The sequence below is a fragment of the Oreochromis aureus genome, linkage group 18 (genome assembly GCF_013358895.1).
Source record: "Oreochromis aureus strain Israel breed Guangdong linkage group 18, ZZ_aureus, whole genome shotgun sequence".
Lineage (NCBI taxonomy): Eukaryota > Metazoa > Chordata > Actinopteri > Cichliformes > Cichlidae > Oreochromis > Oreochromis aureus.
Window position 1 is genome coordinate 9,422,089 of NC_052959.1, and position 138,073 is coordinate 9,560,161.

At 41.5% G+C, this 138,073-nt stretch overlaps 14 protein-coding genes across 22 annotated transcripts in view; 5 read left to right on the top strand and 9 right to left on the bottom strand.

The window, feature by feature from the left end:
* The first annotated feature begins 936 nt into the window (after positions 1–936).
* LOC116332010 (histone-binding protein N1/N2-like) lies at positions 937–5,370 on the top strand. Its single transcript, XM_031754850.2, has 14 exons — positions 937–1,076; positions 1,206–1,317; positions 1,873–1,953; positions 2,040–2,143; positions 2,226–2,597; positions 2,700–2,794; positions 2,886–2,962; positions 3,056–3,129; positions 3,702–3,890; positions 3,971–4,143; positions 4,667–4,738; positions 4,822–4,899; positions 4,987–5,114; positions 5,197–5,370. The coding sequence occupies exons 2-14, from the start codon at positions 1,217–1,219 to the stop codon at positions 5,201–5,203; spliced, it is 1,551 nt and encodes a 516-aa protein (XP_031610710.2). The 5' UTR covers positions 937–1,076; positions 1,206–1,216; the 3' UTR covers positions 5,204–5,370.
* A 2,004-nt stretch (positions 5,371–7,374) lies between these two features.
* On the bottom strand, positions 7,375–19,110 carry gpbp1l1 (GC-rich promoter binding protein 1-like 1). Of its 2 annotated transcripts, none has more exons than XM_031754813.2 (12): positions 19,016–19,110; positions 15,528–16,855; positions 15,039–15,153; positions 12,695–12,824; positions 10,227–10,555; positions 9,929–10,004; positions 9,625–9,821; positions 9,309–9,452; positions 8,933–9,088; positions 8,323–8,447; positions 8,135–8,237; positions 7,375–8,043 (listed from the first exon to the last, which is right to left on the bottom strand). In XM_031754813.2, exons 3-12 carry the CDS (start codon positions 15,096–15,098, stop codon positions 7,873–7,875), a joined length of 1,491 nt encoding a protein of 496 aa, XP_031610673.1. In that variant the 5' UTR covers positions 15,099–15,153; positions 15,528–16,855; positions 19,016–19,110; the 3' UTR covers positions 7,375–7,872. The 2 variants fall into 2 exon arrangements, with proteins under 2 accessions (XP_031610673.1, XP_031610674.1); XM_031754814.2 differs by lacking the exon at positions 19,016–19,110 and adding an exon at positions 18,852–19,009.
* A 255-nt stretch (positions 19,111–19,365) lies between these two features.
* LOC116331991 (transmembrane protein 69-like) lies at positions 19,366–20,720 on the top strand. The gene is made up of 2 exons (XM_031754830.2): positions 19,366–19,725; positions 19,841–20,720. The coding sequence occupies exons 1-2, from the start codon at positions 19,687–19,689 to the stop codon at positions 20,543–20,545; spliced, it is 744 nt and encodes a 247-aa protein (XP_031610690.1). The 5' UTR covers positions 19,366–19,686; the 3' UTR covers positions 20,546–20,720.
* Positions 20,721–22,181: 1,461 nt separating this feature from the next.
* Positions 22,182–27,464, bottom strand: LOC116331990 (intracisternal A particle-promoted polypeptide). Of its 2 annotated transcripts, none has more exons than XM_031754829.2 (10): positions 27,337–27,464; positions 26,543–26,956; positions 25,605–25,816; positions 25,211–25,430; positions 24,927–25,082; positions 24,640–24,807; positions 24,402–24,539; positions 23,787–23,909; positions 23,369–23,589; positions 22,182–23,287 (listed from the first exon to the last, which is right to left on the bottom strand). In XM_031754829.2, exons 2-10 carry the CDS (start codon positions 26,883–26,885, stop codon positions 23,063–23,065), a joined length of 1,806 nt encoding a protein of 601 aa, XP_031610689.1. In that variant the 5' UTR covers positions 26,886–26,956; positions 27,337–27,464; the 3' UTR covers positions 22,182–23,062. The 2 variants fall into 2 exon arrangements, with proteins under 2 accessions (XP_031610689.1, XP_039457568.1); XM_039601634.1 differs by lacking the exon at positions 27,337–27,464 and adding an exon at positions 27,162–27,260.
* A 3,564-nt stretch (positions 27,465–31,028) lies between these two features.
* On the top strand, positions 31,029–75,882 carry LOC116332011 (SH3-containing GRB2-like protein 3-interacting protein 1). The gene is made up of 26 exons (XM_039602325.1): positions 31,029–31,064; positions 32,372–32,562; positions 32,903–33,155; positions 59,209–59,562; positions 63,816–63,879; positions 64,232–64,277; positions 64,792–64,848; positions 65,204–65,261; positions 65,770–65,945; positions 66,114–66,125; positions 66,661–66,672; positions 67,441–67,465; positions 67,851–67,914; positions 68,049–68,119; positions 68,211–68,285; positions 68,374–68,442; positions 68,525–69,271; positions 69,918–70,039; positions 70,160–70,310; positions 70,809–70,920; positions 71,151–71,306; positions 71,436–71,568; positions 71,661–71,863; positions 72,156–72,220; positions 72,347–72,511; positions 72,623–75,882. The coding sequence occupies exons 4-26, from the start codon at positions 59,553–59,555 to the stop codon at positions 72,643–72,645; spliced, it is 2,616 nt and encodes an 871-aa protein (XP_039458259.1). The 5' UTR covers positions 31,029–31,064; positions 32,372–32,562; positions 32,903–33,155; positions 59,209–59,552; the 3' UTR covers positions 72,646–75,882.
* On the bottom strand, positions 33,303–39,293 carry LOC116331985 (phosphatidylinositol 3-kinase regulatory subunit gamma-like). Its single transcript, XM_031754822.2, has 10 exons — positions 38,942–39,293; positions 36,890–37,001; positions 36,660–36,758; positions 36,353–36,533; positions 36,152–36,268; positions 35,885–36,027; positions 35,601–35,777; positions 35,444–35,518; positions 35,145–35,315; positions 33,303–35,038 (listed from the first exon to the last, which is right to left on the bottom strand). The coding sequence occupies exons 1-10, from the start codon at positions 38,994–38,996 to the stop codon at positions 34,762–34,764; spliced, it is 1,407 nt and encodes a 468-aa protein (XP_031610682.1). The 5' UTR covers positions 38,997–39,293; the 3' UTR covers positions 33,303–34,761.
* Positions 75,883–76,961: 1,079 nt separating the features above from the next.
* dynlt5 (dynein light chain Tctex-type family member 5) lies at positions 76,962–78,453 on the top strand. Its single transcript, XM_031754865.2, has 5 exons — positions 76,962–77,065; positions 77,219–77,347; positions 77,558–77,649; positions 77,985–78,109; positions 78,185–78,453. The coding sequence occupies exons 2-5, from the start codon at positions 77,253–77,255 to the stop codon at positions 78,386–78,388; spliced, it is 516 nt and encodes a 171-aa protein (XP_031610725.1). The 5' UTR covers positions 76,962–77,065; positions 77,219–77,252; the 3' UTR covers positions 78,389–78,453.
* A 125-nt stretch (positions 78,454–78,578) lies between these two features.
* Positions 78,579–79,988, bottom strand: LOC120434483 (relaxin-3-like). Its single transcript, XM_039602643.1, has 2 exons — positions 78,835–79,988; positions 78,579–78,742 (listed from the first exon to the last, which is right to left on the bottom strand). The coding sequence occupies exons 1-2, from the start codon at positions 79,091–79,093 to the stop codon at positions 78,606–78,608; spliced, it is 396 nt and encodes a 131-aa protein (XP_039458577.1). The 5' UTR covers positions 79,094–79,988; the 3' UTR covers positions 78,579–78,605.
* A 3,194-nt stretch (positions 79,989–83,182) lies between these two features.
* mier1b (mesoderm induction early response 1b, transcriptional regulator) lies at positions 83,183–95,876 on the top strand. 3 transcript variants are annotated; one of them, XM_031754867.2, is made up of 13 exons: positions 83,183–83,253; positions 84,083–84,107; positions 85,574–85,722; positions 87,034–87,216; positions 88,320–88,449; positions 88,555–88,622; positions 88,958–89,030; positions 89,161–89,312; positions 89,428–89,509; positions 89,642–89,736; positions 90,037–90,164; positions 91,244–91,392; positions 94,115–95,876. In XM_031754867.2, exons 1-13 carry the CDS (start codon positions 83,245–83,247, stop codon positions 94,408–94,410), a joined length of 1,539 nt encoding a protein of 512 aa, XP_031610727.1. In that variant the 5' UTR covers positions 83,183–83,244; the 3' UTR covers positions 94,411–95,876. The 3 variants fall into 3 exon arrangements, with proteins under 3 accessions (XP_031610727.1, XP_031610728.1, XP_031610730.1); XM_031754868.2 differs by having other exon boundaries at positions 91,244–91,371; XM_031754870.2 differs by having other exon boundaries at positions 90,118–90,164.
* Positions 95,877–95,948: 72 nt separating this feature from the next.
* On the bottom strand, positions 95,949–100,338 carry LOC116332024 (UDP-N-acetylglucosamine/UDP-glucose/GDP-mannose transporter-like). The gene is made up of 13 exons (XM_031754872.2): positions 100,087–100,338; positions 99,138–99,171; positions 98,974–99,060; positions 98,826–98,893; positions 98,669–98,740; positions 98,519–98,587; positions 98,314–98,416; positions 98,136–98,228; positions 97,976–98,043; positions 97,810–97,888; positions 97,644–97,726; positions 96,396–96,448; positions 95,949–96,270 (listed from the first exon to the last, which is right to left on the bottom strand). Exons 1-13 carry the CDS (start codon positions 100,278–100,280, stop codon positions 96,260–96,262), a joined length of 1,014 nt encoding a protein of 337 aa, XP_031610732.1. The 5' UTR covers positions 100,281–100,338; the 3' UTR covers positions 95,949–96,259.
* Positions 100,339–101,315: 977 nt separating this feature from the next.
* Positions 101,316–111,184, bottom strand: LOC116331980 (plasminogen activator inhibitor 1 RNA-binding protein-like). Of its 2 annotated transcripts, none has more exons than XM_031754816.2 (9): positions 110,805–111,184; positions 109,914–110,094; positions 109,607–109,747; positions 108,898–108,969; positions 108,550–108,624; positions 108,129–108,306; positions 106,888–106,953; positions 106,486–106,671; positions 101,316–103,142 (listed from the first exon to the last, which is right to left on the bottom strand). In XM_031754816.2, the coding sequence occupies exons 1-9, from the start codon at positions 111,058–111,060 to the stop codon at positions 103,083–103,085; spliced, it is 1,215 nt and encodes a 404-aa protein (XP_031610676.1). In that variant the 5' UTR covers positions 111,061–111,184; the 3' UTR covers positions 101,316–103,082. The 2 variants fall into 2 exon arrangements, with proteins under 2 accessions (XP_031610676.1, XP_031610675.1); XM_031754815.2 differs by having other exon boundaries at positions 106,486–106,674; positions 110,805–111,183.
* Positions 111,185–113,208: 2,024 nt separating this feature from the next.
* Positions 113,209–119,410, bottom strand: LOC116331994 (3-keto-steroid reductase/17-beta-hydroxysteroid dehydrogenase 7-like). 3 transcript variants are annotated; one of them, XM_031754834.2, is made up of 11 exons: positions 119,250–119,398; positions 118,531–118,662; positions 118,272–118,377; positions 116,458–116,661; positions 116,245–116,337; positions 116,024–116,138; positions 115,071–115,265; positions 114,859–114,963; positions 114,707–114,763; positions 114,514–114,612; positions 113,209–114,364 (listed from the first exon to the last, which is right to left on the bottom strand). In XM_031754834.2, the coding sequence occupies exons 4-11, from the start codon at positions 116,583–116,585 to the stop codon at positions 114,230–114,232; spliced, it is 927 nt and encodes a 308-aa protein (XP_031610694.1). In that variant the 5' UTR covers positions 116,586–116,661; positions 118,272–118,377; positions 118,531–118,662; positions 119,250–119,398; the 3' UTR covers positions 113,209–114,229. The 3 variants fall into 3 exon arrangements, with proteins under 3 accessions (XP_031610694.1, XP_039458683.1, XP_031610693.1); XM_039602749.1 differs by having other exon boundaries at positions 118,272–118,662; XM_031754833.2 differs by lacking the exons at positions 118,272–118,377; positions 118,531–118,662 and having other exon boundaries at positions 119,250–119,410.
* Positions 119,411–119,593: 183 nt separating this feature from the next.
* On the bottom strand, positions 119,594–136,538 carry LOC116331992 (discoidin domain-containing receptor 2-like). 2 transcript variants are annotated; one of them, XM_039601651.1, is made up of 18 exons: positions 136,421–136,538; positions 129,390–129,503; positions 128,510–128,613; positions 127,277–127,379; positions 125,464–125,701; positions 124,962–125,109; positions 124,713–124,815; positions 124,407–124,614; positions 123,701–123,941; positions 123,510–123,575; positions 122,961–123,097; positions 122,280–122,490; positions 121,968–122,191; positions 121,570–121,697; positions 121,264–121,479; positions 120,936–121,170; positions 120,460–120,609; positions 119,594–120,305 (listed from the first exon to the last, which is right to left on the bottom strand). In XM_039601651.1, the coding sequence occupies exons 1-18, from the start codon at positions 136,429–136,431 to the stop codon at positions 120,171–120,173; spliced, it is 2,772 nt and encodes a 923-aa protein (XP_039457585.1). In that variant the 5' UTR covers positions 136,432–136,538; the 3' UTR covers positions 119,594–120,170. The 2 variants fall into 2 exon arrangements, with proteins under 2 accessions (XP_039457585.1, XP_039457586.1); XM_039601652.1 differs by lacking the exon at positions 136,421–136,538 and having other exon boundaries at positions 128,510–128,602; positions 129,390–129,730.
* The window catches only part of LOC116332012 (carboxyl-terminal PDZ ligand of neuronal nitric oxide synthase protein-like), a 21,508-nt gene continuing 18,046 nt past the window's right edge, over positions 134,612–138,073 (bottom strand). The window contains exon 10 of the mRNA XM_031754852.2: positions 134,612–138,073. This exon is cut by the window's right edge and continues 438 nt beyond it. Within this exon, the coding sequence (XP_031610712.1) occupies positions 137,979–138,073 (95 nt within the window). The 3' untranslated portion in view covers positions 134,612–137,978.

Below are 138,073 nucleotides of genomic sequence, written 5' to 3' on the forward strand. Positions count from 1 at the left end.
TGGGTTATCTGAAGCTCAAAACAAGAGCCAATAGCAGAACAAGCTTTTTGGCAGAGAAGATACCCACACACTCAACCCACAAATGCATTTTCCTTACAAATCTGGCACCACTGATGGAGAAAATAAACAATATTTCCAACAGTACAGGATTAATTGCCAAAAAGCATTGTTACAACAAAGAAATGATCACCTACATTTCCTTACTTTTACTTACATAGTAAAATACTATACCATTTCAAAATGATCCAATAAATGACTCAACAATGGTACGTTTTATTTCGATCATAATTTTTTCACTGTGATGCCACTGTCTATTAACTAAGACAAAAAACCCACAAAACAATTATGTGATGAATGCCTGCTTATTCACACTAAACAGCAGGTCACAGACATAACTCTGACCTGATCTGACCTTGATTTGTAAATGTAACATTTATGTCACATTTGTGTTTGTAATTTATATATTTGAAGACATTTTCTTCAAAATATCCTATTTATTTAATATTTTATAATTGTTTTGTTATTCTTGTTGTTGTTTTAGTGGTGGGGACATTACTAGAATTTTTTTTTAAAAAAGACCAAAGGTTCTTAAAAGTGTTGTAAAACAACCTTAAGATCCCCAGGCAAGCTTTAGGGAACACTTCCTGAAGGTCTCTTAAAGATTAATGGTTGTTGGGATTGTTTTATAGCCAAAGAAGCCAGTGTGTACAATAATAATAGGGCTGCCATCAACAGTACTCATTATAACAGTTTCAATTGTTGTTTTTAGTATTGCATTGGAAGGAAGAGCAGTATAATGAATAGGAGCAGTAATAACAATAGTAGCAGAAGTACTTGAGGTAGTAATGCATGTAACTGTAGCAGCGGTACTTGCAGTCCTCTTGTTAGTACTTTGTACCTTTAAGAATTCTCCCGCGCGGGGCTACAAATAAGGAAAACGACCGGAAGGAGCAGGGGTATTTCGCGCCAATTTGAAACAACAGAACAGTCAGTCTGAGCGGCGCGAGACACGAGCTAGGACGCGTGCGCCGCCGGAGGTCTTTTTTTTGTTTTTAAACTGCTCTTCCCCGTCAAAGGTGTGTAGTGGCCTCTCTGCTATTTAAAACTTAAACGATACAAACTGGTCCCAAAGCCCGAGGTACAGTTTGACCTGAGCTCAGAGTCCAGGCAAGGAGCTGAGCTGACCGATTGTTTCTCTCCGTCAGGTGTGGTAAACATGGAGGAGGCCAACAAGCTCATTGGTACCGGCAAGAAGCACTTGGTGATGGGGAAGGTAGTGGAGGCTGTGAGCACCCTGCAGGAGGCCTGCGGCATGCTGTGAGTTACCCTCACGTCACGCTGGAGTTTCAGTGAGGTTGAACGTGAAACGGTCCCACAAAGGGCCCATAAAGTGGGCCTCGTGGTTACTTTTAAAACGCTCACTTGGGCTTCTTAAAACTGAACCGTGTGTTTCACTGTTTACATGATTGAAGAGTTTATAGGTCACACTGCCTCGTGCAGGCTGATTCTGAGCAGGTGTGCAAACGGCCGCTCTTTTTTTTTTTTCTCCTTTTTTTTCTCTCTGGTGTTTGAAAATGAAATTGAGCGTGTTTATGCAAATCACAAACTGCCTGCAGCTGTTCTTTGCATGTGAGCAGAAAGCAGTGACATTAGTTTAGCTTAGTGTTTTTCTTAATTTATATATTTCATTTCCATTAGGTTCTGTTTTTAATGTTTAAGCTTAAACCTAGTTTGATTAATTCACTCTAATCATTTTTTTATGCCTAGCTTTCATTAACTCTAGGAATCTTTCTAATTTGTTCTGAAGCAGCACTTGAGCAGTAATGGATGCTTGCTTTTCACACTAAAATAAATGGTACATTCTTGTTATAGGGCTAAAAAGTTTGGAGACACAGCGGACGAATGTGGCGAGGCTTTCTTCTGGTATGGCAAAGCTCTCCTGGATTTGGCACGGTAGGTTAATTTGGTTTAAACATGAGAATGTACAGCTCTTTAAGGTGAGGATGGAGGGGCCGCTCTGACTGCCAAACTTGTTGTAGGATGGAGAACTCAGTCTTGGGTAATGCTCTAGAGGGAGTGCCGGAGGAGGAGGAAGAAGAGAAACCCGAAGACTCCAATGTTGAGAGCACAGAAAATGTAGACGGTAAGGGAATAATGTGATATTTGGCTCGTTACGGTTAATCTAAATGTGCACGCATCATTCCCAACTGTTCTGCTGTCGACAGAAAAGACCAGAGACGAGCTGAGGGTGCAGGTGTATGACGCCATGGCGGAGAAGAAAACTGAAGACGGGGAGAAGGTTGAAGGGAAGCAGAGTGAGGATCCACAGGAGAAGACGGAAGGAGCCGAGGCTGGTGACAAAAAGGAAAAAACAGAAAAAGTAGAGGGGGAGGCTGAAAAGGACAGTAAGAATGATGAAAGTGAAGATAAGAAGGAAACGAGTGGGGAGGAAGTGGATGCAAAGGACGACTCTGAACCTGCTGCTAAGCAGAAGGAGGGGGACTCTGCTGATGCTAAGGAGGAGAAAGAGGAGGACTCCACCGCTGAGAAGGACAAGACTTCTGCTAAAGAGGAAGAAGCGGCTGCTGAGGAGGAAGGTGACCTTTGCTCCTCCTGTCCTGAACCTGGCTTGGTAATGGCAGTGTGAGCTGCTGAAGCATGCAGAGCAGTGTATCTAAACTCATGACATTTGGTTGTAGATGGCGAGGAAGATGAGGAGGAAGGCGGCGGCGACGATGTAAAAATGGAAGGTGATGCAGAGGAGCAGGGTGAAGGAGACTCCACTGGGGAGAAGGTACTGAACAAACGGCTCACATGTTAAAAAAGGACTCGGCTGACTGTGCGAATTTTGAATTTCAGGATTTCTGTCTGTGTTCCTCTTTTAGGACAGTGATGATGAGGAGGTGGGTCACCTGCAGCTGGCCTGGGAGATGTTAGAAGTGGCCAAAGTCATCTACAAAAGGTAAAGGAAACACTTCAGAGCCATGATTTTTATCTTATCATTTTGCACCTGCATTTCAAGCTTGTAACCTTTTCCTCTTTGTTCTTATAAAAGGAAAGAGGCAAAGGAGGATCAGCTAATGGCAGCCCAGGCTCATTTGAAACTGGGTGAAGTTTCTGCTGAATCAGGTCTGAACAAATGTGCAGCTTTGCACATAATTAGTGTTTTCTCTTTGATGCAATGAGCTTGAAGCTGTGTTGATGGCTCATTGTTTGCAGCGGTGCTCAGTTTCCATCAGGACTAAAAGTCTGTGAGCAGCTTGAGATTTCTTTAGTTCTGTTTTGTGTACCTAAAACTTGGTTGTAATTTGTAACACAGCTAAAAGTTAAATCTGCCATTGTCCTGTTTGGCCACTTGGGGGCAGCCTAAATTAGTTGAACCATAAAATGTCTCAGCTTCAACTTTTTGAAATGCCAGTTTTGAGTGGATGCTCACATCAACACCTGGTAGTTACAGAACAGGTTTTTTTAGGGAAGAGTTTCTGGCTCCTCGGTGGCATCATCACTTAAAGATCAACTCTTTAGCTAATGAAGTCTGTACTGTTCTCAGCTCATTGCAGTGTCCATGCCTGCTGCACCTGAACAGTGGATGAAACTCTGAGAATGCAGAGGTGTTGGTTGTTGTTTTTTTGTTTTTTTTGTTTGTTTTTTTTTTTTGTTTTTTTAACATGTCAGGTGCTGATTTGCTGCTTCTTTTTCAGGGAACTATCCACAAGCACTGGAGGATTTCCAGGAGTGCCTGAAGCTGCAGGTGAAGCACCTGGACTCAGACAGCCGCCTGCTGGCAGAGACTCACTACCAGCTCGGTGTGACCTATAGCCTGAACACACAGTACAGCGAGGCCATCGAGTCTCTGAAGAGCTCAATCTCTATCATAAAGAACAGGCTTGGTAAGCGTCGGCTCCTGGAGTGAAATGAGCTTTCAGAGAATCAATGCAATAATTAATATATATTATTGATAAAATTCCAGACAAGCTGCAGGAGATGCTTGACAAAGCCGAAGGTCCAGAGGCTCTGCCAGAGGAGAGGAAGGAGCTGGAGGAGCTCAAAGCTCTGCTGCCAGAGATCCAGGAGAAGGTGGAGGACGCCACTGAAAGCCTGAGGACGACGAGCACAGCTTCTGTGGCTGTAAAGGATGCACTGGTGAGTTTGGCATGGAGTTTGATTTAGCTTAAGGACAGTCATCAGAGCATAGGCGATCAATATGCACTGGTTAAGGTGGTGCTATCCACAAAGTGTGATGCCTGAATTGTTTTAGGTTTAGTTGTTAAATGGGATTCATCAAATACATGCTCTATGCTGGTCCTTCAGTGACATGTGAAGTTCCGTTTTTCTATTTGTTCTGTTGCTACGCATCCTCACAAATAAACCACTTGGTGAAAAATATTTGGGAACTCGATCCATCATTAGTCACACCTCCCTCTGTAAGGTCCTGTGAACAGTAGGCTTTCGTGAGATGATCACAGCACAGCCTCCATCATACATGTGCATCAGAGTTTGGAAAGTTGTATAATCCAATAAACCCTGATCCATGCAAAGCGCCATCTACACTGATTTACAAATAAATCCTGGCGACTTGAAAACGAATCCTAATCCATCTTAAATGTTTGGATGATCAGCCACAAGTTTTGGCTTCTCTTTGAGCTGCATGTGCTATCTGTTTCAGGATGGAGGCTCCACTTCCTCTGCCTTTGATGGTTCCACTGTACAGAACAGCGACTCTTCTTCCACTTCAGAGGTCAGTTACAAGTTTTCATGGCACACTTTGTGAAACAAACTTAAGCCCAACAGTGATGTAAGTGATGTTAATCTTCCAAACAGATTAAAAGCACATCCACTTCCAATGGCAACACCTCCACAGCTCCAGTCTCTGACATCTCCCACCTGGTCAGAAAGAAGGTGAGGTTTTTTTTGTTTTTTTTAACTTGCATTGATGAGGTGTAGCTATATTGGTGAGCCTCATTTGACTCCTGCTGTGTATTGCAGAGGAAACCTGAGGAGAGTCCGGTGAAGGAGGATGTGAAGAAAGTGAAGCAGGACAACAGTCAGCTGGGTGAAACTCCTCTCGCTAATGGAGATGCAGGCGGACACGCCAACGATATGGAGGTTGAAAGGTGAGGTCTCATTTCTGTCTGCTGTGCCGTTTACTACTTACATCCTTGAACTTGTCTGAAATCCCATCATCCTCTGTTTCAGTAAGTGAAGCTGCACTTTGTCTCCATTCAAGAAGAGATTCACCAGCACAACAAGCTCTTAACTGTCTCTTACACATGTTTGCTGTTGTAAATACATGTTTGTTTGTTCTCTAGTGTTTGACATTATACTGTAAAATTCAATAAAGATGGTTGGATAAACCTGTGTTAAACCTTCCTTACTGGAGCCATGAAAATGCTTCGTTTCTGGCAGTTGATGAACTGTCCATAAATGTTTGTACTCATTACATAAGTGGCTCCTTTACTCATACTGGTTCTACAGCATTCTTCAGTCTACAGGTCTGACTAATTGTAGTTAACCATGTGGTCTGAAGAGAGGATTTGGTGTGACATGCTGAAAGCAAAAGTGCAGTTTAATCAAGAGACTGCAAGAACCTGGGCCTCAGAGCTGATGGTTGAATACATGTGAACAGGAAAATTGAGTTGTACAGTAACTGAAAGCCTGTGCTTGGGTAAAGCACGAGATGAACAAAGGCTCTGTACCAACCTGATTAATAACACTGGTGTTTTTAATTGCTAAAGTTCTGATGCTGTTTATGCTTTCCAGCCTCCAATAATTCTCCCAGCTTAGTTCTATGTAGGTGGATCAAAATTTCTGCAGTCATAAATTTTTGACAAGATTCCTGATGTCCCTGGCTGAAATGCAGCCCCAAACCATGACGTAGCCTCCACTGTGTTTTACAGAAGGCTGTAGACACCCACTGCCTTACCTCCCTCCTCGTCTCCTATACAAACTGACAATTTGAATGAAAATGTTCAAAACTGAACTCATCGCTCCATAAAACTGCTGCCACTGACTTTCAATCCAGTTCTTATATATTTGTAAAATTTAGCATACCTCATCCTTTTGTTCTCTTCCTTAAAAATGACTTCTTGATAGCAACACCTCTCTGATAGCTGAGCATTTTCATGTTTTTGTTGCATTTTCTTATGTCTTAAGGACATGACTATAGATAGCTTTTAGCACACACTGCACCGTACCAAGTTATAGAGAAGTTTCCAGTTAAAAGCTCATTGAGAATAGTGTATGACTTGATGCAGCTGATTAGATGGCTTGTAATGATTAATTTGTCTAAACCAGATATGACTGATCACACTGTGACTTGGTTGTTTCATTAAACAGCAATCTATAGCATTCTCTAGCTCTTCCCCCTTTACATGTGAGGCAAACAATAATTGGAAGACAGACATATAGAAGACATCTTCATTTGCCAGAGAAGAGGTACACATGCAGCTAATTATAGTAATAGCAATAATCACTATGGCTAATTAAAATGCCTGGGCCCTTTATCGTGCACGCTGGCTCACTGGGACACTGAAATGTGAATGGAAATATGAAGCCATCCTCAGTGTTATAACCATGGTGCTTTCCCTGCTAACAAAACTGAAAGCACTGAAGAAAAAAGCTCAAACTGAAGTGTCAAAGACATATGTAGAATTTAAAAATACATATTAGTTTTAAAGGCCGACAAAATCTCAACATGTTATTAGCAACGTTTTGGAAATCATGATGATTAAAGCTGCAGGAGAGAGAAAACGAGAAAAACTTGGAAAAATAAACATCCCTCCTCCTGCAGCTTCCCCCGCTCTCTATTCTAATCCCATCTATGTGGGCTGAAAAAACACAATACTTTAAATTTAAATACTGCATTATCCCACCACTTCTTACTTCCTGTGAGAACTTCTTTTTTTTCACGACTCACCGGATCTCTGCCACAAGCCTGTGAATCTCCCGACATGAACTTAAACCCAGGCCAGAGGACGTGCAGGAATCTCGCTCCCTCTCAGACTGAATTAATTTACATCTGCTGCAAGGTTATTAATGTTTTTGTTCCAGATGTAGCCACAGACCTGCTGCCTACCCTCACAATGTGGGTCACAAAAACAAGTCTGCTTACACATTTCATCCCAAAATTAAAGCACAGCCTCTCAAAGCATTGCATATGTGGGAAACTGGAACATTTCTATAGCAGAAATGTTTCAGTGTTGCATTTACTGTTGTTGCCGGGCTGATCTACAGCTGTTTTACGGCTACTCTGTCCTTCAAGAAACAACAATCGTCCTACAGGAAAGACTGGCATCATTTGGACTCCATCTACAAAAAGTCACATGACGTGTGGACTTAAAAAAAAAAACAAAAAAAAACACCACAGTAGCCAGATTCATATTGAAACATATCAGCTTGTCAGGAACCAATTTTTATTAATATCATTAATAATGTGTCATCAGCATCATCAATGAAATGAGTTAGTCTGTTTAAAGCAGAATCAAGTGTGCATTCATTGCCCTTCTTTTCTTGATGAACACTTCAGTTCCACAAAGCGAGGAAGAAAAAGGAAGGGGGGGAGACGGAGGGTTTGTGGGTGTGTGTGGGGAAAATCGGTCAAAAGAGGGCAGGGACTGCAGTGAAGGAGGAAACGCAGGGAAAACGACGTCTGGCAGAGCAGGAATCTCCCCCTTCACTGGGATATGATTGGTTTTTCCCTTGTGCAAGAACAACAACAAAAAAACAAAATCAAAAAAGAAAGATCTTCAGAATGGTGCTCTAAAAACAAAGATGACAGAGGAAGAGGGGAATTGCTTGCTGGGATGTGGTGTTGGCTGTTGTTGTGTTGTTGGTATTTTTTTTCTTCTTCTTTTTTTGTTCCATAAAGCCACGTTAGGATTTGATGCAGTCGTCGTCATCAGAGGTCTGGCTGCTGCTACTGGTTTCGGACTCGGAGCCCTCCTCGACGTGTGCCTCCGCCACACTCCTCCAGGGGGTGAAGTGGAGGGTCACACCCCGTGTCCTCGGGAGAACCCCATTCCTTTGAATGCCGTTCCTCTTCAGCTGGTCAAAACACAATCACGTGGTTTAATGTGTGAGACAGATTGAGTTGAGCTAGACGTAAGCAGAGTCAGCGTTTCCTCTGAGAGCTCACCTGTTCAGTTTTAGTCTGGAACTCTCTCAACTCGTCCTCTGTCAGAGGCAGGAAGTTGTCATCATTTTCTGGGTACTCCTGCCAGCCCATGGCCTTCAGCAACCTAGATAAGCATAGTAATTTTCTGCTTAGCTGTCTGTGTGTTTTGGCCTGTGTGTGTATATATAAGGCTGTTAGCAGTGTCCTACCTGTGCTCTGCCTCCAGGGAGCTGGACAGGTGTTCGGTGTCTGAGTCACTCAGAGAGTAAGACAGACCATTCTCATGACAGCCTTCCTCGCTGTAGGCTTTGGGCTCTGGGGTGTTGCTTTCACCCTGCAAGAATTATTTTTAAGTTTAGCCCCAGCTGTCCTTTATGTGCTGACAAAAAGCTCTTATCCAGGACCATAACATTACATTTCACACATGACTTCTACGTGCAGAGAATGCAGAGACCATGATCGTGTTCCACATTCAGCAGCACACTCTCTTAAAGTGTATCTATTATGCTAGTCTCTAGCTCTACATTTTGATTGAGGTTTTAAATGATCTACAGTTAGGACCTGTGCAGGTCCCCTTCCCTAATAATCCCTTCATGTGATTGGCTGCCCATTGCCTGGCTTCTATAAACAACCCAGGAGCTGTGAGGCACACTTCCTCGTATGACCATATACGGAATTTCATGCAGCTTGACACAAGCACAGAAGAGACGTAAAAAGCTGAAGCAGTGTGATGAACTTTGCTCTGGCCATGTGTTTAGCTTAATGGGTCCCTTTTAATACTTTGGGGGGAACAAACTAAATATCCAAACTGCTGCCTACCTCTCCTGATGTTCCTGGGCTGCTGCTTGTTGTCAGCTCTCCAGTGCCCTCGTCCTTCAGAGCTCTCAGGAACTCGCTCTTACGGTCTGGACCGCGACGCATCAACTTCAGCCGTGACGGAGCAATATCTATGGGAGGAGTCGTGCTTGAAGGGTGCTGCAGGTGTGAGCCGCAAATAGTCATGAAGTGACAGAAAAGAAGAAATAAAAGTTAATATTATTCTTTTTGTTACCTGAGGCATCAGTGCAAGAGATCTCAACTATCTGTTCAACTGATTTCAAAGCATGGCAACAATGACACATCTGTAGTAACAGCAAAGCAAGACCTTCACAAAATTGCTTGCTTTTTGTTGGGGTTGCTTCACCCTTCTTCTCACCTCTTTTGTAGTATTGTGCTGTGGTGCACTGACTGGGGTGCTGGGTTTGGCTGCAGAGACGGGGCTGGTGAAGACTGAATCTCGGCCTGGCATGTGAAGACCAGACTTTGCGATCTCTCTACCACTGGATTTCCACTGGGTGCTCTAGAAAAGAGGACATGACAGTGTTTAAAAACTCTTACTGCAGGCTACCATGCACCCTGGCCAGTGCACCGGTGTTATCTCTATTATGCACATTTGCTTGATAAGCAAATCTTCTCTCGCAAATGCAATCAAGCAAGCCGTAAAGTAACTCAAAACATCTCAGCAGTCATACTTTGGTAGGGGCCACAGCCGGCTTTGGGACCAGGTTCTTGTAGACGCTGGAGCCTGTGATGGGAGCTTTGCTGCCGTTGGTTGGCAGGGCACCAGCAGTGGCAAACCCTGCAGAGAAGGCTGTGCTGGGATCCTCCTTGGAAATTTTTTTGATAACCAGCATTTTGGACACCATCTGTTTGCCACTTGGTGGATTTTCTGGAACGTAATCAAGACAATCAAATTAAATCTTAGAGATGATGGTGCAAGGGAAAAAATCTTTTGTCTATTTGAGCACAGAAATTGAGTCAGGGCGAAAAGCTTACCCCATACTCCAGCATGGGGAGCGACTGCTCGCGTCTGAGCCCCAGGCTTTCCAGTTGTTTCAGGGTTGAGCGAAGGCTAAAAATACAAATAAAGAGGTGCCTACATTAAATAAGTCATCTTTCAAATTTTGTAATTACAAGTTATGTTTAAAGGCAATTTTCTGAGCACAGACTGTGAGGCATAACACTCATAAATCCTCTTCTGCTTCTATTACAAGGCAAATCTTGAAAAGGAGAAAATGGTTCCAGTAGTTATCCAACTGTAGTGTAACAGGAAAAAAGGGGGTCAACTACTCACAAAGTCCTCCTCCACAAACTTCAGCTTGTCGTCCTTGCTGTCCTTGCGTTCCTCGTTGGGGAATTTGTCCGGGTACGAGGTGCCCTTGCGGGGATGGAAGTTACCATTGCGCTGCCGGTGCCCCCCCTGCCTGTCCCTGTCGCCTCCTCCCCGTTTGGGGTGGCGTCCCTGGTGGTGGTGGCTGTCCTGGGAACCCCGCGGAGCTCCATGCCAGCTGGGCGTTTCCTTCCAACATGAGGCCCCTGCCAGCCCACCGTGCCCTCCTTTAGCCACCCCCGAGTCCACTGAGTCATGTCTCAGAAGCAGAGAGGGCTGCTGCCATCCATCACCTCCAGAGAGAGCACACATACAGTGGAAATAATGACTGTCTGACAAGCAATACCAATGAAATGTGACTTTGACAGCAAGGGTTTCCTCACAACCTTCACAAATAACATCTGAATGCCTTGAATCTTTAACAGTATTTCTCTGTGACCGTAATAACCTCTGATGACTCATACTGTTTGCATGTATTTGGTATAAGCAGAGAATGGAGGGACGGCAAAGAAGAAACGCAGAAACTTTTTTCTGAGTGAAGAAATGATTCACCCAGGAAAACAACATCACAGAAAACTGAGATGAAACAGCTGAAGAGGAATGTGAGACTCCACACCATCACTGAGATTCACAGAGAAGGTGAACCATCATTAAAACTGGCATCACACCACATTTATTCTTAGTTCACACAAACGACTGGATGACAGCAGTGAGAGGGGACTGTACAAAAACTGATTTGCAGGGTGGAGGACACCAAATAACAGCCATATTCTACAGAGAAAGCAGAGAGGTGCGTGCGTGCATGCGAAGGACGATATGACACCAACACCACCCATTTACATTACTGTTATGACACCACTGCCTCCAACACTATAATCTAAGCACATCATATCATTATCCAAGATGGAGACCCAAACTGGATGCTCTTACATCAGAAGTTTGTTTCCTACTTAGATCTTCAGCTACACAAAATGCAAGACTCCAACTCTAGATCTTAAAAACTGGAACAAAAGACTCTAATTCATCTTACTTTTGAGTCTTCATACAACCCTTTCAGTTTATCTGTCTATCACTGAGAACAGAAAACAAGTAGTCAACGTCACTATCTTTATAATCCCACCTTAGCAGTTTTGAATACAAAAAAGAACAAAAAAAACAATGTAGGTGGCAGCTGAATTAAATCTAAAGATGACTTTAAAGCCTTGACAGACACCTCCACTCCTCCTACGTGGGTGCGTCAGCTTAAGAAGTCTGATTAGACCTCTTCTGCAGGCTGTGCTGACAGGTACAAAGTGCACTTGACTGATATCTCTCCCATTTCCTTATTGGTTGTGTTTTACTGTCCTACTCACTCTTTATTCACAGCTAGCAGATTCTTTTTTTCTTAAGGGAATGTCCAACATGGCTTCAATCAGCTTTCACCTGACTAGATGTCTAAATCAGAGGTATTCAACCAAGACCCAATTCACCTAAAACTGTCCAGACAACAGAAGTCATTACTGCTCAGTAGATCATTTTTCTCATTTAATGACTGACCAGTTAAAAAACCAATGATAAACAGCCTGAGATATTCAAGTTTTCCACATTCATAGAATTCCTTCAGTCTACTATTGTTATGTTGCAAATTAATATTTACAGATCACAACAGAAAGGCACAAAACTTTCAAATGTAGAATATTTGTAACTAAAAATAAATTATACATAATTGTCCAGATCTAAAAATAATTTAAATTTCCACCCATTTTCACTCAGGAATAAAAAATGCATTTTTTGTAGAATTTGAGTCATCAGTGGCTTTACTGCAAACACTTGGCCACTGGGCAAGATTATACCTTTTAATGAGCCAGTACTGGCCCCCAGGCTTCATGTTTGACACTCCTGGGATTAATATGTACTGAAACTTATTAAAAAAAACTACAACAGTAACACAGTGTGTAAGGACCCAGAGGTCGTGTTTTAGCTACAGCTACACAAGATTGTAAGTGAGCTGTTTATACAGTGTGGCAATGCATTTAACTGGAACAGTGTGATATCTGAAGAAGGTATGAATATGTCGTGCATTTTTCTCTCTTCAAAGCCTGAAAGAAAATACATCACATCTGTACAGGACAATATCCTGTTGTCATACTGTTCATTTTTTAAAGGTTTGTATTGTATAGCAAACTGCAGAGGACCAGATCAACCTGGAATCTGATGTGTGCAGAAATGGGAGAAGCATACGTCCCAGTACATTTGCATGAAAGCAGAGGAGGAACACAGCAGAGAGTACTCCGGTTAAAATGTGCTGCATGATATGAAAGGCTTTAAACCACCTCTCCTCAACCTTTTTATTCTTACTGAGAAGTTTAAATACAAAAATGAACAGTAGGCTCCATTCACACTTCCCCTCATGCAGTAAAGCCCCAGATAATAACAACAGGTTGAACTGTTACCTGTCGGAGCACGCAGGGAGCCATTGTTGAAAAAACCATCAGAAGAGTTGTGGCGGCGGCGGCTCACAGCAGTTCTGGCATCTTTGTGGGGTGGGAGATCACCTTGTTTCTCAAGGTTGGCAGCAGGGGACTGGAGGAGGAGAGAAAGAGAACAGTGTTAATCAAAGCTAACATGTAACAACGCCCAGAGATGGTGGACAATAACGAAACAGTCCACTGCATAACTGGAAGCGAAATTAGAGAATTTTTCACTACATTATTTTTGTCCTGGCGAAGAGACTTAGATTAGCTTAATTCCCATCTGTACTTTTTTTCTCTCTCCTTCTCCCTCTAACTATGAGTCAATCTATTCTTGAGGAGCGAAAGTGGAGAAGGGAAAAAAAAAAAAGGAAGACAAAAATGAAACTACATAGAATCGTAAAGCTTTGTCATATGAAATGTGCAAATGAGAAAACCTAAAAAAAAATCCAACCAAACACTGCACACCCAGCTCTTGGTGGTAAATCCTGAGGTTTTAATACTACTGACTAAAAGCGCTCCTCTTGATACAAATCATATCCTAGTCATCGGCTGAGGTTCAAAGATCAAATCACATTGTGCTCTTCAAGCTTCACGGAGGACTTCTCAACTCAGACACACAAAAAAAGAAGCTAAGAAATGTAGCTTCAGCCTGTCTGGTGTATGCTGGCTAATCCCTTGACATAAATGACACCGAGGTGAAGTTCTGTGCGAGGTGGATAATAACTGTCTAGTATCTCGATTTCACAGAGACCAATCAGCTTGGCAACAGATTACACTAAGCTCCAATAAACCGCTCAAACATGTAAACTACATGCTGAAGATGCTGCTTGGTTTTTAGACCTGAGAATTAACCAGCTTATAAATGTTATTCAGTCAGCATTGTTTTCTTGTTGGCCACAACCTACTGCTGAATGGATAACATCACAGCTTGGTTCAACAGTCAGAATTCAATATCTCAGACCACCTCTTTAATTCCATGGTTTTGGATGTCCATGACGCTGATACTGTTATCACTGTTACTGCCCTGATACAGGAAAATATTAATTGAGTGGAAGCGGCTCTTACTTGTGCTGTAAAGACACCGAGAGACCACATCACATATTACGTAATGCAAGATATGACACCGGCTACTTCTATTTATACATCTAATATAACTGTTAGACAGCTGACTAGGCATCAATGTTGACCTGAAAAAGTGATTTAAAGTGGCTTTACATGCCAGCATGCAAAATTCAGGGGTAAAAATTAAATCAGCCTACAAAAAAAAAAATGACCACGCAGTCAGGCTGAAGAATAGAGCGGTAACAAAACACATGTGGTCATCACAAATTTCACTCAAGCAGCATGTGTTGCTATCCTGAAGACCTAGAACCAGTCCCTCCAGGAATCTGACTCCTCACCAAGACATTAAACATCAAATGTGGCAGAACTTTAAAATAAAATGAGATCAGTGGATGTAGAAGCAACACCTGTGAATCAAGAACATAGGTTTCGGAGTTTTCTATTAACTCTTTGCTGACTCTGGATTGATGTCAATGACAGCAGTCACCCCTCACGGTCGATGGTTTTATCGTTTCCACATCCACAGGTTTGCAACAGTCCTACTGGCTTTGAGTGAACTTATTTTTATCATCAGACAGTGAGTGTGAGGCTCTGCACAGACATCCACTGCTACACTATGCTACAATGCACCAACTACAGGTGCACCTTTCGGACAGACTTCAAGAGGACTTTGAATAAAGCTGTCTGAATCTTCAACAGAGCAGAATCCTCATTTAAAACGGTCATCTTAGGGCCACAGCTCTGGCTATGATCACTGAAGCCCCAAAAACCTATTGTTCTAAACTCAGGTTTGCAAGAGGCAGCCAATCAGGGGGAAAAAAAGGAGTTGGATTAAAGACAGAAGCAGGGAAGATAAAAAAGGCTTTTACTGGACAGAAAGCAAACTGATGGTCTGCACCAAACCCCAGTAAAAGATACATAAGGATCATGCTGAAGACGATTTCTATACATATAGATATAGAGAGAGGGAAATGTTAGGATAATAGGTCCTCTTTAAAACCTAATGTGGTACCTTTAGTGGTTACTTGAAGGTAAAAAGGTTTTGATGACCCTCTACTGAACCATGTACTGACTACGCTTTCTGTCCCCAAGGGCATTTCATTGCTGAGTGCACACACATGCACTCTTACACTCAGGTGCACAAACACTTTGTTAAAGGTGTTTGAGCATCAGTGAGAGATACACTTGGAATCTCCGTCTCTCTCTTTCTTTTCTGTTGTGAGCGCATAAAGTACAAACACACACCGATACATGCACCTACCTTGGCAGGCTGGGGTGTGGAGAAGTTAAGCCAGGCAGGGACAAAGTCATGCTGCGCCATTTAGGTCCAGTGTTTCCGGTCAGTGGATCGAGGCATCAAACCTCATGGCCAGGATCTACCAAAAGATATATTTTTTTTAATTCAGTGTGCAACTGAAAGCACAGAAACACGACTCTCTGATGTAGAATTAAATCCCATTTTTCTTTGATTGCATGTCATCCCTTTCATGTGTTTTGTCCAGCATCAGTTATCTTAAGTTAACTGTTTAAAGTTCTTCCACAAGACAAGCCAAGGAGTCTTATTCTCAGCTGAAAACATGGATGTAAACATCTTATGCAGAATAATATAGATATTATATTAAATATTTAAATGCGTGGCATGTTTTAATTAAAATAAATAATTAATTCAAATAAAACAAACACACTACACCAGTTAACATCACGCTCATGCATGTTTGTCCTCATCGGCTGGGTGAAACTTTGACATTACCCCAGAGTCTGTGGCTCTGAAGTCCTCTGCCTCCTCTCTCGGTCCGGCTGGGCTCGGTTCCTCCTCAGGCCTGTTGGCACTGATCAAAGAGTGTGTGCACTGACAGATGGGAGGCAGCACACCAACAACCTCCTCTCCACCTCCGCCAGGACAGCGCAGCCCCTTTCCCCAGAGGCAGATCCCTTCGTCCAGGGTGAAGCACTTGGAGTTATGTCAAAAAACTGCAGGAAGGATCTGGAATGGCAATCCAGAGAACTGGCCAAACAGGAAGCAGTTTTTGAAGCCCAAAGATAAGAGTCTATGCAGAACAGATTTTCTTTCTTGAACCAGAATCCAGTCAGTTCTAATGCCGGTCTTGTGTGATGAATTCAACTGATTCAAGTCCAGGCAACTTTTTTTCTTCTTTTTTTCTCCAGGTAGAGTGAATCCCTCAATTTATTTGAACCATTTGCTCACAATCTCATGGTAAGACTTAAAACCTGATTAGACTTGATGCTGATTGGCAAAAGAAATTGACTGACTAGTGATTTGTCCCAAATGGGAGGAAGAGCCAGGTTATTATTAATATAAAGAAACAGTCTGTGAGAGTCGTCTGCACTGAAGCATGGACAGCGGTTTTTGAAGCAGTTCCACTTTGACACCAGGTGCGTGGAGAGAGACAGGTGTTGTCCTGCCACACTGTGTGCCAGTATGTTTTTTGTGTTGACTCGTCTTTTACCGAATCATTTTAAGACCTACTCAAACACATTCAGAAAAGAAAAATTAATTGAGAGACAGCCTTTTATTGGCAATGGAGGTCACTGCAAACCACTGCTCACCTCATTAAAGTGGTGAAAAGACTGTCTTCGTTTGGAGAAAATAACTCTTAAAGTTTCAAAGTCACATGACAATGAAGCCAGTAAAGCCCTACGTTACATTGCCGACATTATAAGTTCTTGTTAGTGAAACGGTGAAGATGTTGGATGGTACATCATAATGCTGTTTCTAGCATTATATATTTTACTCCCATCAAATTATTTCAGGTTTTGACTGTAGCAGGAACAGTGTGGAGCTCTGGTTTCATAGATATGCGAAATCCAAAATTCAAAAGTTGAGATGGCTTTAGCAACAGCCAAACATGTCCAAAAAGAAATCCTCAAGTGAGCTTGATCAACTACTCTTTTTCCTCAGGAGAAAAAAGTGAAAGTTGAAAAGCAGCAAGCATCCAAAAAATTGTCAAGTAGGTCTTTCCTTTCCTTCTTGAAAGTGCTTTTCCCCCCTCACACAGGAAGTCTCAGTGCAGTTTTCAGGTTTTCTTGCTTTATGGTTCACGGGTATTTGCACAGGACCTGGAATAAATTTTAAAAGAAAAAAAAAGAAGAGGTTTGCCTTAAAGCACTGGGGGTCAAAAACACACAAAATACTTAAGAGTTACTTTGCCAAATTAACTACACCTTTCACAAAGTGGACCTAGTATGCTTTTCATTGCTACCATGGCAGATGTTCATAGTAAACTTGGCAAAAGTTTCAAATAGTGAGATCAGGCTGATCATACTTTCATAGACAGGTTTTATCCCATAACAAGGGCATCTCAGGCACACAGCCACACAGTTCTTCTGGCTGTCAGGACAAAAGCCTCATCCATCTGCTGTTCAAACCCTTTGTTTACAAGGTGAAGAAAATCAGAGATACGCCGGTTTAAAGGAAGGTGATATTAAAAGGGAGAGCAGTTTCACACAAAGGATGACCTGAGGGTTTCACCGAGGCTCAGTGTAAGTCATACAAGTTTTATTTTGATTGTGAATCATGCAAAGCATCTTTGGGAGAGTCCAGGAATAAAAAAATATGGATGTGGAAACAAACACAATAGGTCCAAATTACCTAACAATCCAGATTAATATATGAACCCAGCAGTACATATAACTTTATGAACTTTTGTTCAGCTTGTCTTCAAACTGTTTTTTAAAAGGTGCAGTGTAAAAGTTAATTATTTCAGATGCTAACATTTTAACTGTAAAACTGGGGTGATCAAATCATTAGAAAACACAGAGCAATAGGTCAATAGTGCTGCAAAGTACTACGCCCGAAATAACTATAAGATTGTCTTTCTTCTAAGGCTGCTGCATTAATAAACTTCCCAGACAGAGTAGCTAAACGTAAACGATATTGTATGTCTAGAGCTGCATTACTGCAAACAGCTTCAGTTTGTGTCAGCCATTATCACACTATGAAAAACATTCCGCCCTCACTGATAAACTCCCAAATAACTTCCAATTCAAGAGAAATCAGCTCCAGAAAAAAGGACGCTTCTGACACTCAAAGACGTTTTGAGAGATGCAAGAGAGGGGGGAAAAAATCATTCAGGACTCTGTGATCTCAGATCCCTTTCTGGCTGAAAGCTGGCTCTTTTAAAAACAGTGTCGGCTTTTTTAAGTGAAATATTTATACCAGTATAAAAATAACATGCACGCTATCTTCCTGTGCGCATTACCGCAGACTGCTGCGAATCTTAATGGGCCCAATAGTGTCTGTAAACACGAAACTGAGGTGACAATCCCAAACACGCTGTTCATACATGCACTAAGGCATGGCTCAAAACCCAAACAACAAACAAAAACCCCACAATATATATATACACCCTTGTTTCACTGATTCAGGCTTGATAGCGTGCTCCCACTAAACTATTACGTAACAGTTCAACATCAATGAATTTACCACAGGCACGAGGTACAATGTGCAGCGCACACACTTCCTTCACTGTGAAACAACACTCCAATGAATGGCGGCGGCAAAAACACCTCTACCCTTTGGAAAACACCCTGCATAACGTCTACATGCGCTCAACTCACATGTACACAAACACACAAACAGCAGACCCACTTAACACAGCATAAACACACTTCAATTAAATGACTAGCTGAATGTTATGAAGTAAAAAGTAAGTTCATCGAAATAATTAAAGACGCTAAGCGGCCAACAAGTACCACACACAAGAGCGCTGTCAGATCTGTCCTAACTCCACTGCTAGCTGACTCTGTTGAGATAACTCGGGTTAACGTTAGCATAGGAATTGTTAGCTAATAGCTAGCGCTATCTAGCCTGTTGGGAAGCCCGAGAAAATTGGTTGGTATTTGAAAGGAATTAGCAAGGCTAGAGGGCTTAGTCCAGTAAACACGGATTTAATACGCCTGCGGTAACCAGAACTGTCTATTTAAGCAGTTGTCACGGACATACAATAGAGGTAAACAGACCTTGCTTCGTTGGAACAACACAGTTTCAAAATGGCTACCTTAGCAGCGGCAGCACACATTCATTAGCTTGCTAAGTGCTAGCGAGCTAACTTACAGTCTTTCCTACGATACCTTCCAATAAACAGGGTAGTCGTAGATGTTGGTTGATTCAAATATACACTGACTCTGCAGAGACCAGTGACACTGCACTTTTTTGCAAATATAAACTGCTTTAATCGCAGGACTATCGATGTTTGTTTGGGTTTTCGGTGCTCTTACCACTGGCGCTGGCACAGGGGGGATTCGAACAGCCTCAACTGTGCTCCATTCACGATCTGTCGTGATTATGCAACTCACTGAGAGTCTAGCGAGTTTTTCATCTCAGCAGGCTAAACAGTGTGGCTTCGATGTAACTGTTATAAACTCCGATAAATAAAATATACAAATGTCTAAAGATGCAACGTTATGCTTCTTTGTTATTTTTCTAAGTATTCAAAGAAAACGGGGATAATAGTAAACAATGTGGGATTTTGCTACCTTGAACGCAACATAATACCTCCCCGCCAAGGACAGCCAATCCAGTCGATATCAGATTCAGTCTGGTTCCGCTAAAAAAAAAATATTAAGAGACAGGCATTTAATCAAGCACCGATAGACTGACGGCAAGCAAACGACCTCTACTTTAGCATATGAAATATTAACTTTCTTACAATTTGTTATATGGTTTTGTGTTTTCGGTGGCCACTGAAAACCGTTCTATGACTAACATTTATAGGATAACGTTTAGGTAACTGTAAATCCTGTGGTTTATAGGTTGTTACATTAGGACAGCTTTGTATTGCATCAGGTTGAGGTTAATGCTAGCTGCACCAACGTTAGCTCAGGGTGTTTCGTCACTGAAACTTCAGATTGCATGTGCTGTGTAAGTGTGATTCTTTTTCACGCTGAATATGATTAGCTTCGTCTCTGGAAGACCTATTTTGTCTGGGGTAAGAATAGTAAAAGTTTTCATTTGATAAATATATCATGCCTACTAACGAATGCAATAATTCTCTAGGTTCCAGCAGAATATTAATGATGTTCTGTGATTGTGCATGGTTTCAGATTCCAGTATGGAGATGTCTTCAGCAAATAAACAGAGTACCAAACTACAGCACAAACACTGTGCTGCTTCACACTCGAGCCTCCTCTGTCTTTATGTCATTCAGACCATCTACCACCAGCAGACTGTTGAGCATCAAACCTGTGAGCTGGCACACATCACATCTCTGCCACAAGGATTCAAGAGGCAAATCAGAGAGAAGTGACAGCAAAGAGGGTTTCAGTTTAAGAGCCCTCGCCAAGGCTCCCAAACCAGCTCTGTACCTGGGATTTTCTGGTCTCATCCCCTTTATCTCTGCCCCTTTTCTCATGGCTGCCACACAATCTTTCCACCCTGAAGTGGCATATGCTCAAGTGGTGTACGGAGCTTCTATAGTGTCCTTCCTGGGAGGTGCCCGTTGGGGGTTTGCCATCCCAGCTGGTAGTCCTGCACAGCCAGACTGGATGAATTTGGGTAACAGTGTGGTGCCGTCGCTTCTGGCCTGGCTGGCGTTGCTCTGCAGGGACAACATAGCTGAAGGAGCTCTAGTTGTTATAATGGGACTGGGCCTGTCACTGCATTACGACCTGACTCTTCTGCCTGGCTACCCTGCCTGGTTCAAAGCCATGCGAACTGTTCTCACTCTGGTTGCCACCTTCTCTCTGGTGGCCACGTTGGTGCTTAAAAAGTTCTGTCCAGAGAAGAAGCTCATAGAGATTCAGAAGTGATTTTAAGAGGATAGTTTGTCTCTTGAACTGCATGAACATAAGAATGGAAAACCTCAGGTGAACATCTGCAGACAGTCGTTGTGGTGCTACAGTTGAATGAGCCAGTTTTGCTCTTATGTAAATAATACATAATAATTTGAAAATAAATAGCAGTTGTTTCCTGGGTTGCAAAATATCTGGCGAAATTTCCATCTCATGAGGAGTGAGTTAAATACCTAAATATAGCAAAGAACAAACAATGGGCTTAAGAATTCCTTTAACACAGGCAGAATCATGCTCTTTGCTGCGCTAAACACAGGGGAAAAATACTCTTCTGGAACATGTGTTTAAACAGATTATTTAAACATTGCTTTTTTTTCATGCGAAAAGTTGAGATAATAAAAATCGAGCTTCAGGCAGCTTTGAGTCAAAACAGCTGTAGAAATTCGCGTGCTTTTGTTTATAGGAGTTCTAACCTGCTGCCTCGGCTGTGTTAAACATTAATTATTTATTGAATTGTTGTTCATTTTAGCTGCTTCTCACCGGTCAGTCATATAAACGTGTTAATTCTTCTTCTTGCATCACAGACTTTAAGGTCACCACCGACTTTATTAGGTACACCTGTTCTTTAATGTAGATATATAATCAGCCAATCGCATGACAGCAATTAATTTAGGCCCGTGAAGTTCAAACTGAGTATCAGAATGGGGAAGAAAGGTGAACGTAGCATGGTTGTTAGTGCCAGACGGACTGGTATGAGTAACCGCCAAGGTATCGAGATGAGTATCTCTGAACGCACAGCATGTCAAACATTGAAGCAGATGCTTTACAAGAGAAGAAGACCACACTGGGTGGCACTATTTGGGCCCTTTAGTACCAGCTGAGCATTTTTTAAGCACCACAGCTTACGTGAGTATTGTCGTTGACCATGTCCATCCCTTAATGAACACAGTGTACCATCTTCTGATGGCTGCTTCCAGGAGGATAATGTGCCATGTCACTAAGCTCCTGTCATCTCAAACTAGGTTCTTGAACATGTCTGCCTGATGCTATTGTGTGAATATGACTAAATCATAGAGGAATGTTTCCAGCACCTTGTTGAGTCTATGCCATGAAGAACACAGCATAAGCAAGGTGTGCCTAATAAAGCGGCTGGTGAGTGTATGACAGGTTGACAAGCAGAATCAACCTTGTTCACAAGAAACAACCTGTAACACCTAATTGTTAGCAAAGGTAGAAATGGCTGTCCATTAAACAGACACACTGGAGTTTTTATAGCAGAGTTGGAAGCAAGTGATCCCACATTTACAGTCTCAGTGTTTTGTAAACATCAGCTCCAAATGGGTGAGCCACAATCCCAGTGAGACGTCCAGTATAATTACAGCAAGTGTGACTGCTGTAGTTCGCTTGTTTGCACAATACAGAAGAAAACTTTCCTGCTTCAAACAGCTTTACATCCGTGCAAAGAATCTAATAATACTAACATGATTGTTCACAAATGAACCCAACACACCGACGTACCATCACCTAGGATATCGGGGAGTAATGTCCTCCTGCATGCTGGTGTTTGCACAGAACTATCAGAGGGGATGATTACATTTTAAATACACTGAAAAAGAAGGGAATAAGGTTAAAATGAAGTAAAGCATACACTTAACTGTTTTGCGATGTTTATTAAGTCTGAAAAGCAGCATTATCAGTGTGGTGTAGTATTGTGTTTTCTGCAAAGGTTTAACTGTGCATGATAGAAAGATGCTGTGCTGTGGCACCGCTTCGGTCAGCTTGAAAACAAGAGGAAATGTGATACCGTACTGTAAAGATGCTGAACATATTTTTAAGCGATAGGCAGCATACCTCAACATCAGATAGTACAAATCTGAAATGATAAAGCAGTCTTTACTTGCTCGGACCGAAGTGTAAACATCGATGGAGAGGCACTAGTAGAAACATATGTACATAAATAATCCAGTGAAAAGGAGCGCTCTGGCATGCTGTTCAAGTCCACAGAAATTTTAAAACTTAATGCAGCAATAGGTTTTATGTGGTTCTACTGTCAACTAGGCTCAAGGGATTGGAGTGGTAATGCACCGCCCTCCAAAAATTCTTTAAAAGAAACTAAACAGTGCTTCATCACCCGCCAGCAGTTTTCTTAGTGCCCCAAGGGACTTTCAAAAAACCCTCTGTGGTTCATCAAAAATAGAACTTCTATTCTATAAAAATAATCGTCATCACCAAGATAGCTGTGCCTTCAAATATATTGTTCTAACGTTCTGACTGAATTGAAACTAAGGACATAGGAGAGTCATGTAACAGTAAAAAGAACATTTTGGCAGATTTCAGTACTAAATGTGCTTTCATGTTCATATTCATTGATCAATTTAAAAAACAAAAAGGACACATCCATGTATAAATACTATGACAACATATGAAAGGCCGTTTAAACCAAAACACACTTTTCTGTATGTCTCTTAAGGTGCGGCTTTTCTCCAGTTTATGCTGTGTTTGGTGAATGATTCAGGTGCAGGACATTCGCGTCTGTCAGAGCACAGCCAGCCCGCCGTCGCAGCGGCTGGTGATCATGTTGCCGACCTCGGTCCAGGTGTCCAGGTGAGGGTCGTAGATCTCCACGGAATCCACCGTCACGGGTGCAGAGAAGTCTCTGGTGGTTGCTCTTCCTCCAACCGCATACAGCAGCCCGTTTACTGCCGACACCGATACACCTGCGCGTGCCGTAGACATCGCAGCAACCTCCACCCATTTCTCCTGCGGAGAGACGTTTGCAGACGTGAGGAGAACGTTGGCGCGTCTGTTAAGATTTGTAAACAGATTCTTTTGGCTCTTTACCTCCTCTGGGCAGTACTTCTCCACTGTCTCCAAAGCACCCAGAGCCTCGTTCCAGCCGCCCACAGCATATATGCAGTTATTGAGACATGCGACGCCCACGTAGGCCCGTCGAGTGGCCATGACTGGCAGGGCGCTCCATCGACGCGAGATGGGATCATACACCTCTGCTGAGCGCAGCTCCATCCCTTCGTCGCTGATCCCTCCGATCACGTAAATGAAGCCTGGGTAAAAACCATTGCGTTCAGAGCTGACCTCTATAACTAAGGGTTCAGATGGTGACGTGCAAAGAGAAATGCGGACATCGAAAACAGTGCAAATCGCTACATTCTTTCTTCTGCATGACAAATCTGATTTAAGCTTTCACGCCTGATTATACAGATGTTTATTTTTTTTAAATGTATTAAAGGGACGGACACACCTTGGAACTCACAACAGCCAAAGTAATAGCGGGGAACAGCCATGCTGCCAATGACCTCCCACTTGTTCTCCTCTGGGTCATATCGCTCCATGGTTTTTCCGATTTCAGAGCCAATCCATCCACCTGCAGAAGAACAGGAAGAACACGACTTCAAGTTTGTGCAGAAGAAAGTGTCACCACTTGTCGGTCATCTCCCCACTTATTTGGGCAAATATTTTTGAAGCATTATTTAAATACAATACATTTTTTGTGTGCTACTGAGATTTACAAATCACTGCATGCTGTTATTTATATTTATATTTTACGCAGCATCCCCGATTGTAAGAAAGCCTTTTCTCACTCTCTGCATTTGCAGACTGCCACATCTCTCTATTATGTTTGTGAGTGAAATTAAATCAGGCACATTTTCTCCTAAATACTCCCATGATGCCGGTTATGATTTAATTACACTTACTAAGCTATTTCATTGTCCTTTCACAATGTGGTATTGCACAACCTCAACTCCTGCAGCAAGAACTCGTGCATTTAAATTTTCACTTTCAGTGTTTTCTATTGTGTTCTTAGAATTTCTTTAAACCACTAGGTGGTGTGTTCTAGTTCTAGTGTGACCATTACCGAGTGCATACAGAGCTCCGTGGCAGGGGCAGACACCGACTCCGCAACGAGGGAAAGTCAGAGACGCCACGGCGGCCCACTGTTTTGTAACTGGGTCGTATCTCTCTGTGCAGTCAAAAATCATCGAGTCTTTTTCCCCTAGTAAGGAAAAGAAAAGACCGTTTGTTGTCAGATTTCTACTCATTAAAGTTAATTTTCTATTTAAAGCCGAGCAAACTCGCAGCTCTCTCTCCCTCACCTCCCACCACATAGATCATGCCTTCCAGGACTGCGACTCCTAGCCCGCTGCGGGCCTGATGCAGTGACGACACGGTGGTCCAGTACTGGTTGAAGGTGTCAAAGCGTTCCACGCAGCTTAGCGCCCGGCTGTCACTCCAACGGCCGCCCTGCAGCCGAGTGTAGCCTCCTGACATGAGACGAGAAGAAAAGCTCCACCATCAGATCTGCTGCATTGCAAAGACTAATTTAATTATTGGGACCTTTTACTCCACCCCACTTAGACATAACACAGCAAAGATACTAAACCTATGGCATAGAGGTATTTCCTGGCTTTTCTTCTGGGTCTCATCTTGGCTGGCTGTAGCTGACTGTACATCTTATTTTCTTTGGGGGACTTTGTGACTTCAGTGTATTCCCTCAGCAGAGTCTGCAGTGCCACCCGCAGGTTGAAGTCAGTAATACCTAAAAAATGTATGAAAAAATAAGGCTTTGAATCCCAGAAGTTACTTTAAATTTTCAAACAATGTATTAAACACACGACATTGAAAGTATAAAGTGCAACAGGAGAAAGCATGTCACAAGTTTCCTACCTTCTATGTACTTGAACAGCCTCTGTGGGGAAAGCAGAGGGAAGCGGACTGGTTCCAACACCTCCACCACATGTTTTTTCCTCTTTGCCACGTCTTGGAGAACCCACTCCATGGCTGCTGTAAAAACCTGGTACTCATCCTCGATCCTCAGCTCCTCACTTTTTAAAAGCCTCACCAGCTGCTCTTTTGACAGGCCCCTGAACTCATCAGTGACACACACCTAGAGGGGAAGCGGTCGAGAGGGTCGATTTGTGAACGTTCAACTTGGAAACTACAGAAAGAGTTTAAGTAACACAAATGTTGACGCTGATGGGATTTAATGATACAGTTTCATTAGTTCAAATCCTCAGATTTTAACAGAAAATAAAACACAGTCTTGGTCTTTTGTGTGTACCTCTAGGAAGTGAACATGGATGTAGTTCTCAGTAAACTCCAGCATGTCCATGCAGGCGATCTGCTCCAGGAACTGAAAGATGCCCACACAGTTGGATGGGTCCATGTGACCCTTAAGAAACTCCCCACAGATGGACACCACCTCATTCAGCTGCAGCATGTCAGCTGCCACCATCAGTTCCTGAACATTCTCCACAGTGACGCTGATCACGCCTAAACAGAAAGAGAGCACATTTCCAACTAGGAAAAAAGAGACTGAACGAATAAGTACTTACATTTACATATCACTGTAAAAAATCAGTGTTATTAAAGAGCCCTGACAGATGGGTAAAAGCAGAAGGAAGGTAAAAATGACATAGAAAACCAAACTAGAAGGCAAATTTAAATGAAATTTAAAATGTAATACAATAAAAGAGCAATGGAAAAACTGGCATTAAAAAGATAAAAACCTCAAAAGTACCTGTTAGCAGAAATACAATCACCTTTACATTTAAGCCATGACTCTGTACAGCTATCTGTAGATCTAACGCTGCAAACTTTCTTGCAAAGGATCAACATTTCTGCTTTGTAACTCAGGGTCATACCCATATGTGTGCTTTACATGTGATCGGTGAAGTATGTCAATGGACAGAAATCAGGATTGTTATGATGCAGTGTGAAGCCACCTGCTGGATTCTGAATCAGCTGCTGAAGAGAGATTGATGTTGGAAAGGAGGCAGGTGCGTTAGTCAGGACCAGAGAGAAGATATACACGAATGAGATTTTCCTGGTCTCCAAACGCACTCCCAAATATCTGCTAACAGCCTTAATTAGTTAATTTGGATTTAACAGGTAACACTGCTGTCTTGAAGGGAAAGCATATCTGAGAGATTGGGAATGCTACAAAACAACACAAATATTCAAGAAGTTCAAGACGGGGATATCAGGGCTGATGCAGACCTGTGTATATGAACTCCAGCAAGATTTCAAAGACATCAGTGTCCACTCCAAGGATCTGCACTTCCTCTTTGTCTGCCTCCCTCATCCCACCAGCGAACAAGGCAGAGAAGTAGGGGCTGCTGGCAGCAAGCACTAGCCGGTGCACCTTGAAGACACGGCCGCCGACTTTAAGCCCCACGTCACAGAAGTCGGAGCGGAGGCGCATCTTGTTCATCTGGGCCAGGATGAGTCTGGCGTAGCGGTCTGAAGCCAGCACAGCTTGCTCTAAACCCTGGGTTGCCATGGCAGCTGCACCAGCATTACGGCTGCATCCACTGGACGTCGACACAGAGATGGAGGACATGGCAGCGAAGGTACCTCTGCTTTAACATGGAGGCCAGTATCCTCAATCCTCCTCTCCTGTGAGGCTCGGGCCTGAAAAGCACAGCACAAAAAACCAAAACACAGAGGCTCAGTGCATTGTTGTGTAACCAGCAACTTCTGATTTATCGGCTAGCAATGAAAGACAAATAAGAGTAAACCTCCCCTTCTTTGTTGTTCCACAGGAAAACATAACGAAGCATTAAAAAAATAGTCGCCACTCATCCCACTGTTGTTATATGATCTCTAACACACACACCTGCCGGGCATGTTAGCTGTCTGGCAGCTCGCTAGGGTGCTTGTCAGTGATCATTGTCTGCACGACAGTACCAATACTCGACCAGTCCCTTTCCAGACGGAGAATTACTGACGGAAGTACAAATAAATAAATAAATAAAAAAGCAGCGTTTATCTTGCATTTACTGGCAACTCACCCTTAAGTTTGCTGATGAGGATGCAGGCAACTTCCGTCAGCCTGCAGGCTGTCAATACGTTTTTCCTGGACCGACTGCATTGGTCTGAATCTCCAGACGTAACTAATTGATCCTCGAGAGGGGAAAAAATTAATTTCTTTTAATTTGCACCACCGATACCAACACGTTTTTATGTTTGAGTCGCTTTAAATTACACAAATATTTTTCTCTGTTATTTTTGTCTAATTATAATAATTAATTTAAACGTTATTACCAGTTCGCCCCAAATTCAGGTCAGGTTTGTATTGGCACTCACCGCCAGGTGGCAGTGTTGGCTTTGAAGGAGCGGCATGTCCTTGACAATAGGCCATAGCAACCTACAGTATTCCTACATATTTGTCCCCTGGTACAGTGCTATTTTTTAGGCTTTAAGCTCTTTCGTTTGAGCCCACTCTCAGACTCACTGGGCTGTCCAGTTTACTTTATCTTGGGATCAGATTAGTTTAAGTATTATGTTGGAAACCTGTTATTACATACACTCTGGGACTCCCCTGGGCCCTTTAACCGTGTCTGCTGAAATAAAGTGCATCTGAACTACAGTTAAAAAAGCAAAAAAAAAAAACTGTAACGATCACTGGGCTTACACACCTGAAATACAAGTCTCGTAACACCCGTCACTCAACTAGTATTTCCAGCTCTTTCAACACCCTGTGATGCACAAGAGAGTATGTCGTGGCTGCAGCCAATTAAAAGTCTAAAGTGCCAGCCTAGCCAGCTTTTGAGATCCACCCTCGGCTTGCTGCAGTTCCCTCCCTTTGCCCTGCGCTGTTAAATTTCCAGTAGGTCAGGGTTCCCTATAGGGCCTCCACAGTAACCATTACCTTGGCTCGACAATTAGCTTATTAGACACAACTTAAATTGGCTCTGAGTAAACCAATAAGACAAAGCTAAAACTTGAAACTGAAGAAGCTTAGAAAACAAACAGCTCCATGTAACTTTAATTCTCTCCTCAAGTCTCTTTACCGTGCCATGACTTGTGAGGGATTTGTAGATCCTAACTTAAAGTGGCTCTTTAAAATTTCTTTGTCCAGTGTTAAAATACTTAATTGTCATTTAAGGTCATTTTCCTTGCCCGATTATTATTATTGTTATTTTTCTTTTACCGTGTAACGTATTTATCCCAGTCAAATACTGATCAAACAGTGTTCCATTTATCAGATAGGGCTCTTTGTCATCCTTCAGTGAGCTCTTTCTCCCTCTGTCACTTTCCACTCGGTGTGTTAGTCACATTATTTCATTTTTAGCAGTCATGAGGTGATCTGTGCTACTTTGCAATTCAAGAGCCTCATTAGCGTTTCATTGACGTGTGACAGCAGCCTCCAACACAGATGGTACATGTTACATACATGCTCCCTGTACACTCAACATGCCCATCAGACATTCATAGAAAATCCAGACTGAAGTTTAGACTCTTATATAAAATAATAATCATGAAAATGAATTGTCTGTGTGTGTGTGCATGTGTGTGTGACAGAGGTGTATTTGTCACATGAAAGTGTGCCTTTTGTTCTCCATGCTGCTGCCTGGGGAGGTGTCTCTTGTAAAACAGGTTTTAAGGTTTAAGGTGAGGTACTAAAATGAACTTGAATATGATGACATACTTCCTCTGGTTGAAAACTCTTACAGTATGTGATCATGCTCTTCTTTTTAAGTCCCCCTTTTTCCCCCCGCCCCTCTAAAAGGCCAGAGTTTTTTGCTTGTCATCACTGTTTTCTCTGGTCATCCTGTCTCTCCGCTGCGGTGACTGCACCCAGAATTTCCCCATGTCGTGGGAGACAAAGTAAATAGTGCGAGGGTCATCCTATGGAAAGTGCTCACCATAATTGCCATTCCGCCTTAAGTGCAGTGTGTCTGACTTTTTTTCCCATCAGGGGCTCTATCCTTTTTTTTTTCTTTTACCAAGAAAGAAAAACATTATGAAATGAAACTGACAGATTAAAGCTTCATATAGGAGTAAGGGGCTTCAGATTAAAAGCTTACCCGATAACACAAAACAAGGGATTTCCCTATGATGATGGGAGTATCTGTGTGACATTCTTCTAACTTGTAGCAGATACTTAATAGTGAACTTTCCTTCTTGTTGCAGTCTTCGTGTGTAACTCCTTCTTTCCTTTACCATCATCATCATCATCATCACGGTGTGCATACAGCCTTATGTTTTCAGACCAAGCAGCGTCTGTCAGTCCTGTGCCACTTTAGTTTTCTGGCCACGTGCCTTGCTGCTGCTTCTTGTTTCTTTCTTTTTTAATCTATTTGAGAGCTGAAGTACCACAATGAGATTGTCCAGCTTTAGAAATGATGGGATGCTTCATTTAATAGGTGATTCCCCCACCCCCACCCCACCCGAATCACCTTCCCTTAAGAAATAGCACAACATAATATTGCATGAAGTAGGAGGAAGAAAAATCACCCCAACTGTCGCTGAGGGCGTCCTGCTCTACCTGTTTTAAAACTGGAGGGATCGCCCATCCCTGGTCTAAGGCGGTATCTGAAAATCTGATTTGGCTGTGGTTCTGGATCTCGATGGTTTGTCAACAAACAGTATTATGCTATGTCTGAGCTGGATCAGTGTCCCCTCCTGTTTCGGTGCGATCCGAGTCTCTTTGTTCAAATCAAAGCTACCAGAGGTCACTCAGTTATAGCAAAATATATGCCAATAATAACTCGTTATTTTAGATCAAATTGTATCCGGGACTAATGCCATTTCCAACTGAGCACATCCAGTCATTAAAGTTTGATTTCAGTTTCTAAAAGTCACCTTCAAATACAGGTTAACTTATACAATAACTGCATCTTTTTCCAAACTGATTAGGTTAGTGTGATTTTTGTTTGCATTTTGCTTGAGGACACATACCAGTAGCCCACAGCAAGAAATCTTGACCGATCTGGGTCACTGGGAGAACATATGGCTTAACAATCTAATCCAGAAATTACTGACCTTAATATTGTGATGAATATGTACAGCACCGAGTATAGCGTTGCACAAGCATACATTTGGATTTGCTTTAAGTATAGTAAGAATTTGGGGCTTTTGTCCTTAGACTGACTGAGACACTGGAGGAAAAAGTACTGAAAGAGGGGGAAAACAAAAAAGGGGACAAACTCACAACATCATTTTCACTCAGAAACTTTGATGTGCATCATTGACCATAATTCGCCCAGGCTCAAACAATTTTCTTTTCCATGACTTCAACAGCTCAGTGGGGGTCGGGAATCCAACCTGTTAACTTTCTTCCTGAGATATACGTGTGTGTACAGACACATACACAGCATAGTGACATCTAAGCTGTTATTTGTGGCGGTATCAAAGGAAATGTGTCTGTGTGGTGTTTAATGGTTCAGTCTGTTGCCTACATGCTTGTTGGCAGGCAACAGGATCTCCTGCCTTCAGCCTATAAGCCAGCTATATTGTGAGCTTGTAAAAAAAAAAAAAAAAAAACAGAGAGAGGGGGAAAAAATCCTTCTTATCGATTCTGCCTCCAACATAGCAACTGACTGCTGATTGGCTAACCTGCGGCATGGTCTCGGACTGCCATTGGCTGATCGCGTAGCGTGAAACCGTGGAATCGGACGGAGACAGAGGAGAGGAGAGACGCGATTGGCTGCTGCAAACTGAAAGCGAAAACCTCTTTTTTCTGAAAGCCTGCAAGACAGTTGATGGTGTGTGTGTTTTAGGCGTGACTCCAAAGGTAATTCGTTCTGCTACCCCCCCCCCCACCCCAGTCGGGACTTATTTAAATTGAGAACTAGTAAGCGAGTTGTAGCACTGAGGTGTGCTGACAAGAAAAAAAAGTGGAGGGAGAGGGCCTCTGAGAAAAAATATGTAGGGGGGGCTGGGTTTTTACATACGTTTAACTCTTATATCTGGAAGCCAGGCGAAAGTAGATGTTAGCAGTGATAGCCAAACTGCTATAAAAGCTAATAGTTTTGGGGTCATAGCCATGTGGCAGTGTACTTTATGTGCAAAGAAAATGTAGAAAAGGCCCAGCTTGACCTTTCAAGCCTTCATTTTAATAACCAGGAGTGAGAGAAATAGGCCCTGCACTTTCTCCGCTCTCCTTCCTGCCCCACATATTTTTTCTTCCCACCCTCTCCCTGTCTTTGGGACACTCAAGCAGCCGCCTGAGGGTGACTCATTGGTACACTCTGTCCTATCCAGAGCCCTCGAATGGTAAGAGTACGGAAGTGCTTAGCAGCCACTTGGAATATATGTGAATATAGAGAGGCAGCGCTACAAACAAAGACCAGAGCACTGCAAAGCCTAATGTTCGGGTTATGACAAAAGTAAGAAGCGGGGAAAGCTTTAAAAGCCCAGTCTTCAGGCTAAATCTTTATTTAGGTAAATGCATCAGCAGATGAGATGTAGTTTTTATTACCCAGCTCAAGTTATTGGAGCTTAATTAGCTGCTGATGTTAAAGTGTGACAAGTGTAATTTGAATTTGTGCAATCAATATATACTAATTCCACAATACAGGATTAATATGATAACATAGATAATACAATCAAATTGTAATACAATCAATTATTTAGGTATTTAGAATAGTTTCTCATTTATGTTATGCAATTGTTATTTTATAGCATTAGGTAATTTCCACCGTGGATACATTTGTTGAAAGTGCCTTGAGGTGACTGCCGTTATGATTTGGCACTATATAAATAAAAATAAATTGAATTGTTATATTTAGGTAATATTTCACTTGGCCAACCCTGCAAAAGTCAAGTTTTGAAGCTTGATTTAATAATGCTGGATGAAATAGCATTAAGATAAAGTCATTTGCAATTACTCAACAATTGTTCTTGGTTGCTAATATGAGTTTGGTGATTTAATCTAACATCAGTTAACCTATCCAAAATCTACCAATTTGTTGGTGGATAATCCACGAATATGTTCTGTTGCATACAGTCTTGTTTTTTAAACAACTTAAACTTTGAAAATGCAATTCAAATTTCTGTGCTGCTATATCTCTATGCCACAGCTATGTTGCTAAATTTCAGGAATGGTTGCAAGGCTCCATGATCTGCAATTGGTGAAAAAAAAAAAATCCACTGGAGTGAATGAGACATGATGTGACTCTTACCATTCGAGGGCTGTGGTGCTATCTATCTAGCTACACTACATCTGGTGAGTCCTAGCCAGGCTTGCATGCCGCCTGTCCACCCACTCTCCATGCTGACACAAGTAAGAGGTAGTAATCCGTGGCCTGGAACTCTCCCCCAGTACATCCCTGCCCTCTGCACCTCATTAATCCTTACCTAACACAGACCTTCTGTGATGGTTGAAAGAGGCCACCTGTTGCTGTGGTCACACAGGTGGCCAGTGGTGGTGTCATCCAGGGTCAACGTTATCATCATACACCCCACTGGCAATACATGTGTTTTTCTGAGGATTTTGCACTGGTGAAATTAGCAAATTCAGTGTTATTGTCAGACAGGAGCGATGCCGACTGTGTGATAAACCTAGAAGGAAAAATACCCAAGCTGCTCTCAAGTACCAAATGTTAATTTGCTTTTCTTTTTCCTTTACAGAAGGATCAAAAATTTGAAAATGCAAGTGTGAGCCATGCAAAGCATGTTCCTAAAAAATTTTTTGGAGTGACTCAACGGCGGTCAGCCTGAATACGGAAGAGCCTGCGCACATCCTGCTATTGTCTTTATCGCTTCCTTTCTCTCCCATCTGTCTGCAGCGTGTCCTCCAGTGCCCTCGCTGTCTCCCACCTCTGCAAACTCAAAGATAAGCTCATTGGACTACCATGGCTTCAGTAAAGACGGTAAACCCAACGTAAGTTAGTGTTAAGCATCATTTTTGGTCACTGGAACTTTAACAGCACTTAGAAAAATAACAAAGCTGCCTTCAACCTTTTTATGATTAATATGAATAATAATTTTTAAAAAGTGTTTCTTGAACAGTGTTAGCAACAGACTTGAATTAGTTGACAAAACCATCATCAGTTTATTGTCTTTCAGCAAGAAAAAGGTCAGGATCTCACATTGCTTAGCGTCACCTGAGGAATTTCCTCAGTCCCCCAGTGGAGTTCGATTATTTTAAGAGGCTTAAACAACCTACTTCCATAAAGCAACCTTTAGAAATACTTTTTTTTTTTTTTTTTAAATTGTGTCTCTGTACAGAGCGTCTATTGTCCTCAAACTCGAAAAATGTGCCAAGTTCAACATGGATTCCTTTCCTCTTAAGCTATGTAGGCTGCATGTCATGGAAAAAACATTCATAGCTCAAGCAATGCCACAGTTCAAGTAATGGAGGCAGGATACTTCCGGACCTCTGGCAGTTCACACAAACATTGGAGGCCACATCATACCAGCGCCACTAAAGAGAGTGCATTTTTGTGGCAAATTTCAACCTCTTGCAACAGCAATACCTTCACCACCACCACCGTCATCATACATTGCAACAATAGAAATACTGTTGGATTGCACTTTCTTCAAGCTTTCATCTTGTGGCATGTTTATAGAAAAAATATATATAGAATACAAAAAGCTTATACTTCTTTGAGTAACAGAATATAACATACAGTACTTCAGATTATGTTTTGATCAGCACATCAGCAGGTGTACATAAACTGCCCTACCCTTGCCCAAATGCAATTACTGGACTAAACAGGGATGTAGTTCTGCTCAATATTTAGTGTTTTGGTCAATGGGTATATGCTTTTACTATGGTATTCTACAGGATGTTAATGCTACATAATTGTCCACTGTATATGAATGTCAGTTTATTTAAAAAAAAAAAAGAAAAAAAAAAGGGTGGGGTGGGGTGGGGTGGGGGAGAGGGGTAGCCAAGATGCACCGCAACATTTCACAAATTCATGTGGCATTTTATCCCAAAAAAAGTACTTGGCCCTCCGAACCACCTGGAGGAAACGGCATGTTTACACCATTCCCCCACCCCACCCCCACAAAAGCACTTTGTAGTAATAATCCAATATACATCTCCAACACATGGGTCAAATTTTAAAAACTGAACAGTTTAACTTGAAACATCTCTAGCAATGTGAATTCTTGGCTTAAAAAGAAAAAGTGCAGCACCTGACATCAGTGATTAAATCTCAGGTGGTCAGCATCCCTACCCAAAAGGTGTGTTAAACAAATGGCAATAAATGAAGTACAAAAAAAAAGAAAAAAGAAAAAAAGTCTGAAAGCTTAAAACAGTCTCTTTGAAGAAGAAAAAAAAAAAAAAAAAAAAAATTCAAGCTGACATTCAAGTTGCGGTCCCACTTCTGTGAAATCCCATTCATAAAACCGATGGAATCACTGTAGTGCAAAAAAAAAAAAAAAAAAAAAAAAAATTTATTTATTTATTTTTTTAAAATACAATGCACCCTGATGCAGTCTCTCGCAGTAAACATGTCCTTTTGTCTGTCTCCACTGGATTACATCTCCGGAGCGGCAGGGGCCAGCCCCGACGTGTGTTTTGGAGTCTGTATCAGTTTGTGTTGTTCCTCTGCGTGTTGTGAAGGTGTGGCTGCAGCTTTGGCGTGCACCGGATGTGACAGCCGCACATCCAGGGCGTCATTGTGTTGCACTAATGAGTGCAGGCGATAGTGCAGGACAAGGTCTTTCAGTGAACAGTGGATGTCATAGGGCTCGGCAAAGCCGTATCCGTGCGGTGTGCTGTAGATCATGCAATGCTTGACTTCTTCGTTTACGCTTTAACAAATGGAGAGAAGGACATCTGTAAGTGTCATGTGATCAAATCAAGAGCAACAAGCATCTCAAACAGATTCCTTTTTTTTGGCCAAAATGTTGGACTTACACAACGGAGCAGGCGTAACATCCCTGTTTGCTGCTCTCACGGATCAGAAATGTTCCAGGGGCTTTGCCTTGAAGCATCTCCTCTGCCTGCGTCCGACTCAGTTCACCAACAAACCAGCTCGTCTCATCCTGATGTGGCAAATTCTTCTCATCTCCCTTTAGCACATACGTACTGAAAGAAAGAGGGTGGTTGTCATTTCTCTCGCAATTCTGTCTTCAATTTACAAGCTATATTTATTATTTAAAATTATTTAATGTTTTTAAATTAAAAATAAATAAAAAGAATGTGTTGAAACATACTCATCAAGGCTGTCGTTATGTACCCCCAGCCAATCATTTATGCGTTTCTGCCGTACGCCTTTGTGATTAAGCCAGCTGCAAGGAGAAGAGAAATTAGACATAATCCCTAATGATTGTTACCACAAATACCACAAAACAATATTCTGATGCCACTTACTTGAGGTACTGGTCTCTCATGATGCGTAGCTGGATGAGGTCTGGCCGCAGGTTGTTAATCTTCCTGTCCGTCTCTCTGTAATCCTCCACCTGCGTCCTCAAGTCTTCCTCTAAATGAATTTTGCTGTCATAGATCTCTGCGAGACGGCACTTCAGCTTCTCGTAGTGTATCAGAAAGCTGAGGATGGAAAGGACAGGTCACAGGTGTGAGCAGAGTTTAGGGGTTTATGTGCAAAATGCACCCACATTTTAAGAGACCCCCCCCGCCACTGTGCAATGAAGTACCTCTCCAAATCTTTGTCAATTCCCTCCAAATGACTGCTTCTCTCAAACTCCTCTCCGTAGCGCTCCTGCTCACGACACTGCTCCTCAAAGATCATCATAGTCTCATTAAAAGCCTCTATTGCCGTGCGCTTCATCTGGATCTCCTGTGTCATACAGAGTACATCCATTCAGAAAAGACTCAGGCATTTGTTAAAAGTAAATCAGACCCTTTAGAAAAGAAATGAACGGTTGAGTTTTTTTTTTTTTTTTAAAGGCTGCATTTTTAACCTGTGAGGTCTTTGTGAAGGCTTCGTAGAGACGATCAAACTCCTTTGATTTCTCTTGGTACTGACTGTGGACCTCCTTAAGCTTTCTTCCAGTCACATCCACACTGTCTTCTTTCACCTAAACGCAGAAATTTCATTTGCTTAGACAACGCGTATCCTTGTGTTTATCAAGTAAAACAAAAATTTGTATTTACTCACGAACCTGCTGGAAACGGGACACAGGATGGGTAAGCATCAGATCCAGTGAGGCATTATATTCCACCAACGGATGGTGCTGATAGTACCAAATGAGCTCCACCACCGACGTGAATGTGAGAGGGTCTGAGAAGCCATACTTCCCGTCACGGTGGTAAATCTTGATCAGCTTGTTGTGCCCGTCTTTTCTGAAAATTTGAGTAGAGCAAAAAAAAAAAATTAGATCAGTGCAAAATATAATTTAAACCTCACCATTAATATTTTCTTTTAGCGCTGCGCTTGGAATTACTGTGCTCCTTTTCTCTTCATCTTACCTTAATGTCAGCGTAAAGTCTCCCTGCAGCTTTGTGGATGCATCGCGCACCAGAAAGGAGCCATCAGGTGTGTCTCGGAGCTTCTCGTTTACCTCCTCCCTGTGGGAAGAGTCAGTTAATGCTTAACGGAATTCAACGTGCCAATACGTTTAACAATCAAAACATCACATGAGATCTTTGTAGAAAGGATGGGATATTTGCTGAAGGACTGCGGATGTTCTCATCTTTACCTTGTTATGTCACCCCAGTACCATTCAGCGTCCTGTAGCGAATGCGCAGGAGGCGAAAGGCAGTTGTTGTTCATGGTGGAAGATGGTGGCTTTGTTGACCTGGGAGGGAGAGCTGCATGCGAAAGAAAAAACGAGGATGGAATGAAATGCAAATTTTTCCCTCTTTTCTTAGATATTTTAAACACAATAATCTGCCACAAGATCTACTTAAGCAGTTACTGTAAACACGACCCCTTCAATATTATGACCCCCCCCCCCCCACCCAGCCAGCAAATACAGGCACACAGTTTGTAACACCATTGCTTGATGAAGCATTTCAAGATCTGAGAACATGCCCGGGCAAGTTTCCAACTTGCCAAATCATTACCAAGATCTTCAGTGCTGTCATTACTAAAAATAGAAATGTAGCTTATGAGTTAATAACTATTAAATATGTTTTTTTTAAATTAATTATTCCAAATACTTTAATCATAATAACCATTATACACTAACCAGTATCCAACTCTTGTGAAATAAATTAAAGTCCATTCTCTAAAGTTTGCCTCTGGCACTGTCCTGAATTGCATGACTGGCATTAAATAGGCTATAAATTATATTTTGAGTCTCTTGGACCACCCTTTTCATTTTATAACCATTGCGAGCTTAGAGATCATAAGTTTTCCATCAACCCTGAAGGGAGGAAGAGAAGGGGGGGAGAGATCCGTGACTCTGGCTTGAAGACTAAGCGTTTTCCTTAAAAATGAAAAAGGAGGGGAAACCGCATCAAGAGGAGTGAAGGGCGATATATTTCACTGCAGGACAAAAGTGCCTTTCACGAGGCAGTTAGGGAGAATACAAGAGCACCCTCACACAGGGGAAAATGTGGCTTTCTCCCACCATCCGCTCACCTTTCGCCCCCCCTCCTCCCTCCTCCCTCCCCTGACCTCAAAAATAAACAAAAGACAGGTGCAGCAGTTCAGTGAAACGCTGCGGCTCCTGAACTCTGCAAAAAAAAAAAAAAAAAAAAAAAATTAAGTCTGCACACCTTTCCCCCCCTCCTCCTCTTCCTCCCACGGAGTCCTGCCAAAAGACACTCCACCGGCTTCCAAACGCCACATGCTTGCACTAGTGCATGCACTAGCAATGCATGCAAGAAATTATAATAATAATAATAATTAAAAAAAAAAAGGATGCCAAATTAACAGTCTGAAACGCACACAACACACATACTGACTGACCCACTGTCTTCATTTATTTTGTGCTTCCTACACCCTGTATTGTCCTCAGAGTTTTTCAGAAGCTCTCCTAAACCTCTCCTGGAAGCTACTTAATTAACTGTAGCCCACTTAGTATAACTATTCGTAAATGAAATAAGTGTATGAAGGCTAAGGACTCTGACGCAGTTTTTTATTATTAATTAGCCAAAGTCAATTAACATAACTCAAATAGGCTACAGCACATTAGCTAAACGTTTTCGGCGCAGTAATAACGCAAAAGCAAACAGGCTACAAAATAAGCTGCGGGCGAGTTTGTCGGAGCTAAGTCATGAGACGAGCTGCCTGTAGCCTACTTTCTGAGCTAGCGAGCAAATTAACCACGGCTGGCTGCAGTGGAGAACAAAGCGGTCGTTCATTAACGCACCCGCGACTATATTCTCTTCAAAATCCACTCTTTCCTCTGCCGCACACGTTTGGGTACGTGTCGTTTAGGTTTAGTGGGACGACGCAAAACTGCCGTGCATCCCTGTCAAAGTTTGCCATATGTGCCGAGACAAAAGAAAAGAAGCAAGCCACTGCGCCTGGTTCTCCGAAAGGTATTACGTAATTGCCAAGTGAATTGCGCTATGCATGCCTGGGCAATGCCACTGGGGGAGCGCAGCACTGAGGACTTGACCATTGCAACGCTTTGCCGACACCTGCACAGCATTTTGTCAGATGTCAGCTTTACTAACAGATATTAACCGATAAAGAAAAAAAAAAGAAAAAAAAAAAAAAAAGAACAAAGCGGGGGATTTATAAAACGCTCCCCGACCCCCCGCAGATCGGATAATGGCTGGTTTTAACCCTAACTTACCTGGAGGTGCTTGGTCCATTTCGATGTAGAATAAACCTTCGGGAGGATAAATCATTCCTGTTTCACTAGAGTAGTCCAGGTTGCCGCTGTTGTCTTCGCAAGTCTGAGCAAAAAATAAAAAAATAAAAAAAATGCACGTTTCTTTTAACCTAATTTAAGCTAGGCTACTTAAGAGTATTCGCAGACGCCACGTCCTACATTCACGTGAATAAAAAGATAACTCCTTGGATTCCGCGTCCATAAACATCCCACAGTCAAAAATGTACTGTTCTGAAATCGCCTTTCTAAATAGGGACCATTTTCAGACATAATAGACTGTCAGTCCGTGCCTTCTCACTGTGTGACGGCGCTCTAGTTCATCTGGGAAGTGGAGCGACTTTAAAGGGCTGTTCGTAACATCATCTTGGTACAGTCCAAGCTGCTACGACAGTAGGGGTGTCCTGTTTCTTGTTGGGATCCCGTGTCGTGTACAAAAAGGAGCTATTGAAATGTATCCTACGTAATTATGTAAAAGTAAGCATTTTAAATGAAAATGAACATAGATGAACTTAAATAAGTAAATTGTGTAAGCAGATACAAGGCGTTTTCCACATAACATCCACGAACCCCTAAAAGTGTAATAGTACATTCCAGACCGTTTCATTCAGCTCCCCTCAAGCTTTGCTCTAACAGCTGAAAAATCCTTTGCTATACATGAATGGAATTTTTTTTTAAGTTAAAATTATGAAATGAAAAAATTTAACGTGTATCTTTTAAGCAATCAAGAATTAGAGCAGTTTCAGCCATTATGGTTTCTCCAGTTTATTGATTAGTGAAGATGTTCTAAGAAAACAATGTCCTGTTACAGGTTTTAGCATAATCAAACTTGGTTGGCTAAAACACCTTTTGTAGTTTCCTAGTTGGCAAGTAAGTATTATATTCTTGTTGAGCTTGCCAGACACGTTCAGCAACAGTAAATGACATCTTGGCTGACACCGCTCATAATTACTGCCGCTGTGAGATCATCCAGTTAAAGATAGCAGGTGTGTAACCACCTGTACACTTTAGGTCTGAAAGAAGTGGTTATTTTACAGTGACACATTTTGCTTTTTCTTGCCTCATATGCTAAAAATGGCCAGAGTATTAACAGTACTGTCCTCTTATGTGTTCGTAGTGGATGAATACACACATTGTAGTTTGCTCATGACACAGAATGACATTGTGCTGTAAATTTAAACAGCCATGGCTTCTTCCACCAGTTGAACTTAGTGGCTACAGAGAGAGAGAGAGAGAGAGAGTAAAACAAGGCCCGCTTGGTCAGAGGTCTGCCTCTGTTGGTGTCCAGGCGTTTATAGCCGCTCCCCTTTTGACCCAAGCTTAGAAAGTCAGGGGAGGTAATTGCCTCCAGCATTCCTTTTTCCCATCAGTAAGTTGATTCTTTCCTGTATCCAGTCCATGCCCAAGAAACATTGAACTAGCTGCCGTGATCAACCTTGTTAAGACAACAAAAAGCACAATTATAGGTGGATGTGGGTCATTTAAGCAAACACAAATTGAGATTATTAACTTGTATAATACAATTCACATTAGTCTGTAATTTGCTTGTTGCACCGAATCTGAGTTAACTTTCTGATTGATGGCTGTGGGATGTTGGCATGTTTCTCAGGGCTTACATCCACCATACAGCAGCTATGTAACTGGGTGCTCACACGTGTCTGAGTGTTTGTGTGCTCCCGGTGCCCGCCTACTTGAAGAAGCCTTGAAGTTTGTCACAGTGTACCACTCGGCTGCTCCCCCTTCCCCCCCACTCTCACTGCCACAGTGTCAGAAGAGCACAGAATTTGCCCCCTTTAACATCAGGGTCTGACCTCTGTGACACATTTCACAGCCACCACCCTCCTGAAACAGAAGAGAGCTGGGGCTCCAGATATGTCAGCAGGGGGACAGTGGGTCTCTGGGCTCCATGTTGCGGATGTGTTGCTTCTTGATCAGCATTAGACAAAGTTGAACTAATTAGGTTATGCTGTGTGTTCCCTGTGCGTCAGTCGCATTCGTTGTGTGTACGTGTAGTGATCAGGGAGAGGGAGGGCTGTCCTGTGGGATAAACCTTTAGGCTCTGCACCCCAGATCCAGGCAGTCCTGATGGGATCAGTGAAGACTAATCGGAAGATTAACAGGATAGGCTGATACTGCAAGCCTGCCAGCTGCCTGCTAGCTGATGTGACTCATCTTGATATCCACCACTGCAATATGCCACCAGATTGTGGTAGTGCTGGGAAACACTGTGCATGAGCTTTAAATTAATAGGCAGATGTTTCTCTGTGCAGAAAACAGCTCAAGTTTTATTTTGTTAGGTTTAAATTTTGACACTAATCTGACAAACAAGAGAAGGTCCATTTTAAGCACTAAGGAAAGTAGGTGTCAGCTAAATTATAGTTTTTAATTTCTGACAGGAAAGAAAATGTAAATAAACTAAAGATGAATCGATCTCACCAGCTGCAATGCCATCCAGATCCATATGCAGTCATCACTACATTTATTACATGAGTATTTAGCACTAATGAGTCGGCCCACCAATAAATTCAAACGTGGCCCCGGTACAAACTCTGTGCGATGTCCAGTTGTGCCCATGTGCGCAGGTTATTGACTAATTCAAAACAACCCAGTGAAGTGTGATGTGTGCTCCCTAAACCAGAGAATTTCTAGTGATCTCTTGTGTCCTCTATACGTGCAAAAGAGTGAGTGCAGGAAATGTCCCATGTGATTATCTTACATTTTTCACACTTTATATGTAAAAGTGATCACAGGCTCAGAAGGTAAAAACAACATATATTTTATTGCAGCTGGTAACTGGAACCCAGGAGATTGGAAAATATGATTGGTTTGGTCTCATAGAGATTATTAGATCAGTGTGATTATGGTGCGCTATATGTTAACTCTAGGGAAATTATGAAATGAGTGTTAATCCTCATATTTAAGAGTGTTAAGTGTTTACATGATAGGCCTCCTGCTGGTATTCACTCAGCCACAATAAGTCAAACAAGCAATACTGGACTTAGTGGAATAATCTTGTGTTTTTTTAGAATAATGATTGTTTAGACTTTGTTAAGGAACCTTATTAATCAGGTGTTTTTATATATTCCTCTATAGTGCAGTGTGGGCTGACACAGTATAGAGAAATCATTTCTTAGTTTAGTTCACCAGTGTCAGTATCTGTGTCATGGTCTTGCACTGTAGCCCTGAGCAAACTGCACTTCTCTTAAACCTTCTGTACTGTAGTGTGCTACTATTCACGGCCATTGAAGGGATGCATAATGGCCTTGGCAGGGCGTACGACATTCACCATGGAGAGACTGTGGGATTTCCCTGATCCGCAGCCAGAACCAGCACACAAAGCACGCAGCAGTCCTGCCAGAGGCAACTCAACTGTGGGCAGAGTGTAGGGCGGCTATGGTCTGGACCCCAGGACCCTGCCATTGAGGAAATGTAAGTGGGGACAGTGTCTGAACGGCTTGAGTTGGAACAGAAAAACCTTGGATGACCAAAACTATGAGCTTCAAATAGCTGGGCCCTGGGAAACATAGCTTGTTCTTTTAGGGAGGTCAAAGAGAAGCCAAAAAGAGGAAAAAAGAGGAAAAAAATAAAACCAATGTTTGATGGATGGAATGTTAAATTGGAGGCTACTGTTACTATAGACATCAGGAAAACGGACATACCATTTTTCCAAATGCCCCAGTGCTGCCCCTCTCTTTCTCTGTCCTCTGAATTATCTCCTAGAGGTCATACCTACCTCTCGTCATCTGTCACTCCATACCGTCAGGGCCTAATCTTATTAACCGAGGTGACAACTGAGGTCCTCGTGGCATGTCACCTCATAATATCTGCTAGTTTGGTGTCTTAGTTATGCAGAAGATGACTATTCAGTGGTATCAGCAGCTTCTGTTTCTCTGAGCTGAGGCTTTCCCCAGCTCCGTGGTGAGCCAAATCAAGGCTGGAGATGAAACCCTAATGCCAAATGAATCCATGAGATGTTGTCATTTCTTGTCCTTCTAGCATAGAAGTATAGGTATGGATCCATGTAGGTAATTGGGCTGCAAGTAACAAAACTTTGTTGCTGAATATGATGATGATCACTTTTTTTTTCAAGTGTTTCAAATATCAGAAATAGAGAAAAACAACCTTTATTGTACTTTTTGTCATTACTGTCAAACTGAAAAATAATTGTAAAACAATGTTTAAAGTTAGACTTGCTGTGACTTATTCAGTTACCTATAATATTCTGTGAACAGTTTCCAATGTATGTAACTTACTCCTCAGTGCCTCTATACCACATCCAGTAATATTGTTTTCCAGATATGTCGGAAGTCAGATCTCAGAACTCCCGAGTGATATCACTCTTGAGTTAGTGCATTCCAGTAGTAAAGTAGGAAAAGCAAAAAAAAGAGGCCTTGTTTTGGTTCTGAGTTAGGTAGAGCCATTCATGTATCACTATCAAAAACACAGCTACGCCACATTTATGGATAGAGCTTGGGCGGTTTAACTTTACGTTTTACAGTTTTACTACTGTTTATATTCACTGCCACCATTTTGGATTGTTAACTCTTGGTTTGTGGGGTTGCTCCCACTTTTTGAGTACTAAATCCGAGTTGAGGAGGCATTGTAGATTAAAATTACAAGTGAAAACTAGGAAATTTGGACTTCCAAGTTAATCTGGAATGGAATAATCAACAGTAAGCAACATTAGCTAAAGTTAGCTTAGCAATAGAGTCCAATAATCACTAATAATAACATACATTTAGTGCCCAGTGAAACACAAAGTTCATATAAAGACAAAGCAACAGAAAAAGATGTTGGTTCAAATAGCAGTTTGCTTGAGGCAGCGTTGGCAAGGAAGCAAGATATGGTTAGTCAGCAAGTTGCTATGTTAGTTTTCCCCAGAAATAGGACTAATATTACCTAGATTAAACCATGTGCAGTATAAAATGTGAATGTAGCTTCTGGGTCTGAAAAACAAAGCTAACATGGGGGTGCTTAAACCTGCATTCTTCTTAATGGCCAGGATGTGATGCCTTGGTTGCAAAAAGACCCATAGATGTTTATGGAGAACATACTGTGTCTTTCTTTTAGCTGATTACCAGGCAAACCAGCTAGATGTTATCTAACGTAGCAAAATAATGTTAAGTGAAGAGGTTTGGCTAATTTATAAATGACCAAGCTCATCATGCTGACTTTTAAAAAAAATACTTTATCAGCTCATATTATATGTTGAACATTACAGTGAAAAAGTATTTACTCCCTCCAACATTTGTTATTATTTTCCATGCAGGCCTCGCTGGCTTCGGTTAAGGTCAGAGTTCATGATTCAACAATAGGAAAGAGACTGGACAAAAACAGCATCCATCAGAGAGTTTTGGAGTGGTCTAGTCAAAGTCAGGACTGAAATCAGATTGAGATGGTTTGGCATGACCTTAAAAAGTTTGTTTGTGCTGAAAAGCCCTCCAATGTGACTGAATTTAAAAAAAATTCTGCAGAGAAGCGTGGGCCATAATTCATTCACATGTGAATGTGAAAGACTCACTGCCAGTTGATTGATTGCTTGGTGGCAGTTCTTGCTGCCACAACCAGTTATTAGGGTTAGTTACTTTTTTCACATGGGGGCAGGTAGATTTGGTTATCTCTTTTGCATTTTATATTTACTCAGGTTATCTTTGTTCAATATTAGACATTCATATTTCTTTCATGATCTGAAACATGGAAGTGTGACAAATATGAAAAAAATAGGAACTCACAAAGGGGGGGGAATAGTTTTTCAAAGCACTGTATAAACACAAGTTACAGCTAGCCTTTTACCTTTTTGCAGTACTAGCCATGAAGCGTGCAAGGCCAGGCTGGATAGTGTACTACTTTGTCACGTACAAATCAACTTTGTAGTCTTTGTAGTCATATCTGGTATGCAGTGTATATACAGTGGTCTCTCAGTAAGTCCAGTTCAACAAACAGAGTGTGATATAGATACACAACATAAACACAGTATTGCAACATATGCAGGACAGTCCCATGGAGGCCTAGCTCTCCTCACTGTTTTGGCAAATGACGGTTCCCACATGGAGTGAAAACATGAGCGGTGCCAGACAATCTAATGTTTTTTTTGTTTTTTGTCCAGAGGCAGGTGTAAATAATTATTTTAGCAGTTTAGCTCCATTCACTCCATTCACTGAGGACTAACTCATGAGTGATCTGTACTGCATCCCCGGCTGAATTGCAGCCAATTTCTGTACAATGGGAGTCATAGGAATGACTCTCCTAGATTATCTGTGTGCAAACTCGAGCAACAGGATGTTGACTGTAGTTGCTCTTCTCCCACATTGCAGTGGCAACAGGTGTCATTAATATTCATATTCCTTGATGTTCTTGAAGAAGCATTAAATTGCTTGTTTTGCTTGTTTTGCCTGACGAATACTCCGAAAACCAATGATGTTCAGTTAGTAATAAAGGCATTTTACTTGGAAAGTAAATTCTAAAACTCACAGCTCTGCAAACAAAGATGATATTATTCTTGGTACAGTGTGTGACAAATTGGTTTGTGCACAGAAAAGTCATGTTGTAGTCAGCCCTCGGCTAAGCAGCAGAATTTCTGTGATGATTTGTGTCAAATTTAACTCTTTAAATAGGAGTCATGTGTGTCAGTGACCAAATGGTATATAGCTGGAAACCTCTCTCTCTCACACACACACACACACACACACACACACACACACACACACACACACACACACACACACACACACACACACACACACACACACACGGACACACACACACAATCCAAGGCTTTCATGCAAGGCAAAATTGAGAAGCTGAGACCTCTTTCAAGCTCCTGGGCAGTTTCCCCCCTTGTATAATGGGACACTACTCTACTTGGCTACACAGCCATCACATCAGCACTATAACTCTATTAGGCACAGCTCCAGGACACACTAAGCAACCCGTAGTCTACAATGGCATCATTGTCAGCAGGGATTGCAGCTATTGTCATCCATGCTACAGGATTTATTCCCCTCCTCCCATATTGCGACCTTCACCTCTGACCCTTGCTGCCATCTCACATGCTCAAGGGACTGAGCGCTTGTGAGGTGTTATGCCGTCCAAAGTCTTAAATACCCCTTCACAATGACCGAAGCCTCCTAAGTGGATTCTCTTGATAGCACCGCTCCTGGGACGATTCAGGTTAGTGTCAGCAAGGAGAGAGGGTTGGAAAGGGGTCAAAATAAGGAGTTGTGATGGGACTGATTGACCCTTAGAAAGGGTCAGTTAGAAGGCATGAGAGGAGAGGAGCTGTCTAAATGGCTCTTTTCTCTCCTTTTCTCCCCCTGGCCAGGGCAGAGAATCTGTATAGTTATTTATGAGTGTGTGGGAGAGCAAGTGGGGCTGCTGTGAAAACCACCAGACCTCTTTGTTGTAAAGACTGGGCTGAGGTGCCTGCGGTTGGTTCTGTCATATATACATGCACATGCAAGTGCTCACACACACTATTAAGAACCCCTCCCAGAGCGGCAAGGACAGAAGAGAGGACACTGTTGCGAGGCAGATTTGGAAAATGAGGTGTGTCTCACACAATAGCTGTCAGCAGTTTGATAGGTGCTTCTCGGGCATGTAGACCCCAACAAACTTCAGCTGGAAGCCACTGAGATGAATTTGAACCAAAGTTAACACACATGTTTGTTTAATGTGATGACTGAGATGGAAGGATTTGTATTAACAATTGTTATTCCTGGCATTGCATCATTAATTAAAAAAAAACCCTACACAGTATGACCTCCACCACTAAACGTTTAATGAACTACTGCATTCGTCGACACAGTCACTCCAAATTATTGTTTTGTTGCTACTAAGGCAGTGATTCAGAATATGCCCGTGCTGGAGTTTTGTTGAGTATTTTTCTGCTGTATTCTGATGCATGCCTGAGACAGTAAATCCATGATTTCTGAGGTTACCATGAGTCACATATTCCTCATTGTAGAGAATAAATTAGCATTGCCTTCCCAGAATTGCATAAAGTTACTGTTCACACCACTGCAGCACGTCTGCCAGTGTAACACACACCACTTCTTTTTTTTTTTCTTTCCCTGACAAAGTTAAATTAAGCTTGAATTTCACGCTGAAGTCAAATGGTCATGATGTCATGGTTTGAGGACAGAATGACTCGGTTTGTCTGTTGACTGAGAAGGCCTATTCTTGCATGTTTGGGTGGGAGCGTAGCATATAATTGCAGAGCGGGATAGCATGAGGGGATGGGGGAGGGAGCGAGTTAGCACGCAACATGAGTTTTGGCCCACAGTTGCTGGTGTGGGTGCCAAACTTGTCCAGAGGGCTGCTGTGTGTATCTGTGTGCGAAGCTAGGTTCTGCTCTGCCTAGAGGCTTGCACCGTTCCAAGACACATCTTTCATTTGCACACGCTGAATAGCTTAGGGGAGCCCAAGGCAGTCTGGACAGGGGATGGATCTGGCTTTATGGACTTTTTTAGGGGATGTTGGGCCATTGCCTGGCTGCGTGAGTGTGTGCAAACGCAGGAGAGTCCAGATCTTTTCTGGACGTGCAAAATTCTTCTTCTGAGTGTCCCTTTTCAGAACCGTTGCATTGTTTAGTTGTCAAGTTAGTTGTTAGGGAGCAACCAAACCACTGTACACGTGTTGCAGCCATTTGAGGATTACACTGATCCAAAAATCTGACAGTAAAAGAACAGAATGGAAAGCTTTGTCGGTCTTTTCATATCCTCTCGGTGGGAGGTAAAAGCCAGGACCTCCAGACATGGGCTAGCACTGGTGGGTGTTAATGGGGGACTTTGAGCGCTCAACGGCCAACCAGATGGACAGCCAAGCACTGTGCATTTAGGAAGATCATATGGGATAACCTTGCAAAGACAGATTGACATTTTGCTGACAAAACAAACCACCCCTGTCCGGCACGCAAATTGCCCCCTTCCCTTTTAGCCAGTATACACACACACACACACACACACACACACACACACTCACACACGTGCACAAACTCTCATACAAATACCTTAAGTGGTATGTGCTTACACAGGCTTTAAGGAAGTTATTTCAGCATGTGTTAAGAACTCGACGGGGAGCCATAACAATAAGAGGATAGGACAGAAGAATCTACAACTACACAACTCCTGCGCAAACAATAGCACCTGTGTAAATGGCACAGCCTTGAGCCAGAAGGAGAGCAAGTAAACTCATTTTCTGAGTCATTCTTTGGGATTTCATTTGGTGCTTTAAGGCCAAAGGTTGGGATGTATGTCCCAGAAGGTAAAGAGTGGTATTATCAGTCCTAATTTTCCCTGCTAATAGAATTAGACTGCTTCTAAAAAGATCAAGTGTACAGCAAACTAAAGTAGGTCTTTAAAACTATTTAAGTTGGTTATGTTAAATCTGTTTAACCACGTAGATAAATCCAGCCTTATCAGATTCCATTACGTGACCCCAGCCCCCTTTTATCTCCTTTTGGTGTAGTCAAAATATTTCACTCGGTTTAGAACAGAACAAAATATTCTCAGTCATGAAAGAACAAAAATCATCAGGAGTCACATTACCCTGGTCTATGAAACCTCCAAGTCTCCCTGCAACAATTTGAATATGCTGCACATGATTTATGGCACATAAACTTCCTCCCACCCACACACAACACAAATTTACATCGGTAATACAGCTTGTACCCACACTGTGTGTTCCAAAATACTGATTACATTTGTTGTCATAACATTTAACGTAAATTACTACTGTCGTCTTTCCACTTCACGCTTGCATCTGTGGCCTTTTCACCACACTCTCCATGTCGGCACAGGAGATTCTGTGCAAGAGATGACTGTACTCTAAAAGTGCTGACTGCACAAGATGAAATTGTCGTGGTGACCCAGAAAAATGATACCAAAGACCGTTTAACTCATCTGGTTTTGATGAGTTTTATAGAAAAAAAATGTCAGAATTAAAGTCAAATTACACAGGGAGTTGTAGCTTTGCAGATTAAGTATAGTCATATTAACCGTTAAGAAAAAAAGAAATATAAGTGCAACAATACAAACAGTTACATTACATTCTAGGAAATTTTCTAATGGCTCTGTCACATGAGAGAAGAAATAGGATGATACAATTCCTGTACCTAGGAGAAACTAGTTGTTGTTTGATTACCGCCCCGTGATTACATAGTTTTTTTTATGTAAACAATTTCTGTCTAATATATGATCCCAGAAAAACAGCCAACATGTTTCAATCTGTCTGTGCTATTGTGTGCAACTTGTTTGGGAGTCAACTCAACTGGTTGCCAGCTGGTTGTGTTGTGGTTATATTTCCATATAAAAGCAAGGTTGCTGAGACCTCATGTCATTTTGCAGTTAGATTGCTATCCTGCATCAACTATGTCACGATTTATGGAGGAATTTGGTAAATTTGTATGCCACCATAAAGCTGATGACTTTTTTCATCAGTATTAATTAATTATTAATTCATTTAGTATATTTTTTACGATCTAATACCTGGGAAATAATTCCCAGCAGCCTGCACTTTGAGTTTAGTGCTATTTAGCAAATATTTAAATGCTAACCCCCTCAAAATAAAATGACTTTGGGACACTGTCCTCTTCAAATGTGTTTGTACTGTGATCAATACTCTTTGTTTGTTTCGGATGAAGGAGCTGGACACGTTTCTGTAAAAATTACTTTCAGTGTATTTACACATGTGCATAACTGGACATCACACAAATCTTATTTTTTGGGGAGGTTTAAGATTAAAAACCATTCAGTGTCCAATTTGCATCCACACACGGACCTCTGCAGGGTGATGACTGGAAAGGTTTGCACATGTGTGAAAACAGCTTAAAATGACAGTTGAGCAAAAAAATCTCATGCGCTACACCTATGCATGTTGCGTCTGTTGTAGTGACCATGTTAACATGCTGACATTAGCTCAAATCAGCAGCACTCACGGAGCTGTTGGTTATGCTGCACAACAAGATAATTTGATCTTTGGAAAGTGTCCCGTGAGAATATTTTACTACTCTTCCGCTGCCTGTATGCTGATTTTTCATGGGGATTTGTTCCTTTAAAAACGAGAACTTGGAAAAAGATCTGTCAATGGATTTGTTAGCTTAATTTGTTTAGTCATAAATATCACGGTGAAATTTGGTGGGATATTAGGCAGCTGAGATGCGCCTCGCTCATGTGGTCCCACTCTTCCTGTAAAACCCCCTGGAGTGAAAACAAAGATGAGCTTAGTGAATGGATTTAATCCTGTTTGATCATCTAACGAGGATAGAGCATGTTACTTGAAGGTCAGAGGCCTCTTAAGTTGGTATAGCTACTTTGACAATTACGCCTGTCACAGAGCGTTAGCTTTTATCAGCAATGGAAATGTCAAAAGGTAAACAGGTCACTATTAGCCCGAGCCCGGGCTTTGACTGCAGAAACATAGTTGTGTGCTCAGATGTTCTGGGTGAAGCACAGACAGCCAGAAAAACAAACAGACTGGCAAGCAGGCAGTACAGAGGCGAGCACACAGTTGTGACAAAGAAATCCTCAAGATCACATGGTCGTGAAGATAGTTTATGCCGCATGTCTAACCCTTCTCAGTTTGATTACACTCATCATGCTCAAATTTATGTTACCCACAGAGATTCTTGCTTGTGCTATTTTGGTGAGGGCTGTTGCTTGGGCTTGTCTCTGACGATTCAGCTAAGTCTTGCCCTCTCTCTGTCCAGCTCGCACACATACACACACATGCACACACACGCACACACACTACGTTCCCTTTCTCTGTCTTTCCCTCCTCACTGCCCAACCACATCGCCACACTCAGTTTTCCATGGCTTGTCATTCCCTGGTGCTCTGCGAACTAAGTAAATTCACAACACAATCCGGAAATAGTGTTCCAGGAGGAGAGGGTGGGAAGGAAAATCCCTTGACTGGTCCTGGCAAGAAGTCGGGAGAGAGAGAGAGAGAAATGGTATTAGAGCCATTCACACTTCATACAAGGCTTGTTCCTTTCACAAAATTCTCTTTTTCATTCAGAGCTCTGGCTCTTTACGTTTAATAGTTTTGCTGTGAAACTCAATTGTTCATCAGGAAAAAACACACATTTAGTGCACATGTGCACAGGTTCAGAAACTGTGCACATGTGCACTAACTAAACAGGCTATGTTAGAAGCTTCATGACATGGTGGCAGAGGTTAACTTATCTTTAGGCCAAGTGGTCAAAGGTCAGTATTAAAAAAGGGCAGATGTCTGAGGAGGTGGGTGTGGAGGAGTGGAGCACAAGGTGCATGGGCAAATGTTTTCTGAATTAGTTCAGAGTCTGAGAGAGGAAGCGGGCAGAGCCGGGTGAGGACAGGAGGTGTGCCAGCGGGTTAAAAGCAGGGTCAACTCCATAACTAAGGTGTCATCTGGATACCTCTCCACAGCTGCCAATCACCATCAGGCCACAGCGAGACATGCAGCGACAACAGTCCCTACAATTATACAGTACATGCCCAGGAAATGTTCTGTGCCTGTTGTGCAGTTGCCTCTTGGTCAGGGTGGTAAAATGTTCCACCTTCATTCGTCAGAGGATGTGGTCAGATCTCAGCTGAGAAGCCTGGGACTGTATATATGAAGCAGCTGTGGAACTTCATCGCTCAGATCAGATCAGTATATTCGGTATTAGTTAAAAATGAAATGTGCTTTTGCAGGAAAGAAAATAAGATAATAAGACCCTGTCGCTGATCTTTAAATGTGTTTAGCTTGGTGCCTGCTTGGTGCCTGTTAAATGGCCAACAAATGCCTTGCTCACTTTTTACAAGGGGAGGACAGCCTGCGTGAGTATGTCTTACTATAACAGTCAGTAACATGAGATGGGGAACCACACAACCGCTAAATCAGTAAAATGGGAACCCACAGTCACTGTAATTTGGGAGAGAGCTGGTTAACCGCCCCTCATAATGGATGGTGTTTCTGTTTAGCCTAAGGCGTTGGAGCTGAGGTCATATGCAAACAAGGCAGATCCTAGGGCCTTATAGCATTTGTACATATATTTGATTGAGTTTGCAAAAACATGTTCTTTGACAGGCTACATAAAGCTCTGTAGCTGAACTCTTTTAAAACGGTTCTTTCATTTTTAAGGCCAGAACTACTGTCACACCTTGGACCTACATCACCTTGCACATCACCTAACAAGCAAAGGATCTCCCGGTTTGATCAAACCCATTATGGGCTGTGGTGACACCTTGCATATAAGGGAGCAGCCTAAACTAGCCTAATAAGAGCTTACTCCAAACCTAGCACATACTTAATATTGTGTTTTTGTGGGTGGTACAATATACCCAGCGTGGAAACGTGTCAAAAAATGCTGTTCATCCAGCTTCCATGTGTGTGTGTGTGTGTGTGTGTGTGTGTGTGTGTGTGTGTGTGTTTGTGAGCGTGTATTCATATTTTTGTGGGGACCAGAATTTGGACGTTTAGTAAATTTGTGGGGACCAACAGCCCTTATGGGGACCAAAATGCTGGTCCCCACAAGTTTGAAGGCATTTTTGAGATTCAAAATGTGGTTTTAGGCACAGGGTTACAATTGGGTTATGGTTAGGTATTGGGTTAGGGTTAGGCATTCATTTTTCATGGTTAGGGTTAGGGTTATGTCATTTAGATGTCCCCACAAGATATGAATGCCCGACATGTGTGTTTGATTGCGTGAGTGTGTCTACTATTAGACCACCTAAGGCCATACATTTGTGTTTCAGTTTTGCAGGGTGAACGTCTACTGTGAATTACTTTACACTAATTGCATGTGTCTATGTTTGTGTAGTTCACCCATGTGGTCTATGGGCTGACCCAAGCTGACCCATTTCAGAGTTCTTCATAGGTTTTTATTATTTACTTGTATGCCAAAATATGTGTTTATAAGGAAATTGTTGTTTCTAAATAGGTCAAGACTCCCACTACATTGTTTACCCAGTTCAGCTTATTAGAGTCTTAAATCCAAGCATTAGCATGTACACACCACCTATGACTGTACATTGTACTCAGTTCATTTGATTGTCAACTAGTTCTAACTAGTAACTATTCTGATATTTAAGTACATTTTTAAAGGGGGCATATACTGGTTATTTTCCACTCAGTAATTTGACTCTTGGAACCTTCTAGAGTAGCTTTGCATAATTTACAGTTTAAAATAATCTTTTATTTTATCTTATAATGGGCCTGCAGTCCCTCAGGTCATCTTAAAGAGGCCTTAAAGAATAAAGGCCAACTTTCATCTGATTGGCTGCTTCTTGTAAACAGAAGGTCCAGACACCAGCTGGGTGTGGCTGCTGTGCTCACAGTAAATAAATCAATAAAACTGTGGAAATGTAAATCTAAATTGCTAAAACTCTGGCCTATACGGATTACATGCACACATTGACCTTATGAATTGAAATCAGTGTGAAAATCCACCATTAACTGTATATAGATGGCTGAACATAAGGAAAAGCATAATAGAGCCACATTAAGTTATGAAGCCTCTCTTGATCTGTATTTTCTGAGTAATCAATCATGAAAACGATCCAGTTAAACTTAACTAAATATTATAATTTCAGTTTTACTTGAGCCATGTGTTGATTGTATTGGGTTTTTTTTTTTTTTTTTTTTGTGAATGTTCCTTTAAATGATTACATCATCCACTTTGCTCCTTTTTCCCCTTCACCATGTCCCTCTGTACTCCCAGCCTTTTCTGCCCAGAGACAATTGGCTAATTCACCAGTGTATAACACTGCCACCTCCTGATCCACAGGACCGCCAGCTGTCTGGCACACCTTTCGGTGGCACGCTTAGTCCATTCTAACATTCAAAATCACATCTCTCGCATCAGAAAATGCAGACTCAACTACGTTAGCTGCAGGTTTCATTACCACATGACTCCAGCCATATTTTCATTAGTGGGGGAAAAAAAATGGAGAACAGATTCATTTGCCTCACGGTCACAACCAACCCTGTCTGGGTTTATTACATGTTATGCTGTGTGATGGTGCTGCTGTGCCATCTAGTGGAAGAAATTAGGAAAATCCGATTATACCGTTGCCTAAAGACACCCATACTGTGACATTCACTGCTAAAACGTCTGCATTTTCGCACAAGGACAGTGTAAAAAATTACAGCTTGATTTTGCGTGTTGATCGCATTTTGTAGCATTCGGGTCACAAGAGAAAGCGTGCAGTTGCAGTACGTCTTTTGTTTTTCCCACAGGCTCAGCTGACATCCACGAGTCTGTGACTTTAAGAGACAGCCAGGACACACTGCAAAGCTTCCATGAACACTCAATGTCTCTTTGTTATCGGCTGCATAGAAACAGGTGCTGGAGGGGAAGAAGCACAGAGCGATTTATGTAGCAGTTTATTTTTTGTTTGGAGAAGAAACACCCAGTCTTTGATTTTGCAGCCGTTCGTTTCACATGATGTCTGGTTTCTCCAGACAACTGGTGGTTCTTTTATGGCGATATGTTTGCTTTGATGTTTGTTTTTTTCACTTTTTTCTCCTTTTTAAAAAAAAAAATAAAAATAAGACTAGAGTGGAAAATGGGGGAGAATCAAAAAGAAGCTGTTTTCTGGTTTATATATATATAAATAAAAAATAACCAATCTGCTTAAGAAAGTATTTAATAAATATGAGACAAAAGCCATTATGGCCAGGTCTAATATAAATGACCTCATTTGCCATCTATTAATGTTTTATTTCTTGCACTTCCACAATCAGTCTTTTAGAGTTAATGGTCCGAGGTGAAATCTTCTTTTCTGGTCGTATTACCATTAATAACAGTTTTAGGGTGCATATTAAAAGCATTTTTTAAGCAGTCTATGATGTCAAATATTTAGATGCCGTGACTGATTATAAATGAACATGTAAACAACATTATATTATTGCTAAAATATCAAAGTCATAGGAGTTCGTCATAAAATTAAGAATGTATTAGATTGCAGTGCCCTACATTTAATTTACTGTTCACTTATACGTCCTCATTTTCCCTACTGTTGGAACTGTGGGGATCTTTTAAAACATGACTCATTAACAAGGCTGATTATTATGATCACCCTGAGCCGCTGTTTCTGAGGTCCCATATAACTAATTTCAATGATTTGTTGTTTTTGAAAGTAATGCAAATAATTTTTAAAGTGAAATCAAAGTTACTCCCAAACTGCGTACAAAGGTTTTTCTGACTATGGGATTAAATGAAGATGTATTTGTGTTGTTGATGCTGATATGCGCATACAAATGTGCAATTCATTTGCAGTCTGCAAACAAATGTTCTACAAATATATTTTTGAGCGTCATATGTGAGAGTATTGTCGCTGTTCTGTTTGTTGATGTTATGTCTAGGCGCGGTACTTTTAATGATAGAATGTAGGCCGAGCATTAATTTAAGAACTGCCTCACCCTGAGCCTGTTCAGTCATTATTTGTAACATGGATCTTATATGAACTGTTTTGTACAGTCTGTGTAAATGTGATGACTGAATGAATGATTAAACATCAAATATTATTTTTTTATGTCTCACTTTTAAACCCATGTATCTATCAGATGAGAAAATGGTGGAGTAAATGACTGTTTCTCCTTTACTCTCCTAAAATGATCGAAGAAACTAGAAAAATACACTTTTGCCCTGCAGCGGAAACATGGCCTCTATGCTTCTTTTCATAGGCGGAATCAAATAATAGCTCTTGGGAGGGAATGACAGAGATGTGATATAGTTTAAATAATAGCAATTACAGCACGCAGTCTTTCCAGGAGGTGACAGTGCTTTTGGCACATGAAAAGTGGCATTAATAGTTGCGTAATATCAGATAGTAGCCAACACAAAAGAGAGAAATTCATAGTTTAATAAACAAATAATAGTTTAATAAACAATAAACAAATACAGGTTTTCTCGCAATCTGCACAGCTGGCCAATCAGGGTGTGAGGTGTTCGTGAATGTTTGGACTGTTAGCTTCAGAAAGTTAGAGAACCAGTGTGGAAGCAATTCTGCTGACATTTCTATGGCTTAAATATATTGCTCACAGCTTTTAAAACATCTCTGTTTCAACCAGTTCTGAAACTTACACGTAAAGGTTGAATGGAGCAATGCAAAGACTGTGTTTTGTGGCATATTATGATAATGCATTAAAGTGAAGGTGCAGTGTAGTTCATCAGAGCTAAAAAAAACAAAAAAAACAAAAAAGTCATAGCTTAGCTGGACATGATGCTATCTGGGTAGCACTTTCTATTACAGCTCAGAGATGTGGTAATAGTGGGGACATAAGGTTGAAACAAGAAGGTAATAATATGGAAATGGTACGTTATTACCACTTAATTACCAAAGTAATGTCTTCTCTTTTCTCTCCTGTCTTCCCTCAGCCCCCAGTTACTCACAGCAGATGGCTGCCCCTCCCTCAGCCTACCTCTCTTGGGGTTTTCTCTCTAATATTGAGTCTTGACCTTACAACATAAAGCAGCTTGGGGCCCACTGTTGTTGTGTATTGGTGCTATATATAAATAAAACTGAATATATTTAAATCAAATACTAAACAGCAATAGTTTGCACAGGTGTACCTAATAAAGTGGCCTCTGAGTGTAGCTTCTGTAAGGCTTGAGTAACTTTATTCAGCAGGTGGCAGCATTGAGTCACTAAGAGCAAAAGGATTTAGCCCTGTTGCAGTTTCCTGCAGTTAGATCTCTGTGCAGGCCATCATGTCACAACACGGCGTTTTATTAAATTCAGTCTAACCTATTTGTACACTGTGCGGGACACCATCACTACAGCCTGGCACATCTGTGTCTGTAGACACATGTTCACCTAAATAGCTGTTTCTTGTTTTTGTCTCACTAATATTTGATTTGTTCACAGCTTTATTTCACTCCTGTCTCTCTGACACCCAGAGCCCAACAATAGCAGTAATGCAAGGCTAACAGAACAACTCACACCTCATTCTCCTTGTGCTCTTCTCCGTCTGGCTCTCCTTTGCTAATCCCACTTGCCATGACCTCTGAACCCTGGATGTCATCTTACATAAGAGGCTGATTGAGGGAAGCACACGGGTGCAGCCTGAGGTGTGTTGTGCCAGCTCATTTAAGCTCATTATCGGTTACTCTAGGATACAAATAAACAGCTACAAATAAACTTCAGTGGCAGAAGCAGGGGAAACTTACTGTACGATTTACAGGGGTCGTGTTCAGCTTCTGGTTCTCTGAATATTTTAGGTTCCAAGGTTTGGAACGTTTCTTGTTTTTCATTTAGCTGCCATAAAGGACACTGACTCTAACATTTAGTTGTGTCTGCATCTGATTACACTCTGAGTATACACTTAGCATAGAACAAAAACAGCTGAGGGAAAGAACACACGGTTAAATTTTCTACTGTTTTAAAATTATGTGACCTCCACAGTGGGGTCTCTCCCCAAACAATCAAACACACACATACACCCACAGACCCATCTGTCCTTGCTGTATCGGTGAGGGTGAGTCACTCTGCTCCAAATGTCCAGCACGCTGCCATTAAAGCAGCTGAATAATCAAACCACTGCTTTGACTAAAGCAATTTGTCTAACACGCGCACACAGTCATAGTTTGTCCTTTGCTTCCCGCTCTTGCTTTCTTCCAGGCTAACATTTGGGGTCCCTCCTCCCAGTGAGCACGTCTTATGATTATAGCTGACAGGGTGTACTCTGCGGTGGTGGATTTTCTGCTGTCCTCAAGTGGGACACATTTTTAGCAATAGAAATAGTCTTGCAGCTTTGCGAAGTCAGTATATTGCTCTTGTTTTCTTTCCAGAGAACTAGCAAAAAAACCTTTGAACCAAAAAACCCTTCCAAAAAGTGTGTCTTCAGCATTTCCTCCCACAAATCAAAACCTATGTGACTGAAATTGAACAAATGATCTCCTCTTGTCATCCTCTTGTTGTTAGATCTGATTGCAGCCCTCCACAGCATCAAAGGCATTATTCCAATCCACCTGCTAAAGCTTAAGTGGCTCACTGGTTCTGATTTGGACTTGTATTACTGATATTTTCCAGTCAGATTCCACTGGGAATTCTTGTTCAGCTTCTTTTTCCTGAAGGGCTACCCTTTGGATGACTCTTTCCATTACTGTGTTCTTCCCATTCAATTCAATGGTCTACAAGCCACTAAACTTGTTTAGTGGTGAATTAATATTTGTAGTAGCTGCACAACTGTTGTCTGATACTTCCTATCTTCCTAATGAATGGAAGTTATTAGCATCTAGACAGACAAAATAAAAATAAAGCAATAAACAAATACAGGTTTTATGGATAGCTTCTTGTTTGCCTAGGGGAGAAAAGGCTGAATGTAAAGCGTTTCTGTGTTTTCGAAGAAAAAACACACAAAAGCAGTCGTGAAAAGCCGTGAAGGGATAAATGCAGGGTTGTACCACATTATTTATGCACATGCTCAAATATTGATGTCTAAAAACAGCAACAGCCCCACCTGAAGAATGAATTAATTATATTTTTTTATTAACAGAACACTCTATATGAGGAAAGTTTTAATGGTTAGATTTCATGATCAGCCACCAGTACAGTGAAGTGACCCAGTATAGACACTGGTCCACTTTTAGCTGTAGAATATTTGCAAGAAAAAGCACAACATAGAGCTTTAAACTCACAGCAAGTGAGTCCTGTGTTTGAACCCACCGGCCTGTGGGGGGATCCTTCTGTTTGGAGTCCTGTACCTCTGTGGGTACTCCAGCTTCCTCCCACAGTCCAAAGACATGTATGTTAGGTTAACTGGTGATAACTGGTGATTCTGAACTGGCCTTAGGTGTGAATGTGAGCATGAAAGGTTGCCTGTCTCCCTGTGTTGATGACGAGGTGTATCCCGCCTCTCGCCCCAGCATGTCTGCAAAGAAAACGGATGGGTGACCTTTTTGCAGTCCAGAAAATTTTAATGAATTTAATCATCATAAATCTTAAAAAACCCAAATACAACAGATTTATTTTCAAAGCAACAGCAATATTTGAATTAATTCTAAATGAAAGAAAATAGTGTATTTTATTTTATAAGACCTTGCATAGTATGTAGTGTGCCTGCTCAAGGCAAGCCAAGAGGTGCTTAGGCATCAGGGGACAGCAGCCATGTGACCATGGGTTCAGGGATTGGTTTAGTGCAGATGTGACATCAGCAAGCCTCCCACTCCCTCCCTCCGCCCCTCTCTCCCCTGGTCTTTCTCTGCCTCTCTCTGCCCCTCTATCTCTCTGTAGCGCTCTGTTTTTTTTTCCCTTTGCCTTTCCTCAGCATCCCCCCTCTCAGCGATGGCGTGTGTCAGTGCCGCTCGGCCGTCTGGGGCCTAACGCACACAGAGAGGACCCCTATTCCTCTCCCGATTTGCAGCGCATTCCTCGGGTGTCTCTTCTCCCCGTGTCCTTCACCGCTTCTGCTGCCTTGCAGCTCCCACCCCGCCTCCCCGTGCGGGTGTCTGGGAGTCGGGCCCTCGGGGGTGGAGGAAATCAACATCGTGCTTCGCTGGGGAGCTGTGCAGAATTAGCTATGCCCTGCCCAGGCATCTTTTGACCGGTTGGATTCCTCCATTTCTGCCCGCCTGCAATCCAGAGGGCAGCGTAGGATGAAAATCTGCTATCATGATGCAAGGTAAATGATGTGTGCACTCCTTTTATTTTCCACGTCCTGTTTCTCAGCGTCCTCCCCCTGCCCTCTTGTGTCCTGCTGGGCCATTAAAAAAAGTGAATGCAGTGATGTGATCTGTCATGCCGTGCGGACCTCTGGTACGACTGAGCTGTATGCATGACCAGTGTGACAATGTGGCTATTGTGAGTACTTGTGCGTATGCGTGTGTGTGTGTAAGATTTATAGAAAGGTAGCTGTAATGCCTGAGAAGATGTTTGTGGTGTAGAAAGGGGGGAGCTGCCATTCACAGTGATAAAGTGTGTACAGAGTAATGTCCTTTTGGGTTTGTGTTTGTTTTTGCGTGTGCCTGTGTATGTCTGTGTGTGTGTGTGTGTGCGCATGTTAATCTTGCAGTTATGTCATATAAATGTGTATGTAAGGAGAGATGTGAGCAGTCCAAGTAGCTGTACTCATTCATTACTACTAGCTGTTGCTATCAGGTGATCCTTCAGCCTCGGAGCATTTAGTGCATGTCTCATATAAACTGAAGTAAAGGATGCTGTCCTACAGTTAGGTGAAGTACATTATAAACCATCCTGCTCTGGATGAGAGATGCTGGGTCTTTACCATCCATTTGTGCCTACGTGGTAATGGAAGGTGGCTATTATTAGCAGAGGGCCTGCAGTCAACCTAACATGATATTGTACTTGGTTCACAAGCTTGAGGAAACTCACACAGATGTCACAAGCTCACCGTAGCCTTTGTTAGCTACATGTGCACACAGTGTAGGCATGTAGTTAGTGACATTTAGTGAGGTTTGGACTAAAATATAGGTGTAGTTATATGCTTCTTGGGCTTAAGATAAGATGTGCAGGTCCTCTCTATAAATCAGAATCATTAATTGAAGTAGTGTGGGCAGTAATCTTAGCCAGGTGGCCTATTTGTACTAGAAGTTTATGCTTTAAAGGCCACATTGCTAGTTTTACATGTTTCAGACACTTAAAAAAATGTAATTCCTAATTTATATTCCTGCTGATCATTTTCCAGGGCATACCATAAGGTATCAAATTGATCTTTTTTTCCAGGCAGGAGTAAATGTCAGGAGTGTATAAAAATCAACTTGCAGAAACTTGAAACCTACTTGAGATAGGGTTTCCTTGGCTGGAAGCACGTAAAAAGCAGAAAACCAAGTGAGTGGGTGGAAAGGATGGACGTCGTGGAAAGGGCAGAATTTATCGTCTGCTAACATAACGTTAAAGTACTCCTGCGTTTGCAAACTGTAAATATCTAAAATACTGAACAAAAGTCAGAGGATAAGAGTTGAAGAGAAAGCAGAGAAAACCTGTTCAAACCGCTCATCAGAGCAGAACTGTTCTTTTTCCTTCTTTATTTGAAACCTCCTCTGTGTCACTGGCAACAGTGGCATGCTGTCAGCAGGCCACCTCAGTGTAGTTGAGCTACACGCAACTGGCAACCAAGATAGCTGACTAGCTGTTTGTTTTAGGGATTTACACAAATTATGGGTGCCATTCTTCTGTTTATCGAGGTTTGCGTTTATACGAACTCTGTCATAGTCTGAAAGAACTTGACAGTGAATCCAAGGCATCGTTCTTGACAATACTCTGTCTAAAAACATTAGTCAGTTTCCACTGTGAACATTTCTCCTACAGCTTTAGTCTTATCTTCTTTTCTAGATGCAGTTTCCTTTCTTGTCAATAGCTGTGTGTAGATGTCAGTGTGTAGATTTCTTCTTGAGCTTCCAGCCGCATCATCTGCTAATTAACTGTGTAAAATGTAGAACAACAGTATATAGTAGAGAAGAGACTACAAGCTGCAGAACAGACATTGCAAGGATACCTGTCATATTAAGAAAATGATATATCTGTAAAAAGGCTGAAAGTCTTGTAGCACATTACCAATAAATGCAAACCCATTTGTATTTCACGTGCAGAGTGAAAAAACCAAAATAACTTGAATTTGAATCCCCTATTTTGAAAGTGGAATAATGGCACTATAGGGAGGTAACATGGTTAAATTATCAGCAATAATGTGAAGAACATGTTATTTGTCAGTAAGTAGGGTGACGTGTGAATCCATCACTTTGGTCCTTGGAAATGTTTTGCAGAATTGTGTCTAAAGATTGTGTGTCTGTGAGTTGGCATGAAGGAGACCCTAACTCAACTATATTTACAGCTAGTATCATTAATTAGTATGATGCCTCTGTTTAATGAGGCTCTCCTCAGGCAAACTCTGTAAATGGGTTACAAAAACAACAGTCCTGCTGTGACGCACAGTGTGATCTGCATCGCTTTGCAGTCAGTCTGACCAGACCTCTTGTACTCGCTCAGTGTGTCATACGTAGTCGTTCAACAGGTTTGTTACTCATCAGTGTTGGGACTGATCTTTACCAACAATGTCACATGCAGCTTCGGACTGGAGAGAAGAATTGTGGTACAGACCTGCGATTGAGTAACAAAGAGCCAGGATGCAGGAATAATATTTGCCAGTCCAGCCACTAATACGTCACATCACAGACCCTGTCAGAAGAACGTGAATGCTACTGATTAACATTTATAATATTTGTTAGGATTTAAGTATGAGTGAAGGTAATCACCACATCAGTGACTCGGTATTAATTTAATTTTGAAATGAGTTTCTTCTGTTTGTGTTTATCTTAACAACATATCTGTGACATAAATTTAAAAAGTAAGGCACAAAAAAAAATTAAAAGCGGTAAGTCTGTTTAGAAAATGTGATCCAGTTTAAAGCACAGCATGCAGATTACACAAAGGGATGATGAGCAGAGCAATACACAAACGGTATCAGCTGCTTCTGAGTGGCACAAAATGTTCATCCTCCCAACTGTTCATCACACGTGTCCCTGTCGCTCTGGATTTGACTATCCACTGCGCTCACTTCTTCTAAAACACAGTTATGCAAACCTGTCGGTTGCTTATTTGGGGGAAAATAAAATGCACACGCACTCAAACTCACACTCAAACACACAGACTTTTAAAAACAAAACAAAACTGTGCTCTTTGTCAAAATTTGAGTGGTGTCTTTCAAGGATTTTTAAGTGGACTACATTTAACTTTACACTTATTCAGACTTTTTATTTAAGTGAAAAGTTATATGTTATAGTGTAATAGTACGCAAGTCAAAAAGTACCTAAAGTCACTCATCTTGGTTAACTGCACTTTCTGGAATATAAATACATTGTATTATTGAGCCAGAATAAGTGATTCATTACTGTGACTATCACAGTAAGCGCTCCAGACCAGTGATGTTGGACTGGAGCACTTTTGACCCATTAATTCACTCATTAAACAAAAGAGTACTTTATCTTTAATTACACTAGCAAACAGCCTTCATAGATAACACCCAGAGAATTTTTGTTTAGCACGTTAGCTAATTCTCTCCGCTTTGTATTGCTAATTAGAGAATGTTAGCATACTAACATTTTATGATTTAATGTGCTAACATGTTAATAGATGTGATGAACTCCAAATATCAGAATACTAACAGTGTAAATGCACGTTAAGCTAAAGTTAATATTAGTCGGGCCTAGGCAGCCTCACGGACCTGTTAGCATGCTAGCATGGCTATAGACTTGATGTAATTTTTAAATCAATACACTCCTGCGGCGTGGAGCATCATTAAACAACCTCCAGTTATTTTTATTGTCAGTTGATAATAAGTGCTCCAAATTACATTTGCATACAGCATATTCTGTGTCCTAATCATTTCAAAAACCTTTGAAAAATCACCATAAGGTGAAACAGAAAAAACGTTTTTCTTTGTGTTTATCGTTCTGATTGCATCGCTGCATGTTGCCAGCCGACTGTGCTGCAGGACTTTTGGCATTCAGTTTGGCTGATGGGACGCTGTACTAGATCCCTGGCTGCTCTGTTGAATCGTGCTAATGAAGTGAACACATTGATCAACGGTTGTTCATTTTTTCTTAACAGCCTACATAGTCAGGGAGGGGACACTGCTTCGTTTTCTGTGGAGGCTCTCTCCAGATTGCCTGGGGTTTGTTCCAAATCAATACGTTAATTTTTATCTCCGTATTGGGGTTACTGTAACTCTTCTGTATCCACTAGCAGGTACTCATCCCCAGGCTCTTATACACCCAGCCCATTACTCTTCTTTGTTATTTGCTTTCAAGTGCATTTTAATGTCTAGATAGTTAACTTTATATGTGGCTATAACAACTTAAAATGAGTTCTTAATGATAATGTTCACGCGCTCCTTTCCTGTGTGTGTTTCTATGCTAGGACTGAAAAACCGAACCAGGAAAGCCCTGGGCTTACGAAAGAAAGACAAGGACAAAGAAACAACGTGAGTTTCCTCAGACACTCACTGGTAACAGGAGAAAATCCCTAAAACACTCTGAGAACTCATTGGTTTGAGAGTGTGAATGCAGAGAGATGTAAAACAACCCAAACTACTGCTATGACACTAATAAAGTTCTTGTTGGATTTATAAAATTATAGGAAATTTTGTGCTATAGGTCTATGTGGTACATGCAAGAGAAACCAAAAATAATCTGGGTACCACAACATGGGTATTATACATTAAATAATTTAAAACAAGACGTGGACCCACTTTTTCAAAAACCACATACAAATGAAGAAAACTATACTGGTATACTGGTACCTAATTTTTTCCATCTGCTTGTTTTGTGAAACAGGAGCTCACCTGACAAAGAAGGAAGTGGAAGTGGAAAGAAAGGAAGCGTACGTACATTGTAGACCACAATGAAAGTGTTTCCTTTTATTTACCTCTTTTTTTTGGTCCTCTAAGTATCTGTGACTGTTTAACAGAGGAAACTACACCTAGGAGATTATAACAGCACAACAGGAAACTACAGCACAGTGACTTTAACAAGATTTAAACTGACTGGTTGGAGGTATCTTCCTGTTAAAAGGTAGTTTTTCTGCACTGCTGTTTCCAAGTGCTGCTTTTAGGGGATTAAAATTTCATTTGGGTTCTTTCTTTACCTGGACATATAAACACTTCGGGAAAACTGTTAACTGGTGCTATGAATAAAATTACATTTAATTGAACTGGGCCTGCAGCAATACTTTAATCTGATTATGGTACAATAAAAAAATATCACTATTGATAGGGATGATAGCAAGTTCTAATAAATCAAACATTCCTCTAAGGAATTTTTGATATTTAAAGAATTTATGTTTAACGTCATAAACTTTTATAATTTTGCCTTCTTTATGATCTCCATTTTGATAGAAAAAGGCTAATGGGGCCCCCAATGGTTTCTATGGGGAGATTGATTGGGACAGATATGTAAGTATCCACAGCCTACACCTGCACATTTTCTCTCTTTGTCTCTCTTTTTGCATGGACTCTGCAGCTCTGGCATTGGAAATACTTGCATAGCTGTGCTGTGCAATCAGTGTCATGTGACGCCAGGTTTAAAATTACCGAGTAAAGGGTACAAATGTGTGTGAGTTATGGCGGTGCATAATCTGTGAGTCAGCAGGAGCTTCATCTACCAAGTGGAACATCTCCAGCAAGACATCTGTGAAATCTAATCTACATTTCTATGCGCTGCTGAAGAGTTTGAGGGTGGCTTTGTTACAGTGTGTGATTGGCTAGAAATGACCGTCACCATTTCACTCTCGCTGTCTCTCTTTTGCAGGCCTCTCCTGATGTAGATGAGGAGGGCTTCAGCCTCCGGCCTGGTGACGAGGGTGATGATATCCTTTTAGTAGGAAGGAGAAGTAGCGCTCTTAGGAGTCTTCGCCAGCAAAAACTATTGATCTGTTTGGCTTTGTGACTCATTGGTTGAGTGCTTCTCAGCATTAAATAGGCCAAATCCCTGCGTATGTGCGCCCCTGCTGCAAGGCAGCCGGACACAGCCACATTAGGCTGAACCGGCTTTACAGTTGTCACTAAACCACAGCTCTCATTAACCACTGATGCTCAGTTCTCCTCCTACAGGTGTCAGCAGTGGGAGTATATGTTTGAACTGGATTCATAGATAGCTGACACTGTGGAGACCTTCCCTGAGCAGGAAGATTTAGTGGAGGCGGAGAAGGAGTGTCAGTTACAGCAGTTGTAATACTGGTAACTGGGACACAGAATGGATGTTTCACTCCCGTCCTGCACTGTTGTCCTTGCTTTAAATGCTACAGAAGGTTGAATTATCTGCATTTTTGTACAGCATGTTGTACTTCCTCCTCTTTGCCCTTTACAAGTGTTCACCAGCCTCCAAAGAAAAGCACTTTTTCTCGTCCAGCGACTCAGAGGATGACGAGGACAGCAAAAAAAAGTTCAAAATTAAGATCAAGCCGCTGGTGTCAGACAGTGCCAAGTGTGTGCTTCCATCCATGGACGAGCTAAAAGCGTCAGTGGGAGGCCTGGCGCTGTCCCCGTCTCTGGTGAGTGCTGCTGATCTGCACTCCTGTTCTGCTGCACAGTTGTGAAGAGCACAATAGTCACGCTCAATGCAGTTCATATACTTTACCAGCTGCTAATTTCTCTCAAATCTGTTTGACTTTCTGCCTGCGCTTGTCTTTTCTTCTCACTTATTTGCTGCCCTCTTGTAGAGGAGAAGTCCGGTAAGCCTGTCACACATTTTCACATCTGTATCAGCACCCTGACAGATGGCATGAGATGTGGTGAAAACGCTTGATAACGTGTTCCCTCCTGTCGTATTGTTCTCGTAGACTGTCTTCGCTGGCTTTCGTTTTTTTTTTCCTGCATGCACTTTCTTTCCCAACCTCAGTGCCTCACAAAAAATCACAACTTTCTTTTTCTTGTTGCTTCTGTTCATTCAGCTTTTTCCTGCTCAGCGACAGCTTTACTTAAACCTTTGTGGCAAAGCGTGTGCGTTACATAATGCAAAGTAAACCTAACACACGTACAGTTCCAAACCCGTTGATCTAGAGGTCCGCTGTCTTCAGTGTGAGGCTGTGTGCGTGCTGATTGTATCCGCATAGTCTCCAGGGAGTTATGGCTCATGCTGCATTATTGAGGCTTTGCGGTTAAAGTAAAGAGATGCGGTGTGTGTAGTTGTAGTTAGTGTCCATTTGACTGATTTGTCACTCACTCTCTGACCCAGGTCTGTTCTCTCTTCCTTTTTGCTGGTCTCAGAGACGCAGTCCGGTAAGTTTTCCCTCTGCTGGCTGTTTTACCACTGATAGCCCCAAATGCAACTTTCTGATCTCCGCTGCCTTACTCTGTACAATGCAGAAAATAAAGAGAAACATTTTTACCTCTGGCTGTAGTGCTGTTCATCCGTTGTTTAGTTAGCGAGTTGCCTTGTTCACCAGAAATACCGACGGGAGAAATTTCCGCCTTCTCTTGAATACGTGACACTTGACTTTAGCCTCTCAAAGCTCCAAAAAATGTACCACAGCTCAGCAGAAGGGGTACGCCATTAATGTTTACACCTTGTCATGCTGTCATGTCAGCATGAGCCTCCCATCACGGGTAGATGCACACTTCCTTCTGCTGACTGACACAGTTAGCGAGTGTGCTTCGTTCACGAAAAGACTCACAAGAGAGTATGTATATTTTTCTGATGATCATTTCTGAAAGGAGGCATTTCTGCTTTTCAGATGCTTTTTATTTTTCAAATGGAGTTGTTAGTTATGATTTGGCAGCACTAGACAAAGCACAGACTTCTCAAGCTGATGTCTCCAATTCTGTTCAAGTCACACCAAAACTATCAAGACTGATGAAGAGCACTTAAGCCAGAGGAGTAATACACAAATTAGATTTCCTATAATCATACTGTGTTTTGATATAATAAGAAAGAAGAACATCTTAAAGGACTGAAGATCATGTGTATTTGTATATGGTGTATAATATGATCTGTAGCCTTACTTTTTCTTTTGTTTGGATTCCTTTTTTTTTTTTTTTTTTTTGCAGGGGCAGATAAAAAGGAACTTGTCCTGTAAGTACACATCTCTAAAAATCGCTTTTCAAAATTCCTCCCATATTCCTGTACTTGTGCTCATAACCACATTGCTACTGCACGCATATTAAAGAGGAAATATTATGCTCATACCCAGCTATTTGAGGAGCTTTGCATGACTCGGGGTTCAAAATAATCATTATTTAACTTATTCTAATCCTCGGTGCAGTCATTTTTTAAATTCTATGTCTGAAACAAGCCTTTTAAGCATCTCTTCCTTTAAACCAACTTTCTTCTGATTGGCTGCCACTTGTGAACAAAAGGTTTGAACAGTTGGTGGATGGGACTTCTCCGCTCCTAGCCAGAACAACATAACAGTACTCTCAGCAGAGCAGGAGCTAAGCTTTTGTTATTTTTCTTACAGGTGAGGAGATCGCTAGACCCAGACGCTCAACCCCGATACCGAGTCCTGCCCCAGAGACGCAGAGGTCTGTCATCCTTTTAGCAATGTTGGCAAATTAAACGCTTCTTTCATTAAGATGGTATGCTATTGCTCTGCTTCAGATGTGCCTTGTGCAGCTATGTGTGCTATTTTTTACTTGTTGCATGTATTTTTTTGCAGTGACAGGCTGTCACAGAACACTCCTGCCTTCTTTGAGCTGCCTTTAGAGAGAAAATATGCCAGATATGACGGTCAGTCCTTCATTGATCGGACATAACTTTACCCAAATTAATAAACTCCCTTTACAAAGGTGACACTTTTCCCTCCTTTATCCAATGACAGTGGTACCTACGGACACGTGGGGAGATTCTAGACCTCGATCAGAATCACAGCTGAGCAGAAGTTTTCCAACAGGGGGTGAGCAAACATGAGTGAACTTTATCTCTGTTGTAATTCGTGTTTGTAATGAAGTTGTGGTGACCTTGAACTGTTACACCTGTCGCAGCGCCACCTCCGCTCCCTCCAAAAAACATTCCATCGAGAAGTCACTACGGCTATCCTTCAGACTCTGCTGGTAAATTTATTTTCAAACATCAGTCAAGAATACAGTTAGATCAGTCAGCTGTGATCTCACTTCTCCAATATACTCTTTGCAGCCGATCTACCCAATGGGAGGGCGGCTCGCAGTTCGGCACCAATCTACCTGAATGTCCTCTCCCCAGCCTCTTACCGAGGCTCCCCTGCCCCCGACCTGGACGACGTCTTTGGACCCACGAGTGAGGACACCATGTCTCCCAGATGGGTTACTTTCACTGATGACAGGCCCCCACCGCCCGATGAACCAGCTCCACCTCCGCCACCAGACTCTCCCCCGCCAGACACACCTTCTTCCACCCCCTCCACCCCCTGCCTCTCGCCTGGACCACCTCCAAACGAACCCCCGCCTTCACCTCCACCGTTTTCCCCTGGGTCTCCTCCTCCTTTCACTCCGCCAGACTCGCCTCCCTCCATCCTACTCGGACCTCCTCCTCCAGATGAACCAGCCCCTCCTCTGCCCCCAGAATTCTCCCCCTCTAATTCCCCTCCTGGGTGCCCTGAAGAGGATGCTATTGATGAGGAGGTGCTGCAGTTTGCAGAGTACTCTTCCTCCCCTGCCCCCATCAGCCCTGTGCCTCCTCTGCCAGCGGAGCGTAGATCCCCTCGTGCTGGAGTCACGTCTCCGCTGGTCCTGGGGGGTTCAGGGGGTAAGAGGACTCCAGAAGGTGTAAACCTGAGAGAAGATGTACCAGACTTTGTGGGTTCCCCCAGAGAGCTGACGCCAAGCTTCAGGGGCACGCCACCTCCTCTTCCTCCAACTACCTACAGGTCTATCATGTCTTCCCCGGGACCCTACTCAGGCAGCAGTGAGTACTCTTGTGTTACTGCAAACACGCACAGGTGGCCTCTTCGAGATTCAGTTACACCAAGCACAATTAATGTTTTTTATTTAAATTTTGCAGTGTCCTTTAATTTTGTTTGCTTTGAAAAAAGTGAGAATGATGAGGCCACCAGCACAGCCACAAAATAAAAATCACTGAGATGAGCAGGTCAACCTTTAGTGACATCTAGTGTTGTGATTGTGAAATCACAGCGTTTTGTTTGTAGTGCATAACAGGTCTTATCTTTCCAGAAATATAAGGAAATATAATGCTGATATTTTAAAAGGGGACTGCTGAAAATGTTTAAATGGTCTTGTTTAACATATACCATCATTCAACTGGTGAATACAGACAACAAGCATCCCACATCAGACCAGTATGAAAATTACAGGATGCTTTCTATCAGTATAGAGATCAAGTGGTAACGTCTTCCTACACATTTTTTTTCTGTGAATCAGAACAACACCTACAAAAATCTCAACAGCGATTTTATTTCATGCCAGAACCAACCAGAGTCACGCACTCCTGTTTCTCTCCAAACACCGCTGATAGAAGGGAAGTGCGGCAATAAAAATCTCTGTCACTGTGAGCTGAAGGCTGTGCTAACCACAGACACTGGTATGTGCCGCAGGCCCCTCATCTCCAGCTCGTCCTACCACACCTCAGTCTCGAGGCAGCCCAGTCCCTCCGCCTCCTCCTCCTCGTCCGTCCTCCCGACCAAAGCTGCCCCCGGGGAAACCAATCACAGACCTGGTATGTGGGAAAAGCCCTTTCCTTTCTTTTACCCTCTCCCTCTCTCTCCCCCTCATTTATCTTTTGTTCCTGAGACTATGTTTTTCATTCTGAACAAAATAACTTGTGTTACATCTCCAGACCCGGCCATTCAGTCCGCCAGTTTCAAGCAGCCCCCCGCCTTTTGCCCCCCTGGCCCGGGCAGAGAGCTCTTCATCAATCTCGTCCATTACCTCACAGAGTGCAGCGTCCACCCCAACTTTAGGAAGGGACCTCAACTTGTCCACCACAGGTATGCTACCAGCAAGATGGCTGTCATGCTCGTCCCTGCGGCTTAGCTGCGCATCTCAGTCCACATGTTGTCTGTCACTCATCGTGTCCTTGCCTCACAGTCTTGTCCCTCTCCATGATTCTCTCTTCCTGATGTCTCTGCTCACTCAGAGGCCTCGCAGCCTCTGGTATGGTTTGACCACGGCAGGTTTTATTTAGCTTTTGAAGGTGAGTTGAGCTACAGTGCTGCTGTAGTGACACCAGTGCATGCACTGTACGCACCTGCCCCGTTTCTTTACTGGCTGTGTCCACAAGAGTGCTGCCACCCATCCCCATCCTATCCCCTGCTCACTTACTTAGAATCTAGATCCATGATGGAGGCTTTGGTTTTGCTTTAATTGTTTTTGAATATTCTGTCCTCTGTGTGTGAAACCCACCTTCAGGTAAGTAAGATATAACCCAAGTACGGTTTTATAAGGAGATGTTATAGCAGTGTCACTTGTGTTTATGTGTGTTTTAGGGTGCTCCAGAGGTCCCAGTCCACTCACCATGGGACCCCAAGACACTCTGCCAGTGGCAGCTGCCTTCACAGAAACCATCAATGCCTACTTCAAAGGCGCTGACCCCAGCAAGTAGGCTCACATTAAAAATGCACTGACGTCATGTCAGCATGGATTTATGCTAAAACTGAAACACTGCACTGCTAATAATGGCAGACAGGGGAATGTTTCTAAGGCAGACTGGTCTAGGTTGTTTTAAGCTTAATTAGATGTACACAGTTCTTTGTATTCAAGGTTTTTATACTGAGAGGGATCTGTGAGCTTTATATTTTTGTTTAGTTGGAGTCCTCTCTCTGTCTCAGATGTGTTGTGAAGATCACTGGGGAGATGGTGCTGTCCTTCCCCGCTGGCATAACCAGGCATTTTGCGAGCCACCCAGCTCAACCTATCCTCACTTTTAGCATCAGCAACTACAACCGACTGGAGCAGGTCCTCCCTAATCCACAGCTGCTGTGCTGGTAAGATGAAGATTACAGACAAACACATATACTGGAGCGGACAGTTGCCCATTTTTACAGTCCAAACAAAAGAGATTCATAGTGTTACTTCATGCTGGCTGAATCAAAGATGTTCCTCTCACCCCTTAGTGATTCCACTACAGACAGTGTAGACAGAAAGGAGTTCTGGGTAAATATGCCAAACTTGATTAGCCATCTAAAGAAAGTGGCTGAACAGAAGCCTCAGGCGACATACTACAATGTGGATATGATCAAGTATCAGGTATATAATATCCGTTAATATTCACAGATGTGTTTTTATATTTTTTCTATCTATCCAGTTATCTCACTGTCTTCTTTGTTTTTGCCATTTAGGTCTCAGCAGACGGGATCCAGTCCACTCCTTTAAACCTGGCAGTGAGCTGGCGTGGCGATGGCACCAACATAGACCTTAGAATAGACTACAAATACAACACGGAGGCTCTGGCTGCCCCGGTGCCGCTTCACGACATCAACTTCCTGGTTCCTGTTGATGGAGGCATTGCCAAACTACAGGCCATGATCCCACCTGCCACCTGGTGAGGACTCTTAGTATGTGGTCGTATTGAGAGGCTAAGGCCAAGCTAGTATTGTAAAGTGAGCAAACTGACGTGTATGTTAGTGCATCAACCGTCTACCATTTACCATCTATTTGTAGAAACCAGGCTATATTATTTTCATACTCTGTATTTATAGAAGTGTGTATAAATATTGGCACAGTTGCCTGTGTATTATTGATATGAACTGCATTCATAGTATTATTATTATATCTACTCTTTAGAGTACATGTGAGAGAGTAACATGTAACATGGAATTTCTTTCCTCATAAAGGAATCCAGAGCAGCAGACAATACAGTGGAAAATCCCAAGCTTGTCTCACAGGTCTGAGAATGGAGGCAAGTATTCATTTTTGCCATGTTCATAATATTTAACATTTTTAATTTCTACTTCATCTTCTTCTTCTTTGGATTTTAAAAGTAAAATCTTTTGGTCCCGTTACGCAAATATCACATGTCTGGCAGGAGTAGGGGCTCTCCTGGGCCGGTTCCAGATGATCGAGGGTCCCTGTAAACCCTCCCAGCTGGCAGTCCAGTTCACAAGCGAAGGAAGCACTCTGTCAGGCTGTGACATCCAGCTGGTCGGGACTGGCTACCGGCTATCATTGGTCAAGAAGAGATTTGCTGCAGGTCAGTTTAAGCATCAGAAACAGTGGCTGACTGTCTTCAGTCTGTGGTTTGTTAATATAAATGCACACGGGCACTTCCCAACTATCTGACATGTCTTATTTTGTTTCACAGGGAAATATTTGGCAGATAATTAGCGGACCTGTTTGCGAACAGAACCAAGAAAATCAATGGCTTTTGACTGTGAAGACTATGGATCATCCCATGTTTAGTGCATTTGAAAATTTATCTTTAGGAGCCATTAGATTTAATGGCTGGAGTTCATTAGAGTAACAGATAACAACACACAGAGGTGAAATGTGACATTCTCGGTCAACTGACTGCTGCTGAGTTTATGCAAGTAAATACAAGTCATTAGTTTTGTGCACTTGGAACACTTATGAGCTTATGTAGAGTAACGTTTAGGGAAACCCCAAATCTATGTTCTTGTTAACTTAAAAATAATTGTGGATTTCATACAGTGATCCAGCTTTATTTGTTCTATTGTCCTCTTGTTTCACGGGTTATCACTTTGAATGCACTCTTAAAGATGATGGGAATAAGTTGTATGACAAAACAATCTTAAACGAGGTGGAAAAGATGGAAAACGTTTTAACATAGGTTTGCTTTGCAGATGTATTCCAATTAGTGATAGTCACATGGTACTGTCTGATTTGCACTGCCACCTTTAAATCAGATGTTTTTTGTTTATTTTCAACATGTGTGACTGTCGTGATCGTTGCCCGAGCAGGATGTATTCCTCTGTGTGGACAGCTTTGACACCGTCACATCCCTTTTATCTGTCTTATGATTAAAGGTGACAGTTTAAAATGACCTGCAGCACTGGAAGAACATCAGCACTATGAATCCTAAGGTGCTCTTGACATGGAATTATGTTTGCGCCTCAGTCCTGGGAACTTTAGGGAACAATTTGATCATGGGTCATGATCATTTCCTTCTAGCACATAAATTCGATTTTGTAGGGAAACTCGTCAGAATAAAGGGCGGAATAATTAGAGCAAATAAAACTGTTTGCTCTATGATTTGTATGCTTGATCCATTTATTCATCATAAGCCCATGTTAACCAAGATCCAAACTTAATGCTTATTTTGCTTCCTTAGACTGAATGAACCATTTTGATTTGGTTTGGAAAGGTATGGATTGGATTATTGGAGCTAGAAGTGGCCATATTTGGATGACTGGGTTGCGTGCTAAGTTCGCTCTAGGTTCACTTAAGTAATATAGAGCAGAGACTTCTAGGGCATGATGTGCAACACAGCAGGACATTTGGCAGATGGCTCCGAGAATGATCAAAAAGACACCCACATGCACGACGGGTCTAGTTCCTATTTACAGAGGTGATGCCTTGCAGAAAACGAGTGGCATAGTTAGTCCACTGTGGACACCACTGTCATTGGAAATGGAAAGTTTTTTTACTGAATTGTAAATGTTAGAGGTGGGAATCACCAGACGGTTGGGTGAAAGTCACATATCTGTTGATGTCTTCACAGACAAATTCACATTTGAGCCAATGTGAGTTTACTAACTAACGTTATCTCAGGATGATGGTGATTGAGCTGAGCGCTTTTGTTCGTAGTATTCAGAGTATTTTCATTCATTTCATAAAATATCGATATTTGGTGTTCATGTATTGATAAAATACTGCAATAATCTGCAGTGTCATTTTTTTCCCCACCTCCTAGTTCATGGAGATTGACTCATTTTTGGAGGCAGCCTCGAGTGGACGTTAAAGGAACTGCAGTTTTGGTCATTTCAGAGTCAAAAATCAGGCCTCAGTTTGTTGAGTGCAAAAGTCAGAAAGTGAAGAATTTCTTTACAAACCACACTTGATGTGCTGGAAAGACTGTGCTCAGGGCTGAAGCGCATACATAACGCCATACTTTCACACACACAGCCTTTAAACACTACTACTGGAAGCATTTTTACCATTAACGAGTCGTGTTGGCAGAGAGTTAGAGCAGTGTGACCTGGTGCACAACAAACACATCGAATTACCACTAAAGGGCAAGTGCAATGTTGAGATACATCAAAGGTCTCACATTACAGGACACAGGTGGAGTTTGTGGTGGTGTTTTGTGGGTAGAACTGCATTATACTGAGCTGATGCTTATGTGTGAAGCTGCTACTTTCACTGGGACAGCTCGGGTAATTTATCCAGAAGTTATATTAGAAAGTCTAGAGCCAGATGCAAGAGTGCCATACACTGAGGAAAAGGACCTTTAAGTTTCCAGAGAAATCTAAAGGGACCAGGGCTGATGATTGTAGGAGTTGCCTTTGATGCTGCTTATAACTCTGACAATAATCTTTGATGGAGGACATCACAGAGCAATGAAAAGAAGTGTCTATCAAAAAGACAGCACTATTTATTTCCCTGCTTTATTTTCTCCCTTTTCCCACCATGTCGAATAAATGTTTTATCATTTTCTAATAGCAATATTTAAAAGACTTAAGTGTAAAAAGTGTACATAAAAAGCTATGTTTCAAATATTTCTCTGAGCATATGGACGTGTCTGTGATCGTCTCTTGGTTTATTGATGTCAGCGCTCATAATGCATTTGGTTCTGCGTAACGACACACAACACTCTCTTCATCTAACGTGGGTTTCTTGTAACAAAAAAACAAAGAGAAAAAAAAAGAAAAGGTGTTGATGAATAACTCCAAACAGTGGCGCATGAAATCTGCACCTGTCCATCGCCGGTCTTATCAATGCAATACCACTTTATCCATTTCAGTGAGGTCATGATGTGTGTGTTGTTGTATCAGTGTGCTTTGAGAAGAGACTCCTTTGCCTTCACTTGCGCCTCCATTCTCTATTTTGCTGGTGATGCACCTTCAGAAACTCATTGTCAATCAAATCTGGCATGTGTTCAATGACGTACCCATCCCATGCATCCGATATAGGTGTTTGACATCCTCCTGTGTTTGACTTGCACACAAAAGCACACCTTCAATTTTCTTCATGAAACAAATTGTTGCTTCATGTCACATGTGTGTGTTTCACTTTTTTACAGAGCGTTTCCATGTGTTGACTCACACTTTGGACTCGGGCGAAATTTAGTTCCTTAGAAAAAGAAACATGGCTTTTTTTTGGTTGAGTAAGAACGACTTATGTTTTTCTTCTGTTGAATATGCTTATATTTTTCTTTGCCTTATTTTTGAGTGTACACTAATATTCCAAAACCAGAGGTTTTCTGTAAGTTTATTTTTTCTACAACTTTTTTGGCTGTATGTATTCTTTCACTGCATTAGGATCAGAATATGCAAACATTTCATGTAAATTTCCCATCCAAAGATTTTGAGAGTAAATATATGAAAAAAAAGTCATTATAATGTAATACCTGTTTTACTTGGTAATAAAGAAGAGGAAATAAGAGTCATTTATCTCCTTCTCATTTGTTCAAAGATGTAAAAATATAACACCGACAGGCACATAACCCGTAACATTAAATGTACATCCTGGCGCTTCAGCAACACTGTAAATTATTATCTGTCATAACTTAATAGTGAGGTCAAATAGGCCGAAAATCATCATCATCAGTCATCATGTAATATAAATAAACACTCCCAAGCAACTACAAAAACAGTCCTTAGTGAGATTATGGGAATTTTTTACCCCCTCATGGTCTTATTCCTGTACATGATGACAGTTTATGAACCAGGATGAAGGATGAAAAAGAGAATGAGCTGCCTAGTTAGTTAAATAAACTGTATTATAAGAATATATATAGATATAGATATATATAATAAGCTAAAGGTACTCATATCCAGTTATTTACAAATCATTATCTTTTAATTTAATAGTTATCTTAATTTGATTTAATTATCTTTTAATATTTCTTTCTATTCCATATTCTTTTTAAAAATGTATTTAATACACTCTTATCCTATCTTAGAAGAATGTTTTTCCCCCACATATGTTTCTTTTAAGGATGCATTCAAGGGTATACTTTTTCCACAGCAGCTATTTGCCGTGAAACACAGGTGTTGCTAATCACATAAATTAAGGCTCTGTGCATAAACTGGCCAGAGCATGAATATTATATTTTTTTTTATTGTGTTATATGATATTATAATATTATTTGTAGCTCCTGTGTTTATGTTTTTCATGTCAGTATAACGTTGGTGAAAAAGGTATATTGTTGCCACCTCTGTAACTGTTATTATAATTATTGGCCTCCTTTAATAAAATGCGGGGTATCAAGCAAGAAATATTCAGAAATGGTACTTTTTACTGACATGAGCCCAAAGTGCTTTACAGGAAATAGTTTACAACAACACAACGTTAAAAAGGGAAGAAGATGAGAGATGAAAAGGGTACACAACTTTGCCTTTAACGTAAGGTAAGGTGAGCCTTAAAGTTATATCTACTCCAAAATGTAATGCTATACAGAACTCAGCCTCTCGTTTTCAAGCTTGTCTAGATCGTCTACCTCGCGAGACTTCAACAAGCCCTTCACCGGAAACCCCTCCCACAGGCTAACATACCGTTTCCATGACAACATCAAGCCATACCAGACGACTGGTTCGGCTTGGTTCAAGGCTTGGTGGTGAAACTGGTAATTTGGCTCAGTATTCTAATTTTATAATCTGTAATCGATTTTGTAATTAAAACTCTACTTTTCAAACTCGGTCTAGTGACTCTGAACGCAAATGACACACTTATGAGCGTATTTTTTTGTACTTTGTTATGGTCTACGTGCGACATTCAGGTCATTCAGAAACCAAAAATAAGGAGAAGTGGGGATGTCCGATAAAGAAAAACAGCAAAGGAAAGAGAAGAGGGTAGTCAAGGTGCCTTCTAACGGGAGAGGCAAAGACACAACTGGCAGGACTAAGGAGTGAGTAGACTATTAAGATAATATGGGCCAGTGTCCTTTTTTTTTTTTTTTTTTTTTTTTTTAGCTTTTTAGCTTCCTGGTAGTTTAAGAATGATTTTCAAAACAGCATTCCCAGTGCAGCATGTTTGGTTGGGGAAACTGCTGGTCAGCCCCAGTGTGTCTACATGGCATCTGTCCTGGTATTCTCTTCAGCATGATTATGTCTTTCAGCTCTATAAGCACTGTGTCATACATTGATGAACTGGGACACCACGATGACAACGCTCGCCTTGCTCCAACAATGGAGAACACCTACCAGATGGGTGAGTTAGCATTCACTTTACTCCAAACGAATGGGTTTTTAATTGCCTACAAAACTGGGGTCGAGTTTTAGGTTCTATGCATCACAGAACTGACAAATAAACTGAATATATTTTGTTTGATCATTTTAAGAAGAAAAGTAAAAATTCAGCCTCACAGTGGTAAAGATTGGTCTACTGTTTTGTGTAGGCTATAAATTGAGATGGACAAAAATATGAATTTTTCTTCTGTTCACATGCATCCATCATGTTTTTACCCCACCATCAAAACTACTAGACAAATATAAAATGGTATTTTTGTTAGTAATAAATGTTTTCTGGCTTTTTTCGCACCACAGGACCTTACAAACGCTTCCCTGCCAAGGCTGCCACAGACATACTGAAGGACGTCCTTACCAGTTACCTCCAAGAGGAGAAATATGAAGTAGAGTGGTCTCAAAAAATGACCAAAACATTGTGTGAGGTAAATGAAAAATAGATGCAACTCTTTCTAAACACGTTTAAATTTCTCCATTATTCAGACTGACTCTTCTTCCAGGTAATAAGAGCCCGCATGAAGGAACTAATGATCCCCAGATACAAAATTGTCATCTTGGTCCACATCGGTCAGCTCACCGGGCAAAGCATGCAGATCAGCAGCCGCTGTCTGTGGGACGCGTCTAATGACACTTTCGCCTCGTACTCCTTCAAGAACAGTTCTCTGTTTGGCTTGGCGACTGTTTACGCTGTTTACTTTGAGTGAACTCTCTCTTTCTGTGCTCTGTTTTTGAGTAGTTGTAAAGGAATTTAAAACAAATCTTAACCAAACCTCACAGTGTGCTTTTTTTTTACATTTTATTTTTCTTACATTTTTGCACTCACAAATCACATCATCCTTACAGTGTTCTGTACAACAGAGATTATGCCAAATTAGGAGTAACTGTGACAGACTGAGAACCTCCTTGAGATGGTCCTCTGCTCTAGCAGAGCATGGACAGGTCGCTTTTTTGACAACCCTGTTGGCAGCACATTCTCATCAAGGCCGCGTTTTGGTCCCGCAATTGACGTTCCATCACTGACACATCTGTCCACTTTAGGAGGTTTGCCTCTCTGTTGACTGCCAAAAAGGTAAAAATATTTGTTTACTAGAAGTCTCTAATTTAGGTTAGATGAATTTAAAAAGGCAAATAGAGGTGAGTCCATACTGACCTTCTGGGAAAGTATCCTCTTCTCCCATAAATCTTCTCCACCTGGATCCTCCGCAGTTGAACACCACTGCCCTTAGAAAAGCTCGACCGCACAGCTTCAGTGTGTTGGCGCTCTCCTGTGTCTGAACCTGCGCCGCACACAACATGCACAGCAGCACGATGACCAACGGTAGGGATCTCATGTTGATGTTTCTCAGGACACGTCCCGATCGGGTCTTATATCGCGCAGCCTTCCTCAGGTGTTTCCTGAGTAAATGCATTATCTATGCGTTATCGCTGGTGATCATTGTGTGCTTTTAACAGCGGATGTAAATCTGCCAATTTGGGATATGTGTGGGAATCTAAGTCGCTGCAAAGATCGCTGATTGACTGCATTTTAGTAAATGTTAAAGGAAAGAATTGCTCTTTTATGTCCAAACTGCAGGGTTTTTATTGCCGTGGATTTAGCAAAGTATTTCATAATGGATCTCTTGAGATATGCGCCCTACGAGATAAAGAGGTGATTGCTCTCTGCATAGCAACGAAGAAGCATGCACGGCCACTATCACCGGCATAAATCATTGATTCCACGGAAAGACAGTTGCTATTACCGGTACACTTGTTAAATCAAACCTATGTTCTGGGTTAGAGTTGTCATTGCTTTCCCGTGTTTATATGTCAACAGTGGAGGGGTCGTGTTATAAATCGATGTTTTATAGCCTGCTTCAGTTGAAAAAGTGTAAAATTCGTTTGTTCTTTATGACATTTAAGGTTATTCATAACATCTGCTATGTTTCTCTGGGTTTTATGGGGAGTTTACATGTACAGCACTCGTGTAAACTGTGACACATTCACAAATGTTATTTTAATATTACTGTAACAGACACAGGTATTTCTTTTTAAAATACAGGGGATTTCTTTCTATAAATATAAGTGGGTTTCTTGTTTGCATATTAATTTCTCCTGTGTATTTAGAGAAGAACCCACAAAAGAAAAAGTTAAACAGATTTCACATACACCTTGTAATAATTATCTGATTTAGCAAATTAATATAACAAGAGAGACTGAATTCCAGTGGTACATATGTACTGTGTCTTTATGCAATTTGTTACTAGCAGCATCTTGCAAAAAATTGTCCCCATGCTGAATCAACAGAAAATAAAAAAGATAACATAGTTTGGCAGACATAAAGTTGTATTTTTCCACCAGCAAGGTGTTTACTAAAGAACTATTAAATGCAAACTATCTCTGCATAGTGTGTTGTGTGTCCCTAAGTTTTTGTGGAAACTGGACAAGTGGAGGACAAAAGAAGAATCAGGCCTGAAAAAGTGTCTCCAGCAAATGAACAGTATCTGAAAGTCATGTCCTTAAGAAATAGCAAAAAATCCAGCAAAGACTTCACACAGGATCCTACAGATATATCTGTTGATCCACCTACTGTTCACTGAAGCCTCATCAGAAATGGTCTCAGTGGAAGGGTGGCTGTCAAGAAGCCATTCTTAAGGAAAGGAATCAAGGAAAAAAGGCTGAAGTATGCCAGATCACACAATGACTGGACTGAAAATCAGTGACTACAGGGCTGATAGAGTGATGAATTCAAATTTGAATTTTACAGTTCAAATCAATGTCAGTATGTACACAGAAAGTCAGGGGACAGGTGCAGCCGTGAGTGTCACAGCCATCTGTAAAGCAGAGTGGGGGCACTATCATGAATTGGGGCTGAAATTCAACCACTGGTGTCAAAATTGATGTAATTATGAACAAAAAAAAAAGTACCATCTGATTTTGAGCCAACATGCAACAGTATATGGAAAGCATTTGATTCACTTTGATTCCAAACTCACTGCCAATTCAGTAAAAGCATACCTAAATAGAAAAAAAACACAGTACAAAAGTTATCAGTCAGTCAGTCACAGATTGGCCTCCCAGACCTCAACATTACTGATGCAGTGTGGGATCGTCTTGACAGAGAACAGAACAAAAGGCAGCCAACATCCAAAGAACAGCTTTGAATGTCCTTCAAGAAGCCTGGAGAACTATTCCTGAAGACTACTTCAATAAATTACATTCCCTAAGAGAGTTCATGCTGTGTTGAAGAATAAAGGTGGTCATATAAAATTTTTCAGTTTATTCCAAAAGCTTTTCCACAATTCGATAATATCTCCTGCAAAACTTCAGAACTGTATCTGAGCTCTGGTGGACAGCTTAGGTCCAAACCAGTGAGAATCTCCACACCTTCAATCAGGACACTGGTGTTCACTCTGGCTGCACACCTTCTTTGTCACATACATCACCATCACCTTTAGCCTCTGTGTCTGTGTCTGTGTCTGTATTCTCCCGGATAAGAACATAAAACCACTATCAGAAGAAGAAACGTGACAGTGGAGACATTAAAGAAAACATTTTAAAATAATATTTTTAATTTACATTTAAAAGCTGGCTCCATGGTATAGTGGTATTTGATGTGTATGGAAGCCTTTATGAATAAGTGAGAAGCCGAAAGTAATTTTAAATATAAAAGCTGAATATAATACAGTAAAAGGCTTTATAAATTAAAATGTTCAGATTTAAGTAAAACACAATGAAAAATTTCCGTTACAAAACTAATTATTTTTGCGTTAAACTTGCTGTTATAGGAGTAAATTATTACATCACTGCAGTAAATCAGAGGAAAGCTGCTGGCCCCGACGGAATACCTGGTAGAGTGCTCAAAGCCTGCGCCAACCAGCTGGCTCCTGTGTTCACCAGACTATTCAACCTCTCCCTGACACATGCCACTGTCCCTCACTGCCTGAAATCATCAACAATAGTCCCAGTCCCCAAGTCCACCACCATCAGTAGCCTCAGTGACTACAGACCCATTGCACTGACCCCAGTGGTTGCAAATTGCTTTGAGAAGCTGGTCCTAAAACACATAAAGGACTGCCTCCCACCCAGCTTCGACCCCCACCAGTTTGCCTACAAGGCAAATAGGTCCACAGAGGATGCAATTCCCACTGCTCTCCACTCCGCTCTGCATCACCTGGAGAATCCTGGGACATCAGTAAGGATGCTCTTCGTTGATTTCAGCTTGGCCTTCAATACCATCATCCCAGACATTCTTATAGACAAACTGGTAAACTTGGACTTCCCCCCCTCCACATGTGCATGGATCAAAAACTTCCTCACAGACCGTTCACAATCAGTCAAGGTTGGCAACCAGCGATCATCCACCCTGTCACTCAGCACTGGCTCACCACAGGGATGTGTTCTGAGTCCACTATTATACACCATCTACACCAGTGACTGCACCCCTACGCACCCCTGCAACATCATCATCAAATTTGCAGACGACACCGCTCTGATGGGGCTCATCACCAACGATGATGACACCGCCTACAGGGATGAGGTCCAGCGACTGTCAGAATGGTGTAACTACAATAACCTCACCCTAAACACCAAGAAAACAAAGTGGTCATGGACTTCCGCAAAACAAGAACTGATCCCCCTCCCCTCTCCATAAAAGGTGACTATGTGGAGAGGGTGTCCTCCTTTAAGTTCCTCGGCACCCACATATCCGAGGACCTATCCTGGTCCACAAACACATCAGCCCTAGTAAAGAAAGCCCAGCAGCGCCTCTATTTCTTGAGGGTTCTGAGATGGAACAGGCTGCAGACTGAACTCCTAGTGTCCTTCTACCGTGCCACTATCGAGAGTGTGCTGGTGCACGCCATCCCTGTGTGGTACGCTGGTTGCACAACAGCTGACAAGAAGAGACTACAGAGGGTCATCAGAACTGCAGAGAAGGTGATCGGCTGTCCACTCCCCTCCCTGGACTTAATTGCCAGCTCAAGATGTCTCTCCAGAGCCAGGGCAATTATAAAGGACCACCTCCATCCTAACCACCACCTCTTCAACATCCTGCCCTCTAGAAAAAAGCTCAGATCCATCAGGTGCAAAACCAACAGACTAAAGAACAGCTTCTTCCCGTGGGCTGTCAGAACTCTTAATGCAAACTAAGAGTGTGTAAAGACTTCCCCAACACATCCACTCTGACACTGCTGTTGATCATCTATGTGCAATATCTCAGTCTTTCCATGTTCTGTGCAATATTTTTGGCTCATGTGAAATTATTTTGGTCCCAGTCTGTTTCAGTGTTTCCTACACATACACCATGTATATAGTTTTATTCTATTCTATTTATTTTTTATTTTTTTTTTTATTTTTTCAGCCTTATTGTATATTGGTTTCTCTTCTTCTTATTTTAGCACCTTTGTGGTCCAGCTATCCAATTTCGCTGTGCAAGAAACTGCACAATGACAATAAAAAGCTCTAAGTCTCTAAGTCTCTACTGCTTGTGGTCACTCAGTTTTTCTATGGAAACGTAGGTGGGCGGGGCTCCACATCCGGGAACTACCGCTGACCCCCGACTTGACCCTGTAGGATTGCGAACATGGCGGAGGTAAGAAAGTGAAATAAATATTCGGAAAAAATAAATTTATACTACGGGATAGTTACTTCAGTCGAATATTCACATTGTTTGTGTGTTGTAGTTTAAGTGTACGAAATTAAGTGTGGGATGTTTTCGCTGCTAAATAATGAGCATTTCTCGACTCAGGCATGTTTATTAAACTTCGGGTTTAGCTAACATTAGCGGCGCTAGCCCCGTTTGGAGGTAGCTGCAGCGTTAGCGATGTTACTCCGCGGTTTTCTTCGAGAATACTTAACTGTGTATGTTAATATTTTTTATTCAGCCGTGTGACGGATTTTTATGCTTGGAGATATTTTATGGGCTATTTTTAATCGTTATTTGTTGGCTGTTGATACCAAGCTTAACTTGGACGCGTTAGCATGAATATCTAAAGGAGAATTAACTAGCTTGCAACTTCTCTTGTAAGTTAGCGAGCTGAGAAAATTAACCTAGTAAGCACTTGGCTGTTGGCGCTAAGTTTGGGTGATTGCCGGTGATATACACGACGCTGTACCTGTGACATTTCAGTCAGCGAGGTGCTAAATAAATGTTCCCACAGGAACTGGTGACAGTATTCTTTGTTTCAGTTTGTGTTGAACTGCAGTCAGCTTTAGGACAGGGTCGGGCGCGCTTTTCCCCAGCTCCCGTTTACAGTCGTCTGTCAAAGGAACTAGAATATGTCAAGTTAATCAGCAGTGAGCTTTTTTTATGTTGTTGTTGTCCATCTAATGACGTATTGCATCTGATGCAGTTTTTTAATAGTATTTCAATTTTTTTTTTTTTTAATTTTTTAATTTGTTGCTCTTTTTCTGTTTTTCAGCCCTCCCTCGGGAATTCGAGCCCAGGTAATTTACATGTAGTTGGAGGCTTTCTGTAGTTGGTTGGTCGAAAGACACTGATTTGAAATCTTTTGTCTATCAGACACGGATTAATTTTGATTTTGATCGATATCAATCGTGTTCTGTGGTTTGTTTGTTTGTTTTTAATTATGATTAGTTTGAAACGGAAAATAAATGTATCAAGTTTTTAGGGTTAGGTACCCTTTATGTTTAAGACAACACAGTTTTTTCCTGTACTTATTTTGAAATAAGAAATTGATGTTACAAAATACTAATTTAAAAAAATAAGTCAGTACTTCTTAATTTGAACATTTTACTATTATTAATATTTTTTGAAGCATTATACTCACCACACCAGCTGCCTTCATCATCATCTGAAAATTTCTGTGATCTTGACATCACTGTCACAGTGTTTGCATATTACGATATTAAATAACAATGTTAGACTAAATAAGATTTCTGATGTGGTATCTCATGTAATATGGTCGTTTCAGTTCTGCACACACACACCCTGGAGATTATCAACAGTAGCACTTTCAGTAAAACACTGATTGCATCAATGTGCAAGTCTGAGCTTTGTATAACAGTTACTATAAGAATGTTTAATGCATAATAGTAATAAGGATTTTATTGATATGTTTGCATATTTGTACATGTTAGCTGGCTGTTTTATTTATATATTATCAACTGATTTATTTAGGAGTGAATATTTTGCTGGTTGGGATATGTGGTGTTATGATTGTGTTGAAACTTCCATGGCAGTGTAATTTTGTGTAAAGGATTAATAAAGGATCTATCTGTCTGATAAGAAATTGCAGTGCAGCCAGTGTAAAAAGTAAAAAAACAAACAAACCCAAAAAACCAAAAACCATGAGGCTGAAGTTAAACTGTCAGCCAGCACCGTGAAAAAGGTTTCATCATCGTCCTCCATGGGTTCAGCTTCTTGTATGTTAAAGACAGATCTGCTAATGTTAGCTGAAGCTCCTGTGGTGAATCAAGCACAATATAGTCTTCAGCTTTTAGATATATTTTGCCTTTGACCAGGTGTTTCCTCAGATGAGATGTGTTACTGTGGCCAGCTTTGCATTTTGCACTACAGATGTAGCAAAGAGCAGAGCAGTGGCTAAAATTAGGCACTGATTGATTTAGTGCTGTTCGTACTACAGTACTCTGCAGTACTGAAGTAAAAAGTCCTTAGTTTAGTGCACAGTACTTCAAGTAATCCTGTGTGGGTATTCAGTTTGTAAGTAGTTAAACATTTATTTAATTTAGAATATAATATTTAACAATTTAACCATAAAATAACATTTCACCCGCCCACACTCATACAGTTTATGTGAAGATATGCAAATAAAAATACTGAGTGATTCTTTAGAGCTTTACAATTTGTTGCAATTTCCTTAAGTAAAGATAAAATTCTGTCATATTTTCCTTCTAAATTTCCACTGCCTCTTTCATGCTTCCTTTCATAGGAGGTTCAGCAGGTTCCGATGACCATGATTTTGACCCATCAGCTGAAATGCTTGTCCATGACTTTGATGATGAGCGCACCCTGGAGGAGGAGGAAATGTTGGAGGCATCAGATGAGACCAATGCCAATGAGATTGAAGATCTTACACGGGTTTGTGTCAGGAGATCATATTTGGTTTGGTCAGGCTCATGGGGTAAATAAAACACTAGTGTAGTTCAAAATTAATTTTTACAGTCTGTAAGGGAATAATCCTAAATTTCAAATAGCAATGGCTAAACATGGCTCCAGGGTGTAGTGGTTAACACAGCTGCCTTACACATAAAGGATCCCTAGGTTGTTTCTGGGAGGAGACGCAAATCCAGGCTCAGAGAGTTGTAACGCAAATGTGCTCCTGGTATTTAAGCCGGACTGATTATATCTTTATGTATTAGCCGTTTTCAGACGTATTGGCATTTTTAATGGCCGATAGAACAAATATGCCTCAACCGTGTTCTGACTGTTGATGTTGTATAGTTTATCCATCAGATGCAACTTCTTGGTTGGCAGCACCTTTTCAGAACACCATAAAGATAAAAACTACCCGTTTCGTATGTCTGAAAGAAAAAAAAAATTCAGCTGATATATTGGATTTTTGAAAATCATAAAGTAACATCTTGCATTGGGTTGGCTTCTACCTAATCCTGGTCCCAAATCTGGACAAATGGGAAGGTTGTTTCCAGAAAGGCATCTGCCATATGCCAAATCAAACATCCACCAGTGTGACCCAATGGGAAATGGGAGCAGACCAAAAAATTTCACGTTCCATTTAAGTAATTCATGGTGGAATAATTAAACAACAACTGTGTAGTAATGGTTGTAGGGAGAGTTGCACTCTAAGCTCCATTTTGCACTACTTTGTATTTTGGTCAGTAGATGCCACAGTCTGTGGAACCTTACCTGCACTGACTAACTACACAGAATAGATAATGAATAACTGGGTAGTGGGAAATGCAGCACAGGTCCCCGATAATTTGATTATTTCTTGTTTCTTGTTGAAGAAATTGTAACTGTTGTTATTCCATGTTTTTCACAGCATAGCTCGCTCAGGGCTGAAATGTTTATTCTGTATAATTGAACTTCATTTTCTGTTTATGTCTCACTGTGTAAGTATGTAGACATTTTAAGACAAGTTCAAGTAGCAATGATTTTCATTGTATTGGTTTGCCCTCTTGTGGCTGAATATGATATTGGAACGGTTTGAACCTTTAAAGTCGATTTTGTTCTGGTTTTTTTTTTTTCGAAGAATAATCAAACTTTAAATCAAATCAAACTGACTTTTTTGAACTTTTAAGGATCAAGGTAAACTAGTTTTGAACTTTAATCTGGACAAATAATTATTACAGGAGGATTTTTAGGTTTTGATGTGTATGACTTTTAGAAATGTAACACCCAAGCATCAGTAAACCAATCTGCTTTTAATAGGAGGGAGAGATGCCTATTGATGAGCTGCTGAGTCTGTATGGTTATGGGGGCGGCAGATCACCAGCAGATGAGGATGAGGAGGAAGAGGAAGAACCAGAAGAAGAGGAGGATGATGAGGAAGAGGATGAGGAACTTGACAATGATGAAAGCAGCAGAAGCACGGGCGAGCTGAAAAGAAATGAGGTACGTTTCGGAGGGCTTGTGTGTCATTCTCCTCTGTGCCTACAACTGTATCTACATCTTGTGAATCTTCTCTCTGAACAGAATGTTAAGCTCTGCATACGTGCGCTTTGTTGTTGTGTATTAGCTATGGCGTGCTACAAGGGTAAATCTCGTAAGATAGTTGTGAGAGTAAGAGTTGCACTGCCACATACAATCAAAGTTCATGCCTGAACTTCTGCAGGCTTTGGAGTTAATGTGTATGTGTGTGGAGTGTCTGCAAGGATCCATCATGATGTGAGAGAAAAATATATATATTAAAAAAAAAAAAATTGGCCTCTCGCCCCTGCGGGCGGTCTATCCTTCAAGCTTGGGTACTCTACCAGAGGCCTGGGGGCGCAAGAGTCCTGCACAGTATCTTAGCCGCCGGCGTGGACACCTAAGTTTGGGAATAACATGAGAATGAGGCAACATAAGATTTTTAAATTCATACCATAAGTGCATCTACGAAAAATCTCAGATGAATTAGAATCCTGGTGACCTAAAGGTCAAGATCAGAAGTAAACTTTTCTGAAACTTTTTACCTACAGATTTATACCATAGGTGCTGGAGGCTGAGGAATGGCACTGGGGGCTGCTGGTAATTTTTTTACCTCACAGAAGGTGGCTAGCACTACTATAATGGAAGGCTCCTCTGCCACCAGGCAGCATAGCCATCAGTCTTCGATGATGCTTCATTGGGCCAATAGAATTTACTGTGAAGCAAATCGCCCAACTCTGGTGGTCAGTATTGCTTTGTGATGGGGGCGTTGTTGCCACTCTCTTTCTCTATACTGTTGAGTAACTGAGGACTGAGGGTGTGGTCTGTGTAAAAGACGAGATAAAAACAACATAATGAGACATTCATGCAAATCAGCCATTATCTTTCACTTATGTGATATTGTTAGGTAAAGTTGTGGTTATAAAATCTCAACTACATGTGGGGGCTTTGAGTTCTGTTAGAGAAAGAAGCACCCACACAGAGCTACACATGCATGCTGGATTTTTGTCAAGAGTGGCAGATGATTTTTGAAATTGTTTAAACTTTTCAAACTTTTTGTCATTTGCTTTGTTTGTTTGTTTTTTCAGAGTGAGGATGTGAAGAACTCATTGGAACAGGCAGGTGAGACCCAGGCAGCCTCAGAGGGTCGCACGCGCTCAGTCAGGTCACTCGGCACAGCAGAACTTATTCGCCCTCAGAAACTCAAGTACTTTGAAAGTATGTGTTGTACTGCTAATACATTTTTCTTATCTTTCTTCTTTTTACTTGTGTTGTTTTATATTTGTAAACAGCTGGATAAGTAAATATCACATTATGTCTCAGGTAATAATGATGCAGAGGAGGAGTCAGATGAGGATGAAGATTATGTTCCGTCTGAAGACTGGAAAAAGGTAAAGCAAAAAAGACGTGCACCATCAGATGAAGCTGAATTCATTTGGCCGTCTCTGTGATGAGTTGCTGATTTATAATGTGACCACTGCAGAATTATTAGTTTGTTGTTAACTTAATACTGAATACTGTATGTTATGTATGTATCTATTTTAACTGTAAACAACAGGGATTTAGGCTATGTGAATTGATAAATTGTATATGTATGTGTAAACATTTGATAAAATAAATACAAATATTTGCCATAAAAGAAATCCAGATCTTTTTTTCTGCTGTTAGTACACTTCTGAAATAATTGTTGGGCTACACTCAGTGTAAATTATGTTTTTCCCAATAGGAAATTATGGTGGGTTCCATGTATCAGGCAGAAACTCCTGTGGGTCTGTGCAAATACAAAGACAATGAGAAAGGTAAGTTGGGTTTTTGTGTATTTACACCATAACCTTTCTCAGCCTTCCTGGATCCAGATAAACCGAGGAGGCTTTGCAGGATAAAACGTTGATGTCTTGCCCTTCGTTTCATTTGAACCTGAACTTTCAGTTTACGAAAACGATGACCAGCTGTTGTGGAACCCCGAGTGTCTTCCTGAAGGCAAAGTTGTGGAGTTCTTGACAGAGGCTTCCAGGCGGACGGGAGAGGAGAAAGGAGTGGATGCAATCCCAGAGGGATCCCATATCAAAGATAATGAACAGGTGACAGCAGCTCTTCTGTAGCTTGAATCAAATCGCACAAAGCAGATCACGTGCATACTCAGTTATGTATAACTGTCGTCTAATCTAAACCTGTTTGTCTGTATCCTGCTGGTAGGCATTGTATGAACTGGTGAAATGTGACTTTGACACAGAGGAAGCTTTAAGAAGACTTAGATTTAATGTAAAAGCAGCCAGAGGTAAGCAACCTATTACTCACAGATGTCCTTCACATTTTCCTCTTGTCTTTGTAGCCCTCTGCATTTTGAATTTTCTCCTAAAAAACAGTTGAATTCAAGTCAAACATTAACACTTATGACTCTCTCTAACAGAGGAGCTCTCTGTCTGGACTGAAGAAGAATGTAGAAATTTTGAACAAGGACTGAAAGCTTATGGGAAAGACTTTCATTTAATACAGGCCAACAAGGTGAGAGAAAAACACATTAGTTAGCGATTTCTTATTCTAACATGGCGCTAACCTGATATGTTTACTGTCAAGTGGTTTTCTGGATACTTAGGGTTGGAATCTGCTTCATTTGAACCGTTTTACTTTTTGAGACCAGTAAAATTGATTTGTTAAGATGTTAAAATGTCTGCAAATCATTTGACTTTTGTCCAGTTGCTAAGCTCTAATTTGATTTGTCTCTTACTTGAATCTGTCCTGAAACTGTGTCTTCAGGTGATGGTAATAATGGTCATTTCATGTCTGCTGAATTAAATCTTTCAGGTGAGAACTAGGTCTGTAGGAGAATGTGTGGCCTTTTATTACATGTGGAAGAAGTCTGAGCGTTATGATTTCTTTGCACAGCAAACCAGACTTGGGAAAAGGAAATACAACCTTCACCCCGGTGTCACGTAAGTTTACTTTTAAAAAAGTGTATGCAATTTTGAAGAACATTGCTCATAGACAATTAGTAACGTGCAACCTCCACCGACTGTGAGGTTGCTTATGTAAAAATCTTTTTTAAGTATTAAGAGCTTTGCAAATGCTTGGTTAAAGCCCCTTTGGCACCAGTGATGGCTGCATTATTATAAAATAGTCTGCTGAGGCAGCATACCTGAAACTGGTTGTTGAGGAGATTAACCTTCTGTTGTGCCTTGTTTGCTGCTTCCTTCTGTTCTTTAGTGGTCATCAGTTGTTCTCATTTTCTAGCTTGAACATCTCTCTGAGCTGTCTGTCCTTTATGGTTAGTTCAGTGGACTGGCAGGTGCTCTTCATTTGATCTTCTTTTTGAGCCAGTTTGTGCAAATCTATATGGGATTTTGTGCGAACCGTCTTTTTCTCTTTGAAGAAACTCATCCTTTTGTTTGAGCTCTTCTTGGAGCCTGCTGACCGTCATCGTCATCTTCAAGCAGCTGCTCCAGCAGAGATTTGTCTTTTTATTTCCTTGATTGTAGAAAAAAAAGAGCATCTCTTAATCCCTGCAGAGTTGTGGTTTAGATGCTGGTGGTTCATAGCAGTAAAGATTGGTGCTTTCTTTGGTGGCTCAAATCTGAACTGTTAGAGATGCATGAATGATAAAATCACACATGTAGTGCATAGTTTAAAAAGCAAAAAAAGAAAGAAACTTTAATTTTAGTTTTCAAAGTTAAACTTTGGACCCACTGATTTAACAAAATGGGGAATTCAGTTTACTTCCTGAAGCTGGAGCGCACACAACATGTCTTTGCTACTACACTATAAAGTCCTTTCCAAGTTATACTTTTGCATGTCGGATTTATTTAATTTTTGTGGCTCTGTCTTTAAGGATTGTGAAAGAATCAAACCCGGTTTATAGAAGCCATCGCATAAGTGAAGCTATAGATTGTAATGTCGTAGAAACCACCCACAGTCACTGTCAGACTGGGGAGGGACACCTGACCACACAGACTGCTAAACCATATGAAGAGTTGAGGTTGTGTAATAGACTGTGTGCACTGCTTTCTATCATCAGAGACTATATGGACAGATTACTAGATGAGACGGAGAGTGCGACATCCAGCAGGGCAGCGTCGCCTCCTCCCACCACCTCCAACAGCAGCGCCAGCCACTCGGAGAGAGAAGACAGCAGTAGTCAGAATGGTGAGCTGATAAATACACATTGTGAGTGCACCACGTTTATCCTAAAATATAACCAGCCTTCCATTTAATCAGAGTTTTGGGCAAATGACAAGAATTTAAGACAAACTATGATCCTGTGCTTGAAAACTGACTTAAAGTTACTTTAACCATCACTTAAATATTCAATACAGTCATTCATATGTAGTTTACATAGACAGTATCACCACTTTTGTCCCCCTCACACCTGTATTCTGCTGCATGGTTGGGTGCAGCAATCATCAAGGACAGAAATAATGTTTTTTTTTTAAATCACTTTCCTGTTGTTTCAGATAGACAGCACAAAAAAAACAGTTGATGGATACAGACATCAGATAAATAGTATAACAGTAAAACAATTATAAGCTACTTGAATTTTAAAATCACCAGTCATTTCAAACAATATATGACCATTTAAAATTTTTAGATTTGTATTTTCATTTTCTTGCTAGTTTTTTTTCTTTCTTATTTCCTTCAATTGTCTCCTCCACTTCCACTCTCGCCTCACCATCTCCATCTCATCCTCTTCCTCCTGAACTGAAGTTAGGGTTCTAAAATAAGTAATCCTACACGAATTAGTTATCGTCAGCAGATCAGCCACAGAACCCTCCCGTCTCTGGACAGCTGACAAGAGATGGCTAAACAGCAACATAACGTTGCAAGCTTAACATCCTGCCAGCTAATATTAGACTTTACCGGCCTAAAACTCTTAAAGTACTTTTCCTCAGATAAACAGCTTGATTACCTTCTCACATCACGAGAGTTTATTTGCTAAGTGTGAGTCTGCCCACTTTAGATCCACTTTAAAAAAGTGTCAGAAACACCTGTGAATATCAGCAAACTGGAGCTAACAGCAGCGCTTACTGACGGAAAATTATGGATATCCTCAACAATTCAACTCACTATTACTGTCATTAATAAGAAATGAGCTCCATGACTCGTTGCAATGTATGGGATAATGCACAGAGACATGTTAATAATGATAATCAGGTAAATACCTGAGGTGACTGGGATTTGTTACCCATCTTAACACAAAATGCTGATAATCACTGAAGCTTTTGTAGAAATTCAGATCTTATCCAATAAAATTTGACAGGTTGTTGATAACATAATGACATATATTGTGTGGCGTGAAGTCAGGGAGAATGCCAGGGTTACACTTCACAGCATCAGTAAACACATTCGGCGGGCGAAAGTTGATATCCATCATCAGCCCTCCTTTGCCCAGCTTCTCCACATAATGAGCAACATGCTAGTTATGTTTTACTTCCTCTGAGGATCTCCAAAGGTTCATTCTGTTCATCTGGACGTCCAGATGAACAGAATGAACCTTTGGAGATTTACTTACCTGGATGATTGAGAATGCATCAAGACGTTCCTTTGAGTTTATACATTTGTTTGTTTACTCTTAGATGCCATAGTTGGGGCACGCATAGAGTCACCGATCAACAGCGATGGTGATGCGTGGAAAAAACCACCTGGTCTCCTTACATACACCTCCCTCAGCCACTCTTTCATCATTTCCTCATCCATCCAGCCCTTTTCATTTGCCTTAATGATGACTCCTGCTGGAAACTTCTCTTTAGGCAAAGTCTTTCTCTTAAAAATCACCATAGGCGGCAGTTTCTGTCCATTAGCATGGCAGCCAAGCACAACAGTAAAAGAAGACTTTTCGTGCCCCGTTGTGCGTATCGCTACCGTGCTGGTCCCCTTCTTCTCCACAGTGTGACTCACCGGGATGTCGAAAGTGAGCGACACCTCGTCCATGTTAGTGATGTGGCTGGGCTGGATGTGTTTGTCGGCGATGTGTTTGCTGCAGTAGGAGCGGAAGATGGCCAGCTTTTCATTATAATCCGCTGGAAGTTGCTGCGCTACCGTAGTCCTGGTCCGGATGGAAAAATGGCACCGTTTCATGAAACGAAAGCACCAAGACCGGACCTCCTTGGAAATGTTCAATTTTCATTTCTTCTGCTAGCGTTACTGCTTTCAGTTGAATGGTGACCGTCGAAACGCTTCTCCCACTCGTTCTTTGCTCGATGATCCACTGCTCGAGTCTTTCCTCCAACTCGGGCCACCTCGCCTTATGTCCGCGGAAACTCAGCTGCGTCTTCTTGACCTGTCGGAGCTCGTTTTCCAGCTTCCTCCACTTGCGAACCATCGATTCATTAATCTTAAATTCTCTCATGCTGCTCGATTTCCATGTTCCTCTCATGTAGCTGATGGCCTTCAGTTTAAACTGTGCTTCATAAGCGTGTCTCTGCCATTTTCAGGGTTGTTAAAACAACGATGTTCTGCATAACGCACATACCTGTTCTTTTATACAGGTATGTGCGATTGTATATGCAATCAATGCCCACACTTCCCCCTTTAGCGTTCTCATGGTGTTCTCTACTACGTCCTCCTTACAACACACACAGGGCGCACTGCACTATAGGGCGCACCGCACTTTTTGAAGAAAATCTAAGACATTTATGTGCGCCTTATGGTCGTGAAAATACGGTAGTAGGTTTTTCACTATGTTTCAGGATTATTACATGTCCAAAATGGCTGACAGGTAATGTGATGTGATCACGTCTGTAAAACCTCTGCATGAAGGTTGCACTCCCTGTAAATGGTGGAATCTCAGGAACCTGATTGAAAACATCCAACAATACCTGAATGGCTTTTTTCCCCCTTAAACTTTCTGAAATATGTCTAACCCCGTGTTTCATCTTTCTTTCTTTCTTAGGTGTTGCAAGCCACACGGTGGATGGTGCTCAGTTGCCGCCAGCAAACCAAGTCAAATCTGAGGGCGTTCAGTCCAACGGTCCGTCCCATCCCCTGGAAGCTCCGCCTCCAGCTTCAGACAACAACTCCAACGGCTGCAGCCAGCCCACTGCACCCACCCTCGACAGAAATGGCTCCATGGAGCCTCTGCTAGACCACAGGGACACAGCACCCGACAGGCCGGCCAAAAGGTGCAGGACGGAGGCAGAGCCCGTGTGCCAAAGCGAAGTGGAACCATCCAGAACGCAGGAGAATTGATGGCTTCACAGCTGAGCAGCGTTGACTAACAGACACTGACTTGGGGGTGAAAAATGTTTGTACTTCTCCAGTGATGGGTAGATTTAGGGGGGCAGAGGATGAGGAAAATGAACCCTACTGACCCATGAGCATAGCATCTCCTGACAGAGAGAGACAGACTGGCTTTGAGGTCAAAGGTCACTGAACATCACATCTTGAAGAACAGCCAACCGAGGTCCTCCAGGAGGGGCGGCAGTTACCCCCACCCCGACGTCCTTCCATCCCATCAACCCCCCCAAGCTCATCCCAAAGTATCATAGCTAGATAACGTCCATCAAAACATCCCCAGCCTCCCTTTTTGGAGCCTGACAAAATTTTGCCAAGAATTCCCTTTTTCTATTTGTTCTTAAAGATAATAAATCACCTGCGATATTTTTTTACACAAGATATTTATATTTTTTAACAAAAGTAAAATAAATCCTAGTCTAATGATGGGTGATTGCCATTGAAGCCATTTGCTTGCTGTTATAAGGATTTGATGAAACAGGACATGTCTAAGTGATTACGTGCTTATGCTGTCATAAAGATGCTTAGTAAAAACAAGAGGAATAGGCTGGTGCTGTAGCTAGTTCTCACTTTAGTTGCACTTTGATTGTACGTTTCTCGTCTCTATCAATGAGATGTGGCGTCAGAACCCAGCAGAAGTCCATGTTCACTCCTTCACTTCTTTCTCTATAGTGGCTGTTTGTTTCAGATAAATAAACCAGAGGGTGACTCCCCCTGCAGGTTTGTTTGTGTAAAGCAGCTGACATCAGTGATGTCCTGTATTATAAGTCACCATGTAGAAGATCTCTGTATTTTTGGATTTTCATAGTCAGTGCATTGCTCAACACTTTGTTTTTACTAGTCAGAATGTGATTTTTCATGTAAAGTTTGTATAGATTTCTTACCTCGAGCGGTTTTATAACTGACTGTCTGTCTGTATTTTCTGGTCTTCCTTGTAGGCTGTGCTTTTTGTTGGAAAACTGTTCCTGCTTTTGTTTCTCCAAGACGGTTGTAATAATAAAAAAAAACAAAGTAGCCATTCCTCTTTCCCTCTGTTTGGCAGTGCTTCCCTTTCCTGCGTGACCCCGACTCAGAGAGTTCGTTGCAGAAAAAGCCCCTTCTTGTGTGCAGCTTTGAATATGCAGAGATTCTTTTTAAAACCAGAACTTAGTTTCTGTCATTCCTCAGTAATTGGCTTCCACACAGCAGATTTCCAGGAGTTAAAGTGACCTGGCTGATGTGAAGGTGTCACCTGAAAGAACCTAATGTTTTGGTACAGTAGCTGTTCAGCGTAACAATTAAATGTTTTATTTTATATTCAGAAGATAAGAGGAGTTTGTCTCAAATAATGTTAATGTTTTTTTTGTTTTGTTTTGACAATATTGTCTTTTATTTCTATGTAAATGATGGCGTGAATAAAAATAAAGTGTATTCCAAGGCTGGCTATGACTTGAATAATACTGGCTTTTCATTGAATTGCTGTGCAAAATAGTCAATAACAGAATAACAAAAACTTCATTAGAAAATTATTTATGATGTACAGTTAATTCCAAGTCATGTATTGAAACAGAATTGGAAAAATAGATATTTTTTAATTTGGAAATTAATTTTTATAATTGTTCATTTTTTCATTAAGTTCATATAGGGATCACCACAGCAGATCGTCCTCTCTCATGGCTGAACGACCCTCTGTGTGTCCTCTTCAACCACATCCACGAGTCTTCTCTGTGCTTGCCACCGCTCATAAAAACGTTTCCACGTAGAAGACGACACGCGACAATGTGGCTGAAGTTCTTCAGTCCCGGGCGGGGTTTCACTCTTTAGTTTATGCCTTTTCTGTTGAAATTTAGAGCAGTTAACTTCAGAGACTTGTCCACTTTGTATAAAAACTATATTGTTAAATTCCAAACATCGATAAGGTGAAACCTTGTGTGGTTTTGACTCATTTTAACTGTTCTTACTTGATTGCTCCTGTGTGAAGGTGATATAGGAGTACACCAGGCTCCCAGCAATGCTGTGGGAAACAAAGATGAGAAAATGTGCTCCTGTATTTTTTTTTTTAAATCGAGTATTGGACTTTTTCCTACCACAGACATTCTAAAACATGGGCAGAGCTTCCAGTTTGGAAAGATGAAGTAAAGGTGGAAGTGGCTTAAACCTGTAAAGGCCACCTAACAGCTTTCTTCCTTGACCACTCTAATAAACACTTTCCTGATGAGTTTATGGCTCAGTCTCCCACTAAAGTGGGGGGAAAAAAATCAAGTCTGTTTTATAAATATTAGTCTTAATATGTTTTTAAAAATTAGGATATGAAATTAGGACAGTTTCTCAAAGGAGGATTATCTGTGGTTGGCTGAATGTGTTACAACTTGTGACTGACAAATTGTTTATTCAGTTGATTTTATTTATATAAATATTACTGGTTTCACGGTGGTCCCGCCCCACATCATGACACCCATTATCTTTGGAATTAAGATGGTGACGGTGGAAACAGCAATCTCAAAAGTGGTCACAAAGAAGAAGACAGTGCTGCACTGAAAACCTTGTGATTGCTTCGCTCACTAACATATTAAAACAAAGCATTCACCTTCGAAGTCAAACTTTTGCTTTTTGATTGTGGTGGTAAGCTACAACTTGTACTTTTTTGGTAAATCTGTATCTGTTTTCGATTTGTGTCATCATTTTCTCAAGTTTCACTAACACTTGGCAGTTAGTTGGAAAGTGTCTGCAGACAAGTTGGCAAACTACTCCAAACTACTCGCAATCGTGGCGATCTACTGGCTATCAAAGCAATCACAAAGAGGTTTTTGGTGCAGCACTCTCTCTGCAACTGATTTCATTGGCAGCAGTCTTCAGAAACTAATTGCCAGCCAGCTGGGGACTACACCAGGACACATTTTTTAGGGGTTTGCCATCCAATCTCTAGCCATCTAGGCCTTTGAGAATGAAGTCTGAGCTCCTTCCTCCACCCATGTCTGCTATGCTTCTGCAAGCCACTTTGCAACCCTCTTCAGCTCCTCTCTGTGCTGTATCTGAATGAATCAATGCCCTATCTGTTGTTCAGTGAAGTTTACTGCCGATCTCCTCTCATACGTTTTCCACTTATGTCTGGACACACAAGGAAGCCCCAGAACAAAAATGTCTCGATCATCTTTGAACTACACTGGTCCTAAATCAGCTCAACAGTTCAGCTGTTGAATCTGTCTTACCTGATGTTCAGACCTATAAAGTTAGTCCAGGTGAATATGTAGTCCCCTCCAAACACCATTCCAATGTATGTCACAAGGATATTCTGTGGATGTCACAGGGAAAGTCACTGCACATGTACACACTACACATCAAACTGTGAGCGTGAGCCAGCCTGAGATGACTCACCTTAATACAGCCAATGATGGAGGTGGTGAGTGCGGAGTTGTACTGTGTGCACAGCATGATGGAGTACATCAAAATAAATCTGTCCAATGAAGCGAAGCAGAGTTAGACGAAAAGAGCAAAGTGGGCAATCATGGAATAAACAATGAGGATTAGGCGTCTACTTTACCCCATGACACAGGAGAGAACAAACTGCACAGCAAACATGTGATCAGACCAACCATTATACTCCAGCCCCTGTACCCAAACACCCACGCACACACACAGCACTGATTATCTGAGCTCTCTTACTCTAAATCTTACAAACCAATCAGTGTTTGAAAACGTACCATTTGCAAGTCCCCTGAGTAGTAAGCGTACGCCAGAGTGGGGAAAATCATTATCAAAGCATTGTAATAAAGAAGACCATATTTGCCCAGCTCCTGTGTGGATGGGAGAAGATGACCCTTTAAAGTCTTCATGACAAAGAGGCAGTATATATACTGTGTGACCCGCTGCTCTGCTCACCTTGGAGTCCAGCTTCTGCTTCACATATGCCCCGTTGGCTGCTGTCAGAACGTTATTCAGCATTATGAATACGTATCCTTCCAGATCAAAAGCTAAGTCGGCGCTACAAAGCAAAAAACGCCACAGAACGTGGCAAAGAATCACACACGTGCCTCTTCATAAAGCCCGAAGCGGATGGCAGTGTTTGTGCATGTGACCGTCTCACCTGGCCGCGATGAAAGCACCAAAGATCATGGTGAACACCGTCATTTTAATGGAGGTAGAAAAGGTCTTTCTGTGAGGAAAGTAGACGGGTGGCAGTGTTAAAATCAGTTATTTATGCAGAAAAATCTGAGAGAAAAAAATATTTTCTTACTTTAGCAAGAATCCCTCAAACACCATGGTAAGAAAAATACTGAACCTCCTCAGCACAGTAAACATGGGTAAACTGAGGCAGAAAAATACAAGCTGTTAAGTTTGGCAAGTCACATTTGGGACGCTGCGTCTCGTGTCATGTTCTATGAAGCTCTCACTTGAGGCGCTGTGTCCCAAACAGTCCTGATATTTGATTCCCAACATACAACAGTGGCAGCGGGAACATCTGGAAAGATGGGGTGTGTGTGAAATGTGATGACCAGTTCTTCATTTTTTGATTTTCTGCTTTATAAATCCCCACCTCACCTTGCGTGGAATACTCGAATCCAAATCTGGAAATGAGATAACTCCCAACATCTTCCCAATCCTCAGAACTACAACCGTAGCCAGCATCTGCAAAGGAAAGGGGGGCACGGCACATCAGACGGTGCTACCACATAAACAGAAAACAGCTTTAAAGAGATGCTTACTTGGCCGATTCCAACGCATGTTGATGACGGGAATCTGTAAAACAAGACGACACATGACTCAGTCATATGAATGATGCTTTACCTGACATTCCATTGCAGACGATATGAGGATGAGAAGCTTCATTTCCTGGAAGTTATCCACTTTTTTGGAGGGCTTTCTGGTTTTGGATGCATGCTTTCATCTTGTTGATGCCTAACTCTGACCCTCACACATACTGAGATTCATAAGAGGTTTGATGATAGCTTGGTTGTAAAAAATAGTTGAGTTACTGTTTGACCTCTGACATCAAGAAGGCATCTTTCCCAGATAACTACTGCTCACTGCATATTTCCTCCTTTATTTGTATTTTTGATTATACTCTCTAAACTCTAGAGTTGGTTGTTGAGTTGGGAAAATCACAGCAGTTCAGCAGCAAAAACAAGCATACCAGTTGAAAGTGACTTAAATCATCTCTCTTCTCCGATTAGATATTATTGAACAGGCGTACCCAATGAAGTGGCCAGTGTTATGGTATAGGACGCCACTTTTATTTTTGACATTTTAAAGCTAAAATTCTGCACCTTCTCCTGGAACACAGTCACACTTATACCTATCAGTTATTTTTACCCTATATTTAAAAATCTTTGTTTATAACGAATAATAACAATGATGATAATAACATTATAGGAGACACGTGGTTCAATACGTTTCCAGCATTATCTTCTGTGCAGAGTACATCCAGCTGCACCCCTGGGTGTGTTGTGTGCAGTGGGGTAGAGGTTGCGTCAAAGGGTGCGTGTCCTGTGGTACCTAAAGTTTCACCTGGACCCATTTCTCTGACAATTTTCCCACTATACATATGTATGTCCAGCATCGTTTTATCTGACAGCCCTTCTTCTTCTTCTTATTGATAATGGTGTAATGGTCAAACGTGCCCCACCAATCAGCGGCTAGACTTTGCACCTTTACCTGTAGTTGGTGAGGACGCTTTTGTTGACGACGACGATGAGGAACGAGCTGACTCCGTAAAAGACCGCCGCCAACAGCTTCAGCAGCACCGCTGAGGTATCCCCGGATGTTTGTCTTTCGGTTGTGGAGGATGTTCCCTCAGACGACAAGCTCTTTTGGCCGGGCTCACCCCGACGTTTGACGTGCGCCGCCATCAGAAGGGTCCACAAAGTTTGTTTAAAAAAAAAGGAACTCCAATAGGTCTTCCCGCGCATGCGTGAAAGACTGTGCTCGGTAATCCCGTCGGCGAAGAAGGAAATAGAAAGGAGGGAAACATCTCAATTTCTAAGACTTTAAAAAATGTTTTAATTCAGCTATGTCTATCTGAATTGACCTAAATAAAAGCTGGTTTAACTTCTATGTGCAGGCATGACTTCCACAAAATAGCGTCTTAATTTTATGCTGTAGTAACACACCTAGCTACAACCAAAAAAAGCTAACCAACTTCATAACCGCTGAAATAACCAGGATTTGTTAAAGTGCCAGCCACACAGGCAAGAGAAATGACAGTAAACCCTTCTTTTTCGCCTCAGGTGTGTAGTATCAGGCTACTTGTTTTGCTGCTTTACCTTAATCCTTGTAATCCCTACAAGTTTGACTTTTTAAACGACTTTCTTTCACTCCAGCCTAGATTGGCCCTGAATAAACCACAACCTGATGTTTGCAACATGGAAGGTTTCATGCCATGAAGTAATTTCCAGAATTTATGTATGTTTGAGATCTAATATAATAGTAAACAGAATGGAGTAAATAGGATTTATGAAGGGGTTATATATAAGATAATTACCTGTTTTGCAAGTATCTTTATGACTGCGTTGCGTTCTTATCCTTTTCGGTCCCTTAGAGTATCTCTATAACATCTATAATATCCATTTGTTACAATTTTGCTGCCCTCTTTGGCATGATCTCTTTTTTAAAAGGCATTTTTAACAGTAATGAAATGTTTTACCCGGAAAAATGAAAGATAAAACAGTCACTTTGCCAAAAACTGATTTCAGCTTCTACCTTGAGACAGGAGTGTTATTTCCAGCTCAAAATGACTCCATATTATCCATGAGAGATATGTCTGACAGATTACAGGCTAACAAGTCATTTACAACAGTTTAAATTTCCATAAAAACAACACCGTTTCTTTCACTCTAGCCTAAATGAGGAACTGGCACTGAATAAACTACTGAAAACAGCACATCTGTGAATGCATTTAAAGGAGCCACTGACAGAGCAGACGTAACACCTCTAAAGCATTTTTATTAGAACAGGGATGTTTGCAGAGAAAGTTTTAATGTCATGTGGCTCAAACGGTCCTACGAGGAAAACTGCTCCAGCCTGTTGTATCAGCGCGTCGCCAGCAAGTCTTTGCAGAGCACGACAAGTAAAGCTTTAAAAATTCACTCCATCAGGTATTCGGTGTGACACCCCCACCCCCGCACCCACCCCACCCACACATGAAACATACCCGCTTTTATTAAAAGAAAAAAACTAAAATGCTTGCTGGAAAATGCTGAGACAGGCAGCTGAGAGCACCTTTAACTCACATTTTACATTCTGCAGCTTGTTCCACAATGACCGCTGACATTTCTTTCAGACAAATTATGCATTGATGCTTGTTCACAGATTAAAATAAAAATAAGATTACAAAAAAAAACCCAAAACAAAACAACAAAAACAAAATAAAACATCAAATATGGTTTAAAGTAAAAGGGAAGAAAAACAATCTTCAGAGGAATTGGTGCTAATAAAACCAAGTGCTTTGAGATCTGAAAGACAGTACAGATACTCTAAAAGAGCGAGATATGTTCATGGTCTAGCTACGCTATCATTCTCACCTACATTTCAACAATCACTTCATAAAAGACATTAAGAACTACTTCAGGCGACAACTTGCACTCTCCTGTTTGAGAACGGCAAGTTCAGCAGAGAAAATGCTTAAATCCTAAGCAACTAGCTGTCAAAAATCACACGCACGCTCTCACACTTTGCTGCAAACAACACACACTCACACAAACACACGCCTGCACGCATATTCTCAACAAAAAAACAAAACAATATTTGCTTAGTGGTCCTGAAATTACAAGTTGTATAGCCTGTATGACCTAAGAGGACCAGCCTAAAGATACATTGGGCCCCGGTACACCCTTAAAAAAAAGAAAGAAAAAAAAGTGGGTAGCACTTCTGGATCAGGGGATGTGAAACACTACTAACCACTGGTCCACCAAAAAAAGAGGCAAACTATCAAAACAAAAAACAAACAATGAGAAGAGGCATCAACTTTCACTGCACGACAAGCAGAAAAATACCAAGCTTTAGTAGAAGTCACATTTAACCTGGTTACCCATCCTCAAACTTGTGCCTCACAAAGGGATGGATAGTCAGGATCCAAGTAATTACACTTTAAATGCATGTTAAGCCGTACTTCAGACATCTAGTACAAGTACAAGGTTCTAATGTAGTGTAGTGCTACCACATCAGCGTGTATTACTGGGAGGGCCAAAAAATACACTCCAGTACAAAGCCTTTTCTAAAGATGACCCCATAATACTGAGCTGAAGTCATTACGGAGAGGAGAGGAATACACACACTTCAATCTAATTGCAGAAATGCATAAATTCAAGCAGCACAAAAAAATATCAATGAAGTATGCGTAATCTCTGGGGAAAAGAAAGAAAGAAAAAAAGTATGAAAACATCCCTGCTTTCATGTTCCTAAATACAAAACTTCAGTGTAACAAGAGGTCCTTTTCTGCCCTTTTTTTTTGTCTTTTAGTCTCCTTTAAAACAGGTAAAATTTAAGTCCTTGGGTGGTGTGAGTGGTATGGGATGACAGTCTTTTTGTGTCATTTATTTTTTTTTTCTCTCTGTTTTTCTTATATACTTGAAGATGTGGTAAGCATGCAAGCCTCGTAGAGGAGGGGCCCGGAAGGGCTGATGGGTGGGCTGGTGGTGAAAGAGGGAGCCTTTTTAAGCCAAGGCTGGGAAGGCCTCAGGATCATCCACATTGGGGACTGACACTCCACTAGCCTGGTGGGAACAAGCAGACAAGAACCAGGACAACGTTAGGATGGCTTGAAATGAAGCTGGTATGAACAGTTCACATGCAGTTCCTCCAATGGCCACTTGAGGCTGGCTCCAAAAGTGAGTCAATCCCTATACTCGCATGTTAAAATGCAGAGTTTTATCTCTGTAACCAATAACCCCCATCATTTCTCCTTCTATAACACACCCCTTTAAGCTGTTTAAATACTCAGAAATAATGCAGTTCTAGGGCCACTTTGAGTGACAGGCAGATGCCTACACAGGTGTCTGTGGCTACTATTATACCTGGGAGGCTTCACCTCTGTTAATTGAAGTCACTGAACTGTATGTGTCTGTAGGGCTCAGGCCTTTTTGAGTATTTTAGTGCAGTTAGCTGACGGGTAACACGGCCTACTGTATGGTTAACAATCAACAGCCCAAGGATGCTGATCTGGTGTGTGAATCTATCAAGTTTGTAAGTGTTAGCTGGAAAAACAACACAGCATATTATCTCTCAATCAAACTAAACAACAACAAAAAGATCTCAACTCGCATAATGCTAAATTTTAGGTTTTAAAAAATGGAACGACCCAACCCAGAGACAGGTTGGGTGGAGTAGCTACATCGTTTAATCTACGAATTCTGGCGTTTTGGGTTGTGGGTTGGTGACAGCTGAGGCACATGGTGTATAAAAAGTCAGCAATGTCCTGCAGACTCAATAACCGTGTGCTGGGACCTTCACAGCATGTGTTTCTATGGATGAGCAGCTGACGTAGGTGTCAAGTGAAGGAGGCAGTACTCCTATCAATGGAGTGTATGTAAATTGTCTTTATAAGCGGTCAGCTGTAGTGCTGAATCCATCAGTCACCTCTGTAGCTCCCTTCAGTTACAGGGAGCTTGTTAGTGTCTTAAAGCTTACTTTTGATTTTCGGGCTCAAAACTGCAAAGTTTTTCACTTTACAGGAGGCTTTTGACACTTCTGCTGGGACTGTACCTGCATTTGTACATATTATATATATTATACACATGTATATTTAGGATTTTGTCTGCATAGAGGAAAATATTTGGAACTCCTCTAAGACATTTTATCCATAGCATAACATTTTTTTTCAACTTGTAACCAGTTTTGTTAATTAATTCAAGCATAATCCACATTTCTGCTCAAATAGTCAAAAACAAACAAGAAACAGTATAGATGTGTCAAATAGGATAACACTGACTTATTGTCTTTACTAAGCTAGTAAATACATGGACATTAAATGAAGTTCTAATAACTATAGCGTATATTTAGATGTACACATACCAGGGTTCGTATGCTTTTTTCAGGGTCAAATTCAAGCACTTTCAAGGTCCCTTTTTAAGCTTTTCCAGCACCCCCCCCCCGCCCAAAAACAGAATGCATGTTTCAATTTGCATCACCTCAGTTCAATTTATCTAAATTCAGACAAAATTTAAAATACAAGTAGAAAGTGATATTTTTGACTGTAAAAACCACAAGCATGTTTAACGAATCATTTTCATAACTTGAAATGCAAATAGAAATTGGACATTTAAAAAAAAAAAAAAAAAATATGCACAAGTTTTGCAAACAACAAAGTTATATGGTACTATTTACCTAAAAATGCAGCCAAGGCTCAGAGGTTTTTTATATAACCATTCAAAACTATTTACAGAACAATCAGGTGCTCTTTGTCAAATAAGAAGGCACACAAATTATTTATGCAACTACAAAAAATAGTTAGTGTCCACTATAACACAGATGAGAACAGCACAGGGATCAATCCTGCAGGTCTGACAGCAGGTGTGTCACTCAGCCTTTACACTGCAATCTGCCTTTGGTGGCTTTTTTGCAGCAACTGTGACGTTCACTAGTCGAACTGACACACAAAACAAAACGACTACACTACACACTAACTACACAAGACAACACACTAACTTGAGACTCTAGACACGATAAACGTCACAAATCTCTTACGTATCAAAACTCTCTCTCTCTTTTTCGCTCACTCGCTCTCTCTCTTCCCAACAACCAAATACCACGTTGCCGTATCATTTTTTGATTGGTCGACATGGTACATTTTTCCACCAATAGGAAAGGAGTGTTTTTTCTTTTTTCACTCACAAGCAAAGCGTGTTTGCTAGCGCTCTCCTTAGAAAACGCCGTTTTTACCGTTTCTTCCCGGAGTAAACGCCACTGTTTTATTCAGAACCCCCCCCCCAAAAAAAACATCGGTTTTACGTGACCTATCAACACAATTTAAAAACTGGTATATAGTTTGAAGTCCGCACGTTCGACCCAAGTTGAAATGGAGACTCTGGGTCCGTCGACCACAGAGGGTTAATCAGAAAGCCTTAAGTTAGCTAGTTATGTATCGGGCTAATGTTTAAAGCTTTGACTTGAGTAAATTAACTCATATTACTGCTAAGTAATGTTAGCTAAGTTCACAGCATATTCCGTAATAGCGCTGCCATACTGCATCACAGTGCATTTCAATCATTTCTCCAGCGAGTTTGATAGCTAGCAAAATAATAACCATAATTTAAAAAAATAGCATGTGTAACGTACACGTACTGGAAAATTATTTACTAGGACTCACCTATCATGCCACTGGAGAACGCAAACTCCGCCATTGTTGTTTTCCATCAAACACTCATTAAAACAGCAACCTACAGGTATGTTAGCGCACTCATCCCCGACTGTCCGAGGGAGGGGCGGGGTCACATATTGAAACAGACGCAAGGCAGCCCAGGCGGGGAAATTTTGCTTTTGCGTCTCATTTTATTTCTCTATCTGATAAGAAAACAATTCAATCAGATAGCTATTTACTGTGAGTGAAATACAGTTACATTTTCAAGCACTTTTAAGCACCACATCTGAAATGCAAGCACTTTTCAAACCTTGAAAAGACGACATTAGAATTCAAGCATTTTCAAGGTTTTCAAGCACCCGTACGAACCCTGACATACGCACACTCTGCGATACAGACCGGGCGTAACTTTGCCAAAAAATGTCTTCGCTAGACAGACTGACTAACACTCCCCTGAAACCCATTATTAATATGAATGTCAAATTTATTGACAATGAAAAAAAAGAAAAGAAAAAGCACGTGCTTTATTCAAATTTAAACACCAGACAATTCCCCTGCCTGACTGACATGAGGTCAGTAACTGAGTTTTGCATGGTGGAGCATGTGTTCAGTGCTCTGTTATTACAGGGTCTTAGTGATTCACAGAAGGTTTTTCCAACTCAGTGATTTTACAGCCGGTTCAGTCAGAGAGCCAACTCTTTTGTGCAGGACACTAAACCTTTGTTGTCGGCAGTGATGGCAGCTTTTTTTTTTGCCATTACCTTTTCGGAACGTCCTCCCCCGCGTGCCGTCCTGCTGCCTCCCCCGCCGCGGCCTCCCCTGCCACCACGTGCGCCCCCACGCCCGCGACCGGGGCGGCCAAGGTCTCCAAAGTTGATCTCCAGCTGAGATGTGATGTCGTTGGCTGGTTTGCGGAAATGGTGGTCACTGGACTCGTCAGCGGCGGCCTGCTGATAAAGAACCGTAGATGGCCATCACGCTAGATGTCAACTGTGCTTGGATCAGAAATGCAGCGTTCCATCAGTGAGCTCTGCTTCTTACCATGCCTCCAGCTTTAAACTCTTCTCAGTATTTTTAAAAGGTATCGCCACCGAGTCGCAGCTAACACTGAACATTTTCATGGGCTGAGTGAATGAAAAAACAAGTGTGAGTAATGCAGGTACCTTGTGGTAGAGAGTGTGCGATTCTGCTTCTGTCTCTGCAGTGTCGATCAAAGCCCCAACAGGTCTCTGGAAATCGAACAAAAGATATCACCACAGAGTTATTTTTAGACAGCAGAGTGACCACCAACCAAACAGCCTGAGCATGTTTACTTGACACTAACCACACACATCACAGCAAGCCTGTCACTATTGCCTATTTAAATGCAGTTTCTAATGGAATACAAGGATACATGCTGTCCACTTTAAACATGGTTCAAGTGACCTGTCAGCCCACAGTGTCTACAGCCAGATTTCTGTCACACACATACACTTCAAAGTAAACAACTGGAATAATCACAATAAACTTAAAATCATCAGCGTGCAAGTCTGAGCTACCTGAGCCTGACTAGATCTGATGCAGAACAGTCAATTACTGAATGACTGTTCAGAATGTATTGATGTACAACTCTAGCCTCAACAGATGGCAGCAGCCCCATCTCTCTGTGCAGCAGAAAATGTAACCAAGCATGGTGACAAGTAAGACAAATAACAGCCAGGATGATTGTGCATCACTCTGATGGAGAAAATAACCTGTTTTATTTAGGTGGCGTCAGAGCACCACCTAACCGCACTCTGCACATGCATGTGGACATCAACCTGCATGTAATGAAGGCTGCACTTGCCAAGCTAATCTAATAATGTGTGTGTGCAATGCTACACATTTCAGAAAAGCAACTTTGTGACACATCCAAACTAAGTAGCTGAAGCTCCACACAAGACTTTCTTATAGCAGCCATCTTTGGCTTTTCACAATCTCACCACATCTCATCAGCTTTACTGCTGGTGATGCACGGTGGTTAGTAACCTGCGTTGTTTTAAGACGGTTGGCAAGGCGCTTCTACCTGCATCACCGCCCAAGCTGACAGTACTAGTGCATTACATCCTATCAAGCACCAGTAAAAACCAAGGGAAAACAGTCTATATAATGGGGTTTGCAGACAAAAAAAGTCTCTTTACTTTGTAATAACTTAATGACTGTTTCAACATGCACATGCACAAAAGCAATATGTTCCAGTTATTATATAAACTGATTAACAGTTTCCAATGGCTCTTAAATATATGCGCAATAGTTTTTGACTTGTAAATTAGTCCCCAGGAACATCCCAAGTATAGATGGCAAAGGTCTTTTTCAGGGAGCCAAAGGACTAAAAGGTGAAGGTCTAAGCTGCGGGCGAGGAAAGCTTTCAGCACACCACACTCACGTCTTCGCTCTTGGACTTGTGCAGCACGTATCCTTTCTTCCACTGGCTGTCGGCTCCCTCGTTGGGCTTGCGGATGTTGAACTCCACCTTGGTGCGCTCCTTGTCCTGCATGGCCTTCCACTCGTCCAGGGTCATCTCTTTGGGGCCTTCATTTTTCACCTCTTCGACCTCGTTCTCTCTGCAATGCCAGGAACACACAACACTGTGGGAACTCGCCAATCCTCTTACCTCTATACATGCCCTCTAATCCTGAGGCCAAAAGGTCAGAGGCAGCGTTTAACAAAATCGCCCTTGTTGCGTCACAACAGCAGTGCAAACGCTAACAGAAACGCAATGTGACAACTCATTAACTTTGCGCACGGGGATCCTTTTCCATCCAAATATCCAACATCCATCCAACACAAGGACACAGGATTCTCACTTGTTCTCGGAGCCAGCAGGTGCGTTTTCCTCGCCCTCTGGGGTCGTCTCAGGGGGAGCGGTTTGTTCAGCCTCACTGGGAACAAAGACGCACAACCTCTGTGTCAGTAATAGTAAGCTTCCTCTAGCTGAAACATTAACTGTCTGAGCCTCTTCATAAAGGAAACAGTGACACTCCAAGCTTAAAGCGAACAGGGAAACATCCCAACACATCCTTAAACTGCAGCATCCTGTGATATGACAAAACCAGAAGCACTTCAAAAGAGAGAGAGAGTGCACACAGTCCTCATTATCCTGCTGACAGCGGCGCTCCGACAAACAGGCCATGTGTCTGTTTGGGGAAACTCACCTCACTTCGTCCTTCACGTTGCCCCAGTTGTGCGAGCCGCTTCCGCCGCGCTTCTCCTCGCTCTTCGGATTGCTGCAGCGAAAACAGAAAGGGAAGACGGCCAACGGTGTATGAGTTCTCTTAAATTCTCTCGGACCACAGTGAGGGGCTCTTCTCATTAAGGAAAGTGCTGATTACAGCCTGAGACAACATAAAGAACCACTTTCTTGAGATGCTGTTCCCCCTGGACTCTCACAGAATCCAGATAGTCAGGAGCTGCTGGGTCTAGGATTCTAGTAGAGCAGCTTTGCATGATTCACAGATCAAAATAATCTCTTTTTTTAATCTTATACGGGGCCTTGGTGAAGCCCTTCAGTTGATTATCCAATCAAAACTATATTTTAGCCCCTCCCCCTTTTAAACTAGCTTTCTTCTGATTGGCTGCCCCTCATAAACAGAAGGAGTGAACAGCAGTGTGCCTGACACATCCCATGTTTCTGACATCATACATAGCAAAGACTGGAAAAATAAGCACTTGTTTATTTATCTTTGAGCTCAGAGATTATGTGTATGCTTATCTCATTATTAGAAACTGTACGCATATTTAGTATAAACATCTACTGTTATAACAGTATTTACATGACAAAATAGGAAAATAATATAAAGCAAAGTAGCTTTCATGCACTGGTAGGCGATTTCTACTCATGACCTCAGCTCAGCACATACTTACGATTTGTCATTGCTGCTGTGTCTGTCGAAGTCTCGTTTGCCACGGGAGTCAAAGCCGTCGCCTCGGCCCATGCCCCGCCCTCTTCCACCACGCCCGCCCCGGCCGCCACCACGCCCTCTCGGGGGCCTGTCTCCAGAAGGCCTGGTGCACAGAAACAGATACAATTTAAAACACACGGATAAAGGTGATGTTAAGAGAAACATGCACTCCATCAACAACAGTTGCAAGCTCTCAAACCCTGCACACGTCTTGCACCAGCCGGCATGTTTTAAATAAGCCCTCCATCTCTCTCATTCTTGCTGCTCACTTTTCCACAGTAAACTCTCCGGCCCCCTCGGGTTTGTCCTCAGCAGGTTTCTCAAAGCGGCGCTCGCGGGGTGGTCTTCGGTCCGGCCTCTTGTCTCCAGGTCGCCCTTCACCCTGCGCGCCCTGGTGCTGGGAACCAGACTGGCCCTGCTGGTCTGCTCTTCTTCCCACCCGCCTGATACCTGCAAATCAAAGGAGCACAAGCTGAATTTATGCTCAGCTGTGTTGTTTAGATTTTAGACTGTGTGTGTAGGAAAATGCTAAACAAAACGAGAAAACAACAAATGCATCACCTGATGTGTGATCTCCCATCATCTCCTTTCAGCAGTACACACAATGAGAACTTAATGTAACTGCATTGAAGATGGCTCTTTTTACTTGCTTTGGATGAATTCAATTAAGACCAATACACTCTAATACGATTAGTTAGGGATAATAACAAGAGCAGCGCTCTGTCTAGTCTTCCCAGCACAGGTGATGCCTTTTCCTTTCTCCCCACATTTGCTTTGCAAAGTCAGAAGCTGCTAATAGAGCTGTATCCTCCACACAGAAAACCAACACTGCACCTTCCTGTCAAACGCTAGCAGAAACCATTTCTGCAACACGGGCTCGCCAGTCTGCACCTCGCTGCTGGCTTTAACCCGCTCTGGTTCGGTACGCGTTCAAGTCCAGCTACGTTCTGTCTGCGAGGCTTTATTTTTAGTCTGTCCTCTAATAACAGCAGCACAGGGTCCATATTGACCTCACGCTGTGTGTCTCGCTCAGCCGAGTCGAGCTAACGTGGCTAACGGGAGCTGCACATGACAGTTGCTACGAAAAGCAAAAATAAACATGCATCGCTCATTAGCGAGAGAAGCAGGTGCATTGTTTTCCTTCCTTTCTTTTTCATTACCTTCTTTCTTCAGGGGGATTGGCGCCTGGGTCTCCTCCTTTTTGTCCAGCAGAGGGTTCTTTCTGTCCTTCTGTGACTCCTTCTTCGGCTGCTTAGCGGCTTGAGCCGCGGTCTTGGTGGAAGCAGCGGCGGCCCCCTCCTTCTTCTTGTTTTCGGCAGCCTTCAGGATCTCGAAAGGGTCGGACTCATCGTCCAATAACTGGTCGAACCGGTTGGTCACGACACAGCCGAAGCCTTCTTGCAGTTGTCCGGGCATGATGGCGCCCCTTCAACGGGATTCACCTCCGATTCTACGAGGCTTGATGCGACCAGTTGGCTGGATGCTGCCACAAGATGGCTGGGAGAGCTGCCCCTTCTCTTCCGGTGCGAGCATCATCCGGGACATCGTGCAGCGCACACCAATGTGTGCACGCGTCGGCTGCAATGTTTTTATTTACATTACGTAACGCTACGCTTTCATGTCCTCCGCGAGTAATCCGGGTTTGCATTTCTGAGAGGGTGTCACATGCAAGGGGAGCTCTCAGAGTTTTGTTGCGCTTTCTGAGTGCTGCTGCACGCTGCTGCTGAGAATAGAAGTTACAGGTACTGATGAAAGTAACTTTATGACTGCAGACTTCATGCATACTAAACACAGGGCCTAAACTGTGCCCATTTAAACCTGGATACATCTGTATGTGCAGCTGCACCTCATCCTGATGCTACTGACAGGCACATCATCAGATTAAGTGGGATTTTCCAGTTTATAATAATAATAAAAGGGTGGTGTGGTTAGGGCCAACAGGGGCATGCGGAGTAACATATTCAGCAGAATCAGTTCTTTAGGTTCACTGAGAAAGCTGTCACATGGGTTAAACAAAAAAATCGAGGAAATATCTCCAGGCACTAAATGTTGGCCCAGTTTTTTTGCTTTTTGTTTTTCAGCTGGGCTGAGGTTTGTCCTGGAGTGTCTCAAATGGACAGGAAGTTGACTGTGTTCACCTGAATTTAGATTTTCAATTTTTGTATTTTATCCTTCTGCAGTCTCAAAGTGAAGCTGTCCAGATGAATTGAGTCGACTTTCTGCCATTTCATTGTTGTAATAACAGGTACAGTGTGCCACTGGATTTACACTTATAGTCTGCAGATTCTCCATTAAACATTTAATAGATTTACTGATAAAATATAGTTTTAGAGAGACATTTCTGCATAACTATAAAGCTGGGCTTTGTCTCTGAAATGTGTCCGGAGTTCAAGGCATGATGATGTGAAAAAATGTACTTTTAATTTGCTTACCACACTACTTTCACTACTTTCCTGTAATTCACAAGAAGAGCTTGAAACCAAAAGGAGACATGCATCGTACATGGTCAGCGCAGCTTTACTTGAGGCAAAACTTCAGAGGGATATACGACGAAGGACAAAAAATAAAGTCGCCAAAATATATCGATACTTGAACCAATTCACCACTCTGCATCGTGTCTGACAAATATGACAGTTTACAGAAGTGCACCTGTGTGACGCAGTAATAACTTTTTTCAAGGCGTGCTATTATTAGCAAATGAAATTTTATTTGAATTGACATCCATCATTTCTTTATATTTTACTTGGAAAATTAAATTAATTTATATAGGACCAAATCACAGGAATGGTTGACTCAAGGTGCTTTATATTGTAAGAAGACCCAACAACAATACAGAGAAAACCCCAATAATCAGACCACCGCCTATGAGCAAGCACTTGGCGACTGTGGGAAGGAAAAACTCCATTTTAACAGGAAGAACCAGGCTCAGGGAGGGGCAGCCATCAGCTTTAACCAGTTGGGGAAAATAGGTACAGCAATGCACTGAAACATGTGCAAACACACATGTACATAAGAGGCAAAATGAGCTTGAAAGTTAATATTTGGAATGACCCCATTACATAGTAGCTCATAGTATTGGTGTGGCATTTAATATGTCACACCACTTTATGATTGTGTAATATATTTAATATGTAACTTTTTACCTATATGCACAATCATCAAAAAAGAGGTACTGTTGTATTCTTCAGGTCATTTGAAATTAAGTCTACTCATTACCAAAACTGGCACAGATTTAGTTATTTGAACATTTTTTTAGATTTTGGATTCCAGTACTTTATAAAATTTACACATATAAATTTTTTACAAATAAAAATGGAAAAAAAAGAAAAATCATTGGATAATGGACAGGACTAAACATCCTTTCCTACTAGTCGCCTAACAAAGAAAAAATATACTTGGTTGTATTTTGTATATTCCCTCAAAAAAATGTTGGATTGACTTTTTCTTTTTAGTTTAGTAAATGCAAGAGTCGATATCTGAGGTGACTGAAAGATAACAAAATCTAACAGTGGGGTGTGATGCTGTGGATATATGGTAATGAAATAAATAACCAAAAAATGCTAATACTGGTATAAAGCAGCTAATTTATTTACTTGCACACTTATTCACCCTATTACAAACTATAAGTTTTTCCATTTATTTACTCGACAATCCTTCGATAATTTATTATTTGTATGGAAACAATCTCCAGATTACACAGAGCTGGTGGCCTCAAGAAGCCAGGGCATTAACAAAGAGCTAATTAACTTTGTGGGGCAGGAAACACGATGCAGCTATCAGGTGAAAACACAGCAGGGTCCACTTTACAACAGGAAAGCGCTTTCTTGTTACTGATCTCATGTGAACTTGTTGACCCTCAATGAACTTCCACTGTTTGTTTAAAAACAGTGATTCTTGTGATTCTGAGTTTAAAAACCGTGACAGGCTCAGCTCATGAAACACAAAGTCTCTTCATTATGTTAACAAAGTTTCAAGAAATGCAAAGCGTGTTTCTATTATTAACATGTTGAAATATGAAACAATGTGAGTAATGTGAGGAGGTTTGTAGAGAGCTCAAAGTAACTTATCAAAAAGGCCCTTACTGCCCACAGCTATTTAAATTAGACCTCTCAGTGTGATGTGGTTCAAGTTCATGGTATGATTGGAAAGTCTTTAGAGCAGTGTTAACAGAGGACTGAGTGAATATCGGTGGACTTTAAAAAAAAGAAAGGAACAGTTGCATTTCCTTCATGACTGATCATGCTGTGCATTTGTTTAATTACATAAAACAACCAAGCTAAGTTTTGTCTAACCTGATGGAGAGGTGCAGCTTGATCAAAGAAGATGTTGGGACAGATCTTTCTTTAACATTTTGACTCAGGGAAAATGTCCCCATGGGGTCCCCTCAGAAGTAGTCAGAGTTAACATAATCACTTATATAAACCAAAGCTTTGACCTTGGCTGAGGTAGAACAAGCGTGATCATTTCACCCTCTGTTCAGTGGTCCACCTGGGAAGGATGGGATGAATAAGGGCAGTGACACTGGTTCAGATTTCACAGGATCCATTTCAAGAGAGCAAAACCTTCCAGTACAAAAGAATCACTTTTACTCTATCTCGCTGAGGTACCGCTGGTGAGCTTCATTGTCAGCATTTCTCTCACACAGTTTCCTTCTGACCACTTTCTCAAGTTCAAGAAGTTTTGAAAAGAGGACGTCAGCCGTTTCACCATCGATGTCCATCTGAAACGTGAACACAAAGCAGAGAAAACCTGAATTAAGTTAAGTGTAAAAGCAACATATCACACAAATACCATCTGCGACTCTAAAAAACGCTCTGTAACACAGGCCTGAGCACTTTCTCTGTGGAATACAGGGCTCCCGTTACTCACCTTTCGAGGCTCGGTGTAGTTTGTCCCAAGCCCTGATGTTAAACTGTGATACTTTGCTCTGGGATCCAGAGATTCTGGCTTTTGCAGAAACAGCCAGTGCTGTGAGCAGAAAGACCAGGCCATGAATCTGGGTTCACAGAGCCTTTACAGTGCAAATATTCAAATGATTGTAATAATTTTCAAATGGAAATACCAGTGCCTCTGCTCCATTGTACGGTGTAAGGGTGAAAGTGTTGGTGAAGATCCTAATCTGTTTTGCACAATTAGAAAATACATGAACATGAGACTCTTCATACGTAACTGCGGTCACGTTAAAAGATAAAAATAAAATAAGTTACCACTTACCAACCACATGATGGGCATGATTAGAGTCCAGAAGGAGGAGGGGAGGATACCATAGGTCAAATTAGTCATCACCAGTCCTGGGCAGACTACAGAGGAGAACAGACCCTGTCACAAGACAGAAAGAATTTATAAATCACAGTGACCTCGTAAGAGTTTTACAAAGCTTGCAGTGATAGTTACCGCACTGACATCAGAGTACTTGACAGACAAACCTGGCCGTTCATGCGCCTGTTAAGAGCCACGCTGAGCATGTCTGAAGCGTATTTGGAGGAGCTGTAGGGCTCTGTCCCTTTTCTGTGCTGAATGTCATCAATGCTGAAGGCAGACCGGCGGGCATTACTCGAAGAGGTCCACACTACCCTGGACGTATGAGCTGTCTGACACAGCAGAGGCTCCAGCTCCCGGATCTGGAAAACCAGGAGAGAATTATATCAGGTCCATAGTGAAACTGCACATTAAGGAGTGATGTAGGAGGGGTGCATGAATCACTGATTTAAGCAGGCCAGCATAAGAATATATGGATCAACCTGAGGCAGGTATTAATAATTCACTGTGTTAGCCAAATCAAATATTCATTTTATAGAATTTTGTAAGAGAAAAAAAAAGCAAAAGATATTTTATCTTTAAAATGATTATTTTATTTTCAGCAATCTATGATGGATGCTTCACTACTACATGGTGATCCTGCAATCTTAATGACACATTTATTATGCTAATTAAATAATAATAATTCAAACATCAGGAACAAAACTTGCAAGAAAGAACAAGTTCAAAACATTAAAAACTACATCACACTTATTGGCCACTTTATTAGGTACACCTGTTCAACTGCATGTTTGCCCAAATATCAAATTAACCAATCCCATAGCACCACCTCAATGCATTGCAAATTTGGTCAAAACAACCTGCTGAAGACAGATGTTCAAAGCTTTAATGGGTGCCTTTTGGCTGGGAGAGAAAAAACTGGGTTAAATACACATATTGTTTACATTGCTGCACTAAGCAATGCAACTAAGAGCAACACAAACAGCAATAAAGTTTGCAGCTGACTTTCTGTGTCAAACACATATGCACATTAAAGCCAGTATCCTGAAGTTTATTTATGCTACTGCAGGTTAAAAGAAAGCTCTGTATGTGTGTGTGCGCGTGTGTGTTTGTGGTGTACCAGGACAAAATGACCAAACAGGTTAGTGGCAAAAACTTCCTGTAGGCCATCTGAGTTGAGGCGGTCTTGTTGAGTCAAGAGACCCTCGGCTGTTGCAAACATGTTGATGACATTTCTGCAGTGGGGAAGGTACACTCTTATAGAGCAGTAAAGACACAATATCCAAGCCAATATCAAACAAAACAAAACAAACAAATCATAAACTGGCTTTAGAAATGTACCTGGAAAATAAACCCTTAAAAAAAGCTCTGATGTCCACTTGTGGATTGGGCATAATTCCAGCATTTAGATAGAGAAAGTCAATTCTGTTGTACCTGGAAACACACAAATGTGTATTAAAGGTTAAGCTATCAGTTCCTTATTTGTAGTTTCTATCACAAAGAGAACAATCACCAGCGTGATGACGTCAGCATGCAGCATCAAACATCTCTCACCTGGACTTGACCACCTCAGCAGCGTCAAGCACCGACTCCACAGAGCCCACGTCGAGCTGTAGTAAGTCCACATGGGCACCGGTGTGAGAAGTGAGGAGGGCGCTGCGGGCGGCCTCTGCCCGCTGCATGTTCCTGCAGGCCAAACACAGCCGGAGCTGTGTGTCCTCCGTGAGAAGCCTTTCACACAAAGCCAAGCCGATGCCGCTGCAGACAGATGGCAGACAAACACAGCCGTGCACTCGTATTAACAAACTTTCCCTGAACAACTGAGAGATTACCTCACAGATGAAGTAAAGCAAACTGTAAACATGGAGCTAGTCTGAAGTCACGTTACTGAAGAAGAGATAATGAAAAAGGATTTTCAAGTGACGTGAAGCTTCCATTTTCATGTACTGTTAATTATGGTCTTTGTTTCCTAAGTGATATTTAGTGGATACGTTAACTAGTGTGTGGAACGTGAGGGGAAAAAAGGAACATATACAAGTGTTCTGTTTCATCTCTTTTATAGCTGTATGTTAAGTAAAGGGTTATAGGAAGCAGTTATTATATCTTAACATAAAGCTGTAAACCTGGAGAAACAGCTAGCCTCACAGAGATCTGTTACAAATAGTTTGGGAAGCAGATTTATTTCCACTAGTAATCTATTCTTGAGCTTTAGACGCTAATGCTGAATGATGTTATCCTAAAGGTTTCCCTTTATAGATACAGTCTAGAAATTGCATAAGAATACTTTAGACATCAATACTATACAATTACAGTTGTAAGCAAGCAAATGTGAGATGATTTTGACAGTTTTCTTATGTGCAGTCAACCAGTATGGAGAATCTGGATGTCATCGAAAGAATTATACCCCCCAGATTCACTTTTAGAGCCCATATAAGTATAAGCATATGTATAAGTATAATATATGTATAAGCCCATATATACAACTAAACAACAACTGTTTGGAAGAGCATGCACATGGATCGAAGAAGTCAGAATACTGTAAAGAAACCACTACTGAGGAAGACCAATATGAAGAGAACTGGTTTGGCTATGAGACAAAAGAAACTACCAAACATTAGACTATGGACTTTGGGCACATGAGTTCCTATTGCAACATACCATCCTATTGCAGTTAAGGTTCTGTTTTCCCAACAGAGCAAAGGACCAAAAACACACCTCCAGACTTTGTGAGGGATGCTTGAAGGAAGTAATGCATCAGATAAGCTGTCCTCGACTATCATCCAACCTAAACCCAACTGAGATGGTTAAGCGTGAGGTGAGATGCAGAGTGAAACAAAAGAGGCTAGCAAGTGCTGAATGTATGGGGAAGACCTTTACGAGACTGCTGGAAACATCTGAAGGTGACGACCAGGTTGTGAAAGCTTTGAAATAGTTTCGTGGTGGACAAAGTTGAGAGATGTGGTTACTACAAAGAAAAACGCCTGTAACCAACTTTTGACGGGTGCAGTTCATGGGCAAAATGATATAGATAAGCCAATTTCTACCTTGCAAATGTATCTTTTTTTACATTTTCAAAATGTTTGCCTTTTAAGCATTTTAATATAATGTTATTTGTACTTTAAAGTTACAGTTTGTAAAATCTCAATGCTAGATGCCAGTAGACTGCAGTCAACTGAGTTCTGTTTTCCTACCAATTCCAATTTGAAACCCAGCACAGCCGTGGTGCTGTGCTGGGTTTCCACATCCATTTACTCAGGAGGAGGGTGTAAAAGTTTATGAAAGGAGTTTGATACGAGTCGATATGTCAGTGAAGGTCACTTCTGTCTGATGATGGTGATACTGAGGTGTGTGGTTGAGGATATACTGACCTTTTTGTCAGTAAGAGATGAGTTTTTGCTGACGTTAGCTGCTGTTAGCCTCTGTTAGCTGTTGTTAGCTGGCGTTAGTGTTGGACTTGGACACTTGGTAAATAATCTATCATATCAAGTGAGAATGTAATCAAACTGGTTATCAGAGGAAAAGTGTGATTTTTAGGACACTTGAGGCTAACATTAGCGGACATTAGCATGTCCGATCTGCTGACAATAAGAAACTGTGACAATATCGGGAATAAATGAGCATGTTTACACATGTTTCCGTGTTTAAGAGCCCTGACTTTAGTTCAGGAGATGAGGCTTCAGGTGAGGATGATGTTTTTGTCAGATGCTGGTCGCCTTGTTTGTTTCCTTCATGTCTCTGCTTCTTTGGTTAGGAAGACCCCTTTGCAGATGATAAAACATATGTATCATCCCTTATATCTTGAGTCTGAAGGTACAGACACAAATTGAAATTTCCTTTCACGGCATGCAAATTCCTACGAGATCGCTTCATAGTGGTCAGCCACTGTATTCAATATGACACTCCAAGTTTATGAGAACGCATCAATTTGCCGAAAGATGTAATTACCCATGAATCAATGCATATTCATGAGTACGACATTCTTTTTTTGTTTGAACTTGTGACACACATAGATTACATTTGAATATATGTGCTAGTGAAACATTATTACAGAGTAAGAAAGACAGCTTATGAAAGATTTAGAGGCCTTTAATCTCTCACTGTATGAATCTACAGTATGTCTTTCACTAACACGCACTGATACAGTTCATAGGTGGTACTTTGTAGTGTAACTAACTATAGCAATAACCTCCATTACGGTTCCGAAAACAGGTTACACTTGAACAAGTCCAACATGTTTTTTGAAACTCATTGTTTAAAATGAAGAGTAGAAGTCCAGAACAGCATCTTCTAGCTAACAGCACCCGGTGTCCGTATGAACCATTATAAAACAGTTTTAGCGGACTTACCTGTTGGCACCCGTTACAATGACGACTTTTTCCATGCCTGAGCGGAGTGAGCAGCGTCTGTAGAAGCAGACACCGGGGGCAAATTTTCAAACCAGCTGTGTTCACCGGGGACGCTCGGCCCCTCGTCCGATGCCGTTGAAAACAGTCAGCCTATTGCTTAGGCAGCTGCGTGGTGTGATTGGATGTCAACAAACAGCTGGCCAATCAGATTTCACTACAGAGAGCGAGGTGGTCCAAAACGATTAAAGAGCGCAACGGTTGAAAGTACAGCTGTGTTAGCAACCCCAGCAGGCTAAAAAGTATGAAACTTGTGGTATATTAAAAAACCAAACATACAAATGAAGGATAATAATAGCATTTTTCTTTATTTACAGGTATCCTTGGTCCAACAGCCGTTAAAACGTTTATCTTTGCTATTTTCCCACTATGTACAATAAATTCATTTCTGAAAAAGGACATTAACATGTTTATAAAAAATCTACATCAGCTTCTGCATACGAAAGCACAATCTCATCAGGAAAACGTTTTCCCTCATGACAAAATTCAAATATAAAAGACAAAAACACAAAACAGTGCTCACATAATAAATGTGCAATAGGATTAGATATATGATGGAAAAGAAAAGGGAGGGGGATGTTATTGCATAAATAGACAGCATAACAAATCATAAGAAAATAATAAATACACAGAGGTCTGAATGCACTGTGTGAATAGAACTATCTGCATTATATCTACAATAGGAGGCTATATTTAAGTGTAGTCTGTACCTTCACATATCTCTCCATTTAGAGCGAAATTTTTGAGAAGCAGGCATTGACAAAAAAGTGAATATTTTATGGGTCTGACTCCAAATAAATGAATCTAAACCAAAGGAAGCAACCGAGACACTGCACAGCACAGTGGAACGATACATCTCCTCTGCTACGCCAGGCTCTCTAACAGCTGAGAGTGTATCTCCTGAAAGCTCGGCCGCTGCTTGGCGTTTCTCCTCCAGCAGCTTAGCATGAGATCCTTGTAAATTCTGTCAGGACAACAGGGAGGCTTCGGCAGGTACACCTGGTAGGATGAAGCACAATACTCTCAATATAGTATTATGAGTATTATAAGTGTTATAAGACACATCTACATATATATCTGAGAACTATTACATCCTAAAATCCTCCACAGTGGCACTCAGGAGGACTGTCAGGTACAGTGGTGTGATGCTCACCTGTTTGCCCTGTTCCCTGAAGAACTCTCCTGTGTTTTCAATGACCTGCTCGTCAGAGAGCTGGGAGTATGGCTGCTCCTTACACAGAGTGAGAATTTCCCACAGAGTCACCCCGAAGGCCCACACGTCACTGGCCATAGTGAACTTACCCTGAGAAAAAAAAGATCATAGACAGATTGGTATAAATTTAAAGCTTAAAAATTCTAAATTAAAATTCATAAAATATTTAAAATTGATCTGCTGTCACCTCTGTATAGAACTTATACTAACCTTTTAAATAAGATAAGCTAAGATAAGATAACCTTTATTAGTCCCACACGTGGGAAATTTGTTAAATAGATGCGATATTTGGATTAGCAATAATCGTAGAACAATAAAAAACCCCAATAAAACTGTAGTGGAATGTCAGATTTCCCTTAGTCCATAAATAACGGATAAATGGAGGCAATAATGTCCCAAATCCATAGATCACTCACTAGTAGGATGCTCTCCCATGACATCCAGCGAATGGGCAGTACAGCTCTGCCCTGGATCCGGTAGTAGTCCCCTCTATAAAGGTTCCGACTCATGCCGAAATCAGCGATCTTTATGGTGTATTTCTTACCCACCAGGCAGTTGCGGGTTGCCAGATCACGGTGGACAAAGTTAAGAGAGGACAAATACTTCATACCAGATGCAATCTGCACTGCCATGCCGATCAGTGTGGTGTAACTAAGAGAGAGAAAATACATAGTGTGAGCTAAGTGGCCATTTGTGTCATTTCCCTGATGATCATTTCAATTACATGTGAAGGCGAGGACTTACCTGACCATGCTCTTCCCCTCCGTCTCCTCTTGTTTGATCTCATCTTCATCAGCGGCCTTTAGTCTGAGATTGCAGAGGAACTGGTTTAGGTCACCATTTTCCATGTACTCAGTGATCATGCACAGAGGATCTGTGTCCACACACACTGCCAGCAGACGGACGATGTTGGGGTCCCTCAGACGAGACATGATTCGGATCTCCTTCAGGAAGTCATTCCTGCAGAACGACAGGGACACGTAATCTACAACTTGATTGGCAACTGAATGAAAAGCCGTACCAGTAAATCTCTGTAAAAGTTTCTTTTACCTTGCGTTCTTGTTGGCATCTTCTCGCAGTGTTTTAACAGCAACAAGCAGAGGGGACTCATTGTTTCCCTCTATGGACAAATCCTCACCCAAAAAGTCCTGCATGCCCTCTGCCTCGCACAAGTGCACCTGTTTAGAGGAGCACTTTGTCAGTCCATCATCCACTTGGCATCCCTGGAAACCATCTGTTTAGCTCTGTTTAATACCACTAAGTGTTTCCTATCTGTCAGCATGTAGTGATTTCATAGTCTGCTGCTTTTACCAGGCAGCAAGCGCTGTCATTGAATTTTATAAATGATAGCTATAAAGTTACAACAGCATAATGGCGGCGAAGAGAAAATGAGTTTAAAGCCCTTAAAGCTTCGCCAGCAAACATTAGAGCTACAAAACTGGGCATACTTCTCCAAACTGGCCCTCTCCCAGTTTCTCCTTGAAGGTGAGCTTGTGTCTGGGGAACTCCCTCATGGATGAATCTGTGCCAGCAAAGAAATTCATGTTGACAGCTGTGATGGAGTAGGTGCTGCTGTCCGAAGACTCCTGCAGACTGATGATATCTGCCTCAGCATAGTGGGGGGCACCATCTGAGCCTCCGGCTGCAAAGGCTCTGCAGGAGGTACTCGATTCTTTTTTGGAAAAGAAAAGACGGAGCATGGGACGTGTTGCTGTAGCTGACCTCCAAAGATGTTCACTTATTTCCTTTAGACAGCTTACCGAGGCGTTCAGTGGACTGAGAAAACTCGGGCAGTTTCCGGATGAGACGCGAGGGCTCCTGGTAGTCGGCACAGAGGGGGAAGATTCTTTCATAGGTGGAGTTGGAGGTCGAGCCACTCTCACTGGAGAGAGACGAGTGGTGGAAGGAGAAGGCCCGTGTCTGGATGGCGAGACGAGCCGTGAGCTCATCATCCAGCATGCGACGAGATGCCTGAAGATGCAAGAGAGAAGCAGTTGGTATCTGCGGTGTTTTTACAACGTGAAAGTCTTGCAAGGTTTTGCAGGACATCGGTGTTGACATGTGATGATATAAGAAGAAACTGACATGGAGGGAAAGGAAAGCTCTGGTGCTTTTGATAATGACGTCTTTTTTCATACAATATCCATAGCCAAAAAAACAAAGAGACCCAAAACAACATAGCAGTAAAAATGCTGATTTGAGCATAGATCACCTTATCGCCTTCTTGAGTCTACTTCTTGTTTTCCTTTGTTCTATATATTTTAAAATTTGGGAACAAATTTCAGTTTGCAAACTAATTATGAATGTTGTTTTTGTCCATCCAGGGTTCAGTGCACACATCACACCATATGATCAGTTGAGTATGTGAATGTTGAATCATTACTGTATCTTCAAATAACTAAAATTGATTAAATGATTTAAAAAGAATTTTTTTTTCTCACCTTCTCCAGCATCTTTTGCCAGACCTGTCGCCACAGGATAATGACAATAATGGCCAATAGGATGGCTATAATGGCCACCAAGCAGCCAATCAGGATCCTTGTATTGCTGTCATCCACTTTGTGTGTAGGATCATCCCCTAATAAACCACATTAGAGTTGGATGTTGACATGGATTTAATGTAATTCATTACAGTTCAAATTCTAAAATAATTACATTTTTTCCAAACATAATGCTTTTGTTTCATTATATTATATAAGAAACCGGCCATTTATTCTAACAATAATCGGTAATTCTTGCTATCATCAGCAGGGGGCAGTGTTGAGCCAGGAGAAATTTAGGTCAAGCAACCTTTTAAAGCATTAGAAGTCCAACCACATCTAAAATAAAGTGCATGACACGATCAAGGAAATATAAAAACAGATTTTTTACATGAAATCAAAACAGTAACAACACGTTTATGTCTTCTTCTATCTCATATTTTCCCCTATTATTAAAATTGAAAACAGTGACTTAAATAAGAAAATATCAGAAGAGGTTTGGCTGGTCACCTGGTAATATTTTTGTTGGGTGTCCATGCTTGCGAGGAGCCATTGATGTATTGTACACTGCTGAGCCTGTAATTGAAAGAAATAAAGGTGGTGAGACACGGCACATGCTCCCTTTAGATTACTGAATTAAAGTCTCTAAAGCAAAGGCTACACCCGATCTTTGCTTTTCTTTTTCTTTTCTTTTTTTTTACCTGACTGGAAGGCCACCTCACTGAACAGCATCCAAAGGTCACTGAAGTGGAAGCGGCATTTAATGGTGCTGGCTGTGCGGTCCCCGAGGGGCACCGTGATAAAACGAGCGCTTTGGCTCACACGATCAACAGCAGGCCTGAAGGTCACCGGGTCTGCCTCCCACTCTGATCCTGACCGAAAGTAACAAGTAACCTGCCTGAACATCCTCACCCCTCGGCTAAACATGTTGTTGCAGTGAACCTGCGAAGGTGAGATGTGGAAGTATAAGAAAACCATGATTAAAGTACTTAAATAGTCTGTTATTATTCTGCAGCCCTTACTGACCTGGCATTTCTCTCTCTCTTTTTTTTTTACTTAAAAGTGCTCAAAATAGTCAGAGCCCAACTGAGATGATGGGGCAGGAGAAGGTGTAGCCATGACTAATCTGTCTAGCTGTGCAGTAGCAGAAATATCATTCATCTTACATCTCTGATCTCTTGCCACGGCACTTATCCGCGAAGATCAGGCTAATTATACAGAAAATGTAATTTTTTTCTTCCTCCAGCAAGGCTGTCCTATTCTTTTTTTAATGCCCCAATAAATTTTACAGCAGCTGTAGAAGGTGGGTGCTTGCCCAGCATAGTGCAGAATAGCTCCATTCAGCAAAGTGTTAGCTCTACAATTTAATGCCGCTCGCTTAAAATACCCCCTGCGCTGACTTCTTACCTTCATGGACGAGAAGTTTCGCACATGGTCGAACTCAAAGATCATCTCCACGTAACCTCTGGGGAAGCTCCTGTTGTTCCATCCTACATAGTCATAGCCAGGCCAAAAGTTGTAGCTGTGGCTGTGGAGAAAGTCGTCCAGACCCCAGGTGCCATCGGTCAGCTGGCCAAGCCCTTTCGTCAGCCTTGAGGAAGGATTTATAGTTGAGCTGAGGATAGAAATAGGAGTTTTTAAGGTTTTATTATATGCACATTTTAAAATGCGCAAATGTTGTTTTAGTTCAAAGAAAGTTTGTTAAACTCAGACCTTTCAGCTGATGCTCCATCGTACACAGAGTCATTGAAGAAGACATCCAGGCCTCTGTAGATCATTTGGTGTCCATCTGGAATGCTGTAGGACATCAGGCCATCTAAAGCAGGCAGGTCAAAGAGAACACACAGCTGATTCAGTGTTTGCTCACATCATATTACTATATAAAGTGTAATGTAAAAAAAATCGTTTAGGTGATGCTACTAGTGCGATTGGAGATGTTCCACTCTGAGTGTCATGACTAACCGAGCCATTCACAGCCGTAGAGCTCCACTCTCATACACACGATCATGGAGTGGTCGGTCACGGGCATAAAGCGGACAAAACGGGCAATGATGGGAGGCTCAAGATCCTTCAGGACCACATCATATGCATTACTGTTGCCTTCGATGATCTGGCAGAGGTGAGGAAAGATGTCTCATTTCCCACAAATACTCAAGTTGTTGGTGTTTCTACACGTGTTTCCCATTTATAATGGTAAACAAGCACCTTTTACAATGCTTTTGTAACATGTTGCTAGCATTCAATTAGAAGAGAACATTTGAAATATTAAAAACAAATGGTCATATATAGCATTTGATCTGTTAAAAAACATAAGATTTAAATGATTTTCAAATATACACAGTAGCTCTATTTTTCACTATCATGGCCAATGTTACACAAATTAAGACGATAAATAGCAGATTAGTATCACGTGTACACCTTATGTGAATCAGATGAACACATCTTTAAATCTTTACACGCTCACCTGCCTTCCCTTTCTGTCATGCCAGCCCACCCAGCTGCTGCCGTCGCGGCTGTACTTGATCCTGTATCGCTGGGCAAACTCATTACCCATGCCGTCGGCGTGCCGACCTTGGGTGCCCACGAGCGTGATGAAGTGCAGCGAACGCAGGTCCACCTGGAGATACTCTTTGAGGCCGTCCGCCTCTGACATGATGTCAGGACACCAAGCCCCGTCACCGTCTCCGTTGTCAAAGTCAAGTCTGACGGTGAGCAGGAAAATAAATGGAAGAGTCGGTACAGGAAAGCGAGGTCACAGAGTTCAGGTACACAAACACAGGGTAGAGAAGAAAAGACATAAAGTGAGGAAAAATGTTTCAAGATATGAACAAAGGAAAAAGCAGTGAGGAATAATGAAATGATATGCTATGCACCTGATTTTTCCTGTCTGAAAGAAATCATGTTTGCACACTTCCTATTATTCCATGTTACCACTGAACACATTGTTAACAGGCTGTAATTAGTTCACTAGTACATGATAGATAGACTAATCAGCCATAATTACTTTGTAGGGATTGTGATGTATTAGGCAGCAAATGAAGACTCAGTTGAAACTCATATTTTGGAAGCAGGAAAAAGGGATCTGGGTGATTTTGGATTGTAGCTTTGCCAGAACAGATATGATATGCTTTGGTTTGGCAGCTGGTGAACCTGTAACAGAGCCTTGGATGCCCAGGGTTGTACTTTGGGATCAAACGCTGGTGTCAGTAATAGCAATAGAGCTACTGCAGTGCTGGCAACGATTGAAGTATGTCACAGACCATAAACCACAGATCAGCCAGAGTACCCATGTAGACCCTACAACAGACAGCGAGTGCCAGAACCAGGCCATGAAGCAACCTGGAAAGAGAACTCATCTAATGAATGATGTTTTCTTTTACATCACGCGGATAGCCACGTGCATGCATGTGTGTTGTTTACCAAGGGAAGAGATGGAAGCAGGGTACACTATGGGAACGGAGCCAGCCAGTGAAGCCAGCAAAGTTTTGCCATGAAACCTTGGGCCCCTGCGTTGATCTGGATGTTGCTTTAACACGTGAGATGCACGCTCATTCACTGCAGTGGCATTCGCTCATTTCCAAACAGCATTGGAAAAACATACTCAGCAGGGATTTGAAGAACATGACAAAGAGTATCCACTTCAAATCCCCTTGATCTCATTTCAAATAGATGTGATGAAGAATCAAATCTCAATGGAGACTTGATTTAAACGACTTAAAGAATCTGCTGCGAATAGACTGGAGCCTGATCCCACAGCACACCTCATGACAGGTCGGTGCTGTTTGGGGAGACCTAAACAGCACTAATACTACTACTACTACTAATAATAATAGTGGTTGAGTGCAGTGTGCTACTTAAACATGCTTGCTGAAAGATGAAAGTATATTTTCTTAGCCCGAGTGAGATCATCTTATGAGAAAGAAAGTGAAAATGTATTTTAAATACGTGCTATAACACTATTTACCCCTTACCCTCAACACAAGCCTGTTTGTGTAACTGCTCTGGAGCTTTAAAAGATGAACTTCTATCATGAAACAAATCCATTTGCTGAATAAGTTTAAATGTTTTGAGTAAAAGATAAACCAATTTAAAAAAAATCTTGCTATGTTGGTTGAGACACAAAGTCTAAGGTGCTTTTTTATTAAAAGAAAGCAGCAGTTAAGTTTAGGAAACTTCTTCAAATAAAAAGAAATTGAATTTAGGGATTATCCCTGACAAACTATAATCTTTACGTCTAATGAGAGGAAGGAAAGTGGAGTATAAGAGCACAAACATGCCTTCCAAATCTTGCAGCGGTGGACTCAGACCAGTGGCTGGAAGCAGAGATGTCCTCATCCTGAATCTGCCCACCGGTCATACCAAGAGGATAGCGGCACATTTCTATAAGCACACATACACATAAATGTCCGACACGATCTTTCATATGTGCGATACGGTTAAAGTTTTTCCACATATGAGCGTAATATAAGGTAACTTTCACATAAAATCAATTTTTAAGCATTTTCTGGACTTTGAGTAGTTGACTGTAAGGTGGTCACAGCTCATCCCTTCCCCCTCTAGCCCTCTTCCTGCGGCCCTGCAAAGGCCTCTAAAGCCAAACACAAGCGTCACTGTGTAGGTGCCAGTCTAAGCAAAATGAAAAGGGAGTGGTGTTAGAGCTGCCCACTCTTCATTTTTCATCTTTTAAAATAATTTCTAGCATGACAAACGCTTGAGTTTGAAAAGCCTGACTCCCTTTGTTCTTATGTTGTGTGTGTGGCGACGAGTTGACAAGCAGTGAAAAGAGATTACAGTACTGCGTTGATACAAGGATGCCGCCATAACTGTAGAGTCAGTTGAGGCAGCAGAGTGTCATTGCTTACTTCCCGCCATCTTGACTTATATTTGAGTTTTAGTTAGAGCTCCGGCAAAATCCCTCACTCGCATTTTTAGAGAGCGGGCAAACAAGCGAACCTTTGACTGTGAAAATATTCTAGGGAGGAAAGTGAAATGAGTTCATATGTGTAAGGGAGTGTGTTAGTAGGTGTGTGTAGGTGTGTGTGTGTGTGTGGGTGCATTACCTACAACTACGCCTACAAATTTTCTAACTTTTTTTTCCCACAAATTCTCCCCCTTGCCTGTGAAAGGTCTGCCTGTTTTGAAGATGTTTGCTTTCTTGACCAACAGCTAAACCATACACACACACACACACACACACACACACACACACACACACACACACACACACACACACACACACACACACACACACACACAGAGCCCACCCACCTCAACCTGCTTCCCTCCTCTCCATCTTGTCAACATGCTTGTCCCTCAGGAATATGAAAAAGTTATTTTAAGCTTGAATATGATATATCCATACGTCTGCTTTGATCACACAATGAAAAATATTAAAAAAGCACTCTGATTGGCTCATGCAGTCATGGCCACTGTATCCAAATTAACTTTAATAAAGAAAAACAGCGGGTATTTGTCAGCGTAGTGCCAGCAGGGTAAAGATAAATGTCTACCTGGGTTGACTTGAGATCTCACAGTGACAGCCTGCAGGAGAACGAAGACGATCAATTTAACCTCCATGATCTTCAGTCTCATCTCACGGACGCCTGAAAGGAAGCTGGTGAAATCAGATAAACCAGTGTAAACTACTGTGTTACTTTTTCAAATATCCTCTCTGCAAATTCTCCTCAGCAAAGTCTGGGACTTGTAATTACATTTTGGATGTTTGGGATGAATTCAAAGGTTTCATTTACCACAACAGCATGTGCACAGAGATGCACGGTGGCATAATTTGCAACTCTGCTGTTACAAATTGCTCTATAATAGGAGACTATTAAAAGCCACAGCAACAAATGCCCACACAGACCTCTCTGTAACCCGGAGTCCTGCTCTTTCCCACGACAGTACGTACTGCCTGTATTTTATTTACCCTGCATGGACCACGTGAAGACGCGTGTCAGTGTCTGCTCAGAAACTGCACTTACTGTCACTGATGTGAAGCGTTAACCAAAATTTTTACAGTGGCAAAAATGCAGCAGGGCTTCTTTCAGACATAAATGTGAACGGAAATTTAAAAAACCCACTGAATTTAACACACTGCGTAACACCAATGAAGTGAATCCCTGAGAGGCTTCATTCCAGTAGAGGCATTTTTATAATCAGTGAGTAACTTTACAGTTACTGATTACTTACTGACTTTCAGCCAGCAGCTACTTTTACTTGAACATAAGATTAATTAGAAACTGAATGTCTTCCTTCATGTTGTCTCTCACTAAACTTAGGCAAGCTGACACTAAACTCCCTCAATGTCTACGTGGACATTTGAGTTAATAGCCACATATGTAAAACAAAAAAAAAGAAAAAGAAAAAGAAGAAAAAATACTTTTGACTTACTTTTGAACTTCTTCTCTCCTCAAACCGTTTTTCTTGGGAAATATTCCACATCTGTTGTGCGCCGATGCATTCAGGACCACAAGTTTGTGACCTCTGCCTCTGAAGGACTTCTTTCTGGAATAGCAAAGAGAGGGGAAAGGAGAGAGAGGAGAGGAAGAGACGCAAAAGGAAAGAGAGAGCGAGGGGAAACGAAGGCTGATGTAAGAGTCCTACTGGCCCGGGAAAAGAAAGAGAGAAAATAACACGCTTTGGGATTTTGAGGTGAGGCCAAAATCCCAGAATTCCACCTGATCCACAAATGGCTTCAATTATGGTGTATAGAGGCAGCTGAGAGCTGCAGTAGCAGCTTTCACCAAGAGCTGCTGACAGAAACAGGCTGGAGTTCATTTTCATGTGAAGATAAACCAGAACTGAAGGAGACGTGATGTTTGAGTAGGAAAAAAAACCTCACGGGATACAAACAAACTGCTCTTACATTTAAATGGACCATGCTCTCTGTGTGTGTGTGTGTGTGTGTGTGTGTGTGTACTTACAGGTAAGGATTTAGAAATAGGGAAAAAAGGCAACAGCCTTCTTTGCTAACAGTTTCATATGAAAGCCCGAAAGCATCCAGATAAACCTTTGTTGCTGTTGCATTCGTTGCTTTTTACATGTCTTATCTTCAGTTACAACAGCTTGGCATAGAGCTCCTATTTAAAAATGTTTGGAAAGCCAGACAGCTCTGGGTTTACATTCATGTTTAGCATATGCTATCATTTAAGGGTTTTATGCTGAGCTGAAGTATTTCGATATTGATTTTTAACTAGGATTTCTTGCAGCTTAATTTGGTCTGTGCAAAGCAGTCATCAGCATAAAAACATCACTTTTGTTGAAAAACTCAAGCAAACAAATTAACTCCATAAATCACTGTGTGACTATTATGCACAGAATATAATTAAAACTAGAACACAAAAACAGAACAATTAGAATCGTTCTTCTATTCAGCACTGCTTAAAATATATTCAGAATTTGGGTAATTTAGCCTGGTCGGATGACATATATTAAACTTAGATATATTTTGGTCTTTTATTCTACCTTTGACAAGCCTGAGATGTGAACGCTCTCTATCCAAGCTCCAATTTTAGCTTTGGCTGGACGTCATTGTTTCCTCATCTCTTAATGACCATTTCTTTCTCACCACGTGGAGCGAGATTTTTAATAGACGCTCCTATGGTATAGATTTCATTACATCGCCTCATTCTTGTATTCCGTACTTTACTTGAGTATTTTTTTGACGCCTTTTTATTTTTACTCGATACACTTTTAAACAAATATCTGTACTTTCAATTTCTTACATTTTCAAAACAGGTTTGTTACTTTCAATTTAACACATTTGAGGGGAGTTATTATTTCATGCCACTGCGAGCCTTCAAACATTAAAGGAATTTGAGCTTAAATTGTAACACATGAAAGGCAATCCTAATAGTGTATCAATCACCGAGGGCTATCACATACAAAGAGATGAAAGGGCCAAAACCATATAATGTATGACATCATGCAGTCATGAGTTAAAGTGTGCTAGATTTTTTTTTTAAAATTTTTAAACCAATGTATGTCTGTGAAGGTTCTCAGTCATCCAGGTCATCGTAGTCTAAGGAGCTTGGAAAGAAAAGCGTCTGGACTTCTTTAAGTTGCTTGAAGACATTTCACCTCTCATCCGAGAAGCTTCTTCAGTTCTAAGGGTCAAATGGTGGCGAGTCCCAGATTTAAACCCAGTGGGAGTTTCCCCCCAAAGAAGGACAAAGGACCCCCTGATGATCCTCTACCTAATCACATGAGCTAAGGTGTGAAAGTGGGCGTGGGTCCCAATCAGCCAGGGTTTCGGGTGAGCTCATTGTTAAACCTGCCCCCACCCTATCATGTGATTTCCTGAGGTCAGATGGCCCAGAATGTGAGTGGGCATTAAGGCGTCTGGGAAGGGATCTCAAAACTGGATTATAGATGGCAGACAACTGGTGTCGTAAACCACCGCCTCTGTTCAAAGATGGTCGCTCACAGTGGACGTAAATGGCTTCTTTCACTCCTCTTTCAAACCATCTGTAACCATCTTAAACCAATGTACTTAAGTAGCAGCAACTCAGTTCATTTCATCATGTAAATGTGGTCAAGATGTTCAGCTGAGCATCATAACCGAGAAAAAGTTGACTTATAAGTCACTTTTAACATGTCGTGGTTGTTGGTCCCAGACAACTTTTACTGTTACCACTAGGTGGCACTATAACAATTGCCTGAATCATGAAATAATTGCTAGAAAATGTTTTTTGAAAATAGTGTTTAGTGAACCTCCTGACGAATAAAAAAAAGAAAAATGAATCAAATATTTACATGCACATATACGTTTTAAGTTGTATCATATTTACCTTTTCACACATACTTCTTGTTGTATGTATGTGTACATACACATATATATATTTATGTATATATATATATATATTTATTTTAATATTTATCTATCAATATCTCTGTTTCTAGACTTCGTTTTATATGAGTGTTTGATGTTTGTTGTATATTAGTTGCTATGACAACTTAATTTCCCTATGGGATTAATAAAGTCTCTCTGATTCTAATTTCCTACATCAGGCTTTTTTTGGGAATATATTCCTTAAAAGTGTACTATGCAGTTCATTTCAGTTTTCTGGTGGGAAAGAAAAATCACACTGATGATGTAGAAGCCTCAAAAACTCATGTATGGAATATGATGCACTACAGAAGTTTGATCCAGACTGGATAGTGTATGTGTGAAAGATAGCAAATTAAAATTTCATGGCAAATGAGCAAAATGATCCTACGGACACACGCTTCAGCAAAACCTCAAAAGCTTTGCAATTTATATTCACCAGCATCTTTAGTTTAGATTGAAATGTAAAGTTGATTTGATAAAATCCCAAGGAGGATTCTGAAAAGGTAAAACATCAGCAAATCTCCAAAATGGCATAGTAAAGTAAAAATGGTGGACTTCCTGTCATGTTTGGTTCTTAGGTCTCATGGACCTTTCGTACATCGTGGGTTGTTGGATCTCTGTAAGAAATTTCATTCAAATAGCTCAGTCTGTGTGCTGGTTAATACTTTCATAGGTGACACTGTGGAGCCATTTGGTCCTCTCCACAGGCCTGACGTGTGGGCAAAATTTCATGAGCTTTCAAGTGTCTTTAGACCCTCAAAAAGGCGATTCATTTGACCAAGTAATGATAATAATTAGAGCAGATACAATTTGGCCTTCACACTTTTAGTGCTCGGGCCCTAAAAAACCCTCACAGGGTTATGATCTTGGTAACTAGCTGCTAGCTCCATCAAGTATATCTCACGTGTTCCTTTCATGAGTCAAAACAGACTGTTCTGTTTGACAGCCTTTCAGTGTGGAACTTGACCATGATGGGGGTCACAGGGCTTGAGCTATTCTTCAGGAAGCGAGTGAGAGAGGGAATAAAAGATGGAAACACTGCCGACTGCCTCAGGTATCCATGGATACATGACGCACAGCGATGGCTCATGGAGCTACTCACATCTGTAGGAGGGCACAAATATCACCCAGATGGTGCATTTAATTGGAACGAATAATGACTAATGCAATGATGCACTGGAAAAAACAGGTGAGGAATATTCGTACATTTTACTTTATCTTTTCTGGTTCTGGTTCTTAGTGATGAGCTAAGGTATCGCAGGCGCTTGAGCTACATGCTAACATGCTCAAAACTAATTTTAAAAGTGCAACTGTTTTCCTTTGATACACTTATTTCACTTCACAACAGAGAAACGTGGCAATGCAAAGATTCACTGCGTGTGGTTGGAGTACTAGAACAAATTGTAAACATTAAGCAGGTAATGTATAAATTTCAGCCACTGGAACAAAGACTGAACACAAAAGATGCTTTTGGAGCTGAAAAGAGAAGCCGGTGCAAAAAAGCCTTAAACTCACATTCCTAATAACATCCAATAGAGTGAACTCTGAAAGAAGTGCAAAAAAAGTCCTTTCTCTTATAAATGTGAGAAAATGACATCACTATTTAATACTAAACAGTCACAGTAAATAGATGCTAAAGCAGCACGTTTTAGGGTGAGGCTACCCTGTGATTGGCGCGTAATACCTTTTGGTTCTCTCTCAGATCTGCCTCTTGCTTCTGGTTGGCTGATTAAAGTACAACAAAGCTGGCCCAAATGTCTGACTACAAGTCCAAAAACAAGTAGACTGTGACCTCAAGGGACGAATGCTCTGGAGGAATTTTTATTGCTCAGTATTCTTCCTGTGGGGAGCATAAATGTAGTGAAACTCGTGGCAGTCCATCCAGCAACATTTAACTCACAAACTACAAAATAAAAGTGAGTCTAATTTGCAAAACTTTCTGTTGCTTACTAAATTCAGGGTCACAGGGGTGGAAAGCCTATCTCAGCCGTTATGGGGTGAGAGCCTGGATGGATTGCCAATCAGTAGTTGTCAATATCGAGGAAACGTGAATTCCTATAACAAATTATGCCGTTCAGTTTTTGAAACTCTTAGATATTTCACTGAATGCTTTAAAGCTTTGTTGGCAGTGTCATTGAGATACTTCAATCTGGGCTGACATTTTCATTCCAGTCTGTCTCAAAAGACCAAAACTAAGGGATAAATACAACACTGCACACAAAGTAAAACTGGTTTTCAATCTATTTCACCTGCAGAGTTCAGAGAAAGGGACTGAAAGGATTCAGAAGGGGGGGTGGGTGGGGTGAACAGAATAACACTGCAGACCATTTTTTCTTTACAGTATAATCAACCAAATGAAAGTAGAGACCAAATCCTGGAGGCCACCCACTATCTGTGTCAGCAGCAGCTGCACTACCGGAGCTGCAGGGTAACATGGCAGGATGTGGGAGGGTAATGGCTAACATTATTCATATTTTCTAGCTTATCTGCTTACATCAAGCCCCTTCTGTCTGCAGTGTGCTTAATGGGAGCTGACCCTGTTTAACGACCACAGCTGGTGTGTCTCTAACGATAATAGGGGGCCATCGGCCTCACGAAGGACCACATCTCATTTTCTCGAGCAGTTGGAAATACTAACGAGGAAAACATTTCTAAAAGGTCAGCCCAGAAACTGATGCGGCTTATCATTATGTTAGGGACATATTTAGGTTTGAAGCAGTCCTGGATACATTTCAGCAATTTGTAAGTCTCACCAAACGAAGAGGACACACATGACAACCGATGGCATTTGAGAAAGGGCATTTAATTCCACGAGGAGAAACATCGATGTAAGTGCACTTTCATTTTCAGCACACTTCTTGTGAACAGACATAACCTTGAAGACAAATGTTAAGAGATTGACGGAGCAGGGTGATAAGCTTCAGGGAAGAGAGGGAAGGAAGGTGAGGAAAGGAGAGGAGTAGGGCCAAGACGAGATTAATTGATTTTGGAAAGAACTCAAAAACACGTCCCCAATCCAGTGATTTAAAGAGCTGGCTCACAGTCAGCGGGATGGAGCCGGTGCGGCAGCTGGCTGCAAGAATATGAAGGAGTCCAGAAGTCTTTTAGATCACATATTTTTTTGAATTTGTACTTTTGGGTCATTTTCAAAACAATTTCTTTAAAGGCTGTCGCAACAGTGACACAGCAGGTTATCACTGCCGCAATACGGCATTAATGAATTATCCCTACAGTATGGAGTGGCTACAGTTTTTAACAGCAGAGACAAGACTGTAGCAGCACCTGCCCAGTGACATGTGCACCTCTGACACAGAATAATCAAATGAGAAAATCATCTTTAACTACATAATTAGAACGAAGACCATTATAAATAAAGTCATGCTGAATATATATACAATCGCTAAGGTAATCAGACTTTACTGTGTACAATGTACAGAAAAAAAGGTCATACTTTCAGAGGTACATGCTGCTTATTAAACCCATTTCTTATATGAGATTACAGACGAGTGTCACAGCGAGTGTTAGCAAGGTCCCCACTCAAACCCCCCCCCCAAGAAAGCCAACTATGTCAACACGTTTAAACAGACTTTTTTCTTTCTTGACGGTAATGAAAAAACAGCAAAAATGACTGTGTTCATGCTGGACATGTCACCAAACCACAGTGTAAAAAGCCGTGTGAGTGGCTCTCAGAGGCAAGGAACCAAACATTACAACAATCATCAAACACACACACAGCAGAGGTTTTCAGACAGCCTGCAACACCACAGCACTTGTACTGACTAATAGGGTTTGACTGAAGCTGCACTGTGCTAAATGTCCCACTGCACTGAAGCTGAGAAGCAGAAGGTACATTTTAGTGTTGAGGATTACAGTACGTGATGTTACTTAATGTATGTAGTGTTGATTTGATAAAAATGTAATCTGAAAAATTAATATTAACTTGTAGAAATTGGCAAATTTATGAACAACTGCTTGAAATAAGTCACATTATTCCTGCCTCAACTGTTTAATTTAGCTAGTTATTAGCTAATATACTAGCTAATAGCTACTTGTTAAATTTGTGAACATGATAACACTAAAGAATTGCCCCTGTGCCTCAGGTTAAATTTAAACATATGCTCACATGAAATACACTATGTACAAACTGTCATAACGTATGAATTTCTTGAACATGGCAAGTGGTGCACAGATTAGCATTTTAGTGCAACTGTCATGCTAGCTGCCACATTTTGTGAACACCAATCCGTCGAGTCTCTAATCACATATTATTCTATTGGAAGATGACAGTTTAGCACTTAAACATCACACAATGCCAAATATAAGTGCTTAGGTCAGAGAATGCAACTTTCAGCTTGCTAGCTAGCATCAGCACTAATGTTTCTACCAAATTTGTGACGCAGTGTGGGAAACGCTGGCTAAAGACGCAGGCTTTTCCCACACCGCCTGCACACACAAAAAACGCCACGCAATCAATACTGAACGGGCTTTTTCAACTTCACTGTCAGAAAAATGTCGTTTAACGAACAGTTTCTGGTGCACAAACTGCAAATGAAAAACACACTATTTTCCATGAAATTCTTAAACAGCAAACCTCTCGACCATGAGGGGAAAACACTCGCTCAGCAGGGCTACACAAGCCTCGAGGCGCAAACTGTCCAGGAAGCCAGGGAAGCCTGTCCCCCTCCAGTAACGCGAGTGCCTTTTCTGTATTTGGCCTGTGGCGATAAAGCTGTGTGGACCATGACTGATCAACAGTTTCTTTAAAACCTAGAAGAATTAGAATTTTACTAGCGTGCTACCAATAGCTATTAATGTATTTCCATTTTCACCAACCCACAGTATTTCAAATAAGAGACACATTTTGACATCTTTTAGTTAAAAATGAATGGAAAATAAACAAAAACGAGTAGATGAAATCCATGTTTGAAAATCTAAAGGTTTTGAAAGTCTAGGAAACAATAAAAAAAAAGTGAAAAAAAGTCATTTTGAACTTTATACTGGTTTCACATGCCGTGTCAAGCAAGCATGGAAAAAATCAGACTAGTCTTCACTCACAATTGTTTAGTGCAGTTTATGCATGAGAAACTACTCAATTACCTCCACTTTTCAGGCAGTGTTTTGCTTAGTTCTTTCTATTCTAAACGACTTTAACTGAAAACTGTACAGTTTTCCACACTCAACTTTTTGACTTTTATGAGTCCATCAACTGGGTACTTCTAGTGCACTCTGAACATGTACTCAAATGATCAAGTGTAATTATGGAAGTACAGCAATTTTTGACACAGCATTTGTGTGCATATTAGCATAGCATTTAGCTCACCCTCATAGAGCAGCTAGCATGGCTTTAGACATTATGATGTCTAAATTTATTATATAGGAGTTACCAAGGATTAACAAAAATATAGATGATTTGCAAACAGCATGCTCAATGATTCTAAGACGTTTCTGCTATTATTATTATTATTATTATTATTATCATATTACTGCCCTAGTTGGGTGTAACGGATTCTAAAGTAATGCATTACATTTTTCTGTGTTGCAGAAGTGTGACATATTAACTACATAAAAGCAAGAAATAACAATCCACAGAGCTACCAGTGAAGATTCCTGTACCCAGTCTGATATTAAAGAGCAACACAAAAATAATGTAATGAATAGTGTAATGGATTCACTTTTTCAGGGAGTAAATAAGTAATGTAATGCATTAGTTTCTAAGAAAAATGCATGTGGTACTGTTTTGTGTAATGACCCCATCACTGATTGCTGCAGTGTTAGCACTTGCCACCGAATATGGGCTTCCTAGCATAATAATACGTTTGAGGTATGAATTAATGGTATAATCAAGTTATCCTACAATTTAAGATTGAAATGTATCATTTTAAAAACACTTAGCGCATCTGAGTATTTAATCTTACGAGGTACAGCACGGATATAGACGGACATTTTCTTAAGCTGTGCAAATCAAAAGGGCAAAAACTGTCAAACTTTTGCCAGGACAGCGGTGAGTGAGCGTGACAAGTAATTTATATCTGCAGATTATGCAGTTTTCTGTCACGTTATACAGATAATTTCAGATTCTGAATTTTACTTATTTCCCATTGGGCTTTTACATAGGTTCAAAGTTGCCTAGTGCAGCTTTCACAGCACCACTAAACAGCCATTTCATCTCCCAAGCAGTCTGGCAGACTCTCTGCATTCAGCACATTTAAAAGTCGGGCTCCTCCGTCGGCCCCCGCTCCCTCCC

What these genes read in the sequence shown, in the direction of transcription:
- mier1b (XM_031754867.2), top strand. An exon ending in CCTCGGGAATTCGAGCCCAG is followed by an intron (nt 84,108 to 85,573) that starts GTAATTTACATG and finishes TTCCTTTCATAG; the next exon opens with GAGGTTCAGCAGGTTCCGAT. An exon ending in ATATCAAAGATAATGAACAG is followed by an intron (nt 89,313 to 89,427) that starts GTGACAGCAGCT and finishes TCCTGCTGGTAG; the next exon opens with GCATTGTATGAACTGGTGAA.
- LOC116331990 (XM_031754829.2), bottom strand. Translation starts at nt 26,885, where the DNA reads ATGTCCTCCATCTCTGTGTCGACGTCCAGTGGATGCAGCCGTAATGCT. An exon ending in GCTGTTCAAGTACATAGAAG is followed by an intron (nt 25,083 to 25,210) that starts GTAGGAAACTTG and finishes TACATTTTTTAG; the next exon opens with GTATTACTGACTTCAACCTG. An exon ending in TGGCTGTTGTGAGTTCCAAG is followed by an intron (nt 23,590 to 23,786) that starts GTGTGTCCGTCC and finishes GTTTTTACCCAG; the next exon opens with GCTTCATTTACGTGATCGGA.
- LOC116332024 (XM_031754872.2), bottom strand. Translation starts at nt 100,280, where the DNA reads ATGGCGGCGCACGTCAAACGTCGGGGTGAGCCCGGCCAAAAGAGCTTG. An exon ending in ATTCGAGTATTCCACGCAAG is followed by an intron (nt 98,894 to 98,973) that starts GTGAGGTGGGGA and finishes CCATCTTTCCAG; the next exon opens with ATGTTCCCGCTGCCACTGTT. An exon ending in GTTCTCTCCTGTGTCATGGG is followed by an intron (nt 97,889 to 97,975) that starts GTAAAGTAGACG and finishes TTCATTGGACAG; the next exon opens with ATTTATTTTGATGTACTCCA.
- LOC116332011 (XM_039602325.1), top strand. An exon ending in CCTGCCCCAGAGACGCAGAG is followed by an intron (nt 67,915 to 68,048) that starts GTCTGTCATCCT and finishes ATTTTTTTGCAG; the next exon opens with TGACAGGCTGTCACAGAACA. An exon ending in CCTCAACTTGTCCACCACAG is followed by an intron (nt 70,311 to 70,808) that starts GTATGCTACCAG and finishes TGTGTGTTTTAG; the next exon opens with GGTGCTCCAGAGGTCCCAGT.
- LOC116331994 (XM_031754833.2), bottom strand. Translation starts at nt 119,284, where the DNA reads ATGGAAAAAGTCGTCATTGTAACGGGTGCCAACAG. An exon ending in TGTTTGGTCATTTTGTCCTG is followed by an intron (nt 115,266 to 116,023) that starts GTACACCACAAA and finishes CTGGTTTTCCAG; the next exon opens with ATCCGGGAGCTGGAGCCTCT. An exon ending in ACTACACCGAGCCTCGAAAG is followed by an intron (nt 114,365 to 114,513) that starts GTGAGTAACGGG and finishes TTCACGTTTCAG; the next exon opens with ATGGACATCGATGGTGAAAC.
- LOC116331980 (XM_031754815.2), bottom strand. Translation starts at nt 111,060, where the DNA reads ATGCCCGGACAACTGCAAGAAGGCTTCGGCTGTGTCGTGACCAACCGG. An exon ending in GGAGAGTTTACTGTGGAAAA is followed by an intron (nt 109,748 to 109,913) that starts GTGAGCAGCAAG and finishes TCTGTGCACCAG; the next exon opens with GCCTTCTGGAGACAGGCCCC. An exon ending in ACAAGTCCAAGAGCGAAGAC is followed by an intron (nt 106,954 to 108,128) that starts GTGAGTGTGGTG and finishes TTCGATTTCCAG; the next exon opens with AGACCTGTTGGGGCTTTGAT.
- LOC120434483 (XM_039602643.1), bottom strand. Translation starts at nt 79,093, where the DNA reads ATGCATTTACTCAGGAAACACCTGAGGAAGGCTGCGCGATATAAGACC. An exon ending in AGAGGATACTTTCCCAGAAG is followed by an intron (nt 78,743 to 78,834) that starts GTCAGTATGGAC and finishes CCTTTTTGGCAG; the next exon opens with TCAACAGAGAGGCAAACCTC.
- dynlt5 (XM_031754865.2), top strand. Translation starts at nt 77,253, where the DNA reads ATGTCCGATAAAGAAAAACAGCAAAGGAAAGAGAAGAGGGTAGTCAAG. An exon ending in GGAGAACACCTACCAGATGG is followed by an intron (nt 77,650 to 77,984) that starts GTGAGTTAGCAT and finishes TTCGCACCACAG; the next exon opens with GACCTTACAAACGCTTCCCT. An exon ending in TGACCAAAACATTGTGTGAG is followed by an intron (nt 78,110 to 78,184) that starts GTAAATGAAAAA and finishes CTCTTCTTCCAG; the next exon opens with GTAATAAGAGCCCGCATGAA.
- gpbp1l1 (XM_031754813.2), bottom strand. Translation starts at nt 15,098, where the DNA reads ATGGCGCAGCATGACTTTGTCCCTGCCTGGCTTAACTTCTCCACACCC. An exon ending in CCACACCCCAGCCTGCCAAG is followed by an intron (nt 12,825 to 15,038) that starts GTAGGTGCATGT and finishes CTCCTCCTCCAG; the next exon opens with TCCCCTGCTGCCAACCTTGA. An exon ending in AGCACAATACTACAAAAGAG is followed by an intron (nt 9,089 to 9,308) that starts GTGAGAAGAAGG and finishes TCACACCTGCAG; the next exon opens with CACCCTTCAAGCACGACTCC.
- LOC116331985 (XM_031754822.2), bottom strand. Translation starts at nt 38,996, where the DNA reads ATGATTTATCCTCCCGAAGGTTTATTCTACATCGAAATGGACCAAGCA. An exon ending in CTGTGTCCCGTTTCCAGCAG is followed by an intron (nt 36,269 to 36,352) that starts GTTCGTGAGTAA and finishes TTCTGCGTTTAG; the next exon opens with GTGAAAGAAGACAGTGTGGA. An exon ending in ATTGACAAAGATTTGGAGAG is followed by an intron (nt 35,778 to 35,884) that starts GTACTTCATTGC and finishes TTCCATCCTCAG; the next exon opens with CTTTCTGATACACTACGAGA.
- LOC116332010 (XM_031754850.2), top strand. Translation starts at nt 1,217, where the DNA reads ATGGAGGAGGCCAACAAGCTCATTGGTACCGGCAAGAAGCACTTGGTG. An exon ending in GCTCTCCTGGATTTGGCACG is followed by an intron (nt 1,954 to 2,039) that starts GTAGGTTAATTT and finishes AACTTGTTGTAG; the next exon opens with GATGGAGAACTCAGTCTTGG. An exon ending in CCCACCTGGTCAGAAAGAAG is followed by an intron (nt 4,900 to 4,986) that starts GTGAGGTTTTTT and finishes TGTGTATTGCAG; the next exon opens with AGGAAACCTGAGGAGAGTCC.
- LOC116331992 (XM_039601651.1), bottom strand. An exon ending in GAAACTTCTCGTCCATGAAG is followed by an intron (nt 123,942 to 124,406) that starts GTAAGAAGTCAG and finishes TCACCTTCGCAG; the next exon opens with GTTCACTGCAACAACATGTT. An exon ending in GAGGGGAAGAGCATGGTCAG is followed by an intron (nt 121,171 to 121,263) that starts GTAAGTCCTCGC and finishes TCTCTCTCTTAG; the next exon opens with TTACACCACACTGATCGGCA.
- LOC116331991 (XM_031754830.2), top strand. Translation starts at nt 19,687, where the DNA reads ATGATTAGCTTCGTCTCTGGAAGACCTATTTTGTCTGGG. An exon ending in GAAGACCTATTTTGTCTGGG is followed by an intron (nt 19,726 to 19,840) that starts GTAAGAATAGTA and finishes GCATGGTTTCAG; the next exon opens with ATTCCAGTATGGAGATGTCT.